We start from the raw sequence: 144179 nt of genomic DNA, 5'->3' as shown, positions 1-144179 counted from the left end.
TTCAGCGTCTTTTCATATACCTGTCAGCCATTTGGATGTCTTTTTTGGAGAAATATCTATTCAAGTCCTTGTCCACTTTTTAATTGATTTTCTTTTTTGTTTGTTTGGTTGGTTTTTTCCTGCTATTGAGTTAAGAGGAGTTGCTCATTTATTTTGGGTAGTGCTCCTTTATCTGACATATAGTTTGCAGATATTTTCTCCCATTCCATAGTTTGCCCACTAGCTCTGTTAATTGTTTACTTTGCTGTGCAGAAGCTGTTTATGTTGATATTGTCCCACTTGTCTATTTTTGCTAGTACTGCATATGCTTTTGGTGTCATATCCAAGAAATCATTGCCAAGACTAATGTCAAGAAGCTTTTCCCTTAAGTTTTTTTCTAGGAGTTTTACAGTTCCTTTCAGGTTTTGTATTTAAGCTTTAATCCATTTTGAATGGATTTGTGTGTGTGGTTGTAAGATAAGAGTCCAATTTCCTTCTTTTGCATGTGATATCCAGTTTAACCAACATCATTTGTTGAAGTTATCCCTCTCCGTATTTACTCTCTCAGTACCTGGGAATTTTACAGACAGAGTAATTTTGTCCTCATTGATATCAACCTTAAGGCTAACAAAATTTGGCCTGTCACTTCCCTTATTAGCCTAGAATCATTCATCTAAATTTTAAACTTGGTTTTGACCTGTGACACCTCAGGGAATCACTCCACACCTGTGTTATCCATTAGGGAATGGAGCACTTCCTTTCTTTGGAATCAAAGTGGTTTTCTGAAGTGTGGTGGGGCTCCCTTCGCCAGAGGAGGCAGGACCTTGAGAAAGGGGTTGCACGTTCATCCCGGCCTTGGTTTTGCCGTCTGCAGCCCCACCTCTCAACGTGGAAATGATCCAATTGCTGTTGTCATTGTTTTTATTCTTGCCTCACATGCAATGCTCCTACTCAATTGCTGGTTTACTTTCCTTGCTCTTGGAGTTCTTCAGACCAATTCCATGAAAATATTTTCTCTCCAATTTACAAATTGGGGGCAAATGAAACAAAGTGAGACGAGTATTTCAGCAGAGCAGAGGAGCAGCACCCAGAACTTAGGTCTGGATTTGGTCATTCCTGAGTACCTGCCTAGGCTGTCTGTTCAAGCTTCCTTCCTGTCTTTGCCTGGACCACTCCCAACCTCCCTACAAACAAACACACAAACATAAAAACAAAAAAAACCTAGCTGTGTCAAACTGTGTGCTAAGGTTTGAATGTGTCACCCAAAAAGCAGATATTGGAAACTTAATCCCCAATGTTGAAAGGTGAGGCCTAACAAGAGGTGATTAGGCCCTCGTAAACGGATTAATGTCATTATCACAGACGTGTGTTTCCTTTAAAGGACAAGTTCAGCTCCCTTCTCTCTCTTTTTCTCTCTCTTTCTCACTCTCTTTTTGCCCTTCCACCACTGGATAACACAGCAAGAAGGCCCTCACCAGATGTGGGCCCCTCAACCTTGGACTTCCCAGCCTCTAGAACTATAAGAAATAAATTTCTGTTCTTTATACATTACCCAGTCTCAGGTATTCTGCTATAGCAGCATGTAACGAACTAAGACAATGAGGAAAAGAAAAAAATCTGTTAAGAAGTTGAATCTGCTTCCCTTGCTTTAGCTTTGATGAGTATATATAACCGCTTACTCAGCACCCCAAAGGCCAAACTGTGTGGGTGAGAAAGGATTATCATAACTTTTGTTCTTAAAAAAATATCTGTGATACTGTAGTAGAAGAAATATATTTGGTCGGTTCCTGGCACACAGCTTCTAAAACTCTTGAGATTTCCTGAGTGATAGGAATAACTTTTGTTATTCATAATAAGCCCCTTTCTAGCACACCTGAGTTTATGCTAATGAGGTGAATTGGGGTAGGGCCCATGGATAGCCCCAGGATGGGGCTGCTCACCAGAAAGACCAAGTGATTAGAGAGTTGGAATTTTCAGGAAGGAGAGGGGCTGGAGATGAAGTTCTATAAAAGCTCTTCAACAGCAAGATTTGATTAAGCTTCCAGGTTGTTGCACACATGGAGGTTCTAGGAGTTTAGTGTGCCCAGAGAGGGCATGGAAGCTCCACACCATATCTTGTCCCATGCAACTTTTCCATCAGGTGACAACCTGGGGCTTATGATTGGTGTCCAAAGTTGGGGGCAGTCTTGTGAAATTGAATCCTCGACCTCTGGAATCTAACACTATCTCCAGGTAGATAGTGTCAGAATTGAATTAAATTATAGGATACCCAGCTGGTGTCTGCACAGAATTGAAGAACTGCTTCGTGGTGTGAAAAGAAAACAAAACCCACACATCAGGTGTCAGAAGTGTTGTGTGAAAGTGGAGAGAAACATTGTGTGTTTTATCAGAGATACCATCTGAGGTTGACAATTGTATGGAGAATGCTCAGGTACAAGTAGGGATCTCAAATATCCATAGGGAGGGCCCAGGCTTCTAATGTAATGAGGGAAAAAAGTGTATATGAAATGTTTTACTCAAGTCTTAATTCTATATTAATTCTGAATTCTATTGTTAACTGCAAGTGCATTGATTAAAGACAGTTACCACTAGGCCTGAGCATTGGGGTAATAGAGAGTGGTGGGGTCTCTGGCAAACCGGCGTGGTCATGCCTTGCTAAAAAGATCATTTCCTCCTCATCTCCACCTGACTGCTGCCCTGCGAGAACACTAGCCTGATGTTACTAGATACTTCCATTTTTCAAGAAAAGCCAGAAAACTCAGATTTTTATATTAAACCTTCTAATTTTTTAATGTTGGCAAGTAATCTAATCAATACAAATTAGATGTCAGGATATTGATTACTCTTATGTAGAAAGTACAAGTAGAACTTTGGGGTGCTGGTAATGTTCTGTTTCTTGATCGTGGTGCTAATTACACAGGTGTGTTCTCTCTGTGAAAATTCATTGAGCTGGACACTTATCTATGCACTTCTCTGTATGTATCTTATACTTTAATGAAAAGTTTTAAAATATATCGGTAAGTAATTCAAATTCTAGGGGGATTTTGAAACATTAACTGGGCCAACATTGTATAGGTCAAATAATGCCCTCAAGGTTATTCCTTATAAGTTTTAATTTAGAGGGTTTAGAAGGTAAAGAAAATGCTGATTTTTCTACCACCTGTGTCAAAGACAGGAGAGGAAGGAAAGGGCCCAAACTGGCTGCTGACACATTTCCAGGACACACTTCCACAGCCCGAGTACACACGGAGAACAGCAGACCAGATCCTCAGGCTGTGAGCATCTCACTCCTCATGCATGAGATGCTGTCTTCATTTGACTTGTCCTGTGCTGTCCTTGGCCAGCCATTACTGGGGACCCCAATTCTTATTTCACTGAGTCTTTCCTTTTGAGAATTCAGGTTTCACATTGCTTCTCATTGAGCTTAAAACTGTGCACTGCAACTAAGCTTCAGAGAAAAAAAAGAGGGCAATGCAAGAGAGTAGAAAGTAGATAAGATTTGAAGTCAGTCCCAACAGAGTTCAAATACCGATCTTGACACTAACTAGATGAGAACTTGGCCAAACTACTTAACCACCCTGAGCTTTAGTTTTCGCATTTAAGTAACAGTGACATGAATACTTGTTCCTTAAGAACATTAAATGCCTAAATAAAATGCCTAGTAGAGCAGTGTTTATCAAATTTTAATATCCAGGAGAATTCTCCCAAGAATCTTGTGAACATTCATACTCTAATTCAGGAGGGTTGGAGTGGGACCTGAGATTGTGCATTTCTAACACATACGCAAGAGCGCCAGTGCTGCTGGTCCACAGACCCCGTGTTGAGTAGGGAGGCTGTAGAGTGCTTAATCACAGTTCTTAATAGATATTAATTCCCCATCCCCACCTCTCATAAAAGCGTACACTCCCAACAGGAAGTATGAAATGGAAAGTTGGGGGGTGGGTAACTATAGGCATTGACTTTGTTCATTTTGCATGTGATTCCAGTAAGCTCTGGGCAACTAGTCTCCTTTGTAATGGTGACACTCCAAGCCTCTACCATGATGACTTGCACATGGAGAGGCTGGGATCCATTTCAACCCATGGTGCTGGTCAACAGGGTTCCTGAATTAGGAAATGAGACAAGAAGAGTTAAATGTGCTTCTCCCTAGGAGGCTTCTCTTTGTTTCCATAAGAGGACTATCAAACTCACTGGTTTGTTTTTTCATTCAAATGTTTTATTCCACGAATAGCCTAACAATATAAATGTGTTTCAAGTCCATGAATAAACAACATAATAATAAAAAGCACATGACTTTCCCAAGAATTTATCCCCCTCAGTTTTGAGTTAACAAAAAGACTACTTTCACTTTGGGAGAAGGGAATGAGGACGAGGTTTCAAATGTGCTTAAGAGATTAAAAGAGGAGAGGAAACAGGAGGGAGGGAAAGAAATACTGGCCTTTGCTGCTCGAGTGTTCCCAAGAACTGTTTTCTTGGGACTCGGGAAGAAGAGGCAAATCTGGTAAGAAAAAATACATCTGGTTTTGTACTGATTTTGAAGACAGGAGGAATATTCTTTGCCCAAGAATATGAGTCTTAATTCCTTTATCTGTCACATAGGAAGTAATACCTACCCTATTGAACTGTTCTAAAAAGGTACTCAAATCACACATAAGGAAGTGAACTTGTGTGTGATCACACATGTGGACTTATGCATGATAAGGTGGCTCAGTGGCCACCTACTTAATAGATGCTCAGTAAATGTGTTTCCCACCTCCCTTTCTAGGGGGCTGAAGCTATTGATAACAGAACATAAGCCCAGAAAGAGTCCCATATCCTAATTCTCCAGATTCATCTAAATTATCAGAGCACTTCTTTACTGGCAGATATTCTATGCCAAGGTGGCAGACCATGGGACACATTCATGGGGTGTGTTCGAAATCACCTTTGCCATTACTTTTGCTCAATGCCCACTGTGACCCCCATAGCCAACCAGCCCCTCATTCAAACCCATGTTTGTCCAGCCCCACTTCACCCAGCACTTCCTTATCCCCACCCGGTGTACCCCTGAGGCTAAGATGAAATCACAAAGCTCCAGGTTTGAACCGCAGCTCCCCTACTCACTAGCTGTGGGAACTTAGGCACATTGCTTAACCCTGCTAAGCCTTAATTTCTCTATATACAAAATGGGGAGATAATGACTCTGCCTCATAAGTTACTGTAACATTGAAATGTGGCTTTAGCCCAGTGCCTGACACATGGAACGCACTCTGGCATGTTAGCTGTGGTTGTTGGTGTTATTCACAGTGGACTTTGCTCTTTATAGGTGAGGAAATTGGCATTCTAGGTGAGTGAGTGATAGAACCAAGCTTTAACAATTGCCTGGTTCCATGGGGACATGGAGGCTCCAAAATGCAGAACAGAAAGTGTTTGTTCCATTAAAAAAAAAATCTGCAGGGCTCAAAGCCCATCGTCCCAGCACAGCCGCACACTGCCGAGCACTGAAAACAGTATGAAGTTAGGACACAGATGCTGCCCCAAAGGTGCTTTCATGTGCTCAGGTATCAATCCCGTACATAGCAGAAAGCTGTGAATGACCAAAGAATGTCTTATTTGATTCCTGGGCTGTTAGCGTCCATAGATATTTTTCTCTCTGTCCTGCTGCTCTTCTCTCCACCTAGGCATTTCCACTTGCCTCCACCTACACACCCCTGGACTTATTCTGCTTTCGTCATTGGTTAGTTTCTCCAAAAGAAAGATGGGAAAGTCCCCTGGGTAAGGCAAGATGAAGCCTCATGTACCAAAAGTCATTTCCCTAATTAATTGATGTTACTGGGTCATCACATCCATTGAACTGACATTCCTTCTCATGCTCTGGGTATTTACTGGGTACCTGGATTCAGACTTCCCACCTTCTATTACAGGGTCTTGGAATTGCTGGACCCTTATCTAACCTGCTTATTGCCTCTGCTTGCCCTGAATCAGCACCCAGTACTTGTTCATTTCAGTTTACCGGCCTTCATCGTTTTGTCTCCTCTTTTAGCTCTAATCCTGAATATCTACCTGATTCCTTGAAAGTTGCGTTGGTTTTCCCAAGCACCTGCCCTTCAACCTACATTCATAGAGATTTTATATCTTCTTTAAGGCTGGTGTCTTTTGCTTTTATTTAAATTTCTATTTGAGCAAGAAAACTGCTATCATGATTCTGTGTGTTTATAGTCTGACTTTCCTACTAGTTAATGAAGAAGTACTATACTAAATAAAATGGAAGTGGCATTAGGCAAAATAGAGAAAAAAAGAAGCACAAAGATTAGTACTTTTGTTTCATACCTGGCTACAAAGCACCATGGCTCTGACTTTCCATCTTGATTTCTTTTCTAGCAAATTCCTCTTCTTCCTGGCCTCTAAATGATGGTGTGTCTTCTGTCCTCTGTCTACACTCATATTCTAGGTGATCTCATCCAGTCTTAGCTATAAATACCTTCTATATACTATGTCTCCTCAACACATACAACCCAGACCTCTCCCTTGAACTCTGGACTCACACGTCCAACCACCCACCCAATGGGTCACTTGAGTGACTTAAGTCAAACAGGCACCACACATTTAGCAGGTTCAAGACAAACTGTTCTCCCCTAGTCTTCCCCATCCTGGTTGAAGGCAGCTCTACCTTTCCATTTGTCCCTCCTTGACACCATGGTTTCTCTCACATGCTGCATCCAATGTGTCAGCAAATCCCATGGGTTCTACCTTGAAAATATATCCAGAGTCCAACTCCAACTGTGGCCATCAGTTGTTGTCAGGACTGTTGCAGTAGCCTGTCACTTGGTCTTCCATTTCCACCCCTGGCTCCTGACAATCCATTCTCAAGAGAGTGGCCACAGTGATCCTAACAGTCAGATCATGGTACTAGCCCAGATGCCCATTGCTCCCAGAGTCAAAGTTAACATCCTAAAAATGGCCTACAGGGCCCTATCTGATCTGACCTCACTTGGACCTCATCTTTCTATCCTTTCTCACTCTCACTATCCTTTCTCACTTCTCCTTGACACACTGGTCCCTCTTGCTATCCCCTAACATGCTAAATATCTCATTGCAACCGAAGGCCTTTGTACCTACCCTTCCCTCTGCTGAGAACATTCCCCCCGCCCCCCACCTCTGCATGGTTCATCCCACATTGCATTCATGTCTCTGCTCATGTTTTCACTTTAAGGCCATTCCTGGTCGTTATATGTAAAATGGTGCCCATACTCCTCAGCCCTCTTCATCACTCTCCAGTCGCTCCTTACCTGCTTACCGGCTTTGTCTCTTGTGCCACTGACAAGTGGCACACCAACCTTATCACGCACTAAGAGATCGAGGTATCATCTGCCTCCCCACCTCCTACCCCCACACACTAGACTCTCCTACACTCTATGCTCACAGATGCTGTTCTGTTTATTCACTGTCTCCTCAGCCCCCAAACAGTACCTGGCATACAGCAGGTACTTAATAAATATGTGGTGAATGAATGAATATTGTTAATATCCTGGCTCATTTTCTTACCTGAGCAGCCCAGGTGAACCAAGAGTCACCTAAGGAATTCATCAGTAGTGACACCTCTGTTTACATCTGAGTTGTCTTCAAAGGACTTGGTGGCCTAGAAACTTGCATGGGACCCTGTCCTCTTTGCTAATCCATCTCAAGTTTGGCCTTAGAGCGTACTGGCTTTGAGAATTACTACATTTTTACATCTTTCATCTTATAGTATTTTGGCTTATTTCAGCTGTAAGTTACAAAAACTCACTCAAACAGGTATAAGGTTTAAAAAAGTGAGGGGAGAGGTCATTGGCTAACAGAACTGGAAAACTATTTCATAAGGAATGTGCTTCTTTCCTTCTCTCAGTTTGTTTTCCTCTATAAGGTTTTATTCAAACTGATTCTCCCCAGCTAGGGGCACAGATGGCCACCACTGACCCTTAGCTTTTACTCTACTAATGTAGCAACCTCATTATCGGACCTAACCCAAGATGGGGTCAATTCCACCAGTATCACATGAGCCTAGGAAGGGTCAGGGTGGTTTCTCCAAGAAAAGTCAGCCTGTTGAAACTAAAAGAAAAGAGGACAGTAGTGGGACAGACAAAAACAATCAATACCCACAATACTTATTTTACCTTGTACTCTTGTCTTTTAGCTTCTATTTCCTAACCTTGTAATATCTAAGAGTAGACTCTGGGGCTTACCACTTTGTATCTCCAACATCTCACAGGGCCCCTTACTTAACTAACAGTGTAATCAGTGTTTGACAAGAATAATAAAACGTCAAATCCAAGTAGACAAGCCTCATGTTGTGACTTGATTTTTAGTAGATTGTCCATCCGAGAGGAATGTGATCTTCCTTTCAGGGCCAAGTTTCCATATTCTAGCAAATCTCCTCTCTCCCTGCCTCCTTCCTTTCCTGCAGTCTGCTAAAATCTTGCTGTGCTAGCTATCTATTGCTGTGTAAGAAATTATCCCAAGAGCTAGTGGCTTCAAGCAACACAGCATTTCTTATCTCACAGTTGCGGTGAGTCAGGAATCTGGGTCCTCTGGCTCTAGGTCTCTCACAAGGCTGCAGTGAAGGTCTTGGTCATGGCTACAGTTCTCTCAAGGCTTGGCTGGGGAAGGATTACCCACATCGTTATTGGCAGAACTCAGTTGCTCACTGTCTTTTGGACTAAGGGCCTCAGTTCCTCATGAGTTATTGACCAGAGCTCTCCCTTGGTTCCTTGACAGGTGCACCTCTCCATAGGGCAGCTCACAATGTGGCAGCTGGTTTCCTCAGAGGGAGAGAACAAGAGCGAGGGTCAGCAAAATGAAAGTCACAGTCTTTTGTAAGCTAATCTCAGAAGTGACATCCCATCCTCACTTTTGCTGTATTCTATTCACTAGAAACAAATCACTGGGTCCAGCCCACACTCAGGGGGAGGAAAGTACACAAGGGTCCAAATACTGGAAGAAACACTTGGAAAGGTAGAAAGCTATCAAAGATGCAGGACCCATCTAGGTCACCTAAAGATGGCCCCCGTAAGCTTCCATAGTGATAACTCCAACACTGGTGGACTGACTACCCGGAGCCTGATGTGACAAGATCCTGAGGCCTCAGGGACTCACTGGAAGCATGGCAGCATGAATCCACATACTTGCAGGCCCCATCCCCACAACGTCAGTGCCAGTTTGCCAAAACCTGATGTACATCACAATTTCTCCATGACATTAATCAGAGGACATGATGAGCTGGCTAAAATTCACATATCTGATAGCCGTGTCTGAATGTGCTCTGAATGACACGGTTTGAGTTACTATTAACAACTGGTGCCTCATCTTGTTTGCTTTTTTAACACATGCCCAAGTTAATATCGAACCATTCTGTGCATCTGCATCCAGTTTCTCACTACGAACATATGTAAGAAACGGAGCAGGGTGTATCGGTTCTGTCTTTCGGGTTTGATTTCTGAGGTTATGTGAGGAGATTGGCCCAGCCACTGTGATCACTTGCTAAGCTACACACCAGCTTCATGGTGGCAGGCAACCAAGTCTCCCACCCCCAGAAACAGAGCAGTAAATGCCAGAGCTGTGGGTAGAGTAGCAGAGTGAATTGAATCGAGCTTCACATACTCCTTTCTCTTCCACAAAAGAAATAGCAGCATATTTGGTAAGTGGCAAAAAAGAAGAAAAGAAAAGAAGTCTGATTTAAAACATGTTTGTAGGTGCCCCCTTCTCTTTCACTTAAGCAAGAGAACAGAGCTCGCTTATTTTGACTTGACCCCAGAATAAGTTTGTTTGCAATAATGTAATACGTGAAGATGAAGAGCAAGTATCCGTCACCTTAAAATATTAAATCATGTTCAGAAATTAAAATATTTCTTTACTCATGAATATTGGGACAACAAGGTCATGTTTCATAATCTTCTTTAGAAGGTCAGTTATTTAAAACTAGTTTTATACTTTTCTTTCTTCATTTCTTTTTTTTCTTTCATTCTACCCAATTGAATGTGCTCAAGGCTTGGAAGTTGACAGTGGAGTTTGCAAAATACAAAACAAAATAATGAAGACTAAAGTAAGTTGTAAACACTCCTTCTTTTAGAGTTTATTTTTGTCCTTTTTGTTTGCATTGGTTTGTTTGCCATGCAGGGACCAGGGCCATCCTGAGCTTAAAATTGGCTCTGAGAATGAAATCTCCACTCCCGAACTTGCAAACAGCACCCCAGGCAACCAGCCTTCCCGGAGTTCGCATGTTAGTCTGGCCACGTGTCAAACTCAGTCTGCTAAAGGGTATTACAGCCCCCAAAATCGGCATCTTAGGAAGCGAGGTCTACATCCTGTGGCCATCTGGAGGCTGCTTTGCTGAGCCATCTATTTCTCACCAGAGAAGTTACGGAAAGGGTTAATCAATCACTGTGCCAGTTCAAACACAAAGCCTTCCTCCCGCTGAAGCTCACACACCGGACTCCCTCCTGGAGCCAGCTGAACAAGGCCCCACATCAAAGCCAGAACCTCAAAGCAAACGTGCCAGAAGCCCAAATGGAAGCGGCTCAATTGGAGAAGCCTTTATGAAGTGTTGCTTCGTCATATAGCCCACGAAATGGGCAGAGGTGACAATCACACCCAAAGCAGAATTTAGACACACCACGTCAGCCTGGGTGGAGGCTAAGTCTCCCCACCAAGATCTCCAGTCTCCCCTTAAGGCTGTTTCTTTAATAACCTACCTTGCAAATGCTGCAAACATAGATGACCAAAGCGCCATTCCCCTGTTCTGCCAGAACAAGCCATGCCCTGTGCTCTTGCGTGGATTCCCACGCAAACATGCAGATGGTACACCCTGCACCCCTTCTTGAACATTGCTTTGAATTGTACATGGAGGGCAATCCCTTGACCACTCAGCAGGCTCTCTAGGAAAATAAGGTTGGAGTAGTTCGGTCATCTTTCTTGACCTGGCTCTTGGCCCCTTAGTTAGTACACTTTTCGTTATCCTTCAGGGTAATAAATGTGTAGTTCAGTCTTCCAGTTTCTTGCAAACAGTGTATCTTGCAAACCCATATCTTGCAAACAGTGCCTTCAAAGTCAGATGGGCTTGGATGAGAAATGTGGCTCTGCTGCATACCGGGTGTGTGGCTGTGTGCCTGGGGGCTAAGCTTTCCAAGCCTTCATTGCATCATCTGTAAAATGGGGACAATAGCATTCCTCGGGGAATTAGAGTTGTTGAGAGGATTAAGTGAGGGGATGCTTATAAAGGCTCAGTGCTGTGCCTGACAGATAATAAGCCCTGTTGCTGTCGACCATATATATTCATTCAACAGACATTGTCTGAATTCCTCTTCTGTGCTGAGCACTGTCCTGGGCACCATGGGCAGAGATGAACAAGACAGACAAGGTCTTTGCTCCATGGAGTTGGCAACTTCATCACAAGAAACAGAAGATAAACAAGCAAATGAATGAATGAACAAGATAGAGAAGGCCGTGTGCAATGAAGAAACAGACAGATGTTAATGTGATAGAGAAAGGCCTAGAATTGGGACATTTAGACTAGGAGCTCTGGGAAGCTGCTCTGAGGATATGAAGACTGAACTAAGACCTGAATGACAAGAGACACCAGGCATTTAAAAATCTTGGAGTGGAACGTTGCATGCAGATGGAACAGGTGCGAAGCCGTGAGTCTGGACTAAGCTGGGTGTTTCTGTTTGTGGACAGCAAGAAGGAGGGTAAGACGCGAGCGCTGTGAGAAGAGCACACAGAAGAACGGAGAGAGGACGATGTAGTGGCAGCGTTATTATTTCTGTGCGAGTTCCAAACTTTCACATGACTCAAGGAGTATTTTTGCTTTTCACTCTGCTCACTTTGCTCTCGAACTTTCCAGTCTGTTACACTAGACTGGGGGAGAGTTAATGTATTCTCCTATAGCCTAAAAGCCCCCTCTTATCACTCATAAAGGCACAAAGTGTTCAAAGAGAAATGCAGAACCTGCAAGCCCAGCAGCTTGGGAATCTCTGGAGGGAAGTTCACACACATGCCCGTGAAGGCCAAGTGGAAATGTCACTTTTCTTCCTTTCTCAGACCCATAATTCATACATTGTCATTGTATGAACCCACAGCAACTAATATCAGTTTAATTCCATTTGTTTTTCCACACTTTGGGCAAAGAGCTAAACCTCTGAGTACTATCTGTGTTGACTGTTCTATAAGATACAGTGAGTTGTGATGGAGAGAACGTGCCGTGTGGAATCATGTTCCATGATTTGCTTCTTAGGTCTGCAATTTAATTGCTGTGTGACATAGGCAATTTACTTACCCTCTCTGAGCACAACCTCTATTTCTTCATCTGTAAAATTTGGTTAGTAGTATTTATGCTCTAATATTTATGTTAGGATTAGATAGGAGGAGTACCTGGCATGGTCCTGGCAGTGAGTAGGGACATTCATGGGCAGCAACTTCTGCAGTACCAGTAGTAATACAAGTCTCTAGTTCAGGAGTCAGCAGATTACTTCTCATGGGCTGAATCCAGACTGCTGCCTGGTTTTGTCAATAAAGATTTATTGGAACGTAGCCGTGCCCACTTGTTTCCGTATTATCTGTGGTTATTTTCACACTACAATAGCAAAGATGAGTAGTTGCAACACAGAACATATGGTCCACAAAGCCTGAAATATTTACTATCTAGTCCTTCACAGAAAAATGTTTGCCAGTCCCTGCTCTTGAATACAAATATCAGTGCTCTTTCTAATACTTCAAGAAGCCTGAAATTTTGCTCTATGTTGTAAAATTCTCTGGTGTTCTCCATTGTGATTTGCACATAGCAGGCAGTTACTACATAGTGATTTAATTGCATTAAATTAAATTGAATTCAATCAAATATATATTTAATATAAATTAGATTGGCTGTTGCTGGTGCTCAGACTTTTTTATCTTCCTCAAAGAGCTCCCTTCCCTCAGCTGCATGTTTGTTTTTTTAAAATCATTTCATGCTCCTTTCTCTGTGTGTGGTTGACAGATATTATAGGTTTGCAGTCACCCAAATAACCCTTGCCCTTTGCAGGATCTAATGTTCATGGGCCAAGCAGACCCTGCCAACCAGCTGATGCCTACATGTTCTGTCTTAATTCTCTCACCCCCAAAGATGTCAAACATTGGAAGGGGTTACTGAGACCTTCTAAATGTCCCCAAGAAGGAATTGCAAATAATGGGGCCAGACTGTAGGGGTCAGGAGATAAGATCTAAGTAATATTCATGATAAATCCCCCGTGCCTTGTTCTATTTCATCCATCACATTTATGACCTTCTACCATACTCAATTATTTTTTATTGTGTTCATCATTTATCTTCTGTTCCCTCTGTCATATAAGCTTCACATGAACAAGGATTGCAGTGTGCCTTGTTCATTGATATATTCCAATAAAGCCAAGAAATTGTTTTGTTTTTGCTTTTGTTTTTTTATCAAACACACACTGCACTTATTCTGGGCCTGACACTGTTCTAACCTCTTTAAAAGTATTGGCTCACTTGATGGTAGGTACTCAATGAATATTTGCAAAATGGGTGAAAAAAATAGATAAGCAAGGGTGTGACTGACATCAGACTGACTGATGTTTCAGCCCTGAAGCTGACACATTCCCGCTGTGTGACCTTGGGTGAGTCACTTAACCTCTCTGAACATCTTTTTCCCCACTGAGAAATAATGTGAATTCTCATTCATAAATTTCAGAGAGAATTAAATTAGATATTGTTTATAAGGTTTTGGTAGAGTTCACTGCAGAGAGAAAGAGCTAATGGTGGAAGCAAAGTGATGGTGACAGTGTCGTGGCATTAGGCAGAGTCTTTAAAATACCAGGTTGGCCATAATAACTTCCTGTTTCCATGGCATTCTCTCTTTCTTTACAGAGCAAAAGAGGCCTGCTAGAGTTGTCCATAAGATATCAGTTCTTCAAGGCAAACCAAGAAAAGAATCAGAACAATTTTCTTGGGCTAATTTTCCCTTAAAATTAAGATGGGAACTATTTTCAGTTCTTCTCTCTTCTTTTTATACCTTCAATGAAAACACGAGAATTGATGACTTAAATATAAAAATGAATTTAGCCATTCAACAAATATTTATTGTATTTCTTGGATTCCTGCTGCGTGCTTAACCCTTTGTGCCAGGAGCAGAGGACACACAGTGATCAATACAGTTGCGGTGACCAGTACCACACAGTTCACAGTCAAGAAGTAGTGATGAATGAGTTAGCAACATGACAGGGAAAACAGAGCCACAGGTACACACAAATCATATGATATAATGGCTGAGGTTATTGATCACTATGTTTCAATTACTGAGTATTGTGCTAAACAATCAGGTGTGTTAGTATGTCATTTAATATTTTTGCCATAACTGGAAGGTAGTTTCTATCATTATCCACTTTTTTCCAGAAAGAAAATGAGGTTTAAAGAAGTTAAGTTGCCCAACATCACAAAGAAAGAGATGTAGGCAGGATGAAACCCACAACCCCAGCTCTTTGACTCTTTTATTTCTAAGTAGCTGACACTGGCTCTATCAACTTACAGCTGACGGGCAATTTCTGAGTTAGTTGCCTTTTTAGAATTTGTTTTGTCATCTGAGGAGATAGTATCAACCACCATAAGATTATAGGAAGAACTAAATAAGATAATAAATAAATAGCAATCAGCCAAGACTTAGCCCATGGTACTTAATAAATGCTAGTACTCATAACTCTTTCTTCTTCTTCCTTATGACTGTGGACTTCTGGGTGGATGTATAAACATATAGACCAAATAATGATATTAATAATAGCTAACATCAATTAAGCACTTACTATGTGCTAGGCACTGTGCTAAGCTCTTTTCATGGATAAACTCATTACCTCAGCACAGTAACCCTATAGGTATGTGCTGTTATTATCTTCTTTCTGCAAAGAAGACAGAGGCACAGAGAGGTGAACTAGGTTGCCCCAAGGTGACAGAATTCAGAAATGGCAGGCCAGGAGTTAATCTCTGGTGCTCTGGTTCCAGAGTCTGTTCTTGACCACTCTTCTGTCTACATGCCATCAAAAAACGGGCTGCAGACATCCTTAGAAGCAGTTACGGTTGTGGTGGTGCCACAGTTGGTGTGACTCAAAAAACCTAAGTACTTTATTTCTTCTCAAAATAATGAAATGATATTCATTCATTTGTTTTCAAATTATACGTATTTTTCTATATGACTCATACTTTAATGTAGCTGATGAACCCAGAAATTTCCCTGTTAGCATCAGTAAATGCCATGATAAGGTCTGTATTATATTTCTTTAAATGTACTCTTGCTTCTCACCTGCCTTGCTCAGTATCAGTACAGTCGATTTCAATAAGTGGCCTCCTGGTTAATTTCAACGAGATTACAGTGCCTGCCGTGATTTGTGATAGAGCTCACGATTTAAATTGGGTACGAAATTGGAAAGCTGTCTCAATATTGCTACTCCTCAATTCTGCTCACATATTTATATTTCATTAAAACTATTGCAAACTTTCACAATGACTCTTCTACTTAATAAAGCGTATAGTATCAATTATAGAAAATACTTCCTATTTCTCCACAGAATTACCAAAAGACAACTTTAAGACAATTAAAGGGGAAGAGGGTAATTATTCCTTTGTGTTTCTTTTCAAAGTTGCAAAACTCAGCCAGAGATCACCAAACTTGAGTCTTACTTCATCTGGATGCTGCTTTGCAAAGGAATTGGTCCTTTTTGGGGCAGTAAAATATTTGCTAACTTCTCCTAATGAGTGTGATTTGCAGACTGTAATTTCTATGCAGCTTACATTGCCAGGGCAGGTTTGGACAGAACTATGCCAACAATAAAGCAGGACAGGGCATGCAGAGTGGGTCGTAAAACACACATCCCCTGTGTGTGTGTTGTGAGGCAAGACGCCAAGGGCCTTGTGCCCTTAGCCACCTGTGCACAATTCCAGCCTATCATCTGTGACTCACTGGAGGCTGATTAGATTGTTTCTGTCCTGAGGCCATTTTATTATAACGTTTGGTTGTGAATTTCATTAAGTTTTATAGTCTTCCACACGTGTGTTTATAACAAGAGCTATCTCCCCTTGTGGGGTGTTGTTTTTGTAAAGCAAAAATTAAATCAAAATCTATGCTTATAAAGGTTTTTAAAAGCACATAAAAAACAATAGGTGGAAAATCGTTGGCATAAACCAACATGAAATGTAAATCAGTGTCAATTGAGGGGGATGGATGGCCATTTTTGGCATTACTCAAAATTTGATGAGACATGTTTTGAAATGACATAGAGACATGCTCAATAAATCATTGAGTAGCTGGGTATTTAATTCTATCCATTATTAATTCACACTTAGGGCTAGAGGGTTAGATGGCTGATTAGAGGCACACAACTGTCGTCTCTGATGCAAAGAAAGTCCAAAACAACTAGTGGATAGTCACATGTTGAACAGAGTTTCTGGGAGAAAACATCGGAATTCAGCAAAAGGGTGAGGAAGACCCCGTAAGGTTCAGAAACTCATTATGGTGGCCCAGAAAGACAGATGAAGCGTCCAATCAAGGCCAGCTCAGAGGAAGGAGAAAGTTTCTACTGTAGGGAAAAGGTTGGCAAGGGGAACCCCAAACAGTCCCTGCTGACGCCATGGTCACATGCAATCCAAGCTGCAAGGGAAAGGTGTGGCCCTTGCAGGCCATGAGTTCAGTTTGGGGAGCTGCTGGGAGCCCAAACAACTGCATTAATCCAGAGAAGGAGTTGATGTTGGGCACCCCCATCCCCTGGGTCCGGGGCTGCCACAGGACATCACCATTTGGGGATCAGAGCCAACACCCAAGTGCATTTTGTCCTGAGGCCCAACAGTCCAAGCATCTCCATAGCCCGAAGGCCCTGTCATCACACCGTGACTCTGGCTCCCAAGCCCATGTGGCACCCTGCACCTCTGGGAACAGGCAGTTCAGTACAGTGTGGAGGCCACCCCTGGGACAGAAGGAGCCAGTGTGTACACTCTCTGGAGGCAGAGAGCTGAGCAATGGGAGCCTTCTGCCACTGCCAGCAGCCCAGCTCTCTTCAGTGGGGCACCTTTGCACCTCTCACAGGGGCACAGAGTCCCACCGCAGCTCTAGTAAACCCATCCGGAGCCATCCACTTTAACTGGGAAACTGTGGAGCACCCACATGCCTCTCTCGGAGGCACAGAGTCCTGTCCATAGCTCTACTGAGCCCATCCTGGGCCACCTGCCCAATCTGGGAAGCTGCAGAGTGACCCAGCATCTCTCTTGGGGGCACTGGTGCCCAGCGACAACCCCAGCTAAGGTGCACGGGTGGCCCATTCCAGCTGAGGAGTTGCAGAGTGACCCAGTGTCTCTCTTGGGGATGTGGGGGCTCATCTATGGCCCCTGCAGAGCACCCCAGCATCTCACGGGCACAGAATGCCCCCACAACTCCAGCAACCTTACCCAGAGTGACCCACTTGAGCTGAGGAGCTGCAGAGTGACCCAGCATTTCTCTTAGGAGCACAGGATCCTTCTCACGACCACAACAACCTTGCCCAGAGCAGCACATTCCAACAGTGGAGGTGCAGAGAGCCCAAGGTTCTCTCCTGGGGGTGTAGGGTCCTGCCCTTGACTCCAGCAACCTTGCTCAGAGTGGCCCACTCCAGCTGAGAAGTTGCACAGCAAGCCAGTGTCTCTAAAGCTGCAGGGCCCTGCCCACTTGGACGGTGAAGCTTCAGAGCACCCCAGCATCTCTCTTGGAGGTGCAGCGTTCCAATCATAACCCTAGCAACCTCGCCCAGAGTGGCCCAATCAGCTGAGGACCTACAGAGTGTCCCAGCATCTCTCTTGGGGCACAGGGGCCCACCCACGACCATAGTGACCTTGCCCAGAGTGGCCCACTCCAGGTGAGGAGATTGAAAGCACCCCAGTGCTTCATTTAGGGGGGAAGGGCCCATTCCAAAGCCACAGTGGCCTAACCTAGAGTCACCTGTTTCAGCTGAAGAGCTGCTGAGTACCTCATTGTCTCTCTCCAAGTCCAAAGTCTTGGCTGCAGCCCCAGCAATCCCACCTAAACTGTCCTTTTATGCTAAGGAGCTGCAGAACACACCAACACTTCTCCCAAAAGCCTTAGACCATGTCCATGACCCAGCAACCCAGCTCAGTGTTTTCCACTCCAGCAAAGAGCTGCCAAGCACCTCAGCACCTAAGCCATGAAGGCGCTAACAGACAACTCTGACATTGAATATAGTCAAAGAAATCACATGGAGACTACACCACTCGCCTGAAACCAAACCTAATACATGTGCTGTGGTATGAATGTCTCCCAACCTCATGTTCAAACTTAACCTCCAATATGGTGGCAGAAGGCCTTTAAGAGGTGACTGGATCATGAGCATATTTCTTTAGAAATTACCGAGTTCCAGGTAGTCTGTTATAACTTTCTGCATATTGGGAGAGATATGAACTTCCAGATCCAAGAAGCTAAAAGATCCCCAAACAAATTTGACCCAAAAAGATCCTCTTTGAGACACACTGTAGTCAAATTGTCAAAAGTCAAAAACAAGGAGAGAATTCTATAAACAGCAAGAGAAGATCAACCCATCTATAAAGGGAATTCCCATCAGACTAACAGCAGATGTCTCAGCAGAAACCTTACAGGTCAGGAGAGAGTGGGATGATATATTTGAAGTGCTGAAAGAAAAAACTGCCAGCCAAGGGTACTATACCCAGCAAAGCCATCCTTCAGAAATGAAGGAAAAATAGTGTCTTACCCAGACAAACAAAAATTGTGGGACTTCATCACCACTAGACCAGCCATAGATGTAGAATCCTTTAGGGGGGTTCTACATCTGGAAGCAAAAGAATGATAGCTATCATCATGATAACATGCAAAAGAATAAAATTCACTGGTAGAGCAGATACATAAATGAGTAAGAGAAAGAAATTATACCTTATCACTACAAAAAAACCAATGCATTTAATCAACGAGGTAAAAGACATCTACAGTGAGAACTACAAGTAGCTGCTGAAAGAAATTAAAGAGGACACAAAAAGAAAGACATCCCATGCTCATGGATTGGAAGACTTGACATTGTGAAAATGGCCATACAATCCAAAGTGATCTACAGATTCAATGCAATTCCTATCAAAATATCAATGACGTTGTTCACAGAAATAGAAAAAAAAAATCTTAAAATTTATATGGAACCACAAAAGACCCCAAATAGCCAAAGTAATCCTGCAAAAAGAACAAAGCTGGAGTCATGACTTCAATATACTCTACAAACCTGTAGTAACCAAAACAGCATGGGACTTGCATGAAAACAGATGCATGAACCAATGGAACAGAATAGAGAACACAAAAATAAATCTACGTATCTACAGTCAACTGATCTTTACAAAGATGATGCCAAACATACAATGGGGAAAGGACTTCCTCTTCAATAAATGGTGCTGGGAAAACTGATAGCCATGTGTAAAAGAATGAAACTAGGCCCACACCTGTCACCATACACCAAAATCAACTCAAAATGGATTAAAGACTTAAATGTAAGTCCTGAAACTATTAAACTCCTAAAAGGAAACACAGGGGAAACACTTCAGAATGTAGGACTGACCAAAGACTTTATGAATAAAACCTCAAAAGCACAGGCAACAGGAGAAAAACAAATGGGACTATATAAAACTCAAAAGCTTCTGCACAACAAAGGAAATAATCAACAGAGTGAAAAGACAACCTATAGAATACAAGAAAAATATTTGCAAACTATGTTTCTGATAAAGGATTAAAATCCAGAATATACAAGGAACTCAAACAACTTAGTGAAAAAAAACAAGTAACCTGATTTAAAAATGGGCAAAGGGGCAAATAGGCATTTCCCAAAGGACAACATACAAATGGCCAACAAACACATGAAAAAATGATCACAATCACTAATCATCAGGGAAATGCAAATCAAAACCACTTTGAGATACCATCTCACCCTAGGTGGACTGATTATTATAAAGACAGAGAACACATGCTGTCAAGGATGCAGAGAAAGGGGAACTCTCCTACACTGTTGGTGGGACTGTACATTACTGCAGTCATTATGGAAAACAGTGTGGAGGTTTCTCAGACAACTAGAGATAGAACTACTATATGATCTAACAATCCCACTGCTGTGTATATACCCAAAGTCATGCATATTATCATGTCAAAGGGATACCTGCATTCCTATGTTTATTGCAGCTTTATTTACAATAGCCAAGAGATGGAACCAACCTAAATGTCCATTGACAGCCCACTGTGGTATATATAAACAATGGAATACTACTCAGCCATAAAAAAGAATGAAGTTCTGCCATTCACAGCAGCATGAATGAGCTTGGAGAAAATTACAGTAAGTGAAATAAGCCAGGCACAGAAAGAGAAATACCACACATCCTCACTCATACGTGGAAGCTAATAAAATAAAGAATTCATTGCATTTTCAGAAAGAGAGAACAGAAATGTGGTTACTAGACGTGGGAAAGGAGGAGGGGGAGGTGGATTAGCAATAAATTGGTTAAGGGTTACAAAGAATCATTACATTTTATAATGGTGAATATTGTAATTATTCTGAATTGATCATCACATATTGTCCACAGGTATTGATATTCAACTCTGTACCCCACAAATATGTATAATCAATTATGTTACAATAAAAAAATAAATAACCATTGTTTCCTGATTTAGTCTTTAGCAGGATAGATTTCTTTCTGCCTGTATAGTCCAAAGCCTTATTTTACAAATTTAAAAAACAGATACAGCTGTTTGTTGCATGAAATCAAGTTGGGGCAAATTCTATCATTTTGTTCACTCGTCACCCTCCTGCAACCCACCAACCCACCACCCACCCCCCAGGTCCTTGATCTTAGGTTTGGCCGGGTGGCTCAGTTTGTCTGGTTGAGGCAGGAAGGCCAATGAGGGTGAAGCAATGGTGTGCGGTTCTGAACAGAGGCCTTAAGAGGAGTCACATGTTGTCATGTGCCCCTCCATGAGAAGAGTATGTCCCAGGTAGCCACAGGCCCTTCAGCCTGGCCCCAGCATGAGAGACCCCTGGAGTTGGCCTCGTCTTGACTGGCAGCCGGGCACAGGGTCATCCCAGCAGACCCTAGCCCCACCTCCAGAGGCAAAGCTGTGTCTGCTTACCCCCATTCCAGCAAGCAAGAAATAAATGCTTATGTTGTATGCCATTGAGACTCCAGGTGGTTTTACAGCGTCACAGTTTCCAGAACAAGACAGAAGATTTGGTATTTCTGGGTGAAATTACCGATAAACTCTAATTCTTACGTGAAGCTACTGAGCTACCCTGGAGGGCCAGCCCTCCCCTGCTTTCTAGAAGCCACACATCAGTTTGTTTCCTACATCGTCCCTCATCCTGCTTTGCTAATTGTTGCTGTATTTATTTTTCTTTCTTTCTCGCTTTGTTTTTATTCCAAACAAACTTTTAACACGTTGTGAGAGAGAAATCTCATTTTGTTTATCTTGAAAAATGGATTTGAGAGGGAAAGATCGTGTTTCCTTTGAGTGGAAAAGACAGTGTTATAAAGAAAGGAGAAATATAAATGTAAAGAACTAAGGAATGATTCAAGTAGCGTCCAAGAGTTCAAAAGAAACCCATTGGTGGAATAATTTTCCATGCATAGGGTATGTCTGGAATTCTTTGAGATCATATTCACATATTCCAATTGTGAAGAACCAGTTAGATTTATTTACATGAATAATTGTTATAATTTGGTGCCAGGCTCTATTTAATGGCTCGCCTAAATAGGGCCAATATTTGGCATAGTGACTATATACTTAAGAAGAACAATTTAGGAACAAAAGAAAATTAATTCATTTGAGCACAGTATTTTCCTCTATTGCCGTTGATAATTTTCCCTGGGCTTAGTGGTTTGAGGGGAAAGCCTTCCTAGCAAGCTATTTCGTTTGTTTCCCCCTAAGTTCTTCAGCGATTAAAACCACATAAAAAACTAATTTCAAAAACTAAGCATGTTCACTTTAGACTACTACCGGCTTGGGCTTTCTGAAAGCGTGAATAAAGAGCTGTAAATTGGAGTCCTTGCAGACCAGGAATAATGAACGAGAAAAAGCCAGAAAAGCGTCTGCAAAGAAAAATGATACTTCTTGCATAGTGTAGCTGAGCACTGTGAGAAAAGCACACAGATGGTTAGATGAACTACCTCCTTAATCATAACCAAAGGTGGATCAAATTTGCTGAGCTTCCTTGTGGAAATAAGACATTGGTTGCTCAATATGATCTAATAGTCATCAGTATGAATGATAAGACCGGGATACATATCACATCAAATATTGGGAAGCTAATAAAAGAAGAGGTGGTTTGGTTTTTCAAATCTTGATTTTTTTTTCACTTTTCCTATAAAATAAATAATAAATCAATCAAAATAAAGATGAGGCAAGCAACCTGATAGTCAATGTTTTACCTCAAGCCGAGCACAAGGTACACCAAGACCACTTGCATGGTCTCGTTGATTGTGTCTGGCACAGAGGTGCCTAAATATGGGGGTAATTGAAGTTGAAGTGTAGCCGATAGTCCCCTTGCCAAGGCTGCACCTTGGTATGACACTACACTGATGGGGCAGAGGTAAGTTTACCTTTTCCTAATTCACACAGGCAACATAAAATAACACCAAGCCTAGCACCTGCCATAGGGGGCACCAGTTTCTAATTCACAAGAAGGGAACATGTAGGTTAGTGGCAGCCCTGAGGCAAAGCAAAGGGAATGCTAAATATTACATTTGAATAGTCAGTAATATTTTCTTTAGAAGCCTCATCAGTATTTTCAACAAATAGCCACGTCAAAAAATAATGAAAGCTTTCATGAAAATATGTTTTAATTCTGTATCTTGTGCAAGAATATCATGGAGTTCTATCAACTGAGCAATAGTGTTCTTGCCTTTAGTCCACATTGTTTTGCTCTGTAGATACCATAGTTCTTCTGGCTGAGAAAAGACTGGGCTCAGGATTAGTGACTGGCAAAATGGTCCTCTGACGGAGCCTACTAAATGGCTATCTAGTTACTGTGATGATTTTTTCAGCTGATAATGTAGGCATCTCCTTGAAGCCCAATCCAGTTGAGATCGTAGGTACAGGCTGTCAAAAGGAGTCACAAGCCCTATCAAAGTGGCATTTCTTATATATTTTCACAGATTCATTCAGGTTTACTCAGGCTTCTCAACACCATATCCATAATCCAATATTTAAAGTTACTCATTAGAATGGTTTAATATTCAATGGGATATTAAAACATAATTAATTGAATGTGATACACTTCTTAAGGGTAATTTTACTTAAAATAAGGCCTGGACATACTATAGCCTTTGAACCAGTAATTCCTTGCAACCTCCTGGCTATACCTACTCCCGTAATACTGACCTTTATTTAGTCCTTTGCTCTAGCATGTTTCCTCCTGCTCTCGAGCCTCTACCTACCGATCCTTGTCCCTGTGATCCTCTTCCCTTCCCTCTTCACCTGATTATTTTCCGCTCATCCTTCACATCAGTGAAGTCTTCCACGTTTCCCTAAATTAACTAAATCCCCTACTCTAGGTCCCCACGAAACCATGTATACTCCTTATTGTAGTGACTGCTGCAGTAGTTATTTTAACATTCTTTCTGTGTGGCTGTTTGATTAATGCCTGTGACTTCCACATAAAGAAGTATAGATCTGTATCCCCAGAACCTCACCCAGGGCTCAACACCAAGAACACATTCAGCAACTGTTATGGACTAAATGTTTATGACCCCCAAAATGCACAGATTGAGGCCCTAGCCCCCAATGCGATGTGTATTTGGAGGTACAGCCTTTGGGAGGTAATTGGGTTTAGATGAGGCCATGAGGTTGGGATCCCCATAATGGGATTAGTGTCCTTATAAGAAGAGGAAGGGAGACCAGAGCTCTCTCCCCACTCCAACCCACCCACCACAACCACCGCATGAAGACACAGCAAGAAGGAAGCTGTCTACAAGCCAGAAAGAAGGCCTTCACCAGGAATTTAATCTGCTGGCACATTGGCCTTGGACTTCCCAGCCTCTAGAACTGAGAGAAATATATGTCTGTTGTTTAAGCCACCCAATCTATGGTATTTTGTTATAGCAGCCTGAGCTAAGACAGCAACTATTTATTGATGGACAATTGCATGCATGTGTAGAAGGGAGAAAGGGAGGAGGGAAAATTTATCTGAATGAAATCATCAGATACGTGTGAGAAATTTAGCTACGAGAATATCTATGAGACCAGTAATTATAATAACAAGACCCGGGAAATCAATGCTTCTAGTATCAATATTCTACATAGCCTCTTCTAATGACAGTTACAGAGATGGCCCCAGCATACTGTCAAACAAATGAAAAAAATTATAAAACAGGGTACACTGCATGGATCCCATTTTCTTTTGAGAAAAGCATAATAGAAAGACACAAATGTTCATACTAATCTAGAACAAGAACCAGAAGACATCGACACATTAACAATAGCTATCTTGGTGTGATGGAAATCTTGATACTTTTTTTTCTTTCCTTTTAGTTACGCATATTTTCTCATTTTCCACAATTAGCATGTGCCACTTGTGTATACCATATGTTGGTTTCCTCCCACTCAGGCTCTGTTTTTTTCTGACACCCAATTTGAGGCGGATACAGCATCTCTGCATTCTCCAAAAAGAACCTAATCAAACCATGAACTTTGGTGAGCAATGTAAGTTCTATGGAGGAGAGGATGCTTTCATTTCAGTGCCCACAATGTTTATCTCCAAAAAATCCCCACAAGACATTTTCATGTCTTTTCCAAGTAACCAGTGGATTTCCCTCTCTCTCATCTCTTTCCCCTGTAGCTCCCAGTCTCCTGGGCCTTTGGCTCGACTCCAGATCCTAATTCATGTAAATGTAGAGTCGCTTCTTTCCTCTTCATGAAATCACATCCGACCCCCACAACTTTCTCCTTCCCCACAGCTGGCTGAATACAATTTCTTCTGAGCTAAGGGCATATCTCCTCAGTTAAAAAAAATTCTAAAACCAGCTGCTGAGAAGACAAAATGTCATCCGTATTGTTGCACATAAACAATAAAAATTAAACCATAATTACCTAAAGATGAAAAAATTCATGTGCAATTTATGATTTCCCCACATGCTACTCTGTCAGTCCCTAGCGAGGATTTTTTTTTTTTTTTTTTTGTCGTTTTTTCGTGACCGGCACTCAGCCAGTGAGTGCACTGGTCAGTCCTATATAGGATCCGAACCCGCGGCGGGAGTCACCGCGCTGCCAGCGCAGCACTCTACCAAGTGCGCCACGGGCTCAGCCCAGAGTATCACTAGACTTTAAAGCTGAAACGTTTCGATTAAGCACAGAAGAGTCAACCACAGCCCGATCTAAGATGGTGCGGATCTGTGAGCAACATTATCCATCACACGTTGGTCTAGTTATCAAATTGCCCATCATGCTCTAGCTGGTGGTTTTCAAATTCTCGGGTCTGGTAGAACTCTGAAAAACAGGATTCTTGGCAGGATTTTAGGGCATCTTAAAAGGCCTGGCACAAACACAAATAAATGTTACCTACCAGGACCCCATTATCTTAAGGAGTCCCAACTGTTGCTTTCTGACAGTTAAAGGCTTCACAAGACCCAATACGAAACCACAGTTCGTGGCAAGTGAGCAGAAACCAGAAGGGAGATGGACAAGTTCTAAAGCAAATTCCCACAATTCCAAGTATAATTAACCCTGATTTTCATCTGGAGCTTCCATGTATAACCAAAGGCAGAATTCCTTTCCTTTTTGTAAACAATAACGAGAGCTAACATTTGTCAGTTTCAGTAATGATACTTCTCCCTTATGAAACTACTTCAACATGCCAGTCCTGTTCTAAAAGCTCAGTGTGGATTATCTCGTTCAATTCTTCCAATAGCACTACCTACATCATATAGACACTGTTCTTGTCCCTACTTCAATGGAAAACTGTGAACAAGGGTTAAATAACCTCTTCAAATTCCCACAAAAGTGGTGAAGGCTACACTTGAAACTATGGCTGACATCAATCCATGCTCCTAAAACCTTTGCAATAGCCCTATTTCCTGTATAAATTTAAATCTTCTTTGCCTTCGTTTTAGCATACAGCTAGAGAGAACTATGTGACATCCTTACAACAGATGCGCTAATATTACATACTTGCACAAAAGCTTTTCTGTTCTTTTTGCCCAATCATTTTTTCAAATGTCCCCTATTAGTTAGCAGTTAAACATCTGTGTTCCCAAGTGGTTGAGACAAACACCATCGCATGTTTCAGCCCTAATATTGTAACTACTAGAACAGAAGTAGAGTGAAACTAATTTCAAGGACTGCCAGTATGAAAAATATTAATATTGTACTGTTCCACAGTCCTGGTCTTCTGAAATTAAAACTATCATATTACACATTTGGTAGAAATTGGCATATAACTAGATAACAGCACAAAATTGCAATTTTCCTAAAACATTAGGAGAAAGTATACACTAGTATTTTGTCCTTTCTTACTAGTAGAAGCTCAACATATCTTTAAAATTATTTGTCCTTTAAAATCTATTGCTAAAATATAAAGGAAGAATATATGATTTGTTCTTCAAGACAGACCTTTATGGACATAAAAGTTCTCATCTTTCCATATAAACATGCAGAAATTTTCTTTCAGGTCAGATTCAGTTAATCCTCATCTTGTCTTTAAATGAGAGCCATTTGTAATTCAGCAAAAACCAAAATGAAGGTACAATGAAAGTGGTCAGATTTTTTGTTTTGAATTTTCAAGTACAAAATTGAGGATGAAATCTAGAGTATTTTAGTTACTATCCAAAGTCTTGATTTTGAGTATGAAATATGCAAAAATAAATTATGAAGAAGAAAATTCTTTTTCATATCCTAATCAGTATCCCTGAATTATTATGTATGGTTTCATGGTATAAAATATTAGATGTCCACGGGTACTTTTTTAGAGAATCCTGTTTCCTGCATCCTTATTAGTAAGACCCTCTGCCATCAGTCCAACCAAAGTTCCAGTTTCATCTCCACTGTACACTAGCTGTGTGACCCTAGGCAAGTTTCATAACTTCAGCTTCTGTGCTAGCGAACTAGGGATAATTATAAAGTGTAGATTGAAAGGGGTTTCTGTAAAGGTAAAAAGCCCAGCTTGGTGCCCAGTACACAGTAGGCACCTAATACGTAGCAGTTCTCATGAAAATTATCAATATTCCTGTAGCTTCTTCCCAGGCATCTTACTGCCCAAAGATGAATGTGACCCATACAGTCCAGCTATAGCTCCACCCCTCTGACATACACAAAGTTATGGTCATTTATAGACATGATCATCTGCATGATGTTTAATAAGCCCCTTGGGTGCGCCCTGAAACTCCAAATTTCCCACCATCTACATAACTCTTTGGGATGAAAGTTCTATCTTAGGAAGGCCTCTAACACAGTGCAAATGTCTGGGATACCAGCTTAGCACCTATTAATACTGGCTCAAGACTTTACATTACCTAGCTCTCATGTGGCAAAGGTTCTTGAAAACAAGGAACACAGGACACATGAGTTCTGATGAGGGAAAGGGTCAGGGAAAAATACTGAGCAAGAGGTGACATCAAGAGAACACATATCTGAAGGGTCTGCATGCCCACCATTATACATGCAAAAGAAGAGGAACCTTGTTTCCTACCTTACTGACAGGACCCAGGGGTGCCAGCATCCTTCCACTCACCAGCCTGGCTCCCCTGCCAATGCTGAGTCTTTCAGACTCACATTCATTTTCCCAGTACACGTGGACCTTATTATCAACAATTATACCTTATACAGTCCTTTGGAGTAGTGCTGCCGAAACTTTTTATGTGCCTGCAAATTGCCTGAAGACCTTGGTCAAATGTAGAGTCTGATTCAGTAGGTCTAGGGTGGGGCCTGAGATTCTGCATTTCTAATCATCTCCCAGGTCTGCCAATGATGCTGGCCCAAAGTTTACAGATCATTGTCACGGTGACCTCATGGATCTTTGCAACAAACCAGTGGCAAGGGAGGCAAGTAGTTTATCTCTGCTTTACAGGTGAAGAGACCAAGGTGCATGGTAGTTTAGCCCTCTGAAAGTGAGATGAGCAGACATTCAGATTCCTGATCCAGTGTTCCTCCAACAGCAATGTGCCCCCTCACTTAAATTTTCAGTGCACTTAAGTATTGTTACCAACTTAAGAACAGTTCGTAAATTCATTTTAGAGGAAAAAGATTAAGAATGTAGCTGACTTTTCTTTCTGGTGATCATTGGTCTGTTATTTACTGCATCTGATCCGTCTACCCCCTCTCCCAGTTATGCCTGCTACTCCCCTTCCCACAGTCTTCACTATATAGAAATGCATGCATATCATAAAGATGGACCTCTTCAATTCCATCCCACAAATATGTATTGACTTTTTATTGGGGCAAGGTATTGAGTCACTGTCTATGGACAACAAGATAAGACTTGGTCCCTGCCCTCAAAGAGCTTACACAATAGCAGAGAAGACCGTCATCTGTACTAACTGCTACAGCAGAAGGCATGATTTGACAAGACAAAGAATATACAAAGTGCTTTGAAAGCACCGAAGAGGGGCAATTAGTTCCAACTTAAGAGGATAAAGGGAGATTCCTCAGTGAAAGTGATATCTGTGATATCTTGACTTTTAAAGTAAGGCAGGATTTTGACATGTGGGGGAAAAGGTGGAGGAGGAAGAGAAGGAAGAAAGGACAAATTCCAGGCATGAGTGAAGGTTTGGTGGAAGAGATTTGCTAGTTTGCAGTGCTTGGTCTGCTGTGCCTCCAGTTGCCCATCAGGTTTATAACTCTGTAATACAATCCAGGGAAAAAGTCATTACCTTGCCTCCAAGGTACTGGCAGCATAGTGTAGTCTCGTATCACTTGCTCTTGGAATGGGACCTATCCAGGTCCCCACAGCTCATTCTGCCTGAGTCCAATCTACCTCGGGAAAAGTATCACTTTTCAAGAAGGGACTTAGAGGCTCAGATAACAAATCTCTCATTGGTGAGTCATGTTCTTCTTGGCAACCGAACAGCCCATGGATATTTCTTTTCCAGCCTCTTTCTTTTCCAATCATCCCTAATGGAAACATTGCCTCATGCCTTCCTTTGCCAAGCCCTCCAGCTTACCTGAAGCCCTGCTTCTGGAATTTCTTGCTCAAAATCAATTCCTATCTCCATAAACACATCAGCCAGGCTGCTTCCTTAGGCCATTTGGGTGCTAAGCACAGAGGACAGCACTAAGTCATTGTAAGACACTGTTTTTAGCTTTTCCACGCTTCCCAATTTAGAAATTAGCAATAAAAAAGATAGGACAGACAAAGCACTTAGCAAACAGTAGATAATCAATAAATGCTTGTTGTTGCTATTATGGTCTTTCATTTACAACTTGGTTTTGGTAAATCCAACCTCAAAGCACTTGTGATTTTGCTGAACGAACAATTCACCTCGCAAATTCCTCTCCTGATGTCTTTCAGTAAGATGGGACACTGCACAATCTGTTTTTTTCAAAAACTTCAGGGTTCCTGCATTAACTACATCCAAAAAAGAAATCCTCAGTGAATACCAGATGTGTCTAATTTCAAGTAAAGGCTCTTAACCATCTCAACATGGTTCCAATGTCCTTCACCGCCACCATTTTTCAGATTTCAAATTAGAAGTGAATCTTCTCCAGGTCACTTCTATAACTATGATGATTTTTATATTTAAAGAAAAAATAAACTACCCCAATTAACAACTCTTTAAAATATCCATAAATGGTCTTCAGTCAAGTTTTCCTCTTGCTAACAGTTTATAAGCTCTTTAAATGAAAGAGAAATTCTTGCTACCAACCCAATAGTGAAGTCTTTCATCCCTTACAGAAATCGTCTGCCAGTTTACTAGAAGCCACCCTCCAGTCCTTGGAACTTATGTTGTGGAAGAATATATAATATATTGAATTTGTGTTCATTAGAGGGAAGACCAATCTGAAACAGAGGAAACGTGCATGTTAAAGTGCAATCATGTTACTTTGAAATACATGCAGTAAAAAATTAATTAAACCACCAAAGTGCTGACAAGTTGCAATTTATAATTAGCATGCTAATTGGTTATGAATTGAGGTTTCTAAAATGCCCAACACTTCGAAGTAATTTTGTACTGGAAATAGTTTTTCTCTTTTGTGACTAATAAATCCTTTTATTGAAAACCTAGCCCTTTTTCAAATTAAGGAGAATCTCAAAACGCATAAAAATAAGAAAAATTGTTTTTTCTTTTTCATTAGAAATATGTTGATTGTGAACAAATTTGAAAATCTACACATATTTTAAAAGTATTCTTTAGTTCTTACTTCTTTTCAAGGAAAGTCTCCACCAATATATTAAGGCACTTGGGTCTTTAGTTTGCATATTTTTTTGTGTAATTGAGTTCATGTTTATAATTACTCTCATAGCATTTTCCATTTAATTATATTTATTTGAAAGACTCCATGTTACTAGGTACATAATATTGTTAACGCTTATATCCAATCATTTAAGCATTCTATTATTCTACATGTGGATTGTTTCCTATTTTTCACTATTATAAATAATGCTATGAGAGCATATATGCACATTGTTATCCGCATTCCTATTTCTCCGAGAAAGATTTTTAGAAGTAAAATTATCCAGTAAAAAGTACATCTTTTAAATTTTTTTTTTATTATTAGCATATTCAGTTTTACAAATCATGATATTTCTTTATGCCCTTTACCTGACCTTCTCCAAGCCTTTAAAGTGTCTGTTTGAATTTGGGAAAATAGACCTGGGTCATAGTTTTTTGGTTCCTCAATACTAGAATAGTCACCGGAGCCGGTCAACATATCAAGACCCCAATCTTTATCAGCCTGAGGGTTTTTTCTAGCAATGTCTTTGCAGTTTTCAAAAAATTCGGATGTCCAGAGTAAGTGATCACCCCCCGAGAGTGTGGCTCTGACAAGGGTGCTCCAATCTACAGGAGTGAGCCAGCTTTCAGCCACAAATTCTAATATAGCAAGAATATCTGGAGAGACAGTTGCCGGTAAAGACCCCCTTTTAAAATTCTCAGTTGGGCGTTCTGGTTCCTTTTCCGTGCGACAGCCTCACCACAAGTCCAGCTGCGGAGAGACTGGGATCCAGGGTGGTCAGATTCCCACGGGGCAGATTTCCACTGGCTGCCGCCAGCCCAGCACTGCGGGAGTTGGTGTTTAGTGGGTGCAGAGTCTCAGTCTGGGAGATGAGAGAGTTCTGGAGAGGGACAGGGGTGATGTTTGCACAGCAGTGTGACCGTGCTCAATACCCCTGACCTGGACACTTAGATGGTCACGATGGTCAGTTCTATGCTACGTGTATTTCACCACAATAAAGATTATTCCTTAGAGAGAGATGCTGACGGGTGCACTGAGAGATGGGCTTAGATGGGCCCCACCTGGGTTGGGCCCCAACCTTAAGCCACGCAGCTTGCTATATTCCATCTGCAAATGGATATACTGAGACTCAGAGAAGCCAGTGAACCTGCTAGGGCTAAGCGGGACTGAGCCCAATTGCCACCCAGCTGTGTGTGATTCTGAGGCTGCTGGTCTTGCCTCCTTGCTCCCTAGTGCAGTGTTGGAAGGACAGGTGAATGGCTGCCAGGTGAGCTCTGGGATGCTGCATCTGAAATTCAGGGGAGAAAATCAAGGACTATTCAGCCTTGGGAGTAATACTCCCCCTTATCTATGATGTACTCTGTGCTGGGCACGTGATGTGTGGGATCCCATTTACTCTCATCACAGTCTTATGAAGTTTTACCTAAAGATGAGGAGTTTGGGGACCAGAGAGATTAGGTAACTTGCCTTAGGCCACACAGGCAGAAAGTGGTATAGACTCCAGAGTTGAAGTGGCTACACTGGGAGGGGGAAGGTGTGGGCTCTCAAGATTCATGAAGAGAGTGAGACCCCCCGGGGTCTGAAGAGAAGGATGGGGCCTGCAGAGAGCGAGAGGCAGGTGGGGACCCCCTGTGGCTAGGTCTGTCCTCAGCTTTCCTTTACTCAGCTGCCTGGGACCTTGAGCTCTTTTGCTCCCTGAAAAGCCCCACGTGTTAAAGTGGAAAGTCTCCCCCACCCAAGTCAGGTACCCACCGTGAGGGGCTCAGAGCTGGCATTAAGGGCAGACTCTGTGCTACTCAAGGATGGAAAGTGAGGCAACAGTGTTAATTCCTTCCACTTCCCCCAGGAAAATATCCCCACCCTTTAGGACCCCGCCTGGGTGCACTGAGTCAGCCCCTCGTCACCCTGTGCCAGATCCCTGAAAGTTAGCCTCTCCCTCCAGGCCAAGACGGGGCCCAGGGATGCGTGGGGCTGGTCAGACTCAGAAAGATCCACCAATCACCTGCCTTATTCCAGACTCTGCTGGGCACCTTGTTTCATTACATCTACCCGGTTATCTTGCCAGGGAGCAATTATGGTCCCCCATTTTGGAGAAGGAGGGAAGGTACACCTGGCCAGGTCACATCAGAGGTGGAGCCAGGGCTGGAAGGGGTTTCCCAGCTCCCAGTCCCGTGCTCTTACATCATTGTAATCAACACCCTTGACGTCATCATCAGCAACATATCATTTTTTGCATCTTACCCACAATGCCCTATGACCCCTCGCATCAGCTGGTCTTTCTTTAGTGTGGTTATCATGTTCGCCTCAACAGCAGCCTGGTGAGGTAGATACTATTACCATCATCTCCATTTTGCAGATGGGGAAACTGAGGTCCGAGGAGGATGTGCTAGGAGGCGACAGAGGTGAGACTGAGAACCAGGCACGTGGGTTTAGCCAGCATGTTATTTTCATAAAGTAGAACAGACACCAAGCAATGCAGACAGGCAGTGAGGGCTGAGAGGTGCAGAGGAAGCAGGGGCTGGAGGCTGGTGGCTAGCAGTGCAGCCAGGAATGGCATAGGGGAACTGAGGGAGTTTGGAGTGGGTCTGGAGGGCCTGGGCGGACCTAGGTTGAGCAGGTGAAGGAGACCTGGCTGGAGGCTGGGGAGCAGGTGGAGCCAGGGACCTGGGGCCAGCCAGACCTGGATTGGAGTCCTGGCTTTGTCACACCCCCCACCCCACCCCGTCCCTGTGCTCAGCCCCTCCCCCAGCTCTGCAGCCTACAATTCTTCAGCTGGAAGAAATAATAACCCTGCTTGTTGCTATGGTAGGTGCTTAATAAATACTTGTGAAATAAACAAAGGGTGCAGCAATGCTTCCATGAGGCAGAAGAGGCGGCACCTGGCTCGGAGCCGGTGTGTGCAGAGTGTTCGTTCTCAGAGAGAAGTTGCAGAGAGAGGGGTGGCTGGCTGTGTGACCTTGGGCCGGTCACATCACCTCCCCTGTTGTCTCATCCAATCACAGCAACCTCAGAGGCTCATGGTGGGGTGGAATGAGATGCACAAAGACAGGCAGGCTGGCACTGGCTAATGCTCCCAAGTGTGGGCTTCCGCCCGCTCCCGCATCCCGTCTGAGGGAGCTGGGTTCCAGTAAGGGCTGGTGCTGCTGTCTGGGGCTGGCAGGTGCATCTGCGGCTGTCACTGTGTCTCCTGTGGGTGGTGAGGGTGTGCAGAGGGAGATTTGCCATCGTGACCTGCCCAGGTTGCTGGGACCCTCTGGGGCTGCTGCTAGTTTATTGGTTTTAATTTTGCACAGGGAGTTGTGGGCAAGGAATGGGCATTTAGTGTCATGAGATCATAGGGAAAACCTAAGAGGTGACAAGAGCAGGTGGTCTTCCTGCCTTCTCTGGACCCACTGGCATGCAGGGTCTGCGGCCCCTCCCTAATTCCCCAGGAAGGGACAGGACAGTGCCAGTGCCAGCATGACAGCCTTGCTGGTCACCTTCATCTCTCCCCTGAGGCCCGAGTTTCCTTCTACAGTGGCTGACCACTGTACCACCTCAGACACTGTGCCACGGCCCTGCTCTTGACCTCAGTTTCCCTAGTTGTCCAATGAAGTCTGTACTAGGGATTCCCAGACTTTGGATGTTCACAGTACAGTAAAATTAAAAGTTTGGTAGCTGGTATAGCATTGTCAGATCTTCGTTTTGCCAAGAAAGGACATTAAATTTTAAAAAGTAGCCAGCATCTCCCATCCCCATCACTTCCTTAAAGAACGTTCACCACTCAGTCTCATGATGCAATCTTAGAATAAAGGACAGCAGCTCCCTGGTCCTTTTATTTTCTCACCTTGCCATGGGCTAGTGGCCCACACTTGGGGGTTTGGGGAAACGAGGGCCCCACCTCACCAATCCCTTTGGTTCTATCATTTCATGTCAAGCTCTGTGACCCTCTAAAAAGCCCTGAGACAGAGGCTGGGTGGTCGAGTAGCCCATCGACTGGAGGAGGAACCGAGGCCAGAAGGGAGAAGGCCAGGAAGGAGGCCTCCCGCCTCCTGGGGCCTCCGCTGCAGAAAACATGGCTGAAAGTGCATTCTCGCAGTGCACATTCGACGTAAGCGGATTAGACCAGTTCCCTGCCTTCCAGAAAAGTATAGTATAATTGTAGGAATAAGGCAGGTCCCTAAGCCATCAGGGCTCTTTTTTTAAAAACCGAAGTGTCTATATTCAGAGGAGGATGGCACTGAATTGTCAATGCTTCTGTCCTTCTGCCACCATCTCTTTCGCACTTAACTTCGGTCCATGTGCCTTCCCCAGGGAGCCCCGTGTGACAAATAAGGAGGAGAAAAGCTGGCAGTCATTACATGAAAACACAGTGCCAAGCTCGTGCTTTCCCCTCTTTGGCGAGGCCCTGTGAGGGGCAGCCCGTGCGCTGGCAGGTGAGCCTCTCCTCCCCGCCAGAGGGGTCCGTGGTGGCGGGAGAGTGAGCTCATGCGAGCGGGTCCCTGCAGCTGAGGCACTGGGCTCTGACCCGCAGAGGGTCTGCAGGGGGGTGGGGCAGCTCACGGTTGCACGCAGGTGCCTCCATGGCAAAGGGCTGCGGACCTGGGGAGTACCTGGGAGGCAGCTCTCCTCACGGACCAGGAGCAGACATTGCCAAGCACCAGGACACGCCAGCAGCCTGAGGCAGTCACCCCAGGGCCCAGTGTACATCAGGGACATAGGAAACCTGCCCTGGCCTGCCAGGAGGTGCAGCAGCGAGGGATATGGGATGGTGGGGTCTGGGGCAATAGAAGGGCAGGGGCTGGGAGTGAGTGCTGAAGAGATGGTTGAAGTGTCAGCGGTGGGATGGGCAGAACCTCGGGGCTGACCCTGGGCTGTGGCACTGGCTGAGGCTATTCACTCAGTCACTGAGGGGGAGTAGTGGGCAGTGCTGGGGAGGGGAGGCCCACAGCCTCTAGCCGTGGGGGTACCAGCTCCCTCACCCCCTCACCACCAGGGCCCCTCCTAGATGGTGGGATCTTATGAAGAGCCCCTTCTGCAGCACTAGGTGAACCACCAGGTCAGGAGCCAGTCCCACCGGGCAGAGAACCAGGGGGTCCCCCAGCACCCTTGGCTTACATTCAGCCTTGGGCAGGACCCTCATCTGGCAGAGGCCCAGGCTGCCATGCTTGTCCCTTCTGCCTCTCTCCTGGAGACCTGCGGACGGTGGTCCAGGGCCTGCTGTGGCTGAGCTGGCACCTTCTCTTCCCTTATCCCAAACCCCACCAGGCCTCGCACTAGGACTCCCAGCAAGTTGGCCTCTGATGTAAAATGAGGGTCTTGAACTTGGTGATCTTACTTTCCTCCTCCTCTGACAGTTGGTGGTGCCAATGGAGGCATTTAAGGCACTGGGACAGAGCAGAGGGGGAGACGTTTAGCAAAGGACAAACTCCCTGAAAACTATTTATAGACCAGAAGGTGAGCCTGGTCCCCCATCCCCTCAGGGCTACCACCTGGAGCCCTGGTTGTTAGGACTCTGGGGGGAGGTGGCAGAGAGGGTCCGGGGCTCCCAGGTAAAGTTTTGACCTCTGATCGGCCAGTAATGCATTAGAGGTCATGCCCGCATGACCTGTTACTTCTTCAGAATGATGTGTCTCACTGGTCCCATTTTCCAGATGAGGAAACTGAGGTTCAGAGCAGTTAAAACTTGCCCAAGTTGCATGGTGGGTCTGGGACTTCAACCCAGGACTGCAGGACTCAGGGAGCTCCTTTGCAGGGGGGAAGAAAGCAGAACCAGAAGTTGGGGTGGGGTGGCCATGGGGGAGGAGGTGGGGGCAGGGCTCACTCTCCTGGGCTGGGAAGAGGGAGTTTCTCTTGGGAAGAGGCAGGCTCTGAAGCTGTTGATCTCTAAATTATAGCGTTGGCGCGTACCAGTTGCTGCGGCAACCGAGTTGTCCTGAACTGGGGAAGTGTATAAACATTGCCACAGATGCACAATTAGATCAGGAAGAAGAATAGAACAGAAAATAGAAACTTCCAGCCTTACATAATTCTGGGCCAAGATGTTAGTGGGAACCCAAGCCCGGTCCTGGCCCTGCTAGCCGCTGGGGCCCAGGGCGGGCAGCACCATCTCCCTCCTGGCGCCCCAGTGGCAGGGAGAGGTGGAAAGAGGGTCTGCCCTCCATGGGCCCCACTGGTGCACCTGCCACCTGGTGGGATGAGGTGCCTCCTCCACTGAAACAGCTGGGGACGCTGAGAGGCAAGTTCTGCTTCTCACCAGCCTGGCAAGTGGGAAGTGGGAAGGAAGGCAGGAGGGCGACTGGCTTTAACTGAGCACCTACTGTCTCCCTAGGTCCTATGAGGCAGGAAATTTTGATCCCCATTTTATACATCTGGACGTTGAGGCTCAGAGAGGTGGATTGAATTGTCTGAGGGATACCGCTAGGCAGAAGGGGTGTCTGGCTCTCCCAATCCTGGTTTTCACACCATGAAGTCTTCAATGCTGAGAGCACCTGAGTTGGGATCCACTTACTTACCAGCTGTGTGGCCTTGGGCAGGTTACTTTCCCTCTCTGAGCCACCTGTGACATAGGGATAGTGATGCCTACATAGGAGCGAAAGCTTGGGGCTCCCCCCTTCCTCCATCTTGATCATCACAGTGGATCTTCCACCCACCACTACTCCTGACAAGTTTGGGGACAGGACAGGAATCTGGGGCTTGGGACTCAAAGCAACTCTGGGAGGGAAGAGTCCAAGAGAGAGGTCAGACTTAGGAGGGCTGAGGGTCCCAGTGCTGTCTGGCAGAACTTTCTGCAGTGATGGAAATCGCCTGTATCTCCTCTGTCCAGAATGGTAGCCATCAGCCACCTGTGGCTACTGAACACTTGCAATGTGGCTAGTGCAAATGACAAACTGAAGTTAAAATTTTGTTTAATTTTAATGAAATGTAAAGAGCCACAGGTGGCCAGTGGCTTCCGTATTGGAGAGCACAGGAGGATGCCCAGCTCCTGAGAGACCCAACAAGACTGAACCCAGGGAGATGAGTGGAGCGGGAACACCCATAGCTCCCTATGCTCGGGGCAAACAGGACAAATGGTGGGGAGAGCCAAGATGGGCATCAGGAAACTTCTGGAACAGTGGGCAAAGGAGAGTTGGAGGGACCGTGTTGGGGGGCAGGGACTAGGGTCTAGATCCTGATGGCCCTAGCTTCCTGGGCGGGCAGACCCCGATTTCAGAGCTGGGCCGGCCTCGGGGGCACTGACTCAGGCCATGATCACACTCCTCAGCTCACACTCCACATGCGGCCAGAGGAAGTCTGGGCCTCCGGTCCTAGCTCTTCCCCTCTGAGTGTCCTTGGGCATGTGCCTTGATGCCCTGAGCCGGGGTACCCCCGGGCCGCCCCTTGCTCCCCAGCATCTCACCTGTCCCGCTTCTCCCCCCACCCCCCAGGCCCTGCCTCTTCCCAGGGGACCACGCCGGCTGCAGGACATGCACGGGCACAGCCACAACGGGCAGGCCCACGTGCCCCAGCGGAAACGCCGCAACCGCTTCATCAAGAAGAACGGCCAATGCAACGTCTACTTCGCCAACCTGAGCAACAAGTCGCAGCGCTACATGGCGGACATCTTCACCACGTGCGTGGACACGCGCTGGCGCTACATGCTCATGATCTTTTCCGCGGCCTTCCTGGTGTCCTGGCTCTTTTTCGGCCTCCTCTTCTGGTGTATCGCCTTCTTCCACGGTGACCTGGAGCCCGGCCCCGCGGTGCCTGTGGAGGGGGGCCCGGCAGGCTGCGGCGGCGGCAGGGCAGCCCCGGCCCCCAAGCCCTGCATCATGCACGTGAATGGCTTTCTGGGCGCCTTCCTGTTCTCCGTGGAGACACAGACGACCATCGGCTACGGCTTCCACTGCGTGACGGAAGAGTGCCCGCTGGCGGTCATCGCCGTGGTGGTCCAGTCCATCGTGGGCTGTGTCATCGACTCCTTCATGATCGGCACCATCATGGCCAAGATGGCCCGGCCCAAGAAGCGGGCGCAGACGCTGCTGTTCAGCCACAACACGGTCATCTCGGTGAGCGACGGCAAGCTCTGCCTGATGTGGCGCTTGGGCAACCTGCGCAAGAGCCACATCGTGGAGGCCCAAGTGCGGGCCCAGCTCATCAAGCCCTACATTACCCAGGAGGGCGAGTACCTGCCGCTGGACCAGCGCGACCTCAAGGTGGGCTACGACATTGGCCTGGACCGCATCTTCCTGGTGTCGCCCATCATCATCGTCCATGAGATCGACGAGGACAGCCCCCTCTACGGCATGGGCAAGGAGGAGCTGGAGTCCGAGGACTTCGAGATCGTGGTCATCCTCGAGGGCAAGGTGTCCACGGCATGTTTGGATGACAGAGGCGGGGCAGAGAAGCTGCTACTTGAGCTATCCAGGGGAGCAGCTGGATCCCAGCCCTCTCCTCAGCCCCTGAGCCCACACCAGTGCTGCCGCAAACGGCCTGTTTATCTGACTCTCCAAAAACTAAATAGCAGGTTTTCACCTGTTCCCAGCTGCAACAGGACTTCAGCAAGGCTTAGGGGGAATCCTGACCTCCAGGGACAGGAGACCTGGGACAGATTCTCTCCCACTCCCCCATTTCCCAGACACCTGCAGAATAAAAGAGACATAATTTTTTTTTTTTTTTTTTTTTTGGAGGACCTCTTTGGGGAACTTAGGGGAAAAAAGTCAGAAAAATCATACTTTCAAAAAAAATGAAAGAATTACATCATGACTCCAACACCTTAAATATCATGAAGGAACTTCTGGGAACCAGCAGTGAGCGCTTGATGAAGACACGTGATTTCAACCCAGAGAGACGGTGAAACTTCGCAGCAGACTCAGAACCTGCTTACAGCACGCCTGCGGCATCGCCAGGGCTAGACTGGGCACCGGGTGTTTAGGAGTGAAAAGGGCAGTCTACGCATGAGGTTCCCGGGGCGGCCACAGCAGAGGACCACAGGCCGGGCAGCTCGAACAGCTGAAGCTTGAACAGCAAGGTGTCCCCTCTCACCGTTCTGGGGCACAAGCACAAGATCGAGTGTCCACAGTACTGGCTCCTTCTGAGGCTGTGGGGAAGAACCTGCCCCACGCTTCTCTCCCAGCTTCCAGCGGCTGCAGCGGCCTTGGCCTGTAGACGGCCGGCTTCCCCCGTGCACGTCTTTCCTATACCCGAACTTCCTCTTTCCATAAAGACACCAGTCGTATTGGATTATAGGCCCATGATAATGACATCATCTTACCCTGATCGTCTGTGAAGACCTTATCTCCAAACAAGGTCATATTCACAGGTACTGGGGACTACGACTTTTGGGGGAAACACAATTCGCACCCTACCAGTCTGCCTTTCAAAGATGTACAAGCAATCAAAGACATACATAATAATACCAATAGCTAACTTTTAGTGTGTACTTACCATGTGCCAGACATGGTGCTAAGCACGTCACACACATTCATTAAACCTGCAACAGCTCTGTGAGGTAGCACTATGGGCTGAATTGTGCTCCCCCACCCCAGTTCATAAGTTGAAGCCCTAACCCTAACCCTAACCCCCACGAGCTCAGAATGTGACGATATGTGGTCTCATGGTGATAAAATGAGGTTGTTAGGGCTGGCCCTAATACAATGTCCTGTTCTTATAAGAAGAGGGGATTTGGGCACAAAGAAGGGATGCTTGTGCACAGTGAAAAGACCACGCAAGGACACAGGGAGAAGAGGGCCTCACAAGAAACTGTCCCTGCCACGCCTCGATCTTGGCCTGCCAGCCTCCAGGACTGTGACAGGATAGAGCTCCGCTGCTGAAGCCCTGTTCTTGGTATTTTGTTATGGCAGCCCTGACAAACTCGTACAGGCAGGAACATATACTCTCCCTGTTCTTCTGACAAAGAAACTGAGGCACAGAGTGTTACCAACCGGCCAGGCTTGCCCTGCCCTCTCGCATTAAACAAATGACCTCGAAGTCCAAAAGCTGATGCAAGGATTGGAAGGTTTATTCAGATTACACGTACTCAACTAAATGTCTAACCAAACAAACAAACAAAGAGAAAAGAGGAGCAGTGGGGTCCAGTTCAGCCTAGTCCCAATCGGCGGGGCCAACCTACTCCATTAACAAGAATTGATAAAAGCAGTTCTCCCCTTTGTTTTCAGCATAAAGAAGAAAAGTACCAACTAGATTTAAATCAGAAAAACAAAGCATAGCCAGGAGCCCTCCATGGTGCACCTGTACAGACGTGGATACAATCCAAGCAAACAGAAGAGGGCTCGGAAAGTCAGAGAAAGGAAAAGAGAATAAAGCATTGCCTTGTCAGAATTTAGGCCAGGGACTCCGGGAGAGATCTACCAGCAGCGGAGACATGGGAGCAAAACAGTCCCAGTGGCCACTTGCCTCTTGCAGCTGGAGTCTTTTCTGGTGTCCAAAGCTTTCCAATTTTTGCCAGTGATTAAATTAGGCTCTCGGATTCCAAAGTCATAGAAATGAACAATGTACCCAAATAGTAAAGCGAGCAATGGTTTATTAAAAGAGGAGACAGACTTATGCATAAGGGGGGTAACAACAGTAAAGCTAGCCCCCCGCCCCCCAGGGGAGCCGCTCAGGATCTTTTTATAGGAAAGGAGTTAAGGGGAACAGGCCAGCGTCACTGGAGGTGGTCCGTTCTGTCCTTCCTGGTTGCGTCATGGGCTCATGCTCAGTAGGCAGTGCTGTTCATCATTGTCACCCCAGGAGGGTCATTGTAGCAGTCACCTTGATGTTTTGTGCACAGGTGGGAATTCCTAAAGGGGTCTTAAGGTTAATCTGTAACTGTTACAATTATAGTAAACAAGCCTTGGGGAGGGGGTTTGCAACTCAGGAAATCTGTTTCCTCTCTTATATCAGTCTGTTAGGTCAGGGCAGCCCATGGGGTCATCATTTGCCCTGAGGGGTCTCATGACTGAGGAGCGGAAAAGTAACAAAGTGTCTTCTGCAGGGAAAATGGAGTCAGTTTGGTTCACAGGCTTAGCCTTACTCTGTTTCAAGAGAGGTTTAGTGACTTGGCTCACGTGGTCAGGACCCGACAGAAACGAGGCCTCTCTCTGCAGCACCCACTCTCTGGGGCGCTGTGCTGCGCTTCCTTAGACTCCCTGGAAAAATGGGATTCCTCAGTGCACCCTCAGTGTGCAGGAGCGTGAGTGTGGAGGTAAAGCCAGTTTCAACCATCTTAAGCAAATGGGCACGAGGCGGAGGAGTATGGGATATGTTGTGGACGGAATGAAGGACCCAGCCCAGGAGCGAGAGACAGAGCTGGCCGCAGAGCTAGCTGGGTGTGGACTGGATGCACTGGCCTTTGTCTCCTGTTCCCCCTGTGCCCTCGGAGGAAGACCTGGCTCTTCTCCCATCACAGAGCGTGTGCCACACCTCACAGTCTTTGACGAGGTAGATTGATTGAGCTAATGCCATTTTTACTGTTTGAAAAGTGTCCTTGTTTGAAACACCCCCCAACACCTATGGTGAAAATTGAAGGTTAAAAATTGTCCTGTTCTTACAAAAATTTTAAATTCTGCCTGCCTTTGCTGTTTCCCGCCTATGCTGTCCCTGACTAATAAAACCAAGAGCTGTATCTGGATGTATCTAGACAACCTAAGGAGGAAACCGCCCTGTGGAAGTTTTTGCTGTCCCTAAGTGATTAACTGGCTTGTCTTGGCTTCTGTAACCAGCTTGCAGGAGGCCTCGCAAAACCCCCTCCCTCCTCACACTAGGAGGAAACGTGTGTGACTATATGATAACTTTAAGTGTGTGACTATATGATTTTCTTGCCTTTAAAAGACCCCTTCAATTTAAACTCAGGGCTGTTCTCTTACCAGAATATCTGGAGAGACATTTGCCGGTAAAGACCCACTTTTAAAATTCTCAGTTGGGCGTTCTGGTTCCTTTTCCGTGCGACAGCCTCACCCCAAGTCCAGCTGCGGAGAGACTGGGATCCAGGGTGGTCAGATTCCCACGGGGCAGATTTCCACTGGCTGCCGCCAGCCCAGCACTGCGGGAGTTGGTGTTTAGTGGGTGCAGAGTCTCAGTCTGGGAGATGAGAGAGTTCTGGAGAGGGACAGTGATGTTTGCACAGCAGTGTGAACGTGCTCAATACCCCTGACCTGGACACTTAGATGGTCACGATGGTCAGTTCTATGTTACAAATGTTTCACCACAATAAAGATTATTCCTTAGAGAGAGATACTGACGGGTGCACTGGGAGATGGGCTTAGATGGGCCCCACCTGGGTTGGGCCCCAACCTTAAGCCATGCAGCTTGCGAGGCGCCGGGGCTGGGCACTCGCAGGGGTCAGTGGCATGTCCAGGGAGGTCAGTCCCCAGCCCAGGATGGCGCAGGCAGCAGAAAGGCGTCCTGGCGAGGGATCATCCCGGGTCTGTCCAGGCCCAGGGGACCCCCGGGCTGCAGCAGCGAGTAGGACTAATGGTCCCAGAGGGAGCGCGGCTGAGAGGGCGTCGTGTCCATCCACACTCGGGTGGCCACACAGCAGAGAGCAGGTGTCCGCGAGAGCCCTCCTGACCCACGGGTGGAGCGGCGGACCCCGGGTCGCGGTGCGTGTGGCCCGTCTCTGGACCCTGCGGGCCGGGTCCACACAGCTGTGGGGCGGAGAAGCCTGGAGACCGGCACAACGGGCCCGCAGCTGCACCGCAGCGTGAGCCCTGGGGACGTGCGCCAGGCGAGGTCCGGGGCGGGAATGAGGATGGGGAGGGAGCCGAGGAGCGACAGGGACAACCGGGACGCCGCCCAGGACCAGGCTCTGCCAGAGGCTGCGCGACGGCCGCCGTGAGCCTCCCAGCGCCCGGGCACCGCCGCGCGCCCCGGACCACCCGCCACCTCTCGGCTCCACTCGGCTCCATCCGGCCCACCCGCCACCGCTCGGCTCCACTCGGTCCCATCCGCCACCATTCTGCTCAAATGACAGCCTGAGGATGGAGTGCAGGTGTAGGTCCTGCAGAGTGACAGCTGAGGAGCAGGTGTAGGTGCCGCAGAGTGACAGCTGGGGTGCAGGTATAGGTCCTGCAGAGTGAGAGCTGAGGAGCAGGTGTAAGTGCCGCAGGGTGACAGCTAGGGTGCAGGTATAGGTCCTGCAGAGTGACAGCTGGGGTGCAGGTGTAGGAAGTGGGCAGCTGGCAGACAGGAAGTTTGCCCCTACTTTAGCTGGTTCCCGAGTGTCCCCCTTCTGACTGCATCCTTCACCCTCTCCGCGAGCCAGACGGAGCCTGTCAGCAGGTGGGAAGCCAAGCGTGCAGGGTGTCAGCAGTCCAGGGGATCTGCCATCACCGGACAGGGGCTACCTGAGCAGAGCTTGAGCCAAGACGCCAGGTGGAGCGGATTGAATCATGCCCCCCCAAGACTCATTGCAGCTTGAATTGTGTCCCCCAAGTTTTATGTCTTAGAAACTTGGCCCCCACTGTGACTGTTAAGAGGGTGGGAAATCCTATTACGGTAATTGAAAGGAGGAGCCTTGAAGAGGTGATTGGATTGTACGACCGACAGTGCAGCAGTGAATGGATTAAAAATGGTGGTCAGGGGCGTGGTTCTAAGGGCTTTAAAAGAAGAGAGAGAGAGTCTGTCTGTCTGTCTGTCTGTCTCTCTCTCTCTTGCTTCTCACCATGTGACCTGCTTTTACCCACCGGCTGCCTGCCACTTTCCGCCATGAGTAGAAGCAGCCTGAGGCCCGCGCCAGATGCAGCTGTACCAGAATCCTGAGCCAAATATACCTCTGTTCTTTATAAATTACCCAGTCTCAGGTATTTCTGTTATAGCAACACAAACATGGGCTAATACACCAGGGTTTGTGAGTAAATTTTGCCACAGATCGGCTGAGTTCTTGCGTAATTTGCCAAGAAATGGAGATTATTATATAAGTGTGCTTATGTACAAATATATATATATATATATCACTATGTATCTCTCACTGTATGATTCTCTCATATGAATATCTTACTATATAAATATCTCAGCACATATATCTCACCATATGTATTGCTCACCATATGAATATCTCACTATAACTATGTCACTATATATTTCTCTCACTATATATATCTCTCACTATATATCCCTCACTATATAAATTCCTCACTATATAAATATCTCACCTTATATCTGTCACTGTATATCTCTCATTATATGCACAATCAAACTCTGCTCTCTTGTTCTGTTCCATCTATCACAATAGTATCGATGTCACTGGCTGCTTCTGAGTTTATGTGAGTTGACACACATGGAGTTTTGGACATGGTCAGGCAGATGTGCTCAGTGTCAGCTCTCTGTAGGTCATCAGCTGGGGGACACTGGGGTGAATTCTGAGATGTGTGATGGTTCCTGCCCACCTCCGGGCACCATGGGTAAGTTGCTGAGGGTCAGACTGGACAATGGGTAGATTGAGGTGACAAGATCCACCTAGGGGAATGTGGGTGCCCAGACACCTCAGTCCCAACACCCGGCATGGTCCAGTGACTGCCATCCCTGGCTGCACTTCAGGCGCTCTGGGGATGCTTCTCTTTCATTCTGGCAAGTTGATTTGAAATTCTAATATGGTCATCATAGGGTTCAGGGATACCTGTGATCCATGTGCAGGCCCCTTCTCAGTCTGGCTTCCACTCTCGTCTACTGAAAGGAAATAGACAATGTAGACAGGGTTTTGATTCCATGTTGGAAAGTAAGATACAGGAATTTTGAGAAATGGTTCCAGCTCCAGAGCTGTGTGGCCACGAGCCCCACCCCAAGACCCCAGGGGGTGGGTTCTATTGATGGGAACTGCAGGGACAGGGAGGCCAGTATTGCAGGGCTTAGTGTTAGGATTACGCTTCGAGGTTTAGGGCTGGATATCATGGTTGTTCCCTCATCTGCCTTTCTTGGATCCCTTGAAAATACTGAAGGCCTAGAACTGGAACCCTCAACCAGTAGACACTGAGCATGAGCCACAGAAAACCTGACACCTGGGCGTGACTCCACTTCAAGGTGTTAAATATAATCTGGCCAGCTCAGCAGAGTCCAAGGTCCTGGGGTATGTTTTCTTCTGCACTCTCCTAGCAGCTACAATTCATGGGGCTAGTGGGTGTTACTTTCAGGGAGAGATGAAGTGAGAAAAGATTGCTGTGAGGGGAAAGCTGATTTCCCAGAACCCAAGCCCAAGACACTCCACCTAACATGGGCTTCTCTTTGGAACTTCCAGGTCACACTTGGAAAAGCAAAAGGGCAAACCATTTGCATATCCCTTACCACAAGCAATAAAAAAGAAGAAGAAGAAGAAGAAGAAAGGTTACCAAATAATTAAATCCAGCATTATTTTGAAAATCGGATCTTGATCACAGCTCCCATCCATCGTTCGTTCTCCATGTAAATGCCTTGTCGTCCTTTTAGTAAAGAGGCCACTGGGAGGAACAGAAGGGAACCACACACAGTGTTCATAATTTCTGTTTAATGAGTACAGAGAGCAGAATCAGAGCAGATGTGAGCCCATAATCAAAACCAGAGAGCATGAGGCAAAGCAAGCTACTGACCTCCATGCCTCACAACTTCCAAGTTGGAGTCCTCCTAGACTCTAAGGAATATATATTTTTAAAATTTTTACCTTGAAGCAATGCTAGATAGACTTAAATATTGCAAAGATAGCTCAGAAAGCTTCTGTATACCTATACTCTTTGTCCAGCTTTCCCCAGTGTTAACAATTTACACAACCACAGGACGTTTGTGACAAATAAGAAATTAACAGTGTTATGAACTAAACTTCCAGTTTTATTTGGATTTTACTAGTTCAGGGACTATATTTTTAAAGGTTTATTTTCTCTATTATAAAAATAATACACACCTGTTATTTTAAAATACTTAACGATTTTAAGTTTCTCCTTATAGACGACTTAGAAAGTATAAAAGTTTACAGAAGAATTAATGACCCATGGTCCCTCCACCCAAAGACAACCACTGTTAAAGTTTTACTGTATTTCTTTTCAGTCCTTTTTTCTATGAGTCATTTTCATTGTTTGATATACTTAAATCACTATTTTTTACTTAATTTTGTAAAAGAAATCCTGTGTTTAATACACCATATTTAAATGTAGATATAAAAAGACTGGTCCAAAGAGCTGCAATAATTCCCTGCTCCTAGTGGTAGAGTACTTTAAACAATGTTTTAAAATTCTAAAATCAACAGCTGATCCTTAAACAACCTTTCTGTTAAGGCAAACTTCTTTATGCCCATTCTGCCCTTGAGGGATCCACAGCAGCCCGAGGAAGCTGGACAGTTGCTCCAGGTCACCCTTCCTTGAAGAGGTGGTAGGGGCTGGAATGGAAATCCCCAGTCCCAGCCCAGTGGTCTTTCCCTAACATTCTGCTGACTCACGATACTCCTCTTATCCAGTTCTTCCCATTGCATCTGTCTCATTTCCTGTTTCCTGCCCATCTGAGAAAAGACACAAGCCAAGAGCACCATGGGAGTGGCCAGGCTCCAGACTCCTTAGTCTTTGCTGCATCCCTTCCCCCCACCCCTTCTCTCCCCTTCTGCTCCTACCTCACTCCACAGTTTCCTAAGGCCATTCCTGGGAGCCTCTAAGGCATGCCAAGGGCAGACCCAGGATGAGCCCAGCACAGAAATGAAAGGCCAACTTGTCATGGCCTTGAGCTAACAAACGTTGACAGAGAACATGTGTGGTCCATGACTAAACAAGCTTGCTCATTTTCATTTCTTAAACCTGTTTACTTTATCCAACTGTATTCTGCTTATGCCTCTGGAGGATGATGAATGGGGTCAACTGTCCTGGATAATTCCAGAAGGATGACATGCCATTATCTGAGCCCCAGACATGGGGTCCTACCCGGTGTCCATGTACCCGGAGAACTTCCCTATTATTTACCTGCCATCACTGTCTTTTGGAACAGGATGGAGTTGGCCACAAGGATGAGGAGCAGTGGCAAGTACGTGGTGACATATTGGGGGATGGTGTGGTCCAGACCACTTTCACACCTGAGGGAAGAAAACTGAGTCATTCTTCTTGAATGCAAAGCTTTGGCTAAAACATGCAGACTCATCTGGAAGCCAAAAGGGTGAGGGCGAAAAGGGAAATGCATAAATCTACTTCTGACCCTGCCAAAAGGAAATCTGACTCATTCCTCATGTCTGAGAACAAGCAATAAGTTGCAGGAGAATAAAGAAATCAATCATGTTTCTGTCTTGTAAATGGGAGCACCTGTAAGGCATTTAAGGAAAAGACACTCTGGGGTAGAGGATTCCCTACATGGGGTCCCTTCAAGGAAAAAATCACAAAATTCAAGTAGAAACAAAGGCACTCAATGAGTTAGTTTTTGAGCACTTACTACATGCTACACATTAGCCAGTAGCATGAATGACATCTCGTCCCTCTGCCTGAGCCACTCAAAATACCTGAGCTTCATATTTCAAAGGAAATTTGTTCTCATGATTATGGATATCAATTGTTTCTGTGATTCTTTTCAGGGAAAAGGACAAGGTTTTATACTGATGAGTCATAGGCATTGCCGGTCACAGTAGGATGTGTGGGGAGCCACACAGTGGATGTTACCAAGTAGGAACTATCAGCTAAGAAATGCACAATGTAGGAGAGAAGAAAAATGGTGCAGAGGCAGAGAGAACCAAGGCAAAGGGGAGAGAAGATGGAGCAGTCCCAACCAAAGGGGCAGGCAGAAAAGCAGATGACAGCCAGCCCCTGTGGCCACAGAAGGTGAAATGATAAAAACAAGAGCACTTTTAATATTCATGGAGCCTTCAAACCAAAAGGTAAAAAATGGCAGAATATATGACAAATCAGGCAAGAAAAATGCAATACCCATCTTGCCATAGGAAGGATTTCCATGCTGCCACCTCCTTTTTAATAAGCACTTTCATCTTCAGCTATGAAGGCTACAATGCAGTCTGGAAAGGCTCAAGGGGAGAAAGGGAGACAAGGAGCAAGAGAAGTGACTCCACTGCCAGGACAGAAAGTACATGCAAATGAGAGTGAGCCTGCGAGCTTGAAAGACACCGAAGGCTCTAGTTTGGGAGATATGAGGTCTAAGAGCTGATTAAGGATTAAGATGCTTCCTGAAGACCTGACAGCACCTTGGGGCACCCTGTGAGCCCCCCAGCAAGCACGCCCTTAGTCTCAGATTCCACTTTGCCAGGGGTCTCCAGGGTCCCACAGGTGAGGGCAGGCGACAGAAACTCCCTTTCCAATTAAGTTGCTTCTCTTATAGCAGCTGTTGACACTGTATCTGTCCTGTTCAAGTTCTCCAGGAAAGAGAGCGCACGAATGGATCTACACTGAGCTCCTGTGAGTATTCACGGTTGATAAGGCAAAACCAGTTTGGAGACCTCTAACTGAGTAGCTGAAAGAAATTGAAAAAGAAGGGGGAGAAATGATCTACACCGTGGGCCAGCAATTTTTTTTCTGTAAAGGGACAGATAGTAAATATTCTCTGCTTTGTGGGTCATACCACAGTCTCTGTCACAACGACTCTCCTCTGATGTTGTAGTGCAAAAGCAGCCATAGACAGTACATAAAAAAATGGGCTGTATTCCAATAAAACTTTATTTACAAAATCAGGCAAAGGGCCAAATTTATCCTGAGGGCTGTGCTGTGCTGATCCCAGTCCATACAGCCCTAAAATAACAGGTACTGCTCACCTGTTTTCCAGTTTTCCATAGGAAGTTAGAGTATATGTCCTTGCAGGTGCCTTGAGGCCTTGTAAATGGTTGCATCGATGGGATTTTAAACTTGATGAAATGCCTGAAACAGTTTCAGTGGCCACATCTTCCTGCATCTGTGTTCAGGGTAGCCAAGAGTGCAGGATGGAAGAAAAGGGGGAAAGCGCAGGAAGCAGAGGCACCGAATTATTCCTCCCAGAGCTCCCATTTGCTTCTCATCTCGAACTCCTGCTTAAAATGTTAAACGCACCTGCTCCTCCAGAGGAAGCTTGAAGAATAAAAATTAAAGTGTGGGCATGAGGAAGCTTCACCAATACAGAGTGGATATACCAAAAGCTTTGCATAACTGCTGTGATCAGGCAAATAAGAAAAGCAGAGGCAGGGAAGGAAGTCATGGGTGCAAGGCCCTGCAGTGAGCCCTCCAGGTCGTGATTGTGAGTGGCCTCACATGGCACAAGACAATGGGGTGACTTGCAAGGCAACCCCTGTGGGTCAGGGCATGTCCATTTCCTGCAGAACACAGAATTGGTGTGGGGTTGGAACAACTGGGCTACCAGGTGTGCTGGCTTACCTGGACACAGAAGGGTAGTAAAACATGACAGCTCCCTCCAGGCAGAGTAGGGTGGCCAGGCCCCAGGCCATGATGTGGTACAGCAGGATGGTGCTAGAGAGGAAAAAAGCCGGCAGCAACAGCATAGGGGGGCAAAAAAGTCCCCAGGGAGACCACCAGACTGCTTCCATGCCCTGGAAAGGTCAGGGAAGTACACACACAGCAAAACCCTTCCTCAGAGAGTGTCCTTATGTTGCTACTGAGGTTGTGGATTGTTGTTTTTTGTTTTTTTTTTTCAATTAAGGTGAAATGCATGTAACATAAAATTACCTATTTGACTGTGAACAATTCAGTGGCACTTAGTACATTTGCAATGTCATGCAACCACCTCTACCTAGTTCCAATGCCTTTTCATCCCCCCAAAAGGAGACCCCATACCATTAAACAGTCACTCCCCATCCACCCACCCCCAACCCCTGGCAACTGCTGCTGCTTCCAGCTACTTTCCATCTCTGTGAATTTGCCAATTCTGGACATTTTATATAGATGGGATCATACAGTATGTGGTCTTTTGTGTCTGGCTTCTTTCACTCAGCATAATATGTTTGAGGTTCATCCATGTGACACAATGTGTCAGAACTTCATTCCTTTTTATTGGTGAATAATATTATGCTATACGGTTATATCATATTTTGTTTATTCATTCGTTCGTCAATGGATATGCAGTTTGTTCCACCTGTTAGCTATTGCGAACGGAGCTGCTATGAACATGCATGTGCAAGTGTTTCTCTGAGTCCTTGCTTTCTTTTCTTTTGGGTCTACATCTGGGAGTAGAGTTGTTCTACATTTAACTTTTTGAGGAACCACCAAACTATTTCCTGCAGCAAATGCACCGTTTTACATTCCCACCAGCAATGTACCAAGATTCCATTTCCTCCATATCTTTGTCAACACTTGCTACTTTCCACTTTTGATTTTAGCCAGCCTAGGGGACTGGCTGCTAATTTTGAGACTTGACCTAAATGGGACCCACTTTCAATAAAACCATGGAATAGACAATTCCATCTCTAGTTCCCTCTGAACAAATTTTTCAGTTCTCCTCTACTATATACTGAATATTTGTGTCCCCTCCCACACATAAATTCCTATGTTGAAATTCTAACCCCCAAGATGATGGTGTTAGGAGGTGGTGCGTTTGGGAGGAAATGAGGTCATGAGGGTGGAGCCCTCATGAATGAGATTAATGCCCTTATAAAAGAGAACCCAGAAAGCTCCCTCATCCCTTCCACCATGTGAGGACACAGTGAGAAGGCACCATCTGTGAACCAGGAAGTGTGCCCTTATCAGACACCAAATCTTCTGGCACCTTGATCTTAAACATCTAGCCTCCAGAACTGTGAGCAATAAACGTCTGTTGTTTATAAGCCACCCAGTCTGTGGTACTTTGCTAGAGCAGCCCAAGTTAGCTAAGACAATATCTCACAGGCCTGGTACCTGTGCCTTGCTCCTTTCAACCCTCCAGGCCCACTCAGCCTCCCTCTTATCCACAACCTGCTGGCCTAATCCCAGGAAGATGCCCTGAGGCCAAAACACCTGGTGATTACTAGCAGCATGATCTGGGCCAAACCCTCTTCTCAGAGCCTTGGGTTGCTCTTAGCCACAGGAAAGATAAAACTCTCAATGGCCTGCCTGTGCCACTATAGTCAGGACCAGTGGACATCAGGCCATGCAGCTGTCCAAGAACTGTAAACCAAATAAGCTTCTGTTCTTTATAAATTACCCAGTCGCAGGTGTTCTGTTATAGCAACACAAAAATGGACTAATGCAGAAAATTGGTACCAAGGAGTGGGGTGTTGCTATACATATAGCTAAAAATGTGGAAGCGCCTTTGGAACTGGGCAATGGGCAAAGGTTGGAGGAGATTGAAGGACCTAAAAGAAGACAAGAAGATGAGGGAAAGTTTGGAACATTTTGGAGATTGTTTAAATGGTTGTGACCAGAATGGTGATGGAAATGTGGACAGTAAAAGTCATGCTGATGATGAGGTCTCAGGTAGAAAAGAGGAACTTATTGAGAGACAAAATACCACCTTTGCTACACCGTAGTAAGGAACTTGGCTGCATTGTGTTCATGCCCTAGGACTTTGTGGAAGGTGGGACTTAAGAGCTGTGAACCAGAATGTTTGGCGGAAAAAATTTCTAAGCAGCAGTGCATTCTGGAAGCTGCAGGGTACTTGCAATAACCATAACTCAGCAGTTATGGCAGAAAAGGCAAGATGTAAAGCCAGAATTTAAAAGAGAAGCAGAGCATAAAGATTTAGAAAATTTGTAGCCTGGCCATGTGGTAGAGAAGCAGAGAGCAGGAGAAAAACGCAAGGGTGAAGCAGATAGACTGGTTGCTAAGGACATTAGCTTGGCGGTGAGGCAGCCAGGTGCTAACAGGCAAGACAATGGGAGAAAAGCCAAGATGACATTTCAGAAATCTGGAAAGGCACCTCTCCCACCACAGACCCTTAGGCATAGGAGGCCCAAGGTGTCCCAGAGAACAGACCTGGGGCACCACTTCCCTCAGGAACCCACTCCCTGCAACCCAGCTGCTCCAGCTGGAGCATCCCTGCCTCAAGCAGCCCCAAGTGTGGTTTGTGTAACACCTCTGGAGAACAGAACCTGGAAACCTTTTTGTGAAGGTTAATTCTAGGTGCCAACTTGGTTAGATGAAGGAATGCTGAGAAACCTGGTAAAACTATCTTTTCAGGTGCGTCCATGAGGGTGTTTCCAGCAGAGATTAGTACGAGAGTCTGAGTGGACCGGGTGGGAAAGACCCACCCTCAGTGTGGGTGGGAACCATCCAATCTGCTGGGGACCCAGAGAGAACAAAAGACAGAAGAAAGAGGTGAAGCTCTCTTGATCTGCTGGAGCTGGGATAAACTCTTCTCTCCTGTCTGTGGACATCAGAGCTTGAGACTCTTCAGCTTTAGGGATCCAGGACTTACACCAAGAATACCATCAGCTTCCCTGGTTTTGAGGCCTTTGGACTTGGAGTGAGCCACGCTACTGGAATGTAGCTTATAGACAGCCTATCGTGGGACTTTTCTTCATAGCCACGTGAGCTAATTCTCCTAATAAATCCCTCTCATATAACTATAATGTATTCTATTGATTCTGTCTCTCTGGAGATCCCTGACTACTACACTTGGTGGCATCCACATCATGTTAAGTGTTCAGGCTGGCAGAACATGAGAGCTGTGGAGGTATGGCAGCCTCCACCCCAATTTCAGAGGATGTACAGAAAAGCCTGGGGGCCCAGGCAGATACCTGCCACAAATGTGGAGCCACTGCAGAAGCCATCTACTAGAGCAATGCCAATGAGGAAAGTGGGATCAGAGCTCCCACAGAGTCCCCCCAACAGAGAAATGTCTAGGAGAGCCAACACAGCAGGACTGCCTCCAGGACCGCAGAGCTGTAGGGCCACTGGCAACAAGGAACGCCCAGCTGGAAAAGCTGCAGGCACCAGTGCAGCTCAATGGGCTATGCCTTTCACAGCACTGGGAGTGTGGCTGCCCAATGCTTTGGGGGCCCAGATGCTCCATTGTGCCCAAGATGCAGGACTTGGAGTCAAAGAAGATTATTTTGGAGCTTTAAGACTTAATGTTTATCCTGATGTGCTTTGGGCTTGTTTGGGGCCTGTTTCTCTTTTCTTCTGGCCTCCTCCTCCCTTCTGAAATGGGAATGTGTAGCCAGTGTCTGTTGCACTATTGTATCTTGGAATTAGATAAATGTGGTTTTGATTTTTACAGGTTCATGCCTGGAAGTTTTGCCTTTGGTCTCAGATGAGACTTTGGACTTTGAAGTTGGTGCTGGAACAAGCTAAGACTGTTGGGACTGCTGGGATGGAATAATTGTATTTTGTATGTGACAGTGACATGAGTTTTGGGGGGCCAGGGGCAGAATGATAGTTTGGATGTCTTGCCCCCACCAAAACTCACATGGAAATCAGACCCCAATGTGGCAGTGTTGGGAGCTGTTTGAGTCATGGGGTGGATCTGTCATGAATGGATTAATGCTCTCCCTGGGGCAGGGGGGATTAATGAGTGAGTTCTCACTCTATTAGTTCCCATGAGAGCTCGTTGCTTAAAAAGACCCTGGTACCTCCTCGCTCTCTCTCTCTCTCTCTCTCTCTCTCTCTCTCTCGATTCCTCTTGACATGTGATCTGGTTGCACCCAGCAGCCACCTGCTACTTTCAGCCATGAGTAGAAGGAGCCTGAGGCCTGTGACAGATGCAGCTGACCCAGAATCACAAGCCAAATAAACCCCAGTTCTTTATAAATCACCCAGTCTCGGGTATTCTGTTATATCCACACAAAAATGGACTAACAGGACCCCACTGCTTTCTATTACTTATGATATGAGGCCGGCCATTGAGTTAGAGGACAGTAAGGACAGGAAATTTGAGGACAGGATGTAGGAGGACAGGGGGTGTGAGAATAGTTGAAGGACAGGAAGTATGAGACAGGAAGTGCCAAGAAAGGAAATGTGAGGACAGTTTGAGGGCAGGAAGTTCAAGGACAGTTAGTGTGAGGACAGTTGGACTACCAGAAATATGAGATAGGAAGTTCAAGGACAGGAAGTTCGAAGACAGGAAGTATGAGACAGGAATTTCAAAGACAGGAAGTGTGGGGACACGAAGTTTGAGAACTGGGAGTTTGCAGACGTGAAGTGTGAGATCAGTTGGAGGACAGGAAGTATAAGACAGTAAGTTGAAGGACAGGAAGTGTGGTGACATGAAGTTTGAGGACTGGGAGTTTGCAGACATGAAGTGTGAGATCAGTTGGAGGAGAGGAAGTAGAACAGGAAGTTCAAGGACAGGAAGTTCGAGGACAGGAATTGTGAGGACAGGAAGTATTAGAACAGGAAGTTCCAGGACAGGAAGGAGGACAGGAAGTTTGAAGACAGTTAAGGAGACCCCAGCAATGGAATTTAACATCATCTTGTGCTCAGGAAGGTTAGAAATGTTTGCTGGACCATCAGTATGGTCACTCTAGGAACTTCATTTGGCTGCACATTATTTAGAGAAGAGGGGCCAATGATAGGAGAGTCTTCCTACACTCTTAACCTATATGCACAGCCTTCAGGTATGTGCAAAGTTAATGTTGAGTTAAAAGGAATGAAGCATTGACACATGCAACAATGTGAATGGACCTCAAAACATCATGCTGAGTGAAAGACGCCAGACACAGAAAACCACATATCACATGATTCCATTTATATGAAATTTCCAGAAGAGGCAAATGCATAGAGACAGAAAGTAGATTAGTGGTTGCCAGGGGATAGTGTATGAGGGGAAGGAGTGTGACTTGTAATGGGTTCTGGGCTTGTGGAAATGTTCTAGGGTTAGTAGTTATACTAGTAAATATATTTTGTGAATGCAATAGACACAACTGAATCTTACATTCTAAAGGGTGAATGTTATGGTATAGGAATTATATCTCAATCAAAAGAATAAAATAGAGTTGTATCAGAGGATGAATCTCACTCAATGTCCACTGGCTGAATGTTTATTGAGCAAAGTTTCTGCCTGCTGTAGGCACTGGAAACACTAAGAGCAACACAAAGCCCTTCCCTCATGGGGTGACAATCTTGAGAGGGTGACATACAAGAAGCAATGTCCTTGCCCCTCTGGCTGAGGAGGGGGCAGCCACAGAAGCCCTGGTTTAGGTGAAGAAGATTTTATATGAAATCAAGTTCAGAGCTGTGATTAATCTAAGAGATGAGCTGATGTTTATAAGTGAAAGTGTCCAAACACTTCGGATAGCCCCAATAAGGGCCCCCAAAGACGTCCATGTTCTCATCTCCAGAGCCTGTGAACATGTTCTCTTACATGGCAAAAGAGACTTTGCAGATGTGATGAAGTTAAGGATTTTTGAGATGGAGAGATCAACCTGGATTATTTGTGTGGGCCCAATGTCACCTGATGAGTCCACAAAAGCAGAGAGGCTTTACCAACTGCACAGAATGAGAGAGAATGGAAGTGTGAAGACTTGACCCAACATTGCTGGCTTCGAAGACAGAGGAAGAGGCCACAGCCAAGGAATGGGGGCAGGTTCTAGAAGCTGGGAGCATGGTGTGGCTGGAGCAGGGAGAGTGAATGAAGGAGGATAGAGGGAGGACTTGTGGTGAGGTCCCTTTGGGTCACAGGACGGTGTTGGCTTTTGTCTAAGTATATTGAGAATGCACTGGAAGATTCATCATTTTTTCAAAAAAAGTACTGCAATAAGAACAGTCTTTAAAGTTTACAAAAAACAGAATATGAAGGGTGGGTGGATGGCTCAGTTGGTTAGAGCACAGCCTTGTAACACCAAGGTCAAGGGTTCAGATGCCTGCAGCTGCCAACCACCAAAAAATACAAAACAAAACAGAATCTGAAGAAAAATTCAGTAAGAATGTGGGGAGGTAGCTTTGGGAAGAAATCAGCCAGTGGCTGTGACTCCAAGTTTTGGGGGAGATGACAGAAAAGGAAGAAAAGGGAAGATTCTTGGTTTTGTCTGGTCTCTGTTTACCACCTGAATCTCCGACATGGAAGTGAATCCAGTTGGGTCTGGAGCTAAACTTGCCCTAAATCTGGGGCTTCCCAGAAGAAGGACCTGAACCAGGGGCCCTGTCCTCAGCTGCGTGGGCCCTGCATCCCCCAGGGAGACCTAAGGCCACATCAGTGCTGGCTTCACCTGATAAGTAAGGAGCTCCTATCCCCACTCCTTCCCAAAGCCACCTCTACCTAACATGCAAGTGCAACCATCTGAATGCTCAGTCCAAACAGGAAGGAGTCCAGACTCGAGAGACTGGTGGTTATTAGATAATCCACGAGAGCAAGTGTTCCCTTTCTTCCTTCCCCACCTCCCCAGTCCGCATTCCCTGCATTCCTGGACAGTCCATATCACTCCTCTTTGTGCTTCAGTACACTCCGCCCTGTTTCCGAACAGGATCTGAGGCACCGCCTTGCACAAGCAGCTGGGAAGAGGGAGCATAGCACAGGCAGAGCTGACTGACTGGTACAGTACCGCCTTCGCTTTGCCTCTTCTGTCTGATGGGATCCCGGGGGGCTAGGGCTCCATCAGACGTGCCGGCCATCACTCCAAATTCCACCAGCCTCCTGCAAAGTAGCGTGACCCCCATCTCACTGGAATTTTAACTCAGAAAGATAAGCTGTGTAGACCAAGGGAGCAGTCAGGGATCTGAGTGGGATAGGATGCCCTTCTACAATGAGATGAGAGGGAAGAGACACGGAATTGCACACAGGGGAATGAGCTTCAAAAGGAGAAATATTTTGTAGCTAGCTGTATGGGCGGCCATAAGGGACTGACTCCAACATATTTTGCCTCCCACATTGGAAGCAGAGCCAGGAGGAGTCCATTCTTGGCCTTCCTGGGGCTGGAAGCATGTCGGGTGTGTCTGAGCAATGCGGAGTCCTTCCCAGGAGGCGCAGATACCCAGTGGAGTGGCTTTCAGCAAAGGGCTGGAGCACTAAGAGTGCACAGTCTCTCATTCCAGACCCTACCCTTGGGCTGCACGACAATTATGGGTTGAGGTGGGACAGCGGGCAGGCGTGAGGCCAGGCAAGTCTGGGGCTGGAGCTCACCAAAGCCCAGTCAATGGTTCCCTGCCCCCAAACAGGCATGCAGGATAGGGGTCAGGTGCGGCTCAGTTAAGCAATGGTAGCCACACCAATAACTTAGGCATCCAGCACTGAGCTTCAAGTGCTTCAAGAGCATCTTGAGGAGTCAGCACCATGGCAGAAGACATTAAGACCAAAATCAAGAATTACAAGTTTGCTCCTTTTGATAGCCATTTCCCCCTCCAGAACCAGACCAGAACTAACTGGACTTCCACCACTGCGAGAAGGCAATGACCACTAAAAAAGCAATGTTTCTGTGTGTGAGTGGTACCACTGTGTGTACATGTCCCTCTACCCCATAGCCTGAGTCTCAGCTTGGGATGACTATTGGGCTGAAGGCACATTTCCTGAGAAGATCTGATCTGGATGCACCTCACCTCTCCTCTGTCTTCTGTCCTTCTCCTGGGGTGTGGTAAAGGGAGACCTACCCTGGGACCCTGAAGCATGACTTAACTAATAATAAAAACACATTGGAAACCTGTGAAAATAAATAAATAATAACTGAGGCATCTGAAATGCCCAAGGGGTGAGAGTCTGAGCTCCAACCCAGCTCCAAGCATCCAGGCCCCAGCTGAAGACCACAGTTCCTTCGTCCAAACCCTGGACAGCTTCCATGTCCAAGTGAGTGAAAGACCTCCCTAGACCCTCTTTATTCTCACACTGTCATTTTCTTAGAGCAAGTAGTGACTTCAATTCAAGTCACTTTTCAAAGAAAAACTTTTATATCCCACAACCTGAAACCAGAGTAGCAGTTTAAATTTTAATTTTATATCTGCCTTAATGACATTTGTTAAGATTTGGATTACAAAAACCAATAGTCCTGTGCCAAAGAAAATAGCTAATTACTGAAAGGATCTAGAAGAGAGTGGGGAGTTTAATCCAGACAGAACTACAAATTGCAGCCCCTACCCTGGAATTCAGCAGGACACTATCGTCCCCACCAGCTGCGGTCTCTCAACAGCCACCTGCAGAATGAACCCCACCCCAGGCAAGCTGGCTCCTGCAGAGAAGCTACGGAGGCTTCTGATCCCACACTCTCAGCTGTGGCTCAAACCATCCAGGGGGATCCTCTTGGAGACCCCACACCCAGGCTCCAGGAAGTACAACTTCCACCAGGTAGGGGTGAGGATTTGGTCTCCACAGCCACTGAGCAGCTGTCTTGTTTCTCTGCTGTGTAGCGTGTTCCTCTTTGATGGGAGAGCCTACCCCACTCGCAACAGACAGTCATCCTAGTACAGGAAACCTGCCCTTGCTCTTGCCCCTCACAGGCAAGATGTCTGGATGTCTCACCTTGAATGTGCACCTTCTGCATGATGGTGGGTCCTCAGAAGCTAGGCTCTGCCCAGTATCCTTTAGTCTCTGGCACCCAGCATCCTGCCTACGTGAACACTGAGCTGCAAAATGTATTTGCAAACACTCTCCTGGGTGTGAGGAGGGCTTCCTGATTGCCTCTCCTGGTCTCTCAGGGCTCGTCTGTTCTCTGGGTACAGACAGTGCACACCCCGTCCCATTTGGCCCCATCTCCCTTGCATCCCCACCATGGGTGAGGGTGAAGTAATGCATCCTCCTATGGTAACAGGAGTAATGCACTTCTTCCAGCTGCTGCCAGCACTCCAAGGCTCTTCTTATCTCCATAACTGGTGGTCTATGGGACCTCTAGTTTTGTTGTAGCTCTGATCCCTCCAAATCTGATTGAGGGAATGGTTGGAGACACACCATTGCATAGGCTGCAGATACAAGGCCTTCTCATGCTGCTAGTTGCCTAGCCAAAGCCATTCTCTCCTTTGTCTTTATTAACTTGTCACACAGAGCAGTGACATGCTTGGCTAGCAGACTATGCTTCCTACCTCTTCCAGCAGCTATGTGTGACCACGTGTACTACTCTGTTTTCTGTTGCTGATAAGAAAATACCTGAAACTGGGAAATTTATAAAGAAATGAAATGTATTTCTTACAGTTTGGAGGCTGGGAAGTCCAAGTCCAGGGGGCATATCTGGTGAGGACCTTCTCCTGGATGGGAACTCTCTGCAGAGTCCAAGGCAATGCAGGAAATCACATGGCAAGAGCGCATCTAACATGTTCACTCACTCTCCTTATGAAGCCCCCAGTCTACTTCCTGACAACCCATTAAACTATTAACCCATTATTCCATGAATGAATTAACCCAGGCATGTGGGCACAGTCCTCACAACCCAATCACCTTTTTTTTTTTTTTTTTTTTTTTCCTTTTTTTTTTTTGTCATTTACGTAACCGGGTACTCAGCCCGTGAGTGCACCGGCCATTCCTATATAGGACCCGAACCCGCAGCGGGAGCGATGCTGCGCTCCCAGTGCCGCACTCTCCCGAGTGCGCCACGGGCTCGGCCTTTAAAGGCCCCACCTCTCAAATGCCATATTGAGGATTAAGTTCCACATGAACTTTGGAGGGGACATTCAGACCATACCACCACGAAACTAAGTTCAGGCCAAGAATATGTAAGTAGCGTTGTGTGAATCTTCCAGAGATGCTGCTTTAAACTGGCTCAGGGGAAATGGGCCCTTTCTGTATCACCCTCTTCCTCCTTCCTGCTGCTTGGAATGCAGGTGTGATGGCTGGGGCACCAGCAGCTATACTGGGGCATGACACCTTGAGGATGGAAGTCAAACAATAGGCTGGAGGAGCAGGGTGGTAAAAGAAGCCTGAGTTTCTGATGTCCATCAGAAGAACCCTGGATTGCCTACCTCTGGGCTCCTTTAGCATGAAAGAGAAGTTCTATCATGTTTAACACACTAATATTTTATGTATTTTATGCAGCCAAAAAGAATCCTCACTGATCCACCTGATTGGCTGCCTTTGGCTTTGACCATCTTCTTTGGAGGATTTTCACAGCCAGGCATATCTCTGTTCTATACAGATGTCTAAGAGTTTGGTAGATATGTTAAAAAAAAAAAAAAAAAGAAGAAGGAAAAACCAAAAAAAAAAAAAAATGAAGTAAGCACTAAACCACAGGCCAGAGAGATCAAAGATAATGATGATGTGACACATATAAGGGACGTCAATGATTTTAGAACAGGGATCTATCTAGACTACCCAATATATTCTACAATCTGCATATAATCTCTATTTGTTTACTGATATTTGTTTTAAAAGTGAATTTATCCAACAAATGGTGCTGGAACAAAGGGATACCCATATGCAAAAGAATAAAGATGGACACATTCCTCACTTGTACACAAAAATTAACTCAAAATGGACCTAAATAGACTTGGTAGTGCATTGAATTATGTCCCCCCAAAATTCACTGAAGCTTGAAATGTGTCCCCCAAGTTTCATGTATTAGAAAATTGGCGCCCATTGTGACTGTTAAGCAGTAGGAAGTCCTATTATGGTAATTGTAAGGTGGGGATTGAAGAGGTGATTAGATTGTAGGACCGTGCAGTAGTGAATGGATTAGTAATGGTGGTCAGAGGCGTGGTTCTGAGGTCTTTAAAAGGAGAGAGAATGAGGAAGTTGGTCTCTTGTTCTCTCTGCTCTGCTATTTCACAATATGATACCCCACGTCACTGAAGTCACCAGCAAGATCCTCACCAGATGTGTTCCCTGGACTTTGGATGTCCCAGGCTCAGAAACTGTAAGCAATAAATTTCGTGTTCTTTATAAATTGCCCAGTTCTGTGGATTTTGTTATAATCAGCAGAAATGGACTAATGCAGACTAAATGGAAGTATGTGAACCATAAGAAAACATAGGTATAAATCTTTGTGTCCTTGGGTTAGGCAATGGTTTCTTAAATACAACCGCAAGAGCATAATAAACCAAAGGAAAAAAATTTTAAATTGGACTTCATGAAAATGAAAAGCTCTTGTGCTTCAAAATATACCACGAATTAAGTGGGAAAACAACACACAGAATGGGAGAAAAACTTTGCAAATCACATATCTAATAAGGTACTTGTATCTAGAATATATAATGGACTCTTACAACTCCATAATAAAAAGACAAATAATCCAATTTAAAAGTGGGCAAAGCAGTTGAATAGACATTTCTACAAGAAGGTATGCAAATGGCCAGCAAGCACACAAAAAGATGATCAACGTTATTAGCCACTGCTGAAATCAAAACCACAATGAGTTACCACCTCACCCACTCTAGGACAGCTAAAATTAAAACAAATGAACAGATAAGAAGTGTTAGCAAGGCTGGGGAGAAACTGGAACTCTCATACACTGCTGGCAAAATGGTGCAGTCATTTTGGAAGGCAGTTTACCAGTTTCTTACAAGATTATACCTAGAACAGACAACAGCTTTGAAGTGTGGAGCAGGAAAAGAACTGTTTCTTAACTGCAAAAGCGAGTCTCGAAACAGGGAACACGGCGCCAGGGCTGCTGTGGATGCAGCCAGGATCCCGGAGGCCGGGGCCGCGCTGAAGGCGGCCAGCTGCCCTATTCAGGATTCGAGGTTTCAGACTGGCATTAAAGAAGATTCCTGGGAGCGCCTGAGCCGCGCCGTGACTGAACAGCCCGAGGCGGCAGCGGCTGAGAACTGGGAAAGGCAGCAAACCAGAGACAGAGAGCAAGCACCTGACCTGGCACAGCACTGTGAGTGATCCCTGGCACAGCTCTGTTCAGGGGGTGGATGCCCACGTGGCTCCCGCCTGCACCACCAGGCCACTCACTGCCCGGTGCTGCCTCCATTTTCCCAGGTGCGGGCAGCTCCGCCCTGCTCGGCCATCACTGAGCCCTCCCACTTGCTTGGCCTGGCGCGGGGGCCTCCGCTCCCACTCCCTCCACCGTTCTCTGGCGGGGCTGGTGGAGGGGGTGTCCCGGGCCAGTGTCGGGACGGCAAGGAAGTACAGGCGGGCCGACTGTCACTCCACCATACCCTGGACTCCGGCCCCAGGTAAACTCCCTGTTACTGGGAGGCAGATACCATCTCTGCGGCCACCAGTTTGGAAAAAAGCCTAACGAATGTCTGGTTGGGAATAGTGTGGTAGGAGAGTTCCCAGGTCCACTTGAACCTGCCAGAGACCAGGCTGCAGGTGGGCGCTAGACTCGGTTTATACTGGGGGGATACAAAGGTGAACAAGACCCGAGAAAGATCTACATAGTGCTACAAAGGCACCCAGAGAGACCAGTCGTCTGTGCCCAGCAGACACCTGGTAGACTTCCTGGGCGAGGTGGTGCCGAGCAGGGTCTTGAAGGCCCAGCTGATAGACGAGGGGTGCAGAAGACACGCCCCAACCCAGCACAGTGTGCACAGAGGGGGGAGACGTGCGGCCAGGGAGGCGGAGACTCGACAGAAACCACACACCCGGTGGGGTCGCCACTGCACGATCTAACAGCCTGGGCCAGAGCACACTGAACGGGGAGAAGTCCTGTACAGAAAGTGAAAGCTCAACAGAGATCACACACCCTGTGGTACGTGACCCACCAGCCCAGCAGAGTCCAAGCTGACCAGAAAGGTGGCTCCCCGGAGAAGCCCAAGACCCGAGACAACCACACACACAAGGCACTAGAGGCCAACTGAGCAGTCACGGAGGGAGCCATACGAAATTGGCAACCACAGCAAACATCCTAGTTAGTCATTAGTCTCAAACCGGTGAACTGTGAAACCCCCGGCCACAATGAATAAACACCAAAAAAAAGATACCAGAAATACAAAAAATCAAGAAAGTACACCACCAAAAGTTAATAAATCCCAAACTCTAGATCCTATAGAACAAGAAGCCCTTGAAATGACTGACAAGGAATTTCGAGTGATAATTCTAAGGAAACTGAATGAGATACAAGAAAACTCAGCTAGATATCATGATGAAATGAGGAAAAGTATACAGGATCTGAAAGAGGAAATGTACAAGGAAATCAATGTCCTGAAAAAAGATGTAGCAGAACTTGCTGAACTGAAGAAGTTATTCAACGAAATAAAAAACACAACGGAGAGTTTAACCAGCAGGCTTGTCGAAGTTGAAGAGAGAACCTCTGAACTTGAAGATGGGCTGTTTGAAATAACACAAGCAGACAAAAAGAAAGAAAAAAGAATCAAGGACATTGAAGAAAATCTGAGAGAGATATCAGACAACCATAAGTGATCAAATATCCGAGTCATGGGTATTCCAGAAGGGGAGGAAAATGGAGATTCCATTGAAAACATATTCAACAAAATAGTGGCAGAAAACTTCCCAGGTATAGGAAAAATCACAGATCTTCAGATCCAGGAAGCTCAACGATCTCCAAATGTATTCAACCCAAAAAGACCTTCTCCAAGACATGTCATAGTCAAATTGGCAAAACTCAGAGATAAAGAGAGAATCTTAAAAGCTGCAAGAGAGACGCGTCAAATCACCTATAAGGGAGCCCCAATCAGGTTAACCTCAGACTTTTCATCACAAACCCTAAAAGCTAGAAAGGATTGGGATGATATTTTCAAAATACTAAAAGACAAAGATTGCCAGCCAAGAATACTCTACCCTGCAAGGCTATCCTTCCGAAATGAGGGGCAAATAGTATATTTCTCAGACAAACAAAAACTGCGGGAGTTCACTACCACAAGACCACCCTTACAAGAAATCCTCAAGGGAGTACTGGGTTTGGTTCCTGAAAAATAACTACCACTGCCATAAAAACCCAAGAAAAATCTAAACCCGCTAGCATAATAAAAAATGGCATTCATGAAGAGAAAACAAGCTAACAAAAACACTATCTACAACCTAAGGAACCAACAAACACAGAAAACAAACAGTAAATCAGAAAGCAAGGAACAAAAGACACCTAAGACAACCAAACAACCAATAAAATGCTAGGAATAAATCAACACCTTTCAATAACAACTCTTAATGTAAAAGGCTTAAATTCCCCAATTAAAAGACACAGACTGGCCGACTGGAACAAAAAGCAGGACCCACCTATATGCTGCCTACAAGAGACCCACCTCACCCATAAAGATTCACATAGACTAAGAGTGAAAGGATGGAAAAAGATTTACCAAGCAAACAGAAAAGAAAAACGAGCTGGAGTAGCTATTCTTATATCTGACAAAATAGACATTAAACTAAAAACAATAAAAAGAGACAATGAGGGACACTACTTAATGATAAAAGGACTGATCCATCAAGAAGACATAACAATCATAAATATGTATGCACCCAATGTTGGAGCAGCCAGATTTATAAAACAAACTCTATTAGACCTAAAGAAGGAAATAGACACTAATACCATAATAGCAGGGGACCTGAACACCCCACTGTCAATATTAGACAGATCATCTAGGCAAAGAATCAGTAGAGAAACACAAGATCTAAACAATACTCTAGACCAATTGGAATTGGCAGATATCTACAGAACATTCCACCCAACAACCTCAGAATATTCATTCTTCTCAGCAGCACATGGATCATTCTCCAGGATAGATCACATATTAGGTCACAAATCAAGTCTCAATAAATTCAAAAAAATTGCAATTATCCCATGTATCTTCTCAGACCACAATGGATTAAAACTAGAAATTAATAACAAACGAAACTCTGGAAACTATACAAACACATGGAAATTAAACAGCATTCTACTTAATGACATATGGGTCCAAGAAGAAATCAAGCAGGAAATCAAAAAATTTCTTGAAACTAATGAAAACAATGATACATCATACCAAAACCTGTGGGATACTGCAAAAGCAGTATTGAGGGGAAAATTTATTGCATTAAACGCTCACTTCAGAAGAATAGAAAGATGGCAAGTGAACAACCTAACACTTCACCTTAAAGAACTAGAAAAACAAGAACAATCCAAACCTAAAGTTAGCAGATGGAAAGAAATCATTAAGATCAGAGCAGAACTGAATGAAATTGAAAACCAACAAACAATTCAAAAGATCAACGAATCAAAAAGTTGGTTTTTTGAAAAGATAAATAAAATTGACAAACCATTAGCATGGCTAACAAAAAAAAAGAAGAGAGAAGACTCAAATAACAAAAATTAGAAATGAAAAAGGCGATATTACAACTGATTCATCTGAAATACAAGGAATCATTCAAGACTACTATAAACAACTATACGCCAACAAATTTGAAAATCTGGAGGAAATGGATAAATTTCTGGACACACACAAGCTCCCAAAACTGAATCGTGAAGACGTAGAAAATTTGAACAGACCAATAACAATAAAGGAGATTGAAGCTGTTATCAGAAGGCTCCCAACAAAGAAAAGCCCAGGACCAGATGGATTCACAGCAGAATTTTACCAAACATTCAAACAGGAATTGACACCGATTCTTTACAAACTATTCCAAAAGATTGAAACGGACGCAAATCTCCCAAACTCATTCTATGAAGCAAATATCATCCTGATACCAAAACCAGGTAAAGATATAACAAAAAAAGAAAACTACAGGCCGATATCCTTGATGAATACAGATGCAAAAATCCTCACTAAATTACTAGCAAACAGAATACAGCAACACATACGAAAAATTATTCATCACGATCAAGTGGGATTCATCCCAGGGATGCAAGGTTGGTTCAACATACACAAATCAATACATGTGATACACCATATTAATAAACTCAAACACAAGGACCATATGATCATCTCTATAGATGCTGAAAAAGCATTTGATAAAGTTCAGCACTCATTCATGACAAAGACCCTCTCTAAGTTAGGTATAGAGGGAAAGTATCTCAACATAATTAAAGCCATATATGCCAAACCCACAGCCAATATCATCCTGAATGGGGAAAAGCTGAAAGCTTTTCCTTTAAGAACAGGAACTAGACAAGGATGCCCACTCTCACCACTCCTATTCAACATAGTGTTGGAAGTACTAGCCAGAGCAATCAGAGAAGAGAAGGAAATAAAGGGCATCCAGATTGGAAAAGATGAAGTCAAACTGTCCCTGTTTGCAGATGACATGATCCTATATATCGAACAACCTAAAACCTCTACAAAAAAACTGCTGGAATTGATAAATGATTTCTGCACAGTAGCAGGATACAAAATCAACACGCAAAAATCAGTAGCATTTCTTTTCTCCAATAGTGAACATGCAGAAAGAGAAATCAAGAAAGCCTGCCCATTTACAATAGCCACCAAAAAAATAAAATACTTAGGAATTGAGTTAACCAAGGAGGTGAAAAATCTCTATAATGAGAACTACAAACCACTGCTGAGAGAAAGTAGAGAGGATACAAGAAGATGGAAAGATATCCCATGCTCTTGGATTGGAAGAATCAACATAGTGAAAATGTCCATACTACCCAAAGTGATATACAAATTCAATGCAATCCCCATCAAAATTCCAAAGACATTATTCTCAGAAATGGAAAAAACTATCCAGACATTTATATGGAACAATAAAAGACCACGCATAGCCAAAGCAATGCTGAGCAAAAAAAATAAAGCTGGAGGCATAACACTACCTGACTTTAAGCTATACTACAAAGCTATAATAACCAAAACAGTATGGTACTGGCATAAAAACAGACACACTGACCAATGGAATAGAATAGAGAATCCAGAAATCAACCCACACACTTACTGTCAGCTGATCTTTGACAAAGGCACCAAGCCTATTCACTGGCAAAGGGACTGCCTCTTCAGCAAATGGTGCTGGGATAACTGGATATCCATATGCAGGAGAATGAAACTAGATCCATACCTCTCGCCGTATACTAAAATCAACTCAAAATGGATTAAGGATTTAAATATACACCCTGAAACAATAAAACTTCTTAAAGAAAACATAGGAGAAACACTTCAGGAAATAGGACTGGGCACAGACTTCATGAATATGACCCCAAAAGCACGGGCAACCAAAGGAAAAATAAACAAATTGGATTATATCAAACTGAAGAGCTTCTGCACAGCAAAAGAAACAATTAAAAGAGTTAAAAGACAACCAACAGAGTGGGAGAAAATACTTGCAAAATATATATCTGACAAAGGATTAATATCCAGAATATATAAGGAACTCAAAGAACTGTACAAGAAGAAAACAAGCAACCCAATTAAAAAATGGGCAAAAGAGCTAAGTAGGCATTTCTCTAAGGAAGATATACAAATGGCTAACAGACATATGAAAAAGTGCTCAACATCACTCAGCATCCGGGAAATGCAAATCAAAACCACATTGAGATACCATCTAACCCCAGTTAGGATGGCTAAAATCCAAAAGACTATGAACGATAAATGCTGGTGAGGCTGTGGAGAAAAAGGAACTCTCATACATTGTTGGTGGGACTGCAAAATGGTGCAGCCTCTATGGAAAATGGTATGGAGGTTCCTCAAACAATTGCAGATAGATCTACCATACGACCCAGCTATCCCACTGTTGGGAATATACCCAGAGGAATGGAGATCATCAAGTCGAAGGTATACCTGTTCCCCAATGTTTATCGCAGCACTCTTTACAATAGCCAAGAGTTGGAACCAGCCCAAATGCCCATCATCGGATGAGTGGATACGGAAAATGTGGTACATCTACACAATGGAATACTACTCAGCTATAAAAACGAATGAAATACTGCCATTTGCAACAACATGGATGGACCTTGAGAGAATTATACTAAGTGAAACAAGTCAGGCACAAAAAGAGAAATACCACATGTTCTCACTTATTGGTGGGAGCTAAAATTTAATATATAAATTCACACACACACACACACACACACACACACAAACCGGGGGGGGGGAAGAAGATATAACAACTACAATTATTTGAAGTTGATACGACAAGCAAACAGAAAGGACATTGTTGGGGGGGAGGGGGGAGGGAGGAGGGAGGGAGGTTTTGGTGATGGGGAGCAATAATCAGCCACAATGTATATCGACAAAATAAAATTAAAAAAAAAAAAAAAAAAGATTATACCTAGAGTTACCATGTGGTTCAGCAACTCCACTCCCAGGTGTATACCCAGGAATATATGATGAAAACATGTTCACACAAACACTAGTATACAAATGTTCATTGAAGCATTATTCCTAATATTAAGCACAATGGAAACATCCTAAATGCTCATCAACTGATAAATGAAAAAACAAAATATAGCATATTCATACACCGGAATGTTATTCAGCAATAGAAAGGAATTGTCTGAGCCTATTTGGGTTGCTGTAACAAAATACCACAAACTGGGTGGCTTATAAAAAATAGATGTTATATTTATCACATTTCTGGAGGCTGGAGGTGCAAGATCAAGGTGCTGGCAGATTCAGTGGCTGGAGAGGGCCCCCTTCTGGATCACAGATGACACTTTCTGTCTCCTAACACAGTGGAAGGGACAAGACTACTCTCTGGGGTCTTCTTTATAAAAGCACTAACAACATTCACAAGGACTCCACCTTCCTGATCTAATCACCTCCCCCAAACCCCACCTCCTAACACCATTTCAACATACAAATTTGGGGGGACACAAACATTCAGACCATAGTAGGAATAAAGTACTGACACTTGCTACAACATGGATAAACCTTGAAAATATGCTGTTTAAAAAGCCGCACACACAAGGTCACATATATTATGATTCCATTTAAATGAAATGTCCAGAACACGCAAATCCGTGGAGACAGAAAGTAGATTTGTGGTTGCCAGAGGCTGGAAGGATGGTAGAATGGTGAGTGACTGGTAACTGGCACAGTGATTCTTCTGGGGATGTTTAGAACATCATAAAATTAAATGATGGTGATGGTTGCATAACAGTGTTAATATACTAAAAACTGCTGGATTTTACCCTTTTTAACGTGTGAACTTTATACAATTGTTGATAGAAAGCACGCAGGGGCTCCATCCAAAGGGGACCTGATTCAAGAAGACCATGAACTTGGTGGGGGACAAATGGTTCCTGGACTTGGAGCCAGAAGACCTGGATGCTCGCCCTGCCCATCTGCGTCCAGCTCGTCTGTCACACAAGTTCTCTTGTGTGTTGCTCTTTCCTCAACACACATTCACATCCCAGCTACAGTAACAGTGACACCTACGGAGAGACTACTACGTGCCAGGCACTGTCCATGTACACATTTCACTGCATTTACTTGCTCCTGCCAGTGGCCTTAAGAGGTGGGTACCATTTAACAGCTGAGAAAACAGAAGTCCAGAGAGGTTAATCAATTTGCCAACAGTCACAGAGCTACCGAGCACTTGGGCAGGAGTTCAAAGCCACCAGTGCCCAACTTACTAGCCACTGTGTGATCCCCTTCAGACAGCCACCTGCAACTCCAGTGTCTCAATTCCGTGTTTAGCATAAAGTGTCAATATATTCTCAGAACAATGTTTTTCCTCTGACCTTTGTATACAATCAAAAATTGCTTGTATTTGCACCAATCATTTTTTAGTATTTCTTCAGTTCCAAATATTTAATTTCTTGAATTACTTATTTTCAAGGCTTTGAATTCCTCAATATTTTGAATCTGCCTTTGGCCTCTGACACAAATGAGCTGTCATAGATATTTCTGGGTGGAGGGGCCAGATGATAGTTTGACTGAGGGCACCTGCCTTACTGTAAAACACTTTCAAATGCTCGGTGGTAGCTCCACACTTCCCTCATGAGATGGAACTAGGACAGAAAACCCTGCTCATTTTGGCAGCACATTCCTCACACCTGCCCATCTCCGTATCACCAGGTAGGCATCCACTGCGTAGCAGAACAGCCACCAGAAGCAGGCACTGTACAACAGCTGGATCCACATCTGCAACCAGGAAGAGCCCAGCATCAAAGCTCCCGCAGACAGGCATGAGATGTCCAGCCCATGCGTGAGATGACAGGCAACACAGGAAGGCTCCTGGCACACATGTGGACGCGGTCTCTGGAACTGAGGGCAGGCTGTGGCTTCTGTCCTCTGTCTGCTCAGCTGGACCTGACTGACAAACCCGCTTTCTGGCACACTTGCAGGCACAGTAGACAAGGCTCTAAGAAGTGCAGTTTAAACTGCCATGAGGGTTCTAGGAAGTAGAAGCTTTTTCTCTGGGAATGAATGAGTTCAGGCAGAAAAGGCTCAGAAAGTCCTTCCAAGTAGAAGGGGATGGAGGGGGCTTAGGGTGTTGGAAGATCAGTAAGCCTTGCCGTTCTGGGCTGAGACAGATGCTTCATCAGGAGGCCATGGAAGGGAAGGAAGGAAGCGGGCAATTCTGCTCCAGGACAGAGAATCAGCACCACCTGGGTAAGCTTTACATCACTCCCTTGAGCATCCACTTGGTGAACAGAGCATAACGTGTGCATGTGTATTATACATATTTATTTATTTCATGGTTTATAAACCATGAATACGTTTTTTTTTTTTTTTTTTTTTTTTGTCTTTTTCGTGACCAGCACTCAGCCAGTGAGCGCACTGGTCATTCCTATATGGGATCCCAGCGCAGCACTCTACCAAGTGCGCCACGGGCTCGGCCCAACTATGAATATGTTTAATATATGTTATTATTATATGTAACATAATATGTTTGAATATAAAATGTTTGTGTGATATAAGTTAAATATAAAATGTTTATATGTTACCATTATGTATATTTAAATATATTTCCTTAACTTAATTGATAATGTTTTTGTGTGCTTGTGGCTCCGTTTAGGGTAAGTAGGGTAAGGGCGCACACTTGTGCTTCCAGGGCTGCGGGTGGAGAAGCCACACTTGCGTGTGCATCAGCATCATCTGGAGGGTTTATTAAAACATAGACCTGGCTGGGCTCCAGCCAGAGTTCCTGATCAGTAGGTCTGGGGCATGGCCTGAGACTTTGCATTTCTAGCAGATGCCCAGGGGCTGCTGGAGCTGCACTTTGAGGACAGCAGTGTGACAAGAACGCAGGTAGGGTGGAGAGGGGAACAAAGGCGGGCGCACCTACCGCACTCCCCATGCAGTAAGTGGCAGGCCAGATGTCTGTTCCGTTCACATCGGAGATGTTCTCAACGAAATCTGGGAGTCCTAACCACACCGAAGACCGGATTATGATACCTACGTGAGAATTAAATGATGCTTGGTGTCTGATCCTAATTCAAATCTAAAGTTGACTTTTGTTGCTTTGTACAGATAACAGATAGATAGATGGACAGATATAGATACACACAGATAGATAGATACATAGATAGATAGATAGATAGATAGATAGATAGATAGATAGACAGACAGACAGACAGACAGACAGACAGACAGACAGACAGACAGAAAGACAGACAGACAGAAAGACAGAAAGACAGACAGACAGATAACAGATATGATAGTGAGGAAGCTAGGTAGATATGATAGATAGACGATAAGCATGACAGATAGAGATAGATGATCGATAGGAAGGGAGGAAGAGATGGGAAGCTGAGGGGAGAGGATGGAAGGGAAGAGAAGGGAATGGAAGGAAATAAGAAAAATCTACACATATTGGAGTGTGCAGAGAGAGAGAAAGAAAAAATACTGCATTACTCAGAAAATAACTCTTATGATAGCAAAGCAATCCCAGGCACTCTGATTTCAAATTGAACCATCTTTGGCTACAATCTCGTCCCTAATTTTTTTTATTTTATTTTTTTTATTGTTTGCTTAGCATTGCAAAGTGATGTTGTGAATAGCAATCTGTACTTCTCAGCTGCAATTTTAATGTCCATGTTAATTATACCTCATATAAAAACGAATTATTCATAAAGCACAGTTTGGAAGTTTAAATATATAGATCCTTCATTCTTTTTTAAAAACATACTTTTAAGATTTTCACAAATTAGCTCTCAATAATTTGCTTTTTACATTTATTATTTGTGAGTTTCCCTTGCTATTAGACCCAAATATCTATTGCTACTTAAAACAGCGCACACACTTACGGTACATATTATCGTTTTTTTTCATTAGGTAATACAATACCCTTTGTTTAAACATACACTATGTAATACACTACTAAAGTAGAACTGGGAACACTAAGACATACTATTTCTCATTATCAAGCCACTGCTAATAAAAATAATGCCTTTCTTCTGTATATAATTTTTGGCACATAGCACTCCTTTGAGCTCAATAAAAGCCCTATGAGGTAGGCATCGTATTTCTTATTTTTCTGTAAGGGGACAGGTCACCAGCCTTCTTCTGACTTCTGCTTTCTCCTCATTTGCCCACAACACTATCCACCACCCTTTCTAAGGCTAAAGGATGTACGCATAATATCTCACTAACCCTCAAAAGATGTCTGGGTACACCTTTACTTCCAGATATTCAAGTTATAGAAACTAAGTTACTATTAAGATGCTTTTCCAAAACGACTTAGCAGAATCAGGAAGAAAAGCAGTTTTGATTGAATTGGCCTGCACACAAGTGATTTTACCCCAAATAAAAAGGAAATATTGCATCCCTGTCTTATTCCTCAAGTCTGATAAAGTAACTTGAGGTTGCAAAGCATTTATTTGAAGTCAAGTTTCTTGAGCGCCTTCAGTCACGTTTTTGGCAATCTGGACAAGGGGACAGAACAGCTGGGCCCTAGACACACAGCCCTGTGCCCAGAAACTTGCACAAGGTGGGGTATGGAGGGCAGTTAGCAAATACCTAACAGCCTTCAAGGAGAAACATTCTGTAAATACATGATTCTAAAATGGTCAGCCCCTATCACCCAATTGCCAGTGTGGACAGTATTTTGACCCCAATTCAAAGAAATCTATTGTACAAAACAAAAACAAAAAACAACAAAAACACTTATGATACAACTAAACATACACTGATGACATTAAAGAATTGGTTTTAATCATTTTAAAGTGATAATGATATTAAGGTTATATATGTTTAAGACTCTTTGTCTTCTAGAGCTGTACACTGGAATCTGTAGGGATGAAATGATAAAAATTCTGGAATTTGCTTCAAATTAATCCAGTGAGGAGGGTGAAGGGGGGTGTAGATGAGCTGAATGAAGGGTAAGAGGAATTTATTATATTCGTTTATATATCATTTACTACATTAACATATGCTGGAAATTTTCCAACATAAAAAGTTAAACAAAATGGCAAAATCTAGCTTAGATGTCTGTAAAAAGTGCCATGCTATAATTTAAAGCAGATGTTGACAAACTTGTTCTGTAAAGGGCCAGATAGTAAATATTTCTGGCTTTGTCTGACCAGAACTTAACTTTGCATTTGCAGGGCAAAGGCAGCCCTAGACAACGCACAAACGCACAGCATAGCTGCGTTCCCAACAACTTTACTCATGGGCACTGACAATTAAACGTCATACAGTCACATGGCAACATATACTATTCCTCTCTCGGTTTTAAGAAACATTTAAAGATGTACACCCACTCTTAGCTCATGGGCCATAGGAAATGAGCAGCAAGCCGGATTCGGTCCTGGACAGCAGCTTGCGCACCTGTGGTGTAAAAACCAAACCTGAAAAACCAGGGCAGGGGAAGGATTTCAGGTTTCAGGTTTAAAAACACACGCGACAAAATATATGGTGCAAAACAGAAAAGAATACACACACGCACACACCACCTGGTGGGTTAAGTACAGATCCAATACATTTTTTGCACTTTGCTTAACTGCACTGAAGTTTCCCGAGTAAGCAAACAACAACAAACACCATAAACTGACATTTTAAAACCAACGTCCCTCGGACACGAATTTTACCGACCATAGTATTTGCAGAATACCCTAGGAAAGCACTCCTGGATGACCCCCTTTATCTGTGCTCAGATATCCCGCCCAACCCGCGACTGAGAGCCCTAACCGGGACACCAGTACACACTGGAGCATTCACCCCACACAAAGCAGGGCCCCCAGCGGGGTGCACGCCCTCACTCCGCACCGAGCAGGACCTCTGCAAGGCGTACGCCCTCACCCTGACACGGATAAGGTTTGGAGCTCTCGCCCCACACGGAGCAGGTCACCCTGACTTGGCACCGACGCCCTCATCCCACAAAAAGCAGGAACTCTTGAAGGCCGTGCGCGCTCCAACCACACGAAGCTGATGCCGTGCCCGGCAACACGCGAGCCCCGCTCTTCATGGAGCACGTACCCACAGTGGGCCGCGCGCCATCACACGGCAGGGGCACATCACCACCTCCCCACTCCCGCGGACCGCGCGCCCACACCCCTCAAGAGCAGGTCACCGACAGCGGACCGCAGGCCCCCATCCCACAGGGAGCAGGACCCACGCGGGCCGTGTGCTCTGCACGCGAATGGAGCATGATCCCACACCGCGGGACGTGCGACCTCAGTCTACACTGAGCGGTTCCCTTCTGTGGAATGCGCACTTCAAGCAGACACCGATAAAGTCTGTAGTCTTCAAAAGCACGAAGCACGTCTCCCAACCAGCTGCACGCCCTCACTCAGGACGCACGGAGCATGTCCCCGCGAGGATCACGTGACCTCACCACGCAGGAGCAGGTCCCCCTTGCGGACTGCGAACAGTCACCTGGACACCTGTAAGATCTAGAGACCACGATCCGCACGAAGCATGTACACTGGAGTGACGCACGCCCTAACCACGAACGCAGGAAGTACCCCCACCGTCCACGCTCCCTTACTCCAGAGGAACAAGTCCCCGGCTGTGCCTCGGACCGCATGCCCTCACCGCGCAGGAGCAGATCGCCAACATGGGTCCTGTGCCTTTAGCCCTCACGGAGGAGGTCCCAGAAGCCAGTGGAATGCCCTCACCCCAGATGGCGCAGTTCCCCGCGCTGGCCGTTTCCCCTTATGGCACGCTGAGAACGTCACCCCAAGGGCCGTGAGCCCTCATCCCCGTAAGCTTGGACCACGTTCCCACGAGTGTCACATGATCTCACATGAGAGGGAACAAGACTCCCGCGGGCCATATGCCATCCCTGTGAATGGAGTGTGCTCGCCTCGCACGGGAAGCGCGCCCTCCCTCTGCACTGAGCGGGTCCCTACCGTGGGATGCACGCCTCACCTGGACACCAGTAAGGACTAGAGACCTCACTCCGAAAGGCGCAGCTCCGCACCGTTGGCCGGGCGCCCTCACCAGGACATGTATAAGATTTGGAGCCCTCATACTTCACCGACCAGTTCCGTCCCCCCGGTCCGCGTGCCCTCACCCCATATAGAGCACGTACCCTGCGGGCCTGGCACCCTGACCCAGACACCGGTAAGGTCTGGATTGCTCATTCCGCACGGAGCATGTAGGTCCTCTCGAAGGCCACTAGCCTCACCTGGATACCGATAGGTCTTGAGCCCTCATCATCACGGAACAGGAATTCCCGTGGGCCCCTCCCCGTCACCCCTACCTGAGCAAGTCCTCACTGTCTCACCCAGACACCGGGGAAGTCTGGAGCCCTAAAGCTGCACAGAGCAAGTGCCCCGATGTGACGTGTGCCCTCACCCTGCACGGAGCAAGCACCCCTGCTGTTCCCGCACCCACACCCAGCATGGAGGAGGTCACCACCGCGGGTCTCGCGCACTCACCTGGGCACCAATAAAGTCAGGAACCCAAAAGCTGCATGGAGCAGGTGCCTTGGCGGGCCATGGACCCTCACCGCACATTAGCGGGTTCCCCCCACGCCTCGGATCGCGTGCCCTCACACCGCAGGAGTAAGTACCCAACCCGTTTCCAGTGCCCTAAACTGGTCACCGATAAGGTCTGGAACCCTCAAGCCACACGGAGCAGGTGCCCCGAACGGACGTACGTCCTCGCCATGCACGGTGCAGTTCCCCCCACCCCCCGTGTCCCCATACCCTCAGCCCGCATGGAGGAGGTCCCACCACTGGCCGCGCGCCCTAACCACGCAGGAAGAAGCTCGCCCAGATCGGACTGCCAACTCACTCCGGAGGAGGAGGTGTCCCAAACCCATGGGCTGCGCACCCTCACCGGGACACTACTAAAGTCTGTAGCCCTTCCTGGTAGGACCGCGTCCCCCGCATTGGGATCAGAGCCCTTTTCCCGCACAGAGCAGGAACGCCCGTGAGCCGCGCGCCCTCCCACCCCACAGAGCAGATGCCCCGCCACGCGAGACGCGAGCCCGCACCTTTCACGGAGTAGTTGCCCACAGCAGGCCACCCGACGCTACCAGCAGGAACAGATCGCCCCCTTCCCACCCCCACAGCCTGCGTGCCCTCACCCCTCAAGAGCATGTCGCCCCCAGAGGACCGCGGGACCTCACCGGGACACCGGTAAAATCAGGATCGCGCATCCCGTAGGAGCAGGTCCTTGTCATGTGGGCTGCGCACTCTCAGTGATGCAGAGCAAGTCCCCACCCACCCCGTCAACCGGACACCAACAAAGTCTGGAGTCCTCACGCTGTACGGAGCCGGTACCCACCGCAGGTCACGTGCCCTCCCAGCGCACTGAGCAGATCCCCTGCTAACCAAGACGAGAGCCCTCCCTCTCCACGGAGCAGGTGCCCACAGCTGGCCGCACGCTGTTACCCAGCAGGAGCCGATAGCCACCTCCAAAGCCCCGGGGCCAGCGCGTTCTTAATCCCCAAGAGCATATTCCCCCGTCGGACCGCACCCCCTCACCCCACAGGGAGCTGGACCCCCACAGGCCACGCAACCTCCACCCGGATGGAGTATGTTCCCCTACGGCGGAATAATAGAGGGTCCTTACACATGATATCATAGAGAGTGGAATCATAGACGGGCATTATAGATAAAATCATAGAGAGGGAATCATAGAGGAGCATTATAGATAATATAGAGAGCCGAGATATAGACTGGCATTATAGATAATAAAAGCAAGCTGAATCATAGCCGGGCACTATAGATATATTCATTGAGAGCCGAATCATAGATGACCCTTACACACAATAGTGTAGAGAGCAGAATCATAGAGGGGCATTATAGATAATATCTGGACGCCGAATCATTGAGGGGCATTATAGGAAGCATCATAGAGAGCGGCATCATAGAGGGGCATTACAGATAGTATCATAAAGAGCCGAATCATAGAGGGGCGTTATACATAATATCAAAGAGAGCCGAATCACAGACGGGCCTTACACATAATATCATAGACAGTGGAATCATAGAGAGGCATTAAAGATAATATCTGAGAGCCGAATCATAGAGGGGCATTATAGATAGTATCATAGAGAGCCGAATCATAGAGGGGCCGTATAAGTAACATCATAGAGAGCCGAATCATAGCCAGGCATTTTAGATAGCATAATAGAGAGCCAAATAATAGAGAGGCATTATAGATAATATAGAGGAATTATAGGGGAGCATTACTAGATAATATCAAAGCGGGGCATTACAAATAGTATCATAGAGAGCCAAATCATAGAGAGGCATTATAGATAACATCAGAGAGCCGAATCATACAGGGGCATTATAGATAATATCGTAGAAAGAGGAATCATATAGGGCATAATAGATAATCTAGAGGGACGAATCATAGAGGGACATCATAGACGGTAGGGTCATAGAGAAGAGTTTCATAGAGTGACGTCTTGATACTATCATAAAGAGGGGTGTCATAGTGGGGATATCATAGATAATATACATAAGGGTATCGTAGAGGGGATATCATAGATAATGGCATTATAGGGAAGGGTTTCATAGAGGGACTTATTAGGTGATATCATAGAGTGGGGTATCATAGAGAGACATCATAGATATCATACGAGGGTATCATAAAGGGACATTATTGATAATAACATAGAGAGGGGTGGTGTAGAGGGACATCATACATAATGTCATGAAAAGGGGAATCAGGGAAATCGTAGATAACATCATCATGGAGTAGGGTATCATAGACCGGCATCATAGATAACAGAGAAAGAGAGGCATCATAGAGGGGCATTATAGATAATAGCATCATAGAGAGGCGTGTCATAGAAGGACATCATAGACAGTAGGATCACACAGAAGGGTTTCATACAGGGACATCTTATGTCATATCATAGAGAGGGGTGACCTGATGGAACACTATGGGTAATAGCATCATAGAGAAGGTATCAGAGAGGGACATCATAGAAGCAATGAAAACATCTAGGTTTGGGGGGACACAACCATCTGCTGAGACCCCCTCCCACGCTCCAGCAACCACAGGGAACTTCCCGACATGGTGGCCGTGACACGGGCACCTGGCTAGCCACCTTGGTCCTCTGTGGGAAGCGAGTTTGTGAGCATCTTAGCACATGCGTGGGAAGGGTCCAGACTGAAAATGCTGCGGGGTCCCAGTGTTCAGAAGGGAGCCTCCTCAGCCTTCACGAATGGAAAACCGTGTAACAGCACAGCCTGGGACAGAGGCTCGCCGGCCTACGACTTCGTGGCTTCCGATACAGGCTGGAATAAAAGCTGCAGGACACCGTACACTGCAGTGTGTGGAGCTGAAATGACGGACTCAGTGATGCCGGGGACGAGAGAAACCGAGCGAGGAGAGGTGGCAGGGGATCTTGGAGTGCAATGGAGGGGAAGGCGGGAAAGGCGCGTTCCCCTAGGCAGCAGGAGGAGGACAGGCGGCTAGGAGCACGGTGGTCAGGGGCCACCAGGTCACAAGGGACATTGGTCTCCCTGTCCGACGGCTGGTGCTCCTCCCTGGTCACAGCCTGGGATCACCAGGGACCTGTAAATACTCCTGATGCCCAGCGCCTGCCCAGAGACTCCCATGTCCCCGGACAGAGGCGCTGGGGTGGAAATGCTCTGGGAGCCTCTCCCGGGCAGCCCGGCTGCGATCCAGGGTCTCGGGCACCTCACGGGTCACTCCAGGGATCGTGACATTGAATTCTCACACCAGGAGCAAATCAAGCTCCCCAACCCTTTTACCGAGCCTCAGGCTGTCACTAGCAAATTTCACCCTCCACAAAGCTATCCTTCTGCCTCTATATCCCCCTCTGGGCATGTTCTCCTTTAAACATCTCCATTCCGGCCGGCTGCTCTGCCTTCTTGTCTCTGTAAAGACTGGGGATACTGCAGCCTGAAGCCAAGCCATCCGTCTACACACCAGAAACCCCAGACACGCGGCCCTGACCGGGATCAAGAGCAGGGCACAAGTGCCCAAAAAGAGAAAAAGTACCCCCTGGCCAAGGACTAACTTCACCCCCTTGAGGCTGAGGTTTTTCCTTCTTTGTCCTCCCAAATCCTCACGCTGCAGGAGAAAAGTCGTGATAGTGTCATTCAGATGTGTCTCTGATCCCTTCTGTACTCCACTCACACCTCGCTAGAGTCACTCTTGGATGATCAAAATTCCCCAAAGAGTTGTTGTCACGTTGTTCTTCCCATTGTAATTCTGTAATTCCCAAATATGCCCAGTGTTACCCTGGTGAGACTTTCACAGAGACGTTCTATGAACAAAAATACTAGAAAACAAATCTTAACTCCTACTGGAATTTCCGATATCATCGAAAGGGCCAGAGATCATTGATTCCTTGTATCTCCTGGGAAATCCCCCGTCCTCTCTAGCTCTCACTACCCCACATATCCCCACAGCCTCCCCTATCATGAATCCACAGATAAACCTTGTCCTCGCCACTTTCTCTACCTTACAGATTTCATCCCATCAGTTAAGCTTCAACCGTCACGTGTAGCTGCATGATAATTACATAGGAGTGTGACGGAGAATGTGCTTGTCCACGAATTCAGTTCTCCACTTCTTAGATTAAGAGTCTTTTCACGGGGTATGCGGCCACCTCATTAAAAGACCCCTCAGAGGCTAGGAGTGACTGAGTGGGGATGTGGATGTGATGGCAGGAGTTGGAGCAACTGTGTTGGGCCATGAGTTGGAAACCACAAGCTGAGGAAAGCAGAACAAGAGGAAGGGGCATGGATCCCTGCTCTATGTGGAGCACCTTCAGACTGCCAACAGGGACACAGGAGACAAATAAGTTTCCCACTTTTGGAAGCTCCTGCGCTTTGGGGGTTTCCCTGTCAAAGTAGCCAAAGGCTATCCTAAGTATTGCAGTAACAACTGGAGGAGGGAGGAGGTGTGTGCATCACCCCTCCCTGCTTTCCTTCCCTCCCGACCCATGCGCTCCAGGGCACTCTTCTAGTCTCTGCTTCTCTGAGTCTGTTTTACATTCCTCATACTCATGGAATTGGTATCACGTAGTAGACGTCCTTTTGTGTCTGGCTTATTGTTCAGCATAATGTCCTCCACCTTCAATCAGGTTGTCAAAACTGAAGGATTTTCTTCCTTTCCAAGACCAAGCGTGTTTAAGTCTCTTATGTCTTAGAACCTCCAGCTGTGGTTGTCGAACTGGCATGTGAAGCAGAATCACCTGGAGGGCTTATTGAAACACAGGTTCCTGGCTCCCTACCCCTCTTCAATTCTGCAGGTCTGGAGTGGGGCCTGAGAATTTGCATGTCTAGCAAGAACCCAGGCAAGGCATGTGCTGCTGGTCCAGGGACCACATTGTGAGCCCCACATTGTTCTCTTAGACCTGGACCTTGCAATAGTCCAGCCACCAGCTCATGCACTAATGGACACTTGAAGAGGGGAGGTCTGAAGGCACATGTCTCCTGGGTGAAAAATACACGGCAGGCTGTAAAGACATCCCTCTATGGGACACTGCTAGGCAGTTAGCTTATTTGGGAAGAGCACGGTGTCACACCAAGGTCAAGGTTCAGATCCCCTTACCAGCCAGCCACTAAAAACCCCAAAACTACAGAGAAAAGAACACTCCCCTCTGCTTCCCCTCCTCCTAATAATATAACATCTCCTCATCCTGACCTTCCTACAGCTTCCCTGAAAAATTAAAGGAATAGCGCCATTGGACTGTGCTGGTTTAGATGGAATAAGGGCCCACTGTCTTTTCCTATATGATTCATTTTTCGTGAGAAAACTTTGCAAGAAGAATAATTACTAACTTTTTCCTTTGTTTGCGGAGCGCCGACAACAATCATTTGGAATGCCCACACAGGAGAAGCCAAACAACAGTTTCCTTTCCATTCATGTGAGGTTTGTTTTGAATTTGTAATTTAAAAGTCATGATTAAGAGTTCTGTGAAATGTCCTTTAAAGTAATTGTGAACGCCCAGAGGGAGCTGCCTGTGGAACCTCGCTGGTGGGAAGGAGACCCATTTCATGTTAAGTGTTGTCGTTCAGGTTTGCAAGGTACAGATGCCTCAACACCAACCTGTCCCGAGTCTGGAAACACAACTGGGAACCAGCCAAAGAGCCAGGGCAGGCTTCTCTGTCCTGCTGCTCAAGAAGGGCTGCTGTGTTGGGGTCCCCGAGACCACTCCATGTTTGGCAGTCTGCTGGGTGGACACACAGGACTCAGCATACACAGCTAAGACTTCTTGTGGGAACGGATACAAAGCAACATCAGCAAAGGGAAAAGGCATGAGGGATGAAGTCCCGGGGAGAACAGACGTGAGCTCCTAGGGGAGTCGCATGGGAGCTGCTTAATTCCCCCAGAAGTCAGCTGTCTTCCAGGGAAGCCCATTAGAGACTTGGTGCTGAGGATTTTCATTAGGGGCTGGTCACATGGAGGCACCCACTGCCTATTCCATGCCCGGATTCCAGACTCCCAGAGTTAAGCAGGTGCTCAGCACAAACTGCACTGTTTGCACGGACAGCACAGGCAGGGGCTATTCCCATCAGTGAAGGAATGGTGAGAGCTCGTATCGTAAGAGGGTGGTCAGACCTTGATGGCTAAGCCTCGAAGAACTGAGCTCCTGGCACTTGAAGACATTACCTGGTTACAATGGCCCGAAACACTATGTAGGCAGCACCCTGTTCTCTGTGTGACGTGTGCTCTAGGGCGGCACTGTTCACAGTCCTCAGGCCATGAGCTTTCCCAGTCAGGGTTCTGTGAGCACAGGGCTCAGTTCCAGAGCTTCTCTTTCTCAGAAGCAGCCTGTGATGATCCTGAATAAAAGGGACTCGCTGAGATTCCTAAGGAGAAGGGGCACATCACGTGAGCAGCTCCCTTTCCCCCTTGCTGTTCCTTCCCGAGCCCCCTGCCTCCTGCCGTCACCGCTCACTTGATGCGTAAATGCCTCTAGGGAGTGTCCCAGTGGGACTGCCTCAGGGGAGCAGAGACTACACAGACATTAGCGGTGCATGGCCCCGAGGTCCCCGGAGTGCCAAGTGATCACTTGAGCTAGTGGGTGCCTGAGAGGAGGTGGGAGCAGCCACCCTCAGCCGCAGACCCCCTCCCTGTAACAGCCATGGGGACTAACACATCTGTACCCCTTCTCTGGCTGGTAGCTGTGCTGATGGCCTGAAATGGCTTGTCTCACTCCACGCTCCGCATCCCCTGAGGGCTTGTCAGAACATCCCTGTGTGCAGCTGAGACTCCAGGACCTGCCTGAGGGACAGAACAAGGATGGAGTCTGGCTGCTCTGACTTCACCACCCTGGTCTTTACGTGTTCTTCCAACGCCTTGGGGCACCCAGCTCTGAGGACAGAACAAGGACTGGGCTTTTAACAATGGCCCTGGGCATTTAGGTGCATTGGATATTGGCCGGATTGCCTGCTGCCTTCTCAGCAAAGAACACAGAAAGTAGAGAATGAGACCCTAACTAAACTGCATCATTAGTTAACCTTTGTATTGTTCCCATCGTCGTTACTTCTGAGGTCCCTTCAGGGGCAGGGCTCACACTAGAACAAGGAGTAGGGAAAGCTGGGACATGGATAGATCTAGAGGGGAGTGACCAGAGGGCAGTCATCTCAAAACCCTCAGCAGAGCAGAGGGTCTCTTGGACTCAGGCAGGTTGTTCATCACGAGTCCTGACCTTTCACCCAATTTCGTCCCTAATATGGGATTCTTGTTGACACTAATTATCCCTGAATCCATTGGATGCATTAATGGGTTGCAGGAGGTTTTTTAATTGGGGTGTCTTGAGCACAGGCTATGAAATCTTTTTCCTCTTCTTTTTTCTCTTCTCTCTGTGAAAACAAATCTAACAGGCCCACCATGGTGATACTGCTCAAGCAGGAAGGGGGGGGGCAGGCAGCTGGCACACCTCACCTGCCCTTTCTCAGCTGTGCTGTGGGAGCAAGAGATGCTGCATGCCGTGGGGCACAGAAAGGGCCATGGAGCCTCTGTCCAGAGTCATCTTGTCGTCCCTGCAAATGTGGGAGGAGAGGGTCTTTAAGGTCTTTGAAAGTAAGAGTCTGTTCACGCGGGAATATGTTTTATCGTGTTACTAGATATGGCTTCTCCACCGTGCTGTTAAGTGTTCTAAGTCAGCTGAGCTCTGTGCACAGTTGATAAATGTTACCGTCCTCACTGTCTTTCCTGCTCCACAGCCCCTGCTCTTGATGTGGACTTGCAGCACAACACTATCTTTGCCTCCGGTAGCACAGACATGTGTATTCATGTATGCAGACTTGGCTGTGACCGCCCGGTCAAAACCTTCCGAGGACACACAGTAAGTGGGACTTCTGAGTTTCAGACTTGAGTTCATGAGAATGTGATGTGGGAGCCTTTTTATATTTTTTACCTAGAATCAAAAGATGCCGTGACAGCAGACCAGTTCTTCTGCCGACCTTTGCTCTTGAGCTGTCGCAGCTACCCTAGGCAGTTGGATTAACCCAGTGATGGGAAGGCAGTGAGAAAAAGTGACCCTGAGGTGATCTAGATGTTGGACTTTGTGGCAAAAGCTATGAAAAAAATGTACGAGGATATAAAGGAAAAGATGCTTGTAATAAGTGAATAGATGGGGAGTGTCAGCAGAGAATGGAAATACTATGTTTCTAAAAAGAAATGGAAATTGGAGAACTGAGAAGCAAAATGTCTGAAACGAAAATCTTATTAGATGGGTGTAAAAGCAGGCTGGAGATTGCAAAAGCAAGGTTAGTGAACCAGAAGGGAGATCATAGAATGGCCAACTTGAAGAAGAGAAAAGACTGAAAAAATGAGTGAAGGCTTATTGACGTATGGGACAATATTAAACATATATCTGTGTTATATGGGTAGAAAAAGGAGAATGGAACAGGAAAATTACTTGAAGCAACAGTGGTCACATTTTACTAAATTTGATGGAAACTTTCAATCCAAGAAGTTGGGCAGACCCCAAGCATAACATCTAGAAAGAGATCTGTACACCTAGGCATGGGGTCAGCAAACACTAAAACCAATGATAAAGAGAAAATCGTAAAAGCAACCAGAGGCTGAAAAAATAATCTCATCATATACCAGAAAAGAACAGTATGAGCAGCAGCTGTCTTACCAGATTTTTTAGCTAAGCACATGAGGCTCTTCCCAGTCTTTCACCAGCAGATCCCTCTAGCGTCCCAAACCCCCCCATTCCTCAGTTCTCCTGGAAGACACGTGTCGTCCAGCCCCTCACACCTCATCTCAGCCACTCCTGAAATGCTTCCCTGCCTTAAACTCTCACAGCCCCCATCTTACACCCACTCACCATGTCCCTGGTCTGACACAAAATCTTTCTCATCTTCCACGACCCCATTCAGATGTCCTCTGGATTCCTTGGGGACAATTCATGGCTCCCACCTGGGCTCTCTCATGTGCCTTCTCGTTTATTCTCACCGGCACCCAGAATGTCATTAGATGTTGGGGATCCCCTGTTAAAGCAGAGGGGTCTGATCAAAGCCCCTGGGGAGTTCCCATCATGCCCCCAATTTAAGGGAATTCAATTCCATTGTCCTCAGTGCGTGTGCCTTTCCGTAGTACCCACCAGTCTCAGCTCCCGGCCCAATGCGTCCCTGCTTCCAAAAGAAAGTTTTTTGGAGCACAGGCATCCATTGTCCCGTGAATATCTGGCTGTGGTTACAAAGGGACACTTGCTTTTTCTGGTCTAAACTTGTTTCTCCTCTAACCCTGGTTGATCTGCAAACTTTTCATAGTGCTGACCGCAGTCTGTGCATGCCATAGGGTACAAGGTCACATAGCTATGTGATTTCCTGCTGCCGTGACTGGGACTTTACCACCGTGCCACCACTTGGCTCTTTAAATGGGTCTCCTTGTGGCTAATCGTTTGGAACAAGCCTCAAGCTAAATGTGGCTGAGCTACTTCTTCCTGAGACTTCTGAGCCGCTTCTCAATGCTTCCTAGGAATTGTGACTTGGGCTAAAAGTGGCGGGTGGGTGGGGGTGGCGCTCCATTCCCAGGAGGGTTCAGCTGGAGACAGTTCATGGTGACTGGCTCCAAATTCCTGGGCCCCAAGAAACCTGTCCATCGATTCTCCTCTCAGCATCTGCAGCCAGAACCAGCTACCCTTGTGCACATTGACACACGCCCACACTCCCACACATGCATGCACACACTCACACTTTCACACTCGAGCACATGCACGCACACACATACATGCATACAGACTCACACACACGCAGGCACACTCATGCATACTCGCATGCACACTCACATGCCTGGACACTCATGTATGTGTATGAAAACCCACACACAGCCACATGCTGACACACTTATGCACACTTGTGCACATGCACACAAAGTCATGCATGCTCATGCACACTCATGTACACTAGTGCGCACATATGTGTATGCACACATCTGCACACTCACACGTGTACACATTATCCCCTCTCCAGTCTGAGCTCTTCATCCTCCCCTGGCTCATAGGAGCCCACTCCTTGGACTCACATGCATGCCCACTCACAGGCCTGGACACTCATGTACGTGTATGAACACCCCCATACGGCACATGCTCACACACACGTGCACACGCATGCACACTCACACTTATACACACTTGTGCACATGCACACAAAGTCATGCACAATCATGTACACTTGCACACACATGCGTGCACACACAAGTCGGCACAGTCACACACAGGTTCACACGTTATACCCTCTCCAGTCTGACCCCTTCATCCTCCCCTGGCTCACAGGAGCCCACTCTTGGATTCACATGCATGCCCACTCACACTCCAGGACACTCACGTCCACATATGTACACCAGCATACATGGCCACATGCTCAGACACATGCCCATGTATTCATACACATCCATGCACTTACACACGTCTGCACACTCACACACACCTGGGCACTCACATGCACCTCTGTGCACATGCCACTCTCCAATCTGACCCTTTCATCCTCCCCTGGCTCACACAGGAGCCCACTCCCTGGACTCCAGGTTTTCTTCCTCCCTTTTCCCAGGATATCCTTGCCATGTGGAACACTGATGTGGCCCTGTCACTTCTTTGCTTTACACACTTCACAACTCAGTTTCCTTAAAAAGTAGTGTGACTGTATAATTTATCCTCCCAAACCAGAGTTCTTAGGTGTGTGAAATTATTTAGAAAATGAATTATGAGTATGAAGTTAGTTAATTGTTGGGCTGGACAGCAGGCATAATATTGTGGGATTGTCCTGAGCAGATGGGGCCCTACAGTCACCCTAAGGAAAAGACCCTTGTGGGTGCACCTTCTCCTTGGTCTCCATGTGCGGCACAGTTTTCCTCTGCCACAGGCTGTTCCTTTGTAGAACGGTGTTCCCTGTATGTCCCCCTCTCCCTTGCCTACCAGGTACATTTGCCTTTGTCCCCCAGGGCTTAGCCTCGGGGTCTCGGGGCCCTGGTGGCGCTCAGGAACAGTCCTGTTCCTTTGTGCACCCAGCATGCTGAGCTGCCTGGTAGAACTCCCCTGCCCTTTGTATTTCCAGGCTGTTTGCACTGGAGCGCAAGCCCCTTGGGTGGGTTTTGTTTCTCCTGTGTGTTCTCACAGAGCCACCCTCTGGGCTCTGGCGTGTGCTCGTGCACTTGTGGCACACGGGCCTCCTGTTCCCCGTGGAACCCCACCGTGGCTGGGGAGTTTCGTTTGTCTGCATTGACCCCCGTCCACTGCCACTCGCCAGAAAAATGTAGCAGATTTATATAGAAGGAGTAGCTGTTGCATTAAAAATGCACAGGGAATTGATTTCTTGGTCCAATTTTAAAAACAGCTGTGGTTTTGGTGTTTTTATTTGCTACCTATAGTGTACATCAATTCTTCATTTGCTTCCTTCCTAGTATGGAATTTTTTCCCTTCAAGAAATATTGATGAGGGTGGCTGCTCATTTGTGGTATATGGCTGTGCTTTTATATAAATGAAAAAGGCAAAGTGAGAAAAAGGAAAATGCATGGCCTCCCAGGCTCCGTGCTTTGCTTTTGGGGAAAGCCCCAGGTGGCCAGTCAGCAGGATGACAGAAACTTGCTTCCCCTGGAGGATGGCCAGCAGGATGACAGAACGTTACTGCCCCCACCAGCAGTCTCTGCTGGACGGTAGGCAGGATGAGAGAGTGCTACTGCCCACTTGTGTAAAGCTGCTGGGATGACAGGGCGCTACTACCCTCTTGTGGGAAGCCACTGGGATGACAGAGCACTATTGCTCCCTGGTGGATGGCAGGATGACAGAGTACTACTGCCCCCTGGTGAACAGTAGGCAGGATGAGAGAATGCTACTGCCACCTTGAGGACAGCCACTGGGATTATAGAGCACTATTGCCCCCGGTGGATGGTCGACCAGATGATAGAGCACTATTACCCCTGGTGGACCGTAGGCCAGGAGAGAGAGTGCTACTGCCCCCTGGTGGATGGTAGGCAGGAAGAGAGGGTGCTACTGCCCCTTGTGAACAGCCACTGGGATGACAAAGCACTACTGCCCATTGGTGGAAGGCAGGATGACAGAGCAAAAATGCCCCCTGTTGAACCATAGGCAGGAAGTGAGTGCTACTGCCCCCTTGTGGACAGTCACTGGGATGACAGAGGACTACTGCCCCCTGGTGGAAGGTAGGCAGGATGAGAGAGTGCTACTGCTCCCATGAGGACAGCCAGGGTGGTTACAGTGCACTATTGCCCCTGGTGGATGGTCGGCCGGATGATAGAGCACTATTGCCCCCTGGTGAACAGCAGCTGGGATGAGAGAGCACTATTGCCCCTGGTGTGTGGACGGCTGGATGACAGAGCACTTCTGCCCCCTGCTGGACGGTAAGCAGGATGAGAAAGTACTGCTGCCCACTTGTGGACAGCTGCTGGGATTACAGAGCACTATTGCCCCTGGTGGATGGTCGGCCGGATGATAGAGCACTATTGCCCCCTGGTGAACAGCGGCTGGGATGAGAGAGCACTATTGCCCCTGGTGTGTGGACGGCTGGATGACAGGGCACTTCTGCCCCCAGCTGGACGGTAAGCAGGATGAGAAAGTACTGCTGCCCACTTGTGGACAGTTGCTGGGATTACAGAGCACTATTACCCCTGGTGGATGGTCGGCTGGATGACAGAGCACTGTTGCCCCCTGGTGGACGGCAGGGTGACAGAGTGCTACTGCCCCCTGGTGGACGGCCACCATGATGACAGAGCGCTACTGCCTCCTGGTGGACAGCCACTGGGTCTGATCTCAGGACTTTATTTCTTTTCCAAACCCGTTCTATCTTTCAGAATGAGGTCAATGCTATCAAATGGAATCCTTCTGGAATGTTGCTAGCATCCTGCTCTGATGACATGACATTAAAGGTAAAGTTGGCATCTATAGGGATGAGCTGTTTAACCCTAAACAGCCCCCAGTACTCAACTCAAGTCTCCCATTCCCTGTTCCTTTTGGGGGTTATCTGTACTGAGTCCTCTTCCTTCCTCTGTAATTTGTCTCATACTGACTGTCAGATTAGCTCTCGCCCAGTGAACTCTGATGTACCAGTCGAGGGTCCTGCTAGGAGTCCCAGCCCTTCCTGGGCAATGACCTGCAGTTTTTTCCAGTGGGACACTCCAATGGCTTGTGTACGGTTCACAGCGAGAAGTCTCTTGGCTCACTGAAGGGACATAGCTTGCTCATATTGTTACCACTGTGTTCTCTAGATCTGGAGCATGAAGCAGGACAAGTGTGTGCACGACCTGCAAGCTCACAGCAAAGAGATACACACCATCAAGCGGAGTCCCACCGGGCAGGCCACCAGCAACCCCAACTCCAACATCATGCTGGCAAGGTAAGGACAGGACCCCTGCACAGCCCAGCCTCGGCTCCTGAACGCAGCCTGGCCCGCTGTCACTGAGTCAGCAGCACCGCAGCAGAACTTCCTCATACGCAGAGAGAACAGGACGTTTTGCTGGAGCACTGAACGTCGTAGATCCCTTTTGAAGGGGCTGAGATAGAACTTTTAAGTGAGGCTGTGAGAAGGCACGTGTTGAGAGGGCTTCAGGCACTTGGCTTTGCTGAAGGGTTTCCTGACAGCAGAGAAAGGAAAGCGAAAGAGTTCACCTCGGACCTTGGGCTTGGTTTATTCGTTCAACTCAGGGCTTACATGGGCAGGGATTTCAAGCAGGGATAAAAGTTCCCCCAGCCACAGCCAGACTTGACCTGACATTTTATATAGTGAGTCCCCTAAGACACAAGCTTGGGAGGGAGTGGAGTGGCCAGCCAGTCACCGCCAGAATTGGGAAGAGGGGTTATCAGTGACAAAGGTGGCCTCCTCCAAACCACGTGGCTTTAGGCTTCATTCAAGAGCATTATTGTGCCCTGAAGCTCGCCAGACCCCGTTAAGAGTAGAATGTTCCTTTTTCTCATACATTGTTGGTGGGACTGCAAAATGGTGCAGCCTCTATGGAAAATGGTATGGAGGTTCCTCAAACAATTGCAGATAGATCTACCATACGACCCAGCTATCCCACTGTTTGGAATATACCCAGAGGAATGGAAATCATCAAGTCGATGTTATACCTGTTCCCCAATGTTTTTCGCAGCACTCTTTACAATAGCCAAGAGTTGGAACCAGCCCAAATGCCCATCATCAGATGAGTGGATACGGAAAATGTGGTACATCTACACAATGGAATACTACTCAGCTATAAAAACGAATGAAATATGGCCATTTGCAACAACATGGATGGACCTTGAGAGAATTATATTAAGTGAAACAAGTCAGGCACAGAAAGAGAAATACCACATGTTCTCACTTATTGGTGGGAGCTAAAAATTAATATATAAATTCACACACACACACACACACACACACACACACACACACAAAATCGGGGGGGGGGAAGAAGATATAACAACCACAATTATTTGAAGTTGATACGACAAGCAAACAGAAAGGACATTGTTGGGGGGGAGGGGGGGAGGAAGAAGGTAGGGAGGTCTTGGTGATGGGGAGCAATAATCAGCTACAATATATATCGACAAAATAAAATTTTAAAATATATATATATATATATATATATATATATATATAAAAGTTGCAAAAAAAAATAGAAGTGAAGCACTCAAAAAAAAAAAAAAAAAAAAAGAGTTGAATGTTCCACTCCCGTTATTTCAGGAAGAACTCTTAGAAGAAGAAGCTAAAGAGATTCTGAGACCAAATGCCGAGATACTTAGGGGTCTGAAAACCAGGATCTGGACCCATGAAATGTGGATGTCCCCTTAGCCTACAAGAGAGGATAGTTAAGGGGAATGTTTGGGTACCAGGACGCAGCAGCGGGTTATTCTGTGTAGCTGCAGAGAGAGGGTAGTGACAGGCGGGCACACACCTCCTGTAAGGGGAGAATGCCTGCCACCTGCCTCTGGGGCAGCGGGGGCCAGCCAGCCGCGCCATGAGGGAGCAGTTCGTTGAAAGTGCTCAGCACAACCGCGCTTGTTTCTTAGAAAAGACTGGAAAGAGTCCCTGTATCAGCCGAGTGGTTGAACAGAACAACACAAAGGCCATAATTCTCTTATTTCACGTAATTGTCCTAACAGCCACTTAAATGACTACGTTACAGTACCGCTTACTATAATCATGTATTGGTGACTTGGGGAGTTCTTTTGTGTCATGTATTACCCGTTAGGAACATAAATGACCCTTTAGTCAGCACACACGAAAAGGACAGTGTGGTACCAGCCCTGTATAGAAAAAGAATGCCAGATAGCAGGTTTGTGATACGTACTTTATTTTAAATTTGAAAATAACTGAAATTTGCAGCTCTCAGCAATGTGGTCGAATGTGTAGATGTGACTGTGTTCTAATTCCTGTTAGACTAAAAATTTTATAAATATTTATTCACTCTATTCTCTGTTTTTCCAAACCTGGCTATCTGCATTTGTTGGTAACAATAGAAGTTTTTCAATGTAAGAGCATCTTAGAAAACTTGATAAATATTCCACAAAAGTATTTACCATTTATATCTTTCAACAAATGCAGACACATAGGAACGTGGGTATCAATTTGCTTTCGTAATAACAGCACCAAAAGTTGTTTGTTTTGTGATGATGGCTTTGATTTCACCGCATCTGAGTTGCATTTTAGGAGGAGAATCTCACCGATCTGGACCTAGAAGCGGGGAGAGAGAGTCGGCTCCTGTGAGGTGTGGCCCGTGTTGGAGGGACGTGTGCTAAATGCCCGCGTGCTCAGGTGATAATGTGTCCCCTCCATCTCCGCAGTGCTCCATTTGACTCCACGGTCCGTCTGTGGGATGTGGAGCGAGGGGTGTGTATCCACACGCTGACCAAACACCAGGAACCTGTCTACAGTGTCGCTTTTAGCCCTGATGGAAAGTAATTGGCCAGCAGCTCCTTTGACAAGTGTGTCCATATCTTTAATACTCAGGTAATCTCTTAACCCTTGGGGTTGAGTCCTTTGCAAAGTAATGTCCGAGTAGCTGTGTTTGCAGTGACCTGGGCTCAGAACAGCTACCGGGGAACTGGCGCTCAGGAATGAGCTTCCACCCCCCATGGAGAGCCCAGTCCTGGGCTGTCTGTCCGGCTCCACCTGGCTGTGCCCTTGCCCGGGACAGACACCCAGGGCCACTCCCTCCCCAGGAAAGGTGTCTGCTTCTGCTGTCCTCAGTGCTCACAACTCCAAGCAAGACATCTTGGAGACGTCCCTCCTTGGAGGAGCCACCACCTTCTTTTCCCCTTTATGAGCAGCTCCCCGCTGTCCCCGAGACCCGTGCAGCACCTGGGCGGGCAGAAGGGCTGCACCCCCTGTGGTAAGCGCTGGTCACTGTGCTTTCTCCGCAGAGTGGCAGTCTCGTCCTCTGCTACCGAAACACCTTTGGAATCTTCGAGGTGTGCTGGAACGCTCACGGGGACAAAGTGGGCACCAGCACCTCCGATGGCTCCGTAAGCAGTGCTCGAGTTGGCCTTGTCTGTGTATCAGCCAAACCAGGGACCTTCAGTAGCATCTGAAGCAGCTTCAGTCTTTATACAGAAGGAACTGCAGTGACTTTGCCACACACACTACAAGTATCTTCTGGGTCATATCATGTCCTCTTCTCCCCCTAATCTCTGGGTACTTTTCCTGATAGAGCATCTGCAGCTATTTTATTCTACTGAGAAATAATAACTGACTTTGGAATACGTAGATGGTGAGAGAGTTTGGATGTGTTGAACCCTCAAAACTCATGTGAAAATCTGATCCCCAATATGGCAGTGTTGGGAGCTCCTTGATTCATGGGCGGAAGATCCCTCATGAATGAATTAATGTTCTCCTTGGAAGGTGGCATTAGTGAGTGAGTTCTCACTCTATTAGTTCCCACGAGAGCTGGTTGTTTAAAAGACCCTACCACCTCCCCCATCTCTCTTTCTCCTGCTTCCTCTTGCTGCTTGTACCTGCCAGCTGCCTGCCACTTTCCACCATGAGTAGAAGCAGCCTGAGGCTCATGCCAGATGCAGCTGTCCGAGTATCATAAGCCAAATAAACCTCTGTTCTTTATAAAATATCCAGTCTCAGGTATTGTGTTATAGCAACACGAAAAGGGGCTGTTATGGATGGACTCATCCTTAGTGACTTTTCTTATGAGAGGAAAGGGATCTATAAAGTCAGGAGCCACTTCATCTGGAGATGCACAAAGGTAGAAGGCAGTGTAAAGTAGTGGTTAAAGAGCACTGAATTTGAGTCTCCCCAGTCAAAGACATTTAATTGAGGACTCTTGTGTACCTGGTTCTCCATCAGGAAGTGGGATTCAGAGTGGTCCAGGCCCCCTTGAGTAAAGGGCTCTGGTTCCTGCTGCCTAAACTAGATTGTGAATTGCTTCTCTCTGTGTCCACAAATCATAAAATGAAAATATGTCCTTCCTTGGGTGACATGCCAAATATTCCTACTTGAGTTATGTCATTCAGTCTTAGGCCATTTCAAATTTAATAGAAAGTTCTGTTTTAATTATATCCCTAATCAGACTTCTTACCTCCTGACTCCCACCTTTATCCAACCCACCATCCTCTCTTACCTGGAGTCTAAAGTGGCCTCTGATGGGATTACCCACTGCAGTTTATTTTCTGAAAATTAACCAAAACTCCACAATTGTTTCCATCTTAGGAAAATCCCCAGTTTCTGGGCAGGAATCATGGGCACTACATGTCCAGGCTTCTGTGTATCTCTCTGACCTCTGCTCCCTTCTCTGCTTCCTTCACCTGGGTGGTCTCAGCCATTCCTCAAACACCCTCACTCTCTCCTGCCTCAGGGCTGTTGCACGAGCTGCTCCCTCTGCCTGGAGTCCTTTGCCCACAACTCTGCACCTCTCAAATGTTATGTCCTGAGAGGAACCTTCCCTGACCATCCCCTGTCACACGCTCCCTCCCCTTATGATGATCTCTAGGCTCTTTTCTGGATTAGTTTTCTTGAAAGCATGAATCACTGTCTGATATGCACATGCCTGTGCGTGTCTGCGTGTTTCCTTAATTCACGTGTCAGCTGCTCAAGAGCACATATTCTGATCATCCTGTTCTGTGTGTATTTCCTGTTCCTGGAACATTGTCTGGCACAGAGTAGGAATTCACTTGACAACTAATTGAAATAATGAATGAATGAAAAACAACATATGCATGTTATTTAGAAATATGGAAGAAATTAAGAAACAATTAAAAGAGCCAGAAGAAACTGCCTTGATGAAAGAGCTGGTAGGTGCTTGAGACTTGTTCTTTGTCTCTAAGCCCGTCAGGACTATATGTTGTTATATATTTTTCATATAAAGAAGTTAAAAAAATAAAATCAGAACAAAAATTTCAAAATATAAATTATCCCTAAGAGTCAAAGGCAAATGAATTCAATCCTTAATTTCAGAAGCACCTGATTTGAAATTTTTCCATCTTTAGACTGCATTTTACTCTACTTAAGAGTTGTACCATGAGAATTCCCAAGGAGAATTCTTTCTCTTCTGTCCTATTTAAAGAATAATAGTGGTGCCCACCTCTCCCTGCTGTGAGCTCTTTCTTCCACTTGCTGTCCCGCTTGATACCCAGCTCCTGGCCATATTCATCCCCGTACCAGACCAGCAGTTCACAGCCCGGCCTGATGACCTGGCAAGTTCGATAGAAGATCTGCCCGTGGTATTGAAAGGCCACCAGGTTCTGCTCCTCATCATCCCGGGCACAGTTCACATACCTGGGGTTGAGGCAGACAAAGGGACAGAAAATAACAGGCAGTGAGTCTCCACTACCTGCCAGGGCCGTGTTGGGCTTGTCACCAGATTGTCAAGGCCCCCATGCTGTGGCTGCCCATGCCGTTACCCTCCTCCAGGAACCTGCTGTTCATACCTAAGCCTATTTCTCCAAGTCCTGCTTACGGTGCGCATCCTGCCTGGAATGCTTTTCCCCCCTTGCCTACTTAATCATTCTTCAAAGCCCAATTCCAGACTTACTTCCACCTTGATTGGCCATAAAACACTGACTTCTCACTTCTCTAAACTCTGAATCGATTTCTGCTGATAGCACAGAATTTGGTGTTTGATCAATCATGTACTCCGCTTCTGGATTAGCACACATCATTCTTTACTCAGCCCAAGTCTATCTTCTTTTAAGAGACCTTTCTCTAATCTCCCATAGTTTACCTAGGTGCAATTCACCTGCCTCCCTGGGTTCCCATAGAAACTTAGAGGTCCCTTTGTCCTAGCATGATAATACAGAATAATAACAGCATGTCCATATTCTTTTCTTCTAATAAAATGAGAGCCCCTCATGGAAAGAGGTTGGTCCATGCAGCACAGAGGCCCGTGACCACCCTGCAGCTCACTTCTCAGGCTTCAGGTTTTAATTTCACTGAAGCTGGAAAGATTTCCTACCCTCACAGATTAAAGGTCCCTTGTTTTAGGTTGTCTTGGCCTTGTGTACTTCTCCTATAATCAAATGTTTCACATCTGCCCGCGATAGTCCTCCACGAGGGCATGGGTTGTGTGATCTGTTCATGTGATGTACTCCATTTCGAAACTAGAATAAAGTAAGTGCTTAATAAATGCTGATTAGATAAATTAAAGTGCGAATCCAGCATCCCCAATGAATCTAGGCTCCTCAGCGTTTATCCTGGTGCCCCAATTTTGTCTATCATAGAGATTTAGTTTTTGCATAAAAGAAATGGTAATATTTATATTTTATCTCTTTTTTCCTGGATGTTCATAATATGAAAGAACATTGTAAGGAGAACAGAGAGTGTAAAAACCATCGAGGGAGGCATGCTGAGGAGGAAAGAAGCCGAGCTTGAGAGAGATGAGGGTCCTTGCTGGAACCCGAAACCTATTGGCCTTACCTCATCCAGTTGGCCCGAGATTTGTCCTTTCCATCCACATACTCATAGCAGTTTCTCCCCTTGGTGATCTGAGTCTCAGAAAAATAAGTTAGTCATTTTGGGGTTTGATGGGCAGGTAATCATCAGAATTATTTTATTCTACTGTCATCCATGCATTTTGAGCCTGCATGGATTCAGCCGCCAATGGTGACACATGCTGTGTACTCCTCAGCATGATCTACACATCTGAGTTGATTTGTCCAGTCAGAGCTGAGGCCCCACAGGGAGAATGCACTTTTTTGTCTCTGTGCCACTTTTCTCCCGTTCACCCTCTGACCTTTAAATAGTAGTTCCAGGTTCATGCAAAGACCACTAAGTACACAGAGCTAACCATGTTGCCACTATCCATGTTCTAGCATGTAGAAGGTGATGTCCCACCAAAGGCACAGAAGGGATATAGGAAGCCAGAAGATGGGGTAAGATAGGCCCTTCTCACCATCCAGGAGTAGCCACTGTTGGCTGCCTCTTCATCTTCTGTGATCTGGCCCTCAAAGGGGCCAAAGTGCAGACCCAATTGCAGATCGGATGCCTCATTCCATACTCCAAGCCCGGCTTCAGGGATGCCCGACGGCCCAATTCTCAGCCCAGGGGGCAAAGTGAGGGCTGAGCGGTTGGGATGCCCCTTGTCCACTGCACTGTCCTTTACAAATGTAGGGGGTCCGTGAGCCGCACAGCTGTCGATGAAGAAGTCCTGGCATTTCTCACAATCTGGAGGCGAGAGCAGCAGGGATTTGGAAAAGTATAGTGCATGTTCCTGGATATAAAGAGCTTCAGAAAGAGCCCAGCAGTTACATAATTTAGCCTCAATCCTGTATTCCAAGCCACCAGAGTAAAGGAATGATTTGGGTTCAAACAACAAGATAAAATTATTCTACCAGGATATAGCCTTCTCCATGAGTGGGCCAAAAGGGTCACTTACACAGGTAGTCATCATCCTGAGGCTCATTGACCTCTTTGTATGACCGACCCTTTCTTTCTCGCAGGCTGTACATCTTCACTTCAATCTCCTTTCTCTCGAGTTCTACATTGGAGAAGAGTAAATGAGTGAAGTTAGGAGTCTGGAGTGTTTGTTTCTGTTTTTTCAGAAGATGTGAAATCTCTTACCATCAAATTATTATCTATCCTTCTACATACTCTGGCTCCCCACCCCTTCAGTACTTCTTAACTATTATTTCAGAGAGACTAAGACACCACACTGACTACAGATGCATAAGTCAACTTTAGTTTCTGGATTCCCATGATCAGATTGAACCTCCCAAACTTTCTACTTACAAAACAGTTCATTCATGCATTTATTTATCCACAAAATATTTGTTGAGGGTGCATTACATATTAGGCATGGAACAAAGGCATGGATGTACAATAAGAAAATGTGGTCTCTATTATCACAGATGTATGTATCTTTTCTTTTATATTTAATTTAATGCTTTTAAACCATATATGAGCTATATGTGTTTATCTTCATTTTACAGATTAGCATTAAGGAGTGCAGAGAATTTATAATGTCTGCCCAAGGCCCTGATGATTCTGCGTGGATTACAACAAGCGTGTGACTTCAGAGTTAGTGTTCCTACATGCTATTCAGTACAGTATCTAACGTCTGGTCTCAGCATAGTCCAGCTTAAGTGCAGGCCTATTGAACGTCTACCCCACATATCTAGACCATACTCATCAACCTTTCTAAAGGACCTCGAGGGGATAAAGTCCCCAAATTATTTTCTCTTACCCAATTTTTTTAGAGAGTGCCGTCTGGAGGTACTTGCTTCTGCAGGAGGGGACACTCGTTTCTGGGCCTTCTCTGAGTCACTTGTGTTCAGTAAATCTGTTGTTCCGGGCAATTTCTTCAAACTAGATTCATTACTTAACAGTGCCCTGGACATTCCCTTTAATGTGAGAGTCACATATTAAAAACCAACATACATTTATTTAGTTTCTTAGGGCTTGCAACATGTTTTCACATGTAGGAGTTTTGTTCAACAGTCCCTTGAAAAACCTGGAGTGTCTGAATACCAGAGAGAAAGGGAAAGGCCTGATTGGGTAGTGACTCCAGGACTAGAACCCATGTCTCAAGGCTCTTTTCTTTCAACTTTCTCTATATACGTGAGAGTGAGGGAGGGAGAATATTTTGGAATACTAGCCGGAGACTCAACCAGGTCTGTGAAAGAAGGAGGTAGGGGCTTATAGAGAAAAAGAGGGGATCTTCTATGAACTAGTAGACATTTGATGGAAAGAGAAATGTAGAAAAGCACAGAGGGTACAACACACATCTAGAAAATGAACAGTGAGGTTGGGAAGAGAAGAAACAGTTGGTATAAATGTATGCAGACAACTAAGAAAATGATGCTAAGAGTTGCAAACTGCCATAACCTGGAAGGAATATTTAACTTTGGAATTGAATGAACTGGTTCCTGTACCAATTCTACTTAAGTAAGGGTGTACTATTAGTTAATTCTACTCAGCTTTCTGATCCATAAATTGGCATGCATACTCATTCTTAATGGTATAGTGAACATGAAATGCAATAATGTTCACCAAAGTGTTTTGTGAGTTGTTAAATACAGTGCAAACATGAGATTAATAATTTCTCTTATAGTCCCGACATCGATTTACCTCCTCAACCATCTCTACAGTTGAAATCTAATTCAAAGATATTATCTTCAGCATTACTTGACCCTGTTACACGTATTTTAATTTGCAAAACTTGGAATCATTCAGAAAACATTCAGGGGGCCCTCAGGGGCTCTAAGCCTCGCCTGGGACTCCTGAGAAAAATCGGGTATGGACCATGCTCTCAAAGAGCTCACAATACAGAAGCAGCAGGCTAAATAAATGATTCGAAACAGCATGACATTTGCCTAATTTGGGCCCAGAGAAAGGAGTAGTTACTTCTTCCTACAGGGAGGAGAGTTTAAAATCAGTACCATTATGCATTTCTACTGGATAGTGTAAAATACATGAAGTGCTAAGTCATTTTCCTATCTGTTGTTTCTCAGTCAAACCTCAAACTTCTCAGGGCCTGGAGCAACTTTCTCACATCTGAATGCATCCCTTGTGAGAGAGTAGGAACTATCTCCGTCTTCCTCTGGGACCATGCACAGTGCAAATTGACTGTATATTTGCACGTTTCCCTCAGAGTGTCTTAGCGTATCTCTCACTTAGCACAGCAGACAAGAATTAGGTTGAAATCATCAGTCAGATGAATAATGTAAAGGTGTCCGGGTAAGGCAGCATGCACTTTACAAAACACGAAAGTTTTAATGAGCTTGTAAGTACTTTAGAGAATGAAGTATTGGATTAGACTGAACCACTACTGACTGTGATCTCAAACATTTCTGTAGCTCAGTTTTTCCTTCCACAAAATGGTTATAGTTATAGTTGTAAGGTTTGAGTGAGTTTATTCATGTAAAATGCTTAAAATAAAGTCTGAAATATAGCAAAAATAAAACGAGTGGTAGTGATTATTGTTGCTCTTCTTATTAACTCTTAAAATGATGATGTCAGACATTGTGCTGAAGAGATCAGAAAAGGAAGGCAGCAGTCCTAGGATACTCTGCACATTCTCCTTCCCTTACATGCGTTTGGATCTTCCATGAGGAAGATTGTCTTGTCGATAGGATTTTTCAGTTACTCACCTTCTGGTGTTTACTCTGTCCCACTCTGAAGGCCGCCCGAGGAGGTTTGACTAAAAGGTGATGAGAAATCAGTGTTTTGGTCGGTAAATATTTCCCAGCTCAGAAGATTCTCATTAGGGACAGAGAATTCTGAACTAGAGTGACAATTCCAAGTATTATCCAAGGGTGATTTGAAAACGGTTTCTGAAATAACATTAAGACCTTTGCTTCTATTGGAGGCATTGCTAATTTTCTTAAAAAGTTTTTTAAAAATAGAACCCTGTATCTTGGTGTTAACACCACACTCTCACCAACTGAGGTTAATGTTCACCCACCAAAAAGCAAAGAAAACAACACCAAACCTTATCTCTGCTTCATCTTGTGTTCACAAGGTTTCCATTACATTTATCTTTTAAAAAATGAATTGGCTTAAATTTCATGAAAAAACGCTAAACAAAACCACACAATGGAGGAAAGGACAGTCTCTTCAAGAGACGGTATGGGGAAAACTGGATCGCCATATGCAAAAGAATGGAGATTGACCCTTATCTTACACTACATACAAGAATAACATCAAAATAGAGTAAAGACCTTAACCTAACACCCAAAAGTATAAAACTCCAAGAAGAAGACATGGGAGAAAGCTTCAAGAAATCGAATTTGGCCATGATTCCTTGGAAATGACACCAAAATCATCAGTGACAAAAGCAAAAATAGACAAAGAGGACTATGTAAAGCCTAAAAACTTCTGAGCACCGAAAGAAAAAATCAGTGGGGTGAAAAGGCGACCTACAGAATGAGAGAAAATATTTACAAACCATATGTCTGATAAAGGGTTAATACCTAGAATATCTAAAGTACTCCTACAACTCAACAACAACAAAAACTCAGTTAAAAAATGGGTGCTATGACTGGATTTTGCTCCTCCAAAATTCATATGTTGAAATTCTAATTCCTGGTGTGATAATATTGGGAGACGGAGCTTTGGGGAATTAATTAGGGTTAGATGAGTTCATGAGGGTGGGGCCCTCATGATGGGATTAGTGCTTTTACAAGAAGAGGAAGAGAGAGATTCCCCCCAAGAGGTGGAAGCAACCTAAATATCCATCAACAAGTGAATAGATATAGAAAACGTGGTATATAAATACAATGGGCTATTATTCAGCCTTAGAACATAAAGAAACCCTGCCAGGGCTATGACGTGGATAAACCTTGAAGACATTTTGATAAGTTAAAGAAGCCAGTCACAATAAGACAACTATGGCATGGTTCACTTATATGAGGTATCTAAAGTAATCAAATTCATAGAAACAAAGTAGAATTGTTGCCAAGAGCTGGGGCAGGAGGAAATGGTGTGTTGTTGTTCAACGGGTGTAGTTTTAGTCATGCAAGATGAAAAAGTTCTAGCAGTTTCTTGCACATCAGTGTGCATATATTTAATAATATCAAACACTCAAAAATTGTTAGGAAGGGTGAGTTGACGTTGTGTGATTTCTCATAAGAAATCTCAAAAGGAAAAAAAAATTTCTTGTAGAAATCCCACAAGATTTCTCGATAAGAAATGATAAACTGACTAAGGTGGGGATCAACTGAGTCCAGATAATGATGTATGACAAACCATGGGGTTAGTCATGTCTTCTTCTAAGACCGTTGCTCCAATGACTGAACTACTAAGACATTAGGGTTAGAAAGCTTTTTGGTGGATTTACAGTTCAATGAAAGTTTAGTTAATTTCCCGCTGATTAATTAACAATGTCTAGCAAAACCAGTCTTTCTTTTTTTACTTTAAAGAATGATAAACTTTAAACATATAGAACACTGTGGAGAATAATGCTGGAAAACCTATAAATCCGTCAGCATCCAGTCCCAATTCAACATTCGGACACAGCTGCTTGAAATGTTTTCATTTCGACTTTTTATTTCAAAATTCAAAAATAGACATAAAACAGACAAAAGAGCTAACTATGACGCAGTGAAGCCACCTGCCAGCCCTTCCTCCTTCTCTTGTGATAATAACTTCTGAGTTTGGTATTTCTTACTCACATTCAGATTTTCATACGTTTAGCACTTATTACTGTATCTGTAAATAAAATATGTAATTATTTTACAGGTTTAAAACCTTTATATGAATAGCCTCTTACTGTATATACTGTATTGCACCTTGCTTGTTTGTTGAACATTTACGTTTTTGAGAGAACATGGTCTCCTTTGTTAACTCCTGAGATAAAGCCGAGACATCAACCCAGGATGGTTTCAGGAGGTCACCTCTAATTCCTCCTGGCCCCTCACCTTTCTGCCGAGGTGTCCATTCTTCATCAGAATCCTCAGTGTCATCCACATGGTGCTTGGTCTGCCTTCGTTGACAGAGGAAAGCTGGTTGAGAGGCTCTGAGACCTGGAAAGAAGCCAAATCTTTTTCCTAAATGGGAAGAAGTGAGAGGAGGAAAAAAGGGTGGTGGCAATGGAAAGCACCACAAAGCCAGTGTGGCTCAGCGCGTGCTGGGAGAGTCTTGAACAAGGTCAAGATGTGAGCTCTGCATGACTAGTGCCGATACTCAGCTGTGCACTGACAAAAAAAAAAAAAAAAAAAAAAAAAAGATGAAGAAGAACAAAATTTCCCCTCCAGATTTGTCTCCATACAGAAGGGAACTGTGGGCACATGCAGCTGCCTAAGAGAGAGCCAAAATAATACGGGGACAGAAGACCTGTTTTATATTTTGCAGGCCGGTCTGCAACCAGCACTTGCAGTTACCTAAATTCATCAGCACATTATAATTCCTTTTCACATTCCTATAGTGAATTTTCTCCAGTTCTCCCATCTCTGCCCATTCTTCCTTGGAGAAGTAAATGGAAATGTCTTTGGAAGCATCTTTAGCCTAGAGAAAATAACATAGTTCATCAGTGATTTACTGCACACATCACAAGATCGAGTGGGACCTTTTCTTTTGCCTTTTAATCTTAACAAGCAGAACATAGCCTTGGGTCTTGGGGTGGTCTCTGTGAAACAAGGATAAAGATGTTCATTACCTCTCTCCCCAGATTGTGTCCTGTTTGAGAGAACACAGCATTTTCCTAGCTCTCCCCAACACAGAGAGTTTGATTCTAGTGTCCTTTTCTCCCTCATGTCCCAGACAGGACCAATTGTCGCCATTGCATGCACATGCACAGCCAGGGTCACACAGAGTTGCAGGCCACAAGTCTGCGGCCCTCCAGACACCAGCTGCTTGTCACTAGTACCCCCTCTCCATCCTTCGTACAAATGCTGCTTGGAGCTTCGCTCGACTTCCCCCACCTCTCACCGTGGGCTTCCGCCCTGTTCTCCCTGCATCTCCCTCAGGGTTCTCCTCCGGGGACCTGTTGGAGCTCATGGTGCTGGGACAGGATGGCAGGCCCTGCTCCACCTCCAAGGCGGAGAAGGTCCCGTGAGTCTCCCAGCTGCAAGGCCAAAGCTCCTGTGGAAAGAGGTTGTTGAGAGGGGGCCACAGCCCAGACCACTGCCGAGAGCCAGGCTCTGTCTTCTCCACTTGGCCAGGGTGTCCAGACCAGGAAGATGTGGGGACCCTGCAAGGACTGGAGGGTGTTGGGGAGGTCTGGGGGCTATTGACGGGATGGGGGGGGGGTCTCTGCTGGCCATCACAGACCACCTAATGTAAGCTGTTTTGTTTCAGGTCCCCTGCATCTTTATGCATCTGAGGACGGGTGGCAAAGGTGACTGAGGGTCAAGGCTAGGTGTCTTCAAGGAGATTCCTGAGGTGTGAGGGCTAGGGGAGTCCCATGGAGACCTTGAGGCCCCCTGACTGGTGGGACTCAGGTTACACTGACCAGCGGGGCTCTCCTCCAGCGAGAGGAAATGAACATTTCTCATAGGAAGGCTTCCGGCATCTTCACCAGGAGATTCTGGAAAACTCTGGGAGTAAAGCAGCCTGGATCTCTAAGGAGCAGCAATCCCAGAGGCTGAGGAGATTTGGTGTCTTGAAGGCCAATAAGATTTGGGGTTTCTCAGGTCGAGGGGATTTGGTGTCTCTCAGGCTGATAGTATTTGGGGTTTTTCAGGACAAGATTTTGGGTCTTTCATGCTGAAGAGATTTGGGATGCTCAGGTTGAGAGGCTTTGGGATTCATCAGGTAAAGTGAATTTGGAGTCTCTCAGGATGAGAGGATGTGGCATTTTTGAGGCTGAGGAAACTCGGGGTCTCTCAGGCTAAGGAGATTTGGGGTCTCTCATTAGGGGGCATTAGGCTCTCTGACACTGACGTTATTTGGGGGTCTTTGAAGCTGAAGGACGTTTCCAGGCTGAGCAGGATCTCTAAGGTTGGGGAAAATTGGTCTCTCTGTGGCTGCGGTATTTAGAGTTTCCCAGGCTGAGGGGATTGGGGTGCCTTAGGCTGAGGGGAATTGTGATTCCTCAGGCTTAGGGTATTTGGGCTCTAAGCATTAGAGGAGTTGGCGTTCCTGTGGGTGAACGGTAGATTTGAAGGTGTCTGAAGCTGATTTGCGTCAGTGTCTCAGGCCGAGGGGGTTTGACGTCGGTCCAGGTTAGCGGATTCGAGGTCTCTTGGGGATCAGGGGATCTGGGGTTTCCCAGGCTGAAATTTGAAGGTCTCGGGCTGAAGGTTTACAAGGGTTTCTTACTGCACGGCAAAGACTTCCCGAGTTCCTGTCAGTCTCCCTGGCTTTCTCCTGCCACACAGCCCACCCTGGCCTGGCACCCGCTGGGATCCTCTCAGGAGGGAGACGACCATTGAAACGGCCACGCAGCCGCTGGTACCATCAAACCGCCAATCCGACTCCAGCCAATAAGCGATCAGGAGGGAATAAAGGGGCGGGGAGTAGGGCGGAACCTAAACCTGTCAGTAATAGGCACCACTTCTTTCCCGCCTGGTGGACGATCCTGCCCAAAACTTCAGGCATTCGCCACTCTGGGTACTGCGCATGCGTCAGTCAAGAAGCCTCGAGTCCTGAAGAGCAGTCTCTCAGGTCGTGACCGGCCTTACAGGCTTGTCATGAGGCACAGATCTGGCTCTCAGCACTAGGGTAGCCTTGCCCCGTGGTCCTGTCCACAGGGGATCTCAAAGGTGTTAGGGTTAGGAGTTATGGTTAGGGTGAGGGTTAGGGTGAGGGTGAGGGTTAGGGTTAGGAGTTAGAGTTAGGGTGAGGGTGAGGGTTAGGGTTAGGGTGAGGGTTAGGGTTAGGGTTAGGGTTAGGGTGAGTGTTAGGGTTCGGGTAAGGGTTACGGTGAGGGTGAGGGTTAGGGTTAGGATTTAGGGTTAGGGTGAGGAGTTAGGGTTAGGGTGAGTGTTAGGATTAGGGTTATGGTGAGGGTTACGGTGAGGGTTACGGTGAGGGTTACGGTGAGAGTGAAGTTTATGGTGAGGGTTAGGGTGCGGGTGAGGGTTAGGGTTAGGGGGAGTGTTAGTGTAAGGGTTAGGGTTAGGTTTATGGTTAGGGTTAGGGTGAGGGTTAGGGTTAGGGTGGCTCCAGAGGAGGATCCTACCTGCCACTTCCAGCTCCTTCTCAATTATGTTTCTGCAACGGGGAAAAGAGATAAATCTCCTGAAAACAGTGACTGATGTAGCTCCAACCTCTCAAAGAGTTGGACCCTTCCCACAAGTGTGGGCTGTGTTTAGTGACGTCTTCCAAGAAGGACATCGTGGGGGAGAGAGTCACTGAACAGGGACACACCTGACAAACACTCTGCAGCCAGGTGGCCAGGATTGGCGTCTCCAATGGAGGGTCAGGTTGGCAGCAAGTGCCTTTGACATGAGTTGCTGAGGGGGACACCCTGCTCTGTGGTCTACCCCCAAAACCCTTAACCCCGTGTCAACCTGAGAAAATCTCCAGACAGAGGACATCCTACAACCATTGGAGCAGAAGAACTACAGGCAGTCACAGCCAAGGAGCCTGAGACGTGAGGACGATACATATCTGTGTCTTCTGGGCATTGGGGCAGGAGGCCTTCAGGGAAAGCTAGTGAAATCCAACGAGGTGAGGAGTGACAAGCATGTACCAGTGTCGGCCCTCCAATGGGACAGGTGCCCACACTCACATCACGGGTGAACTGTGGGAAAAGGTGGCCAAGGGGCAGGGGCTACCCACTCCACCATCTGCAAGTTTTCTGAAAGTCTTAAAGTTTTCCAAAGTGAAAAGAATTTTTAAAAGCTTAAGTAACATCCAAACAAACCCCAAAACCTAGACATGAAGACCCTAAACTGTAAGTGGCACCTGTTTCTGGTGGCAGGATTACACGTGGCTTTTATTTTCCTCTCTTCTGTGTTTTCCAGACTTTGCATAAGGACCCTATGTACAGATACTTTTAAAATGAAGAAAAGCATCCTTTAAAACATGAAATCATTTAAAAAAATTTTTTTAAAGATTTTTCAGAAGGATTAAACAGCTGGAAGCTTTGAATGAGGTGTCAGTGGATGGGTGGTCACACCCGGCACTCACCTTGTCCGTGGATCTGGAGGGGCAGAGCCGGTACCTGTGGCCCCGGAGACCAGTCAGGCACCGAGTGGTGGTCCCCGTGTCACACAAGCAGTGGCCTAAGCGAGTCACGGTGGGTAGTGGGTGGGATCCGGACGCAGGGGCGATGGGTGGCCTCAGCAGCCCCCGTCCTCAGGTGCCCGTCTGAGACTGCACGCGGGGCAGCTCCTGCCCCCACCGGCCTGCAGTGACCATGCAGGCCATCCACGGGTGTGGGGTTGGGGTCGGACTCACCTCAGCTCTGACGTGTGGCCCGTCCTGCAGGATCTGATTGTCCATGTGAGGGATGTGAGCCACCCCGAGACGGAGCTGCAGAAAGCCAGCGTGCTGTCCGCCCTGCAGGGCCTGGGCCTGCCCGCCCCGCTCCCGGACTCCATGGTGGAAGTGCACAACAAGGTGGACTTGGTGCCCGGGTGAGCCAAGGACCCAGTGCCGGCTGAGCATCCCGTTCCCCAGGTGTGGCCAGCAGGCGGGCAGGGGTGATCTCAGGACAGTTCCTCGTTCCCAGCCTGGGGTTTGCCTCCGCCTCTGCCACCTCTTTTCACTCTTCCATGTCCTAACCATCCGGTGGGGCTGGTGTCTTCACCTTGCACCAATTAAAGTGTCACAAGCGGGCTGTGGGTGGGTGACATGGGGACCCTCTTCTCGACAGGTCATCCCTGAGGCTGAGCCGGGTCTGTGTCCTCTCCGGGTCTGTGTCCTACCCTGGCAGGTACAGCCCCACAGAACCAAACGTCCTGGCTGTGTCCGCCCTCCTGGGGCATGGGCTGGAGGAACTGAGAGCTGAGCTGGAAGAGGCAGTTTTGAGAGCCACCAGGAGATGGGTCCTCACCCTCCGTGTCCGCCTGGCAGGGGCCCAGCTCACGTGAGCGGCCTTGGCGGGCGGGAAAGGGCGATGACCTGGGTCCCAGCGCCAGGCCCAGAACTGGGCCTTTGGGTGTTTGGGGAGAGCCACAAAACAGGCAGAGCACCCCCAGCTTTAGATGTGCAGGCATCAGCTGGGATTATTTTTTTAATTGATTATGCATATTCATGGAGCACAGAGCTATCACCTCCTGTGCCCAAGATGTGATGATCAGATCAATACTCTCAGTGTGCCCCTCACCACAAATTGCAGTTATTCCCTGTGTCCCCACCCAACCTCTCCCCAGCGTCCCTCCCCCGGCCCCCCTCCACCCTGGCAACCCTAGGTCTGTTTTCTGCCTCTGCAAGTAGCTGGGATGTTTCTGAAAGGACCTGAGCTGTGTTAATGACTCAGCCTGCGTACACCAGGTGCCTAATCTGTGCTCATGGACATTCTTGGGCTACAGGCTGTACCTCCCTGAGCAACACAAGGAGGTCTGAGCAGGGGCTTGGGCGTGGCTAGGCTGTCCTCCAGGGTATTTATGCTGAAACTGACCAAATGGGTGGAGGGTCCTCACGGTCTTCGTGGAACGTGCTCCTCCGTCCCCAGCTGGCTGCACAAGGAGGCAACTGTGCAGCAGGTGGACGTGATACCTGAGGACGGGGCAGCCGATGTTACAGTCACCATCAGCAACGCCACCTATGGCAAATTCCGGAAGCTCTTTCCAGAATGAAAAGACACCCTCGGCCAGCGAATCGCATTTTTCCAGCATCAGAGCAGAGCAGGCCGCCTCCGCCTGTGTGTGCCTGGGCGTCTGCTGCCAATGACGAAACCACGGTGGGGCTGGTGTCACCTCGGAGTGGGCGGCTGGAGTGTCAGCTCTGAACCATCCAGGCCAGCCATCAGTGCGTGGCAAGAACTGGTTTCCCTCTGGGATGTTTCAGTGACGAGGTATTAAAAGCTTTGTTCTGAGGCGCCTCAACTGGCATTTCTAGTTCTTTCAGCGCGTGCTGGGCACCGGGTGTTCACGGACTCAGAGACTACCCTGCTGTCCCCTTGCTGGTGTCGAGACACAGCCCAGAAAGCTCCCCACAAAGGTAAAAGAGAAAGAAAACAGTTTTATTATTGGAAAAGCAACAAACCAGGAACCCCGCTAAGAGATCTCAGAGACAGAGAGAATCTCACCTTCCTAAATGCAGGTGGATACAGCCCATCACATACACATCCATTGTCTTTACCCAAAAGAAAAGTGAACCTACTTGCATCTTTTCAAGGAGTGGGAAATTACCTCTTAGAGCAAATCTCCAACAAAGGCAGGGAGACAGGGCCCCACTTAATGCTCACGTTGCACAGGAGGCTTCTCGGCTCCAGGAAAGACATTCATGGGATGCACAGCTGGCCCCAGGCTCATTCAGATTTTCAAGTGATCTGCAGAGCCGGAGACACTGAGGGAGCCCTGCGATGGCACGTTTTCCTAAGGAAATGCCTGACAGAAGTTGGGTAGTGTCCTTTTTCCCTTTTGGCACTAAGGAAAAATCGTATTTTTTTCTTAGGTTTACAATCAACTTATAGTGGTCAGTGTTTTTGAGTTCCAGAATTCGGCATTCAGGGATAAGTTAAAAAAACAACAAGAAATCTGTACCCCTCTCCTGAGCATGTGAATGGGGTGCGTGTGAACTTCTCCAATGGCGGGCCAGGTGACCCTGCTGTACACACAGCCCTGCCAGACACACGGCCCCTCCTGTTCCCTCCCACTCCTCCCAGCTCAGTACCTGTCCTTCCCACACCTCTCACAGGTGAGGAGAGTAGGCTCCGGGGCTGGGGCCGTGTCCTGGGACCCACAGGTGAGGACAGAGCTTGCACGTGGTCCCAGCTGCACCCTCTGTCTAGCCCTTTGCCCCCAGCCTCACAGGGTGGATGACACGTGCAGGTCGCCCAGGCTTTACTAAGTGGAGCAGAACAGCCCCCTCGTCTGGGACAGGGACCAGTAGGTGAGGAGACCACTGAAGGCCTCAGGACTCGGTGGCTGGAGACGGGTGCTTCCCCCAGCCCATCTGGTTCACTGGGCTCTGCTGTGGAGGAGTCACTTCACCGCAACTTTGGAGACTCCCCTGTGGGCTGTGAAGCATCGTGCTTGGGCAGTGCCTCCTGGGGGCTCGTGGGGTACAGCCCATCGCTTGCCAGCCTGTGGCCATCCCGGGGCTGTGCCCACTGTGCTCCTAGGAGCTCTCCCAGACACCCCCTCCTGGGACTTGCAGGGCCAGATGGCTCCCGAGACCTCTCCCCATCTGCAAGGCCAGCTTGTCCTCCCAGGTCTGGCTCCAGACTGTGTCTGGTCCTGTCCAAGTCTTCCCTGTCTGGGTGACACAGGAATGGCCGCACGGGGTCTGGTCTCCTGGCTGTCCTCCAGCACCCACCTGGCCACTCTCGTGGTCTCCACCCTGACTCAGACACTGAGGGAGAGCGTGGCCCCCACTGCTGCCTCAGGCACAACCCAGTGAGAGACCCCCTGCAAGGAGCTCGGCAACACAGGGGCCTTCATGTGGGAAGCGAGAGGGTCTCATGGAGCCCAGAGGGGAGGGTGGGGGTCTCAGGGAACCCAGGGGACAAGGTTGGGTGTCTCAGGGAGCCCAGAGTGGAGAAGGCGGTCTCAGGGAGCCCAGAGGAGAGGGTGGGGGTCTCATGCAGCCCAGAGGAGACGGTGGGCGTCTCAGGGAGCCCAGAACAGTGGGTGGTGGGCTTCGTGTGGGATAGGCACAGGTGCAGCACCCCATCCTCCCCAGCTCGCAGTGTCTCCAGTCTCCTTGCTTTGCTGCTGGGCCTGTCCCTTCCCAGTTCCTCAATCTGGCTGTACCAGAGCACTGGGGTCCTGAGAACAAACCCCGTTGGGTGGGAGGAAAGCAGGACTCAGAGGAGGGGTTCTGCGTTGGGCTGATCCCCATGGGGGCCCCTCTTCCGGATCTGTCACGTGACGGGTTGCGAGAGAGCCCGAGGTGCACCCATGTCACATAGGTCCCCTTGCAAACGTTATCGGGTAGTGACACAGAAGCTGCACTGTCTGCTATGAAGACGGGAAGGTGGGCCAGACTCAGCCCTGCACGGGGCTGGCGTTCTGTGCACAGAGCAATGGAGTCCCTCCCCGCCGGAAAGCTCTTTCTGACAGAGCATGTCTCTTTGAACTCAAAAGCTTCAGAAGTTCGTCTTTAAAATTCAATACACAATCTTTACTTAATGTCCCCATGGAGGAGCTCAAATCATGCAAAACTCAAAACTTTGACCCAATCCTTGCGTTTCTATGACAAAAGTCACCTGAGGAGGACAGAGGCAAGATTTTATTGTTTTCTTTTAATTCTGTGATCTGAAAAAAGTGTTCAATCAAGGTAACATTTTCTAGATTCTTCCCATGGATTATTCTGAAATCTACCAAAATTGTCTTGGCTGTTTACATGGTCACAAAAACCCATAAAGACATTTGACTTTAATTTCTTTTAATCTCTGGAATTAAACGAGTCATGCTGAATAGCACAGACGACGGAATCATGATACGGGTTTAGTGGAAACACTGGCCAGTGTCACAGACTTATCCTGAAACGTGTTCCTTCATCTCCATCGTGCTCTTCCTGAGCATCAATCTTTGGGCTGCTGGATCCAGGAAAGTCATGGGTCTGAGGTAGCCAGTGGGTGGTGGCCCATGAGTTTGTCCTCCTGGATTTCAGGTACCTTCATAGAATCATCGCAACTGGATACCAAAAGTATAAGCAGATTTTCCTCTGGAGAACGACTAATTGGATTCCAAACAACACACGTCAACGTAGATTAAAGAATTATTTTCAAGACTATCCTAAGAAAACATGTCTTGTTCCAGAACATGGACAAAAAGAATCCCTGGCTGGGTACCCTCTTACGAGGGAACTGGAAGAAAACTTATGTCTGGCATCCATTATGTGGCTGAGAATTTAAACCACCAGCTCTGAAAAACTAGATGTACAAAAGGAGGTATTTCTGTGATTTTGGGGTTTGTGAAACCTGGACCCCTCAGTACTGGGAAGTGAAGCAAAAACCCACTTGGAAAATGTCACATCACCCAAGGATGGCAGGCCACAGTGGGGGAGTCTCATTTGTACCCGTTGGCCTTTAAGTTTGGAGGTGACCAACTGCCAACACAGGCCAATGCCACTGAAAGAAGAAATTGCTACATTAATCAAGAGGATGGGCCCGTCACCGCACACGGGGCTGTGGGGAAAGCCCTGGTGTGTGTCAGGAGGCAGGAAGGGGCGACGGAGATCCTGGGTCACAGCCTTTGCTGGAGCTTCCACAGGAGGGGAAGGCAGGCTGCGTGGACAGCTCGGGGCTGGTGAGTTTGTAAAACCACAGTGGGCTTCTTGCTGGGGGTCCTCTGCTGGCCTGATACCCAGCCCTGAGGTGACTGAGGGCAGGGGAGATACTGGCTGGGTGTGTGACAATTAGGAAAAGGGGCTGCACAGGAGCAGGGTGCCCCTGAGCGGGTCGCTGGCTACCTTCAGGAGTTTGCTGGCCCTGGGAAGGGCAGTCTCTCTCTCATCTGTAAGGCCCCCAAATGCCAGAGCATCCAGAATTTGAAATAGGAAAATGTAGTTAATACAGTCGGCCCTGTGATGAAAGGTGCCAAACAGACAAAAATGTAATCTAAGAAAACACAGAACAGGCAGAAACGTTGGAAAACTGACAAACCCACCGTGGCCTTGGAGGAAAGGGAAGAGTTACTGGCAGGCAGAGAGGGTGGGACTGCAGGAGGGACAGGTGGGCTTGCATCTCAGCCGGCAACTGGGGACACCTGGCGGAGGCAGCGCAGCCTCTCACCTGGAGGGAGAGATGGGTGGACAGAGGAGGCCCAGGAAGGTTACTGGAAGTGGCAGGTGAGAGAGAAGACGTGAGAAACAGCTGTGACAGCGAGGTCACAGCATGGCTGTGGCACGGGGGCCCAAAATACCTGTGCTGTGCCGCTCACACCTGTGTTCTTACTCCAGCACATAAGAATAGCACAGGGAGGCCCGGGGGACACGTGACGAGCGTGTGTTCGACACCGATCTCGTACACGGCCCGTCATCTCCATCTGTGTAAGTCCTCAAACATCTCATTAAATTTGTTCCTATGAACAGCTGGAAAAACCAAAGCAAAACCAGCGAGCACCCAAGAATCCCCTTGGCCTAGGGGAACAGACTGTGATTTCATCAGAATTAAAAATAGGTAACCCTCGTTCTCTTCTAAAAAAATGTGTTTCTCGGTAGGATTTCAACCCCCTTAGTCCTACTCCGCCAGCATCACAATCGTGAGCACTTTAAGGAGCGCCTTGTCACTATTCAAACGTCACTGCACTGTGGTGCTCTCGAAAGTGGTCAGGTGAAGGACACACTTGAGGGTTGTCATTAGCACCCACGCCACGGCCGCGGTGGTGGGAGAAGCCCACTTTTACAGGTGAGTCGCGTCTTTCTTTGAAGGTGCTGCCGCGTAGTCATCTTTAGCCATCAGCATGTACGTTGACTCCATCCCGCGTCGAAACTGGAGGGTAACGAGGGCAGGTGGCAGGAGGCCGTGCTGGCCTTGCCCCAAACTCACAGACCCCTGCCCTCACCGGTACTTGGCCGAAACAAGAGCGTGATACTTGAAGGATTATGGTTGAATCTTCGAGCGGCCCCGTACTGAGCTTCGTCAGCACCAAAGCAGCTTCTCGTTGAGTCTGATGACGTCACTGACGAAACTGTCCGTGCCGATGAAGTCACCCGCGATGACGTTGGTGCACCGTGAGCCTGGCCCCGGGCACTGCGCTCGGACCCAGGTGCTCAGGTACGGCACTTCGGGCACCGTCATCTTCTGCAGGGACTCACACGGATGCACCAGGATGTATTCCAGGTTCTCCGTAAGGTTAATGCCAGCCACAAACAACCCGCCTGAAATAAGGAAGTGGCAGAGCAATTATGCGACACACGCACGCTGCTGCATATGTCCCGTCTCACGCTGCCGCCGTCACCCGCCTGTCTTCCCCATTACCCATTTCAGAAGTTAGAGTTCTGACGGCACAATGCTCAGCAGAGGCCTCAGATTAGTTGGACTTCGTTACAGAGGACGCTGGCCTGATCATTGGCCTCAAAGATGTCCACATCCTAATCCCCATGTGGTAGACAGAATAATGTCCCCACAGATGCCCATGTCCTAATCCCCATGTGGTAAAATAATGTCCCCAAAGATGTCCACATCCTAATCCCCATGTGGTGTACAGAATAATGTCCCCAAAGTTGTGCATGTCTCAATACTTGGAACATATGAATATGTGGCTTTACTCCGCAAAGGAGACTTTGCAGATGAGATTCAGTTGAAGATCCTGAGATGGGAGATTGTTCTGGATTATCTGGGCAGGTCCAGTGTCATCACAGTGTCTTTATAGGAGGGGGCCAGGAAGATTTGAATACAGAAGAAGAGTAGGTGATGTGGAGAAGGAAATAGGTGGAGAAAAGGAGACTCGATGTGGGGCCCTAGGCCAAGGCCTGCTGTAGCCTCCAGAGGCTGGAAAGACAAGGAAACCCATTCTCCCTGGAGCCTTGAAAGAACCAGCCCTATGACACCTTTTGTGGATTTCTGACCTCCGGAACCTTAAGAGAATAAAGTTCTCTGCAAATGGTTTTTCATTCTTATCTCCAAAGTCTCGAACCTTGTCAATTACATACACGTGAGAGGGCGAGATACTAAATCAGCAGACAGCTGCTCCTGGGCTGTGGTGCCTGGTTTTGTGCTGTTCCCTCAGGACCCATCTCTCCTGGGTCACGCTTTGCAGTGTGAACAGCAGCACGTTGGGGCTGATCCAGCCCAACCCTAACCCTGTGCTGTGCGGGGCCCTTCATTGCTGCAGGCCTGGGATTCCTGCCTCTGAGGGACCCAAGATGTGGTTTGCAAAGCTGCTGCACCAGACGGACCCCAGTGGGTTTTTTAAAAATTGAGGTGAAATTTACATACTATAAATTCACCATTTAAAAGTGACCAATTCGGTGGGTTTTAGTGCATTCACTATATGTGCAACCACCACCTTTATCTAGTTCCAGAACATTCTCATCACCCCAAAAGGAGACCCCGTACCCGTTAGCAGTCATTCCCCCTCCCCAGCCCCTGACAACCTGCTTTCTGTTTCTGTGGAATTACCTGTTCCGGACATTTAATGTTAGTAGAATCCTACACTGTGTGGTCTTTTGTGGCTGACGTCTGTCACTGAGCATCATGTGTTCAAGGTTCATCTACGCTGTAGCAGGTGTCAGAGCCCCGTTCCTTTTCATGGCTGCATAGTATTCCATTGTGTGGATACAGCACACTGTCTACTCACTCAACCCCAAGGGCCACCTGGGGTACCTCATCCCTGTAAACATCCTGGGCCCCACCCATGACATAGGACCAGCCGATTCCAACGTCCAGCCAGGTTTGGGACCACATTCCTCCCCCCCGAAATCCCATCCTCTAGAAAGTTTCTCATCACTGTGCTTGACAACACTGACCAAAACGGCCACAAAAGCAGGAACTCCTTTCTGTAAAGACAAACCACTGATCAAAGAACCACAGAAGGGCAGCACTGAGCACAAAACCCACCAAGGTGAACGGTTTTAGTGGAAACACTGGGGAAGGTGGAGCCGGCTGCAGGAAGCCTATGCTGGCTGGCGTCTACAGCCCTCCAGCCCCGGTCCCTCTGTGCCTCTGTCCCTCCGTCAGGTGTCCTTGCACCCAGGTGTGGAGCCCCTCTGGCCCGTCACATTACTGGCTTGGGTAGACAGGGATAACACTCGCATGGGGTTAGCATGACAGGTCAGTGCTGGGTTTGTTTCAAATGCAGTTGTAGATCACGCCGGCTCAGAGGAAAAGGCCAGAGGTGTTTGCTAAGTGTGGCCCAAGCAACAGCACACAAGGCACCAGGCCACCTGCTACTGGTTCATAGCGAGAATGATGGTGCCCCAGGTCCCTGGAGACCCAACAAGTCCAGCGAAGTCTGACAAACCACTACGAAAAAGGGAAACGCAGTGGATAAAACAGGCAAATGGAAAAAGAAATGCACAAAAACACGCGAATCCCATGCTAGTCGTCACTCAGGGCAGAGGCCAGGCGCGGCCACTGGGACAGGACGTGGGGACACTGAGCGTGTGAGGGGCTGGGGGCCTGGAAGATTCTGCACAATGAGTGTCACCTACCATGGTGCAAAACAGGACTCTGGGTGAGGTTTAGTCAAATCATGTCACATGAATGAGCTACACACAGATGAGCAGCGAGGAAGGTCAGAACCAAATAAGATGTTAAACTTGATAGCAGAAGAGAGACGTTGACACACAGAGATTGAGATAGAGAGAGACAAACTGGGAGAGGCTGAGAGATGGAGAGAGAGATGGAGAGACGGAGAGAAAGAGAGACAGAGATAAACCGAGAGAGACAGAGAGACAAAGAAACTGAGAGAGACACACAAAGAAACTGTGAGAGACAGAGAGACGGAGATAAACTGAGAGAGACAGAGAGATGGAGATAAACACAGAGAGACAGAGAGACAGAGATAAACTGAGAGAGACAGAGGGCGTGAGCCGAGGTGGCACCGTCAGGGGCCAGGGCCAGGGCCTCGCATCTCACCTGCAAAAGGGACTGCGTCCTGAACAGGATGCTTTGAGACTAACATGCTCAGGTCTGTACAGGACTTAGCAAGCGCGTGGTGTATACACATGTGCATCAAATACCAGCCCTCTGTAAGCATGTGTGTGCTATGGCGTCTGTGGCGTGTTTCTTACACTGCAGATCAATATGGGGTGCTCGTGTTTGTGCCCTGGAGCTGCAGACCAGCAGCTGCCGAGCAGAAACGGGCATGTGGGACTGAGAGGGAGTGAGAGCTTCCCACGCCTCAGCACTGGTGTGATGTGTATGTGTGTACGTGTGCACACGTCACACTTCAAAAAGGTCTTGGGAAAACTGAATTGAAAGACAATATGAATCTGTGAATTTTTTGAAGTACTGTCATGTATACACACGCGTATGTACATGTGTGAGCATGTGTGTCCACACACACATGTGCACATATATGTAGACATGCACATGTGCATATACATATGTGCAAACCACACACACACACACACACACAGGGACATGTATCACCTTTAAAATTCTTTCACTCAAAACTGAAAGCAAACGTTCCCCCAAGACTGCAGAAGTGTGTCACTGGCCTCTGTCTGGCCCTGTTCAGGAGTAGCTCCAGGTACCTGGGCGGCTGCAGCTCTTCATGCCCTCCAGGTAGCGGATCAGCTCCTGCACCTTCACTTTGTTGCCCCACCAGTAGCAGACCCCCGGTGACAGCTCCCTGTGCTGGCTCACGGTGTCTTCGACCTCGTAGAAGATGATCACCTTCTGGCTCCGGGCCCACAGCAGGTGCAGCGTTGGCACCTCCGGGAAGGGACAGATTTTCTGGGTGCCAAGTGAGAGGCACCCACAGTGTGTGGCTCCCACACTCTGACCAGCCCACGATGCCCACCCCAAGCCACCAGGACCCACTCTAAGACCTCTGTTCGCGATTCCAACAACAGGGAAGTTTGGTTTCCACTGCAGATGTCCCTGTCAAAGGACAGAAAGTGTCTCCCGAGGCGGAGATGCCCATTTTACTGAGGGGTCTCCACAGCAAGGCCTGTCCTCTGTCAGGACCCCAGGCAGAGAGGGTGGGAGAGAAGGGACCCCGCGCCTCCTCTGGGAACTCTACATAACAGGACGTCCCGCGGGCTCATGGCACCACCGTCGTCTCTATTTTATCACCAAAACACGCGGGCTGGGATGCTCTCCTTGGCCTTAAAGACGTCCTTGGAGAAATGCCACCCATAAAATGGTTTGAAATGAATGGTAACCTCGACCAAAAATGGACATAGATTTAACTTCTCAGGCTTCCTGGAGACTAGGGGAGAGCGCCTGCCCATTGCCACCATGGAAAAGGGGAAAATCAGCACATGATGGAACTGTGTGGCCAAGTGAGCTGTCTCTCCCATTCACACTGGAAGTCCTCACCCTCGGTATCTCAGAGCGGGACCTTATGTGGAAGCAAGGCCATTGCACATGTGATTCGCTGAGATCGCTGTGCAGTAGGGTGGCCCTAAGTCCTGTGGGGGTGTCTTTATAGGAAGGGGACAATTGGACACGGGGAGAATGCCGTGTCCAGTTGGAGGGATCCTGCCACAAGCCAGGTGCCACCAGACGCTGGAGCAAGGCTTGGAGCCCCCTCTCTCAGTGCGGTCAGGGGAGTGTGGCCCTGTGGCCTCTGATCTCAGACCCCTGGGTCCACAGCTGCGAGGCAGACACATCCCTGCCGTTCACAGGAGGCCCCAGGAGACCCACACAGAGAGCACCCCGCAGGTTACGCAGAGTATCACGACCCTGCAGTTACTTCTAAACTAGTAACGGGCACAGCCTGAGGTGTAGGAGACACAGCTGTGAACCCGCCTTGAGGCCCTCCCTGCTGTCTGTGACACTCCACTAACACTGCTGCTGCCATCGAGCAAACTTCCCATGTGCAGCCGTCCCCACCAGGCCAGCTGGGCCCACTCTGCACGTAGGAGGCAGGAAGACCCCACTACACAGCCCCACACGCACCAGGATGATCTTGGGATCACACCTGGGTGGGGGGCCAGGAAGCTAGTCTAGTCTGCAGATGACACCCCCCACCCTCGCCAGGAGAGATGTGGGAGGGACGCTCACCCCCCGTGGGCACAGCATGTCCCCAAAGATGTTCTGGATGCAAGTGACCAGGTACTTGTGCAGGTCCGTGCTCAGGCCCTGAAAGTTCCTGCAGGCTAGGGGGACCACCTCCCGGGGGTGCTTCTCCAGCCACACCGAGATCTCCGTGAGCGTGTCCTGGGAGGCGAAGGGAGGGTCGCAGTCCTTTAGACATCCCCGGGGGCTCCAAGAAGACAAGGAAACTCCCACTGTGGAGGGGCTTCCAAGGACAAAACTTGCTCCACAGATGTGCCAAATCACGTACAAGGAAATAGATGAGGCACACGGTCTAGCAGAAACCACAGTCAGTCCATCTGGCCAGGGCTCCATGGTTGAGAGAGGAGGCGGGGGGAGCGCAGTACAGGGGGAGAAGGGTAGAGCAGGAGCCTTCTGGGTGGAGAAGTGTGCATGTGTGCATGTTTGTGCACACATGTACATGTGTGTGAATGTGTATGTGTCCATGTGTCTGTGTGCACGTTTCTCTGTTCACACGTCATTCCCATGTAAACGTGAACACGTGCATAGGTGTGCATGGGTGTGAATGTGTCTGTGTAGGCACATGCGTCTATTTGCGTGTGTGAACACCTGCATTATGTCTGCATGTGTGTATATGTATATTTGTGTGTGCGTGTCTGTGTGCATGTCTGTGTGCATGTCTGCATATTTGCTCATGCATGTACATGTGTGTGAATGTGTGTGTGGGCATGTGTGCATGCATGTCTGTGCGTGTTTCCAGGTACATGTGCATGTGTGTGTGCTTGTGCATGTCTATGACTGTGCATGTGTGCGCCAGTGTGCACGTGTCTAAGAGCTCACACATGGCCATACACAGGGTGATGCCTGTGCAAACGTGTGATGTCTGGAAGCTGTAGGGAGTGAGCAGGGCCTGTATGGGCAGAGTGGCCCCCAGGGAGGGCACCTGCAGACCCAAGGGTCCTGGGTCCACAGCAAGGGCACAGGCAGGACGGTGACTTCTACTGAGACTCTAGAGCCCCTCCCGCAGCAAGTAAGAGCGTGAACTGAGAACAGCGAGACGAGCCTAATCTGGGGGCAGGGAGGTGACTCTGCACACTTGTGCACTGCACTGCACGAGCTGCTCGTCGCCTCACCTCCCGGGCCCAGCCACACCTCTACCAGCGAATATCCAGTATTGCCCTGGGGAGCCCTCATTCCTGGTGTGGGTTTGTAAAATCTCTTTCTGTGCCAAGCCAGCATCCCTGGGCGTGTTGTGCGAGTGGAGACGTATTGTTTCAAGTCTGCCATGGGCTGGGTTTCCTGGGGTGGAGACGGGCTCCCGGGGATAGGTTAGTGGGACTTGGTCATGAAGCAAGAGAGGGACGATCTGTGTCCTGGGTCCCTTCTGTGCCCCTTGCAGGTGCAGCTTGCCTGGGGATGGGAATGAAGTCCCTGGGGAGGGACTCAGCTGCAAACCAACAGCGTCAGGAGTGCCTGGTCCTCAGGGGGCCTTCTGGTGCCGAGTGTCGTGCGACTGCTGCAGCAAATGACCACAGTGACCAGGTTAAAACAGCACAGAGGAATCACCTTATGGTTCCGGAGGCCACACACCCAAAATGCATCGCAGGGCTAAGGTTAGGGTCAGGCTGTGGCAGGGCCGGGAGGCTCCAGGGGAGGCCATTTCCTCCTTTTCCAGCTTCCAGAGACCCAGCATCGGGGCATGTGGCACTTTCTTCCATCTGCAAAGCCTGTAGTGCACCATCTTTAATCTCTCTTGAGTCTGACCCTCCTGCCTCCTCCTCCGAGGACCCTGTGAGGACCTCGGGCCGCCAGTTAAAGCCAGGACTGTCCCTCATCTCAGCTATTCTATTTGATTGCACCTTCAGACTCGTCGGCCACAGGGTCACGTGTTCACAGACTCCAGGCATCAGGACACGAACATCTTTAAGACATTATTCAGTGACCGCAGGGACTTACCATGGCCTCTGCTGTAAGAGCTAACTTTTGTCTCTAACTTTTGTGTATACAGTTTCTTAAGGAAGGAAGTTTTAAATTTTTGTTTATAAAGTCAAATCTGTCTTTTCCTCTGTGGCTTTTGCATTTACTATCATCCTTAGAAAGGCTCACCACAGATTTGCCTCTATACTGTCACAGAACTCTCTTATTTTACCATTTTGATCTTTAAACATCCGGTAACACATTGAGATGCAAAATAAAAGGCAAGCGTCTCACTTGGCCTTTCCGTCCACTGATCTGAAATGTCTTCTTGTGACTGTGTTAAGTTCTTAGAATTATATCCACTTTTAAATTCCACATTCTGATCCCTTGGCCTACGGAATCAGTGTGATGGTGTTTTAATTATTGCTGCAGCTTTATTAATATATAGCAGTGGCTCCCACAGCAAATCTCCTTTCTCACTCCTTCCCCCCCCCAAAGTTTTCTAGATAGTCTTAACATTTTTAAATCCAGATAACTTGAGGGTTATTGCGTCGGGTGAGAGAAGCGTCTCCGCAGGGCCTGTGTTGGGCTGGGGGACAGTCTGGGGTGGGAGGTCTCTGCCCGCGGGGAGCTCCCTCCCAGGGTCTGGACGTGTCTTTCTGTCCATCCACATCTTCCACATTCCTTACCGATGGCGCCTGTTTTCTGTATCTACATGCGGCAAATTGTTCAACTTATTTCTACGCATTTTATATTTTATTGCTGTTGTAAATGGAGGGGTTAGTTTTTCATTGTGCTTTCTAACTGGCAAATTTTGATACAAATCGTATGTTTAAAATTATTAGCAGCCATACAGCATCGTAGTGATTTCTAAGCGGTGTAGACAAACTCACTTTTACCATTTCCTGCTGCCTTGGGACGGGGCCGTCAACACCACGGCTCCTGCAAACCTGCATCCCACGGATGTCTCCCAGCAGGGCTGCAGCCACCAGCCCACCCCACACAATCCACACTGTGCTGTGCCATCTGAGACGCCCCCTCTCAGCAGGAGGAGTGCGAGGAAGTGGAGCCGGGACCTCCTCGCCCTTCATAACAGGGACAGCAGTTTAGTGAGGGGCTGCAGCTCCAGACTTCTACCTGAAAATAAGCTCTTAACACTGAAAACGTTGTTTGCGTAGCTGAGATTTCCAAAAGGCAGAGGCATTAAAGAGATGAACGGCAGCCTCGTATCAGGTGATGGAGTGAAGACACGCTCCCTTCATGAAAATCAGCCAGTGGGCGGGAGAGCTGGGAGGGATCCTGAGGTGTCCAGGGGCATCGGATGCCGAGCTGGGAGCGGGCGGGCTGCCAGACGCTCGCTGCACTTCCCCACATGCAGGGACTCGGGCCTTCCGTATTAGGGATGACAGACCAGCACACAGCCAAACACTGGGGGCTTAAAACAACTGACTTTATGCCCTCTCGGTCTGGAGTCCAGAAGTGTGACATCCAGGTGTGGCAGGGCTGTGCTCCCTCCAGAGGCTCTGGGGGAGGATCCTTCCTGCCTCTTCCAGCTCCTGGTGGCTCCAGGCGTCCCTGGGCTTGTGGCCGCATCACTCCAGTCCCTGCTTCCATCTTCACGTGGCTTCTCCTCTGTGTCTGTGTCTCCTATTCTGTCTCTTATGAGATCACCTGTCATTGGATTTACGGCCACCCTAATTCAGGATGTTCTCAACTAATTATACCTGCAAAGACCCTCTTTCCACATAAGGTCCCATTCTCAGGTGACACCATTCTCCCCACTGCATCAGGTGTTATTACACCTAGTCGTGCCTCAGGCCCAGGCCTGACCCAGGGAGGTCTCTCCACTATGAAGTCCTGACAACACCGCACGGCCAGGCCATTCCAGCGGTAGGATTGAGGTCGCTGGGGGAGTCTAAGTGGCAGAACAACTGGCAGCTCTCTGGAAAAAGTACAGATCAGATCCTGCTCCACCAAAATAAGTGCATGAATCAAAGATTTAAATGTCTTTTTAAAGGTTATAGAATTCTGGAAGAGAACCAACAGGGTCAGCAAACACATGGATGAATCTCAACAGCATTGCTGAGTGAAAGCCGCAGACACCTGAGTATATTCTGTAGGATTTCCTCGGTGGAAAGTTCTAGAAGAGGCAAAAGGAACCTGTGGTGGAAGAAGTCAGGACATGGATTGCTTTGGTGGGGAGAGTGCTGACTGGCAATGTTTCGGGGGACAGATGGATGCACACGATTCAACAACCATGGTAAAAAAACCCAAAAAACAGAAACAAAAACAGACGGACGTATAAACATAATGTTGTCCACCCACACAGTGGAATATTACACAGCCATGAAAAGAGTGAAGCTCTGACACCTGCTGCAACGTGGATGAACCTTGAACACATGATGCTCAGTGACAGATGCCAGACACAGAAGACCACACAGTGTGTGATTCCATTTACATGAAATGTCCAGAACAGGCAAATTCACAGAGACAGGAGCAGATTAGTGGTCACCAGGGGCTATGGAGGGGGGAGGGGGGAGGGACTGCTGATGGGGATGGGATCTCCTTTTGGGGTGGTGGGAATGTTCTGGAACTAGATAGAGGTAGTTGTTGTACAACATTGTGGATGGACTAGAGGCCCCTGAATTGTTCACCTTAAATGAGTGACTTGTGTGGTGTGTGAATTACATTTTGATAAAGCATGAAGAATAGAGTGTGCAGGGGAAGATGTCACACCTGAACCCACTGGTTATGAGCTCCTTTGAAAGAGACACCACTGCGTCCATTTCCTGTCTCCCTCTCTTGCTCCACGTTGCATTTCAAGACCAGCCCCCTCACGCTGAACGAGGTAGGGAGCCGTGAAGGCAGACCCCACTCGGCTGGCCCTGCGGGCAGCGGGGAGAACCGAGGGCAGCATGGGGAAGCCATGCTGGGCACCTTCCAGAACCTGCCAAAGGAGGCTCAGCCATCGGGGGAGGTCTGATGAGCAGCACCTCTTGCTGAAGGGGAGATCTGATTCTGCAGGTCTAGGGAAACCCCAAGTCCTGAGCTGAGCCGCAGACCACCCTGGAGCAGCAAGGGCCACAGGTCAGCTGGCCTGACCCTCGGCCTGGTCATCTGCCACCAGGATGTCTGAAGGTTGGAAGGGGAGTGTCTCCTGGGAGACGAGACTGGGTCCCTTTTCAGAGGAGGCTTGTCCCCCCTTCCCCCTCCAAACTGCCTTCCTCCCAGCTGGGCCCTCCTGCCGGTCACCTCAGGTGGCCCTACCCCAACCGCACCTGGCCACACCTGGTGCTGGAGCTCCTTGGACCCATGTCCTTGATGGGCCTGAGGTTGGCCAGGAGGTGACGAAGAGCCCGCTTCCTTGTTTACAGAGCATTGAGGACCCCAGAGCCTCACTGTTCAGGGTACTTGACAGGACCTTTCTTCCCTGAGGTGTGCTCTGGCCCTTCCCACAGTGGGGGTGCTGGGCAGATCCAGAGAACAGAATGTCCCCCAGCTGAGCCTGTGAGCTGTGGTGCCTCCTGGGGTGGTGAGCAGAGAAACCCAATAGGCATCAAGGCAACGAACCCCAGCACACAAAACTGCATCTCGGAGAGAAATGGTGTCTGACTGAGTGTCCAGGCTCACGTGAATGGGTCGCAGACAGCAGGAGAGGCCCAGGCACAAAGGCAGGCTCTGCTGAGAAGAAGCTCGGCCCCCTCGTAGCTGGAGGGCCACATGCGCAGCACCACAGAAAGCATCCCACCTCCAGGCAGGTGCAGCTGGGGCTGTCAGTGGCGGTGCTGGCAGTGGGGATCCAGGCTCACCCACACCATGGTGGAGGGTGAACCACATGTGCTCGAGGTCATGGGCACAGATGGAACACCGTGACCCCTCCCCCTGGCATCCCATACCTGCAGTGGCCACCGTGGCCTTTACTGCTATAGACTCGGGTCAAGCATTCTTCATTTGATTAAGAAGTCCCTGAGCATTTGAGTTTGCCCTGCTGGTGGGCCAAACCTGACACTGGAACTCCAAGCACAGAAGATGCTCAATGCACCTTTGACGGGGATAATGAATGCAGCAGTGAGGGGCCTGGAACTCCCACCGGTGTCCTCAAAGCAAGGACAGACCAGTCGCAGGGAGCATAGCCACTAATGCCTCAGCCGTGATGGCTGCCAAAGCTGTGCTGTCCTGGGGTGCACCACGTGCCCTCTGCAGCCAAATCAAGATGAAGGAGACAGAGAAGGAAGGTGTATGTATATGTGCACGCATGTGGGTACATGCTTGTGATGCATATGCTTCTGCATACATGTAGATGTGTGTACACATGTGCGTGGAGATGTGTGCAAATGTGCATACCTGTGTGTACGTGCACATGCTTGTGCATAAGCACATTTGTGTGCATGTATGCATGTGTACACGTGTGTATTTGTGTGCTCACGTGCATGTGTGTGCTTGCATAAGCATGTGTGCAGATGTGTGCACGTGTGTGCATCTGTGTGTGCGCGTGTGTGTGTTTTGCGGGGTTCCCCACACCCAGGACTGATCCTGCATCCGGCATCTCTGCTTGGGAATGCAGAGACGACCTCGCCCTCACCTGGGAAGGAGAGGTTGTGGAGGGGCACGTCCCACAGCTGGGGGCACAGCCCCGTCATCCAGTCCGTGTTGGCGTTCCCACAGCGCAGGCTCGGGAAGCTGCTGGCAGCGCTCACCTGGCCGCCCATTGCAGGCAAGCCCTGTGCAACCCGACGAAAGAAAAGAGGTTTTTTAGGGTGAAAACTTGTGCTGGTTACACAGGGGGCATGGCTTTGAAATAAAAAAGAACCAACAGACTTCCCCGGAGGAGGACAGGGTGGTCTGGGCTGTAGGGAGATCGGAGATGGGTTCCTGAGGACGGGGGAGGCAGAGAGAGGAGGAGGGGTCCTGAGATACATGCAGGGGATCAGAAAGTGCCCCCCAATACCCACGGTAGATAAGGACTGTTCTGAGCCAAAGGCACTTGAGAAACAGCTGCCCACACCGCCCCGAGTGTGGAGGCGTGAGGAGCTCTGGTCCTAGTCACCAAGGCGACCTGCACGCTCTGCAGCCCAGAGACTCACCGAGAGGAATCCACTGAACAAACCTCCTACAGCGACCCATCTCCCTTTAGTTTCCCCAGATACTAACCCCCCCACACACACGATTTATGGCTCCGAGAAGCTCAGATCCCTTCCTTTGTCTAGTCCCCTCTCCACAAACACGTCACCCTTTGTTTAAGAGACCATCTCTTGGGGTTTTCATTTCATTTCTGTGAGGCCCCCACATGCATATGAAATAAACCTTTCCCCCTGTTCATTTGTCCTTTGTCAGTTTATTTTGCAGGACCCTGTTCACAGAACCTAAGAGGGTAGAGAAAGGGTTTTTTCCCTTCGTCTTCACACAGAATAGAGAGAGAGAGAGAGAGAGAGAGAGAGAGAGAGAGAGAGAGAGAGAGAGAGAGAGAGAGAGAGAGAGAGAGAGAGGTACCCAGAGCCACCTGGGGCACCCCCACACGAAGAGCCCACAAAGCCCCTTTCCTGGAGTGGCTGCAGCATGTGTCCTGCCTCCAGGGGAGCCCTTGCCCTCAGATCACACACTAAGTCCACCCCACAATCCAGGACTGTGGAAAGGGGCGCAGCGGTGAATCTGCAGGGTCTCCCGTGTGGGGTCTCCTGGGTGCGGGGTCTTCCAGCTGCAGCATCTCACAGGTGTAGGGTCCCCCCTCCTGGCTATGGCACAGCCTTTCAGGGCCCTGCCTGGGGGAGCGCTGGGCTCCACACCTCCCAGCCTGGCCCCGTGGCTGCTCTGCCTCCATCTGTTGGGATATCAGGCTCGGGTGCAGGAAATCTTTCTGACTTATAAAAAAGAGGGTCTGGGTAATAAAAAAGTAAAGAGTTTAAAAACTGCGCCCTTTTTCTAAATAACTCCAGGCACTTGCCCAGATCTTGGTTTCCTCAAATCTTTCTTTGCTTTGATTAAGAGAATCCTGGAGCGAATGTCCCACTTGCCTCTGTTTGCTAAAAACAGGATTCCAGATAGGCTATGAGTTTTAACTATGGACTTTCTCACTAGGTTGACACTGGGTTTACATTGAAGTGTTAATTTGGATTTGCATTCTTTCTGCTTTACTCTCCAACCTCTGATGGTTTTTTCCTGCTCAGACCTTTTACAGAAACACGTCTCCTTCAAAGAACCTGGAAAACACTGCGGGCAGAAGGAACACGGAAGAGACTTGTGCTGCTAAACTGTGACCCCAGCTGCTGCCCTTGGACATCTGCAATGTGGGTGCCAAATACCTGTGCACAGTCATCAACTTGCTCTCACGATAAGCAGGCAGGTGACTGCACTACCAGCCACGCCCTGCACAGGTGACACAACCTGGGCATCAGGTCCACACTGCTCGGTGGGGACGCCTGGGCAGGACCAGAGCCTCCACCCATGGCCATCTGATGCCAAAGCCACACCCTGTCCATGAGGTCCCCTGACTTACAGTGTCCAATGGGACACTGTTACTGGCTGAACTGTGTCCTTCCAAAACTCCTGTGTTGAAGCTCTGACCCCCAGAACCTCAAATGTGACTGTGTTTGGAGACAGGGACTTTAAGGAGGTGATTAAGGTAAAATGAAGTCAGTAGGGTGTGTCCTAATCCTGTAGGACTGGTGTCGCTATAAAAAGAGGAGATGAGGACACAGACATGCACAGAGGGACGACCATGTGAGGACACAGGGAGAAGACGGGATCTACAAGCCGAAGAGAGAAGGCTCAGGATAAACCAGCCCTGCCACGCCTTGATCTCAGACTTCAGCCTCCAGGACCGTGAGAGATAAATGTCTGTTGTTTAAGCCGCCCCGTGACATTCGTGCAGCAAGCGTCCAGGTGGAGTCTGACAGATGGCACGCAGCAGCCAGGTGGCATGCAGCAGCTGGTTCACCCAGCACCCACCATCAGCAACGATGATGCCTCTGCCTCCGGCGCCCCCTCACGGAATCTGACGTGCCTGGGGACAGGGCCAGGGCTCAGAGCCTGGAACCCCATCCTCAGGACCCATGGGGGTGACCTGTTGGTTATTAGTCCAATTAGACTCATTCTCAAATGACTGCTGCGTCTTTTAACATCCAGCTGCAGCACTGATGGAACCCTGTCCCCTCTCCAGTCCTGTCCCAGATGGGACAGGTCAGGCTTCAATGGTCCGGGGACTGAGACCCTCAGACTAATTTGGTGAACAGGCTTGTCTGCAGGGCTGCCCGGGAATCTCACAGGGATCAACTTGCCATCTTGTTTCCAGAGGAAAAGACTCTCAAGCTTCAAACACCACCTGCACCCCAACCCTTGTGAAGGCTGGTGCCCCCAAACGGTAGGTACTCGATTATCCCTTCACCAAAGCCCAGTGTTAAATTTTCAGGAATTGCGTGAACCGGTTGTGCAACACAGCTATTACCAGAAATTAAATTAAGACCCTACACTTGAATAAGCTATATTAATAACAAAGTTATATTAACGAATACTCAAAACTCAACACTTCTAGTTATTGCACTGCGTTTTACTGTTATTTCTGCTCCTGCCGTAATTTACATAGTATAGGCACGGTGGAAACACTAACGGTGAGCCATCGCCCTCCTCCCCGCAACTCCGTGGTCAGCAAACTAGCCTGAAATTGTCCATGGTGGGAAGATTTACACGACAGAAATTGGCGGGCCTTGATTTATTCTTTTGTTAACTGCCTAGACTTATAAAAGTGATGGAGAAAACTTTAATAATGCAGATTAAACTTAAAAGTATGTGTGTGTGTGCATGTGTGTGTGTGTGTGTGTGTGTGTGGTTGTTATACTGTAAATAGCAGTATTCATAAACAATTTGGTATTCAAATACAATTATCCAGTTCAGCAAAAGAGGTTGCCCCATCACTGAGGAATGAGTGAGTTTTTCTCACAGTCAGGTTTGTAGTCTTACTAACTAACTTAAAAGAATATAAGTACCAACCAAGCTTCATCATGTGGGAAATACACTCATTGGTCGATGGCAACCGTAGCTTGGCTAACCATACAAGAGTTGAGCAAAAATGAACAAAAGCGTCATGACACTCAGTTGGCTATGTGAAATTTACAATGAAGGGTATCATCTATTATTTTTGGGTAACTTTGTGCACACACCCCTCATATCAGTTTATAGAAATGTATGTATCTGTGCATGCTTCCTTTGGAGAGTCACTTACAGTAAGACTCTTGTGTATTATTAGTCTATCAGATAACAGTAATATAGTATTTTCCTTTGTTAATTGTGTGATACACATCCTTTATATCAGCTTACATAATAAACTATGTATGTGTGCATGCATTTTTCCTGGAGAGCTGCTTCTAGATCATTTACCAGCACACCCCTGCCTGCAGGCCCTTCACCTAGCCCTTGGTAAAACTCACACTCTGCAAGTCTCACCTGAAATACCAATTAGACTGCAAAAAATACCAGAGAATCAAGGTGACAGGGGTTCTCCAAACTTGCACCTCCATTTTCCAACTTGCTGCTAGGATAAAACAGGATAACAATGGCCACTCTGTGTATGCAAAAATGTCAACGTAGGCAGTGAACAGAGTATAAGGGAGGAAAAAAACTTGACCCTCTTAAGTTCTGTAACTGCAGCCTACAAATTAAAGTGACAAAAGACAGATTAACAGAAGAAAAAGCATGCAAATGTTATTTCACATGCACAAGGGCTTCACAGAAAAGTGAGAAACCCAAAGGAGCAGCTAGATCAAGGGACTCATATACAATTTTAATAAAGAGTAATAAATTGTGCAGAAGTGACTGGCTCCTAGGAGTGGTAAATTGCGGGAAGGTGAGTAGAAAGTGGTAAGGGTGGTTTAGTAAGACTGTTCTGCAGACACATCTCAGTGCAGGCTCTGGTGTTTCTGGAACAGAGAGGGTAACACTTTCAAGATGGAAATGTATGTCAGCTTCACAAAGGGAATGTATGTCCTGCCTTTAGGCATAAAGGGGTGGGCAAGAGAGCCCTTGTGTGACAGCTATTCCTCAATACCTTCAGCTCAGAATATACCTTAAGCAAAAGTGGCAAATTTGGGGGTGACATATTCTGATCCCCTCCAATATATCCTGCTAGATGTAGGAGTGGAAACATGGGTGTCCAAGGGGGCAGTCTTACCATTGTCATGATAAAGTCAAGACGATCGCATAAGAATTCAACAAGAATACCGCTGCTAGGGAGCATTTATGTGCAGGAGTAACCCCATTATCCTTGGAAGAGAAGGTGTCACTCAAGTGAACCACGATATCTCTCAAACCCCAGAATGAATGGATGGATGGATGGGTGAATGGATGGGTGGATGGATGGGTGGATGGGTGGATGGATGGATGGATGGGTGGATGGATAGGTGGATGGGTGGGTGGATGAGTGGATGGGTGAATGGATGGGTGGATTGGTGGATGAGTGGTTGGATGGATGGATAGGTAGATGGGTGGATGGGTGGAAAGATGGATGGATGGATAGATGGGTGGATGGGTGGATGCATGGATAGATGGGTGGATGGGTGGATGGGTGGATGGATGGGTGGATGGGTGGATGGGTGGATAGGTAGATGGGTGGATGGGTGGAAAGATGGATGGGTGGATGGATGGATGGATAGGTAGATGGATGGATGGGTGAACGGATGGGTGGATGGGAGGATGGGTGGGTGGATGGGTGGGTGGGTGGATGGGTGGATGGGTGGATGGGTGGGTGGGTGGATGGATGGATGGATGGATGGATAGGTAGATGGATGGTTGGATGGATGGGTGGATAAATGGAGGTGTAGATTGGTCAATGGATGTGTTCATGGATAGTTGGATGAATGGATGAATAGATGGATGGATAGTTGAATGGACAGATGAACAGGTCACCCAGCAGCTCATCACACACAGGGACTCTTAAGCCCCTCCCACAGAGAAATTCTGGAGTGACCCCCAAAACAGGGGGCTTGTCTACCTAGCATCGTCCTAGTAGCTGGACTGTACACACTCAACACGTATTTCTTGACCCTTGAGGAAGATCAGGACATGCCACCCACTCCAAGATATGCCATTTTAGCACAAGAGTTATTTTGAGCTGGAGGCATTTGAGTTCCTGAATTCCCATACCTGTCTGAAAGCAGAGCCTCCCAAAAGAACTCAGTTGTCATAAATCCACTCCCAGGAGCCACTGCAGATCTTCCCTGCACAGAGAGAATTCAGCACCACCCCCAGCAGACCCTGCCACACACCACTACACTCTCTCTCATTCTCCTGAGGGCCCTTTACCTGTCCAAAAATGTCCTCTGCTCTTCTATAAGTGTCTTTTCCCTCCCTTCCCTTTCCTGTATTAAGGTAGGTGCGCAGACTCCAAATTCTATCATCCCTTTGAGTTATTGATTCCCGAGTATTCGCGTGTTAATAAACATACTTGTTTTGTTCTGGATAATCTGCCTTTTGTTAGTCTAATTTACAAGGCCCCAGCCTGAGAACCTAAGAGGGCTGGAGGAATGTCAGGCTGTTTTACCTGCTGGTAATCCTGCCGACTGGGCCAGTGTCGAGCTAGGTCTGGGTCTGGAGCTCACAGACCTCTCAAGCCTGTTGTCCAGACAGGGTCACAAACCCTTCACATGCTAGGCTGGGTCCCCAGGCCCCTCACATGCCAGGCTGGGTCACCAGACCCCTCACATGAAGGTCTATGAGCTAGATAACCAGGCAAAAGGTCCTTGGAGCAGTAGGCTCGAGAGCATGGCTGCGCACTAATTCCACCCACCCACACACACAAATTGCTTACAAAGAATGGCCCACACCACCCCCAACTGTACCTAACGCTAGGGGGCCTGATTAATTTATCCTATTTTCCCAACAGGAGAAAAGACCTTTCTCCCATCCCACACCCTCAACCTGTACTTGTTGAACAAACAAACCTCACACCCAGACACACTCACAAGCGCCTGTCCATGTTAACAGCTCTTCCACCCTGACAGGTGCACAGAAATTTTTATGTGTAGTATGTGTGACTCCTGCAGGAAAATCCAGGTATGATGTAAATTTTTAGAATGGGAAACAGCTACCCTTCCCTGAGCCTCTCCAGACCCCTTGGCCCACGCACTTTTCTAGCAGCCTCAAACGAACTCGCTGTTCACCATGACGTTAGTGACAGCAGACTCGGGCGCACGGGTCGTGGTGGAAATTGTTCCATTAATTGCATATTGTTTTACAATTTTAATCCCCAACCAAGTAAAATCATTTCTGGGCCTTATCCACATCGAGACAGACAGAAAAACAAGTCCACCTGTAATGCGAGTGACTAAAACAGCGAGCTTGAGAGTTTTGCCCTCAAGTACAAAGAACGCCCCATCCTGGGTTGCACATTCAGCACGTGAGGGTGAAAGGGACCTTAGCCCGAAAAACAACCATCTTTAGGGGTAACTAAAATCCAGCAGAATTTCAGTCAGCCCTTAACTTGGGAACTGATAATCATCAATTCCTTGAGGTCAGCAGAAGCATCGAGAGGCTGCAGGAGCTGTGATCACCCCTTATGCTGATTTACTTCAGAGGTTGTGCGCCTGCAATTAAGGACTGAAACTGGGTTTCTTGTTTTTCTTACCCAAAGGAGAGATAAGACAGAGGCAGACAGCCAAGCTGGTTGCCAACTCCCCTCTCACTTAACGGAAAACTGCATTCATGCTTATTAGAAATCCAAGTCAGGTATATTTCTGATGTCTGACTAAGGTTGTTATCCCTGAGCTCTCCCGTGGAGATAAGGACTCCAACCTCAAGGTGACATCAAGGACTTGAAGCTGACCACAGACTCTGTGACACTGAAGCTTCCAATCCATCACGGGACCCTGACACTTGACTCAGACCATCTGCTGCTCCCAGACCCTTCCCCCACTTTTTCTTAGAACAAAGACCCTCACCTCATCTTCCCGCCTCTTCCCCTTTATAAACCCCAGAACAGGCATCAGAAGGGGGGATGATTTTAGCCTGGTCACCCCCAGATGCCGTTCATCTGAATAAACCTTTAATCCTTGCACAAACTCCTGGACTTTCCAGTCATTTGTTTAATGCGAGAGGACAAGCCGAGCCTGGCCTGTCGGTGACAAGGGTTGTCGAAACTGAAAACAGGAGGCTCGGTCCTCCCGGCCGAGACTAAGGGAACAGACTTCCTTGTCCAAGCATTTACCTCGGGTGACTCGGTCCCTCGTAAGCTCTTCCTCTGAAACGTCCTTAAGTCTCTCACCGGCGGAGCGAGCCTTCGGCCAGGTCCGCAGCTCAGGAACGTTTCCTGCGGGTATCCTGGGATCCGCCTCTGAGGAACGCGGTGATCAGAGAACACAACAAATGGCTGGTTCCCGGGAGAAGAAAGTCCGAAGTCACCTCTGGTCACAAAGATAAGACAAATCAGTCATGAACACAGGAGCTGTGAATCAGGTCCCTGCTTGGCTGCGGACAAGGGTGCGGTTGTCCACCTCTGCGAGGCGGGTTACCCTCTCCCACCTTTGTGGAGCGTCTCTGGTTGGCTGGAGGTTTTGTCTGCAGTTCTGTCCTCCCAGACATGCTCCCTCCTAGACCCCGAGTCCTGTCAGATCCACAGCGGCCCTCGGTGTGCTGCAGTGACTCGGGAGGGAGGGCCCCTGAGAGCCCATGGAGCCACACGCAGTGGGTGGACCCCAGTGGCCACTGGCTTGCCCCAGTCTCCTTCTTTTGAGAAAACCAGGCGTCCCTGTACTGCAGGGAGGCCCAGGCAGGGAGCCGTCCTTCTACGCGGGTCTGGGAAGGACAAGACATGGAGGAATACACTTCTCCCGTTTTCTGTCATACAGCTGTGCAGAGACGATGAGAGGTGGCCCATGGCCAGAGGGGCAGCCCCGAGTCTCCAAGTGTCCCCTCCCCCTCTCAGTAACAGGCTGGTTGTCCCGGAGTGGCCTCGGCAGAGAGGGGCCGGTTAAGAAAGCTGGTGCATGTACACTTGCCCTTTCCACCCCAACGCTGAAGGTGTATCACTTTTAAGCCACAATGCCCCCATTTCCAAGGAGAGCCGGGCCCCCCAACAGTGCTCGGGAGCACTGGTTCAGGAGCCCCTCTCCCCCACCACGTAGGAGGAGGCCACCCTGGCTCTGCTGTGTGCACACTGGGACCCATCTCACTCATAAGCCTCTCTGAGCCTCAGTTTCCCCACCTGTGACATGGGACAAAGTCCCACATGAGGATGTTGATTTTACCTAAAGGTAAGGAACCCCTTACACTTTTCCTGAGCAGGAAGCAGCTTCCTGCAAAGAGCCCCCTCTCTGTATGACTCAGAGGAAACACAGAGATGCCCGCCCTCCCTAGGGGAACGCCAGACCCTGACCCTCCAGCCACGCCCCTTGTCTCAGGACGGGTCAGTGGAATTGCTGGTCCCCACTGGTCAGTAAATGCACAGACCCCTGCTAATGGCCCCTCCTGAGAACAGGCGGACCTGTCTACTTCTGTTCATGCCTATGGATGGAAACCCTGTTACCTAAACTGGGAGAAGCTTGCAGACTTCCAGGTCAGAGACTTCTGCCACCGAATTAACCCAGTCACCTCCCCAGTGCTCCAGTCCCCTCCCCACTGTTCCCGTCCCCTCCCCAGTGCTCCAGGCCCCTCTCCACTGCTCCCGTCCCCTCCCCAGTGCTCCAGTCCCCTCCCCACTGTTCCCGTCCCCTCCCCAGTGCTCCAGTCCCCTCCCCACTGTTCCAGTCCCCTCCCCAGTGCTCCCGTCTCCTCCCCACTGCTCCCGTCCCCTCCCCAGTGCTCCAGTCCCCTCCCCACTGTTCCCGTCCCCTCCCCAGTGCTCGCCTCCCCTCTCCACTGCTCCCGTCACCTCCCCAGTGCTCCAGTCCCCTCCCCACTGTTCCCGTCCCCTCCCCAGTGCTCCAGTCCCCTCCCCAGTGCTCCCGTCCCCTCCCCAGTGCTCCCCTCCCCTCCCCACTGTTCCCATCCCCTCCCCACTGTTCCCGTCCCCTCCCCAGTGCTCCAGTCCCCTCTCCACTTCTTCCATCCCCTCCCCAGTGATCCAGTCCCCTCCCCACTGTTCTCGTCCCCTCCTCAGTGTTCCAGTCCCCTCCCCAGTGCTCCAGTCCCCTCCCCACTGTTCCCGTCCCCTCCTCAGTGCTCCAGTCCCCTCCCCAGTGCTCCAGTCCCCTCCCCACTGTTCCCGTCCCCTCCCCAGTGCTCCAGTCCCCTCCCCACTGTTCCAGTCCCCTCCCCAGTGCTCCAGTCCCCTCCCCAGTGCTCCAGTCCTTGTGAACAACACCTTCTCAATAAGTGTGGAATTGCTCTTACTGGACATGCCTCACAGGGGCTGAAAGGCTCTTACAGCAGGCCCCATGCCTGTGCGCCCTGCAGGGCTCCTCTTAGGTCCCCTCTTTCCCCCTTAGTCAGACGAAGCTTTTCAGGGAGGATCCCAAGAAAGGGTTGAATTTAATAATTAGGTTTAACTAAATCATACTGAGAGGCCAACCACAGGATTTCCAAAGGATATTCGCCCTTGAACTGAGAAGGATGATGCAAACGTAGGGAAATATCTCTGACTGGGGATCGAACATTATAAGGGCAATGACCCCACAGATCCACCCAGGATATAGGAGATGCTGCCAGCTGCTCCCACCCTAACCCTCTGAGACCTTCTGAAACCCCAAGACCAAGCAATGGCAGGCTGTCACCACCGCTGGGACTGCGGGGAGGCTGGCCAGAGAGGTGTGAGCAAGGTGGAGCTGATGGGAAGACGAATGTACAAACGCACCAGCTGATTTCCTCACCGGTCCTGCCCTTGACCCTCATGCAGATGCCACCTGCAGACGCTCCCCGTGACACACCAGGTCTCCTGACCATGAGCAGTGTCCCATCCTCTCCTGTCCCTGCATCCTCCAGATCCTCTCCTCACACCGCAGGTCCCCTGGCCATGAACAGTGTCCCATCCCTTCCTGTCCCCACGTCCTGCAGATCTTCCTGTCACACCCCAGGTCGCCTTGCCATAAGCAGTGTCCCGTCCTCTCCTGTCCCTGCATCTTCCAGATCATCTCCTCACACCGCAGGTCCCCTGGCCATGAGCAGTGCCCTGTCCCTTCCTGTCGCCACGTCCTCCGCGGGCTTCTGCCCATCACGAGATAATGCTGTCGTGTAGACAGGGACGCTCCTCCCCAGCCCCCTTCCCAGGCAGCTCGGCCCTCGCCTCCCGACCGCCCACCTCAGCGGGTCCTGAGATCCCCGCACACCTGCCGGTCCCCACGGAGCACGCACCTTCCCGGCCGCGGTGGCCGCAATGTCGCGGCGCATCAGAGGCTGTGCTTGGAAGGTCCGCGTGCAGGCCGATGTCCCCCAGGTGCGACGCGGACTGTCCCCAGCTGCCGTCCCCGCAGGAAACTCCTGGTGACTGGCACGTCGCCCCCGCTCCGGGAATAGCTGTGGGGTGAGCGAACCAGGCAGGGGCGCACCTGCCCCGGACGTGCCCGCCCTCGTCCCTCCGCCCCCCGCGCAGCTCAGCCCTCGGGGCCCCACCTGTCCCCTGTCCCGTCTCGCCACCACCCGCAGCCGCCCGGTGCTTTCCGCGCTGGCGCCGCAGGTCTGACGCTGGGGACGAATCCGCGCCTTCCCATCCCAGGGCGACACCACCCAGGGAGCCCGGCCCCCGCCCCCCGAAGGGTGACCCGGCCCTGGGCCCCTTCGTGCCCCTCCACCCCAGGGTGCAGGGAGGAAGACCCCGGGGCCTGCGCGACAGCGACGCGGACGCTGTCCCCTCCCATGCTGCGGACACGCCCTCCTGGGCTCTCGGTCAGGCGGAGGGGCAGGTGCTGCCCTGTGGTGCGCGCTGGAGTCTGTCTCGCGGTTCCCGCGGTGCGGTCTGGTCTCTGCGGGACACGGCACTTCCTGCCACACAGAAGCTCGGCCACCACTGGACCGCGACACCGCAGACCTGCCCCCGCCGCGGTGACCCCCAAGGGGACGTCCCGACAGCTGGCCGTGGCCCTCGTGGTCAGGGCACGAGGGACTCCGAGGACATCCTGACTGTGCCCGCAGGGTCCTGGTGGCCAGAGAGGCATCGAGGACGTCCGACTGCCGGGCCCCTCTGTGGCCCTGTCCACTGCCGCGGTCACCCGGGGACCGATGGACGAGCCCGCTCGTGTCAGCAGAGGGGCAGCTCCTCGGACAGCAGGCGGCCCCCGGCACGTGATCTCTGGTGTCCTCCACTGAGGTGTCCCCGCTCTTGTCCCTGAGCGCCCAGGGCCTCACCTGCTGCAGCCGGACGCTTCCGGCTCAAGTCCACACCCGGACTGCTCTTCCTGACGCTGCTGACTTGCAGGTGACCAGGGACCAAGGTCAGGGGCCCTTCCCCCCAGGGCCTCTCTCCTCTCCGTCAGCTCCTCCATCCCCTCCCCCTCCCCTCCCCCCTCCTCCCCCTCCCCCTCCGCGTATAATTAAGTATAAATATACGTAATACATTAAATATATGCTATAGAATACATAATAACGTATGTGTTGTATGTCTTCTCATGCAGCCTTTTATAATTTTTTGACCACAGACACCTATTAATATCTCCAGTTAGAAAAATTATGAAAATACTGACGTTAATCATTTGAGTCCAGAATTTCTTGCCAGAGGGTCGTGTCTTGTGTGAACAGCAATTGCATTTTACCAGCCACTTTGGAAACATCCATCCCAATCTGAAATACGTTCAGTCCGTGACCTGCGCTGTGGCTTCCAGTCACTCACCCAGCAGACAGAGCCACCCAGGGCCGTCCACCCCAGCCGATAACAGGAAACAAAGTGTCCCCACAGGGACTGGTTCTGAAATAACGGTCTATCCTCCGCCCCACGGTTCACCAAGATGCCCTTGAAGGGCGAGATAGATCTGTATGTGCCGATACGGCAATGTGTCCTCAAACTACTGCATGAAAAAGTCCAGCAATGTCTGTGTTGTGTAAGTGCAGAAGAAATGTTGGGGATGTACCGGCAAAACTGCACAGCGTTGGGAACGTACAAGGGAACTTCAAAAAGTTCATGGAAAAAGTCTTATGATCTTTTAAATGCATTTTCCATGAACTTTTTGAAGTACCCTAGCACTAAATGCCACTGCAACGTACGCACACTTTGAAATGAATAATTTGATGTTATGTACCTTTTATATATTTATTTTTCTTGGTGGCTGACCAGTACGGGGATCCGAACCCATGACCTTGGTATTACCAGCACCACGCTCGCCCAAGTGAGCCAACTGGCCAGCCCTTATGTGAATTTTAAATTGAATGAATTTTAATTGAATCTTTGGATTTAGGGCCTCCCTGATACAGGATGATCTCATCTCAAGATCCTTAACTAATCACATCTACAAAGACGCTACTTCCACATGAGGTCCCATTTCCAGGATCCAGGGGTGGGGATATGGGCATGTGTTTTTGTGGCCACATTCAACACACTATAGAAGGCTGGAGCCCCTTGGGGATAATGACTGTGAAAGCTGAGGAGTGGGGTGAGGGGCACTGACCTGAGAAAGTCTCAGCCAATGCTGCGGGCACTCTGGCCACTTCCGAGCCAAAACACCCCGCAGAGGCATCCCCGCACGTCAGAGACCCCCAAGCCCTCAGACGAGTACTGGGCAGGAACAGGCCAGGCTGTGTGGGTGGGATGAGAGATGCAGGCTGTCACTGCCAGCCTGTGCACACGGCGTGGTTGTTCTGGGCCCACTGGTACTCGGGGAGTGTCACCCTGCTCTGGATGGAGCCAGCTCAGCCCTGCCTCCTGGAATCCAAACCCATTTTAAAGCCTATGCTTCTCACCATCGCAGGGTTTTCTGATGCCTCTGGGATAAAGCTGGTGGTGACCGATTACCTGCTCTCTGTGGGAAAGGTGGGCCAAGGTGTCTTTCTGTGTGAACTGTGTGGGAAGTGGGTGGAAATGCCACAGCCAGCCTGTGTCCCCACACCAGGGGGCTCCAGCCGGTCCAGGGCTCGCTCATCACTCACGGAGCCCACGTTCCTCCCCTCTCCTGCTGCTGCCAGGTTGGTCCCGGGATTGGGGGCTTGGGAAGGGTCCCAGGTGCCTGGTGCACAGATGAGCTCTCGGCAGTATCTTAGGGGGGACCTGAGAAATGTCCCCCTTTCCTCAGCTGTATAGTAGGCATGACAACATCATAAACAGTACTTATGATAAATGAGGTAGGTTGAGGAACCGTAATTAAAAATAAAATCTCCTGCCAGCCCAGAGATTTCTCTCCACAAAATATAGCAAAGAAAATTAAACAACTTGTTATTAAATAAACGTTAAACAGTGTTACAGATTGAACTGTGTCCCCCAAAATTCATAGGTTGATGCCTTAACCCCCAGGATTTCAGATGTGACTATTTGAACATAGGGTCTTTAAAGTGGTGATTAAGGTAAAATGAGGTCAGGGTGAGCCCTGATCCAAGAGGGTTGGTGTCCTTATGAGAAGAGAAAATTAGGAGACAGACATGCACAGAGGGACGACCATGTGAGGACACAGGGAGAAGATGGGGTCTACAAGCCCAGGAGAGAGGCCTCAGGAGGAATCGGCCATGCCACGCCTTGATCGCAGACTTCCAGCCTCCAGGACTGTGACAGGTAAATGTCGGTTGTCTAAGCCACCCAGATTGTGATGCTTTCTCACGGCGACCCAAGCAGACTGACGCAACCAGGCTGAGATGTGCATCACAGGAAATCAGCCAAAGAAATTGCAAAGAGAAAAGAAAAATCTCATTCTCTTACACAGCCAGGTGGATAAAACCGATTACCTACTTGTTAGTTGTCTTTATTGAAAGGAAAAATAAAACTGCTCACGTCTATCTGACAACAGGAAGTTACGTCTTGGAGCAAAACTCCCAGATGGACAGGCAGACAGGGTGGGGGTGGGCCCTCGCCACGGTTCCCAGGCAGAGAGAGGCTGCTTAGCTGCAGGAGAGACAGTCCTCGCATGTAAAACTGGCCGCGGCTCACTCGGGTTTTAAAAGATTTACGTTTCAGATCCAGAAAGCCCTTATGATGCTGAAGGAAATGGGAAGATCGCTTTCCCTTTTGCCACCAGGAAAAATTTTTAATTAAAAAAATTCCAGATTCATATTTTTCCTTCCAGTTAACAAGGTAGAATCTCATTGTCATCTGCCAACAGGTGGAACAGTGAGTGAATGAATGAATGAATGAATGAATGAATGAATGAATGAATGAATTCAGTGCCACAGGACCAAATCGCAAGGGCTCCACACAATCAGGAGTGATTTAAGCCAGTGCCCAGACACTAGAGGCCGCCGCAGATTCTGGAGCGGTACAGTCGCTGCCCTGACACCAGCTGGTGTCAAATCTCTGGACCAGTGCGGGCCGGCAAGCTTTGTAGCACCTCCCGATGTGTATGCTGTGAACACGCCCACCGTGGCTGATTTCAAGCAAACAGCCAAAGCCAGAGTTGGGAAGAAATGCACTGGGTTGTCTCTTGTGAGCCCACAACACCCGCCAGCCAGTACACCAGGCTGGGCACCTCGCTTCACATGCATGGGAAGTCTCATGGGGACAGACCTTCCAGACCACGTCACCATGACGGGCACACGACCACCCTACAAAGACGGGGTGTGACTGCTCAGCTGCTTGGGTATAGAGCCGTGGCTCTGAAAGGCTCGATGCCCTCTCAGGTTCACACTGCACTGTCTGGAAGTGGCCACTGTCTTGTCACGTTCCGGAACCATCCACAGGACCCCACACTTGCCATCACCTGCTGATCACCCTTACACTATTGAGGAGTAATACAGTCCTTCAGGATGGTTGACTTGGAGTCTTCAGTGGGTGATTCCAGAAGGTGGAGCCACAGCACTGGGGGAACACAAACCCCAAAGTCACATGGTGGCACCTTGGGAACCCACAGCTAAGGGTGAGTGCGGGACCATGCCGGTGTCCATGCTCACCTCTCCCGCTGGGGACATGTGACCCTGGGCAAGACCACAACTGCTCCGCGGCTAGGCCTGGTCCTGGAGGCAGACACTTCCCACCCTGCAGACATGGGAGGAGACACAGTCCTGCGGCTCGCAGGTAGCCTCCGGCCTTAGCCACCTGGAAGCGCAGCCGCTTGCATGTTGTGAGGCTTCCAGACCTGGGCTATAAAAGAGATTTAGGATTCCTCTTGGGATATTTGGCAGCTCATTAATTTAGTATGAGCTGTTTATTTATGAGCTCTAAGCTCCCTGACTCTCCTGTCCTATGACACCAGTTTGGAGACAGGCCTCCTGCTTGGGCGCCACCCTGTATGTGGGGAAGGGGCCCTCCTGACTTTTGTTTGGGAGCCAGTGGCAGTGCGATTGGTTCTATTTTCAAGGAGATTTGTACTCGGGTTGTTGTCGGTGGTGGGACAGGGACTGAAGGAGTCTTCTACTCTGCTGTCATCCCTCCCATGTCCCCACAGGACACTGCTCACTCCCCACCTCCTCTCTGCCAGGATCCTTCAATCCCCTCGTCACCACAACTGCACCCAACCCGCCCACACAGTCCTCAGAAACACAAGTCGATCCGTCCACACATGCTGAGGCAGGATTAGAGGAAAATTTGATGATTTGGCTCAAGCAAAATAAATTGTAACCTGGTCCTGTGGAAAATTTCAAACCAGGTAAGATTGGAAAGATTAGTCCAGTGAGCCGTGGTGCTGGCAGCACCCCGGGCCACAGCGACCAGCTCAGGCCACAGCTACTTTGTCAGCCATCTGCTCCTGTCCACAGCTGCTACCCTCCCCTCATTGTGCCACTCACACAACCCACACATAAGCACACACATAAACACAAACACACATAAACACACAAACACACACACACATAAACACACACACAAAACATACATAAGCACACACACACATAAACACAGACACACATAAACACACACCACACACAAACACACAACACACAAAAACACTCACCACACAAACACACACACAGCACACATGAACATACACACCACACATGAACACACACAGCACACATGAACACACACACCACACATGAACACACACACCACACATGAACATACACGCAGAAAAAAAAAACATTTCGAAGAATAATTGCTCAAACTCCCAAAATTCTTGAGAAGACATGAAAGGTCAGATAGAATGTTCTTTGGCTTAGAAGCCTTTAGACCAAATTATCTCTTCCTGAAGCCCTCACATTTCTTCAACACCCAGACCCTGTACGCAAAATAGGCTCACACTGTTACCTGTCCTTTCTGAATGCCCTGTTTAGTGTATGTCCCCCTCACACTTCTCTGCAGGAGGTCAATGAGAATAGAGATTTTTTGACACCTTCTCATGCAATGACAAACCCATACATAAATAGCTTAGAATAAACAAATCATGAAGAAATTGTGCATAGATTAAGTTTATTAAAGGAATAATCCAGTTAAAAACTGGAGGGGCTGTGACCATCAGCTCCATTCACCACTGCACTGTGTTTACAGAACACTTACAAGCAAACCTTACAAGTAAACCTAAGATTGCCCCCACCTTGAAAACGACCTGACACATCCCTTCAAAGCATTCATTCTCTTCTGGGGGCGAGGGGTAAAGGGGGTAGAACTAGGGGGCAGAGTTGTTACTGACTTTTCCGAAAGCCTCTCTTATGTGATCCAAGTGGGATTTATGTTCCTTGTTAACTTCAGTGAGTGCACAAGCTATCCCTGTTTCTAAATATGTAACAAGGTTAGTTATGCCTATAGTAAAGCATTTCTGTGTCTCACAAAAATAACTCACAGAAAATCTCAGTTAAAGGAGATAGAAAGATTTGATGCAGAAATGGAGAAAACAGCCAAATTCACTTGGAGACAGACTCAGACACAAACTATATATGAATGAATGAACAAACGGTAACAGAGTGGCAGATAGCAAAGCAAAGAGATGAAAATATTGAAACCATTGTAGAGATGTTCAGTGTACATCAGCAAGGATAAATGATATCAGGTGATAAAAGTATAGGCAGAGTCAGAGGAGGAGACACACTCTCACACACAGAATGAAAAAGAAACCTGGGGAAATGAAGACACACAATTTGAATTTTAAACAGAGAATACCAAGACACTGACATCAGGAAAAACAAATGTGGTTCAGAGATATCAAGTCAGAATGCTCACAAATTAATCATGTGATTATGAGGCCCACATGCACTGATACTCAATGGAAGGAAGCATTAGGGAAAATGTACAATTTCACACTTCTTTTGGTTACCCCAAAACAGCGGGACCATGGGAAAGCAGTAATATGACTGAATTACACCTATGAGTCAAGGACGAAACTCAGGAAGCTGCATTCTCTTGGGTGGACATGACCAAGCCACTAGGCAGTAGCAGTTTAGTCAACAGTAGACAGCTACGGTTTTGCTAGACCCTCCATGCAAGTTCTCCTCACATTTCACTCCAAGAGCAGCTACAGTTAAAACTGGCAACCAAGGGCTAGCAGGAGATAAGTATTTGGAGAACCCTTTCCTAACCTTTTCTCCATTCATTAAACGCTAAGTAAGACCCCTAAACTTGCAGCTAAATACTAAGAAAAGGGCACACAGAAATCTGCTGACCTGCTCTCATGCAGGGCTTCAGGAACTGCTTTCTTTTACAAGCACAATGGAAGATAGGTAGCAGCACATGGCACCGGAAAAGGTTCCTGCTGTTTGGATCAAGATGGATCAAGTTGCTTAGAAAGCCTGTCCCGTTCTTTCCTTTTATGTTAACCTTATGCACAACATGCTGAAAACACCACAGAAAATGAAAGGTTTCTGGGTTCCTAATACGGTGTGGGGTATCATTGACTAAGACAACATTCTCACTGGAGTATACCAAGAAAGGAATGTACTCATAATGGCTTTACCTATTTACATTTTGGGATCTTCACCTAATACACAGGGTTTGCGTAAAAGCTTAGACCATCTGAAAATAGGAATATTAAGAATAAAGTCTACATCTAGGATCATCTAGGGACAGACAGCACATGGGTGAAAGTCTGGCAGTTGTATATTCAACCACTCCACCTCCCTGCTCTGTTTATATTTTTTGCCCAAACTCAGTCACCTGGAAAAACAACGGCACTCACATACAACTATGAGGAGACCTGCTTTTTCCCAAAAGTTTATCTTTTCACTTAGTCACCTTTGCAAGAAACAAAGCCACACCTTCACTGCCTTCCCTCATCCCTTTGTGTCCTTTCCCACAGTCCCTTCATATACCTTATATTCCTATTTCTTAAAATGTTGCTGGGAAGCCTGGCCCTGACAGGTTGATTGTCCCAGCAAAGCACTGTGCATTCATCTACCTAAGGATGACGTTTGGTTCAGAAGAGAAACGAACTTTAATAGTTCCACCTTGAATTCTCCTAACGTGTCTGACAATATGCACAAAAGAGGATATTTGGAGGAACCCTGTGCAAGAAAATTTCACCCTGATTATTTTACTTCTGTAATCACTAGGTCCTTTCTTTGAACTACCCTCCCATTCCTGGGAAAAACAAGAAGTGTCAAACTAAACTGTTTCTCTTTCCTTTCTTCTTTCTCCACACCCCTTGCTCTGTGGGGAAGGAAAAAAACAAGTCCTCAGACGGAATCCCAAACCTTGGTGTATCTGCTCTCTACAACTTTATAAGCCCAGATCCTCCACAGCCTGACAGTTCCTGGACAAAGAATTAAAAATCCCACATGGATTTCACCTATGTATAATCTCACCCCAATCCAGTACACAAGCACATACACAGAGACACGTACGCTTGATGGTGTTTATTTCTCCTTCACACCAATCCGATTTTATCCAAGTGTCTTGCTGTCTGCATTTTTCATCACCGGATCTGTTTTTCTTTCAATCCTGAGCATGAGAACACTGTATCTGAAGTCACATTTTAGAAGTTCTGCTTTTTTAGGTAAAGTTTGATGCTCCGAGATATTCAACTCAAAAACTTGGAATACTCTAAAACACACAAGCACACATAAAAACTCATTTTCTCTGAAAAATGTTAAAAATTGCTTTAATTATGCAAGGTCCTGCCCAGGAAAAACTAGCCCTTCCCCGTTTGTGACCTCTTCAATTTCCCCTTACCATGTGTTAGCAATTGCTCTCCGTCACATCTGCCCCACTGCCAGTGTTCTCTGTATGAGTAGAATAAGCTAAGGAGATAAACAAGAAAATTAAAAGACACTGATTACCAAAATGGAAAATTGATGAGAGAAAGGAATGAGAGACTACAAATATTCATATCCTTTTGTGGAAAGGGTGAAAGGAGGAACATTTGATGAGCCAAAATTTAAGGGGGTGGAGAAATGACTGAGGGTGGGGTTGGCTGTCATGGAATTAAGTTCAGAGAAGTAAAGGATTGAACTTTTCTTCTGTCCAAACGACTCCGGACACTGACTACAGTGCAGTGGGCTTAAGCTTCCCCAGCTCTAACTTGTTTTGCAGTGCAGTTTCTCCAATGTTCCTGTTTCATCTTGATGCCCTGGGTGACCTGGTTTGTGTCATTCCCTGTCTTTCAATTTCTACACTTGTGAAATGAGTGTCCAGGTACCCCAAAACATGCATTTCAGCCCCTACTTCCCGAGCTGCTCACCTGCCCTCTCGGTTCCCTGTCCAGGCACCTGCATCCTCATGTGGTACCGCAGGGGATTGAGCCATAGGTCTTCACAGATGATCTGTTAGGGGAACCAGGACAGGACCGCTCAGGGTTCAGACACCATTCCCAAGAAGGCTGGGAACCCTCCCTGGTCATTTCTGAATTTTCGCAGTGAGGCCCTACCTCAGCGATCCTGTTAGATCCTGCAAAGTTGTGGTCAGAAAACCAGTTGAAGAAGAAGTTAACACTGCTGTTGTGGTGCCTGCGGCTATAAGCCTCATGTTCATAATCCTGATACCACTGAACTGGAGTGGAATGAGATGCCCTATATCCTGCAGGGAAGAAAAGTATACAGGAAGGGGTTGGAGCATGCTGACGATGATAAACCCAACACCTTCACTACCCATCCTGGGATCCACCTCCTACCGGTGACATTAATGAGATATTCCTTAATAATCACTTTATTCCGGAAGTACGGGTTGTCCCGAAAGAACATCATGA

General features: G+C 47.6%; 3 protein-coding genes and 1 pseudogene across 3 annotated transcripts; 2 read left to right on the top strand and 2 right to left on the bottom strand.

Moving 5' to 3' along the window:
* The first annotated feature begins 37815 nt into the window (after positions 1–37815).
* LOC134368680 (inward rectifier potassium channel 4-like) lies at positions 37816–41779 on the top strand. Its single transcript, XM_063085094.1, has 2 exons — positions 37816–38694; positions 41474–41779. Exons 1-2 carry the CDS (start codon positions 37816–37818, stop codon positions 41777–41779), a joined length of 1185 nt encoding a protein of 394 aa, XP_062941164.1.
* Positions 41780–57376: 15597 nt separating this feature from the next.
* Positions 57377–57623, top strand: LOC134366744 (cytochrome c oxidase subunit 6B1-like; annotated as a pseudogene).
* Positions 57624–92771: 35148 nt separating this feature from the next.
* On the bottom strand, positions 92772–97366 carry LOC134368678 (histone-lysine N-methyltransferase PRDM7-like). Its single transcript, XM_063085093.1, has 6 exons — positions 97243–97366; positions 96436–96537; positions 95953–96224; positions 95478–95545; positions 94082–94340; positions 92772–92795 (listed from the first exon to the last, which is right to left on the bottom strand). Exons 2-6 carry the CDS (start codon positions 96506–96508, stop codon positions 92772–92774), a joined length of 696 nt encoding a protein of 231 aa, XP_062941163.1. The 5' UTR covers positions 96509–96537; positions 97243–97366.
* A 14774-nt stretch (positions 97367–112140) lies between these two features.
* LOC134368677 (PI-PLC X domain-containing protein 1-like) lies at positions 112141–122016 on the bottom strand. The gene is made up of 4 exons (XM_063085092.1): positions 121825–122016; positions 117178–117333; positions 115701–115902; positions 112141–112379 (listed from the first exon to the last, which is right to left on the bottom strand). Exons 1-4 carry the CDS (start codon positions 122014–122016, stop codon positions 112141–112143), a joined length of 789 nt encoding a protein of 262 aa, XP_062941162.1.
* Positions 122017–144179: the final 22163 nt, after the last annotated feature.

Source organism: Cynocephalus volans, chromosome X (assembly GCF_027409185.1).
Source record: "Cynocephalus volans isolate mCynVol1 chromosome X, mCynVol1.pri, whole genome shotgun sequence".
NCBI classification, from domain to species: Eukaryota; Metazoa; Chordata; class Mammalia; order Dermoptera; family Cynocephalidae; genus Cynocephalus; species Cynocephalus volans.
The sequence above is the reverse complement of the archived record's forward strand: the minus strand, read 5'-3'. Positions and strand labels throughout refer to the sequence as shown.

Coding starts and splice junctions, on each gene's coding strand:
- LOC134368677 (XM_063085092.1), bottom strand. CDS start 122,016: ATGGCTTCCCCATGCTGCCCTCGGTTCTCCCCGCTGCCCGCAGGGCCA. Junction 117,334..121,824: donor CTCATAACCAGTGGGTTCAG/GTGTGACATCTT, acceptor TTCGCCTCCCAG/GACACGCTCACGGAGATCTC. Junction 115,903..117,177: donor ACATGCTGTGCCCACGGGGG/GTGAGCGTCCCT, acceptor CTTGGCACCCAG/AAAATCTGTCCCTTCCCGGA.
- LOC134368678 (XM_063085093.1), bottom strand. CDS start 96,508: ATGTACAGCCTGCGAGAAAGAAAGGGTCGGTCATACAAAGAGGTCAAT. Junction 96,225..96,435: donor TCAGGATGATGACTACCTGT/GTAAGTGACCCT, acceptor TCTCGCCTCCAG/ATTGTGAGAAATGCCAGGAC. Junction 94,341..95,477: donor TCTCGGGCCAACTGGATGAG/GTAAGGCCAATA, acceptor CCTCAACCCCAG/GTATGTGAACTGTGCCCGGG.
- LOC134368680 (XM_063085094.1), top strand. CDS start 37,816: ATGCACGGGCACAGCCACAACGGGCAGGCCCACGTGCCCCAGCGGAAA. Junction 38,695..41,473: donor TGGTCATCCTCGAGGGCAAG/GTGTCCACGGCA, acceptor GCGCTTCCTTAG/ACTCCCTGGAAAAATGGGAT.